Source organism: Sycon ciliatum, chromosome 1 (assembly GCF_964019385.1).
Source record: "Sycon ciliatum chromosome 1, ocSycCili1.1, whole genome shotgun sequence".
Lineage (NCBI taxonomy): Eukaryota > Metazoa > Porifera > Calcarea > Leucosolenida > Sycettidae > Sycon > Sycon ciliatum.
Window position 1 is genome coordinate 66421898 of NC_088643.1, and position 141025 is coordinate 66562922.

The 141025-nt window shown below is 48.3% G+C and overlaps 9 protein-coding genes, 5 long non-coding RNA genes and 1 other non-coding gene across 17 annotated transcripts; 8 read left to right on the forward strand and 7 right to left on the reverse strand.

The window, feature by feature from the left end:
* The first annotated feature begins 17090 nt into the window (after nucleotides 1–17090).
* On the forward strand, nucleotides 17091–17352 carry LOC135804960 (uncharacterized). Its single transcript, XR_010551100.1, has 2 exons — nucleotides 17091–17168; nucleotides 17229–17352. It is a non-coding gene; the product is annotated as an uncharacterized LOC135804960 (long non-coding RNA).
* A 2480-nt stretch (nucleotides 17353–19832) lies between these two features.
* Nucleotides 19833–32762, forward strand: LOC135804962 (glutathione S-transferase P-like). Its single transcript, XM_065318946.1, has 4 exons — nucleotides 19833–20218; nucleotides 28149–28196; nucleotides 29889–29975; nucleotides 31966–32762. The coding sequence occupies exons 1-4, from the start codon at nucleotides 19918–19920 to the stop codon at nucleotides 32346–32348; spliced, it is 819 nt and encodes a 272-aa protein (XP_065175018.1). The 5' UTR covers nucleotides 19833–19917; the 3' UTR covers nucleotides 32349–32762.
* A 134-nt stretch (nucleotides 32763–32896) lies between these two features.
* Nucleotides 32897–39746, reverse strand: LOC135804961 (fructose-bisphosphate aldolase C-like). Its single transcript, XM_065318945.1, has 5 exons — nucleotides 39153–39746; nucleotides 35909–36086; nucleotides 35065–35172; nucleotides 34294–34441; nucleotides 32897–33573 (listed from the first exon to the last, which is right to left on the reverse strand). Exons 1-5 carry the CDS (start codon nucleotides 39605–39607, stop codon nucleotides 33350–33352), a joined length of 1113 nt encoding a protein of 370 aa, XP_065175017.1. The 5' UTR covers nucleotides 39608–39746; the 3' UTR covers nucleotides 32897–33349.
* Nucleotides 39747–46255: 6509 nt separating this feature from the next.
* On the forward strand, nucleotides 46256–47723 carry LOC135804965 (uncharacterized). The gene is made up of 2 exons (XR_010551102.1): nucleotides 46256–46857; nucleotides 47341–47723. It is a non-coding gene; the product is annotated as an uncharacterized LOC135804965 (long non-coding RNA).
* Nucleotides 46932–48781, reverse strand: LOC135804964 (uncharacterized). The gene is made up of 2 exons (XR_010551101.1): nucleotides 48246–48781; nucleotides 46932–47546 (listed from the first exon to the last, which is right to left on the reverse strand). It is a non-coding gene; the product is annotated as an uncharacterized LOC135804964 (long non-coding RNA).
* Nucleotides 48782–51204: 2423 nt separating this feature from the next.
* Nucleotides 51205–56015, forward strand: LOC135804966 (uncharacterized). The gene is made up of 3 exons (XR_010551103.1): nucleotides 51205–51281; nucleotides 52875–53035; nucleotides 55888–56015. It is a non-coding gene; the product is annotated as an uncharacterized LOC135804966 (long non-coding RNA).
* A 774-nt stretch (nucleotides 56016–56789) lies between these two features.
* Nucleotides 56790–59842, forward strand: LOC135804970 (uncharacterized). Of its 2 annotated transcripts, none has more exons than XR_010551105.1 (4): nucleotides 56790–56888; nucleotides 57176–57239; nucleotides 58692–58789; nucleotides 59743–59842. It is a non-coding gene; the product is annotated as an uncharacterized LOC135804970 (long non-coding RNA). The 2 variants fall into 2 exon arrangements; XR_010551104.1 differs by having other exon boundaries at nucleotides 58723–58789.
* Nucleotides 59843–59898: 56 nt separating this feature from the next.
* Nucleotides 59899–78208, forward strand: LOC135804967 (uncharacterized). The gene is made up of 24 exons (XM_065318947.1): nucleotides 59899–59996; nucleotides 60559–60625; nucleotides 61931–62015; nucleotides 62653–62739; nucleotides 63477–63574; nucleotides 65362–65469; nucleotides 65924–66005; nucleotides 66453–66514; nucleotides 67018–67130; nucleotides 68053–68201; nucleotides 68871–68933; nucleotides 69434–69508; nucleotides 69788–69836; nucleotides 70198–70269; nucleotides 70552–70741; nucleotides 71158–71411; nucleotides 71898–72088; nucleotides 72457–72534; nucleotides 73807–73837; nucleotides 74169–74263; nucleotides 75284–75335; nucleotides 75732–75844; nucleotides 76999–77264; nucleotides 77701–78208. Exons 2-24 carry the CDS (start codon nucleotides 60613–60615, stop codon nucleotides 77769–77771), a joined length of 2397 nt encoding a protein of 798 aa, XP_065175019.1. The 5' UTR covers nucleotides 59899–59996; nucleotides 60559–60612; the 3' UTR covers nucleotides 77772–78208.
* On the reverse strand, nucleotides 73048–73120 carry Trnar-acg (transfer RNA arginine (anticodon ACG)). The gene has a single exon. It is a non-coding gene; the product is annotated as a tRNA-Arg (tRNA).
* Nucleotides 78209–78299: 91 nt separating the features above from the next.
* On the reverse strand, nucleotides 78300–88781 carry LOC135804968 (immunoglobulin-binding protein 1-like). The gene is made up of 11 exons (XM_065318949.1): nucleotides 88614–88781; nucleotides 88425–88537; nucleotides 86428–86515; nucleotides 85937–85990; nucleotides 85187–85405; nucleotides 84460–84529; nucleotides 83597–83706; nucleotides 82514–82552; nucleotides 81945–82039; nucleotides 81124–81275; nucleotides 78300–78854 (listed from the first exon to the last, which is right to left on the reverse strand). Exons 1-11 carry the CDS (start codon nucleotides 88725–88727, stop codon nucleotides 78814–78816), a joined length of 1095 nt encoding a protein of 364 aa, XP_065175021.1. The 5' UTR covers nucleotides 88728–88781; the 3' UTR covers nucleotides 78300–78813.
* Nucleotides 88782–88940: 159 nt separating this feature from the next.
* LOC135804969 (ADP-ribosylation factor-like protein 5A) lies at nucleotides 88941–90537 on the forward strand. Its single transcript, XM_065318950.1, has one exon. It carries the CDS (start codon nucleotides 89280–89282, stop codon nucleotides 89817–89819), a length of 540 nt encoding a protein of 179 aa, XP_065175022.1. The 5' UTR covers nucleotides 88941–89279; the 3' UTR covers nucleotides 89820–90537.
* A 1798-nt stretch (nucleotides 90538–92335) lies between these two features.
* Nucleotides 92336–100234, reverse strand: LOC135804971 (ras-related protein Rab-24-like). The gene is made up of 8 exons (XM_065318951.1): nucleotides 99843–100234; nucleotides 99671–99739; nucleotides 96662–96740; nucleotides 96033–96100; nucleotides 95592–95691; nucleotides 93862–93912; nucleotides 93492–93551; nucleotides 92336–93011 (listed from the first exon to the last, which is right to left on the reverse strand). Exons 1-8 carry the CDS (start codon nucleotides 99957–99959, stop codon nucleotides 92950–92952), a joined length of 606 nt encoding a protein of 201 aa, XP_065175023.1. The 5' UTR covers nucleotides 99960–100234; the 3' UTR covers nucleotides 92336–92949.
* A 6252-nt stretch (nucleotides 100235–106486) lies between these two features.
* LOC135804972 (peroxisomal targeting signal 2 receptor-like) lies at nucleotides 106487–112691 on the reverse strand. The gene is made up of 3 exons (XM_065318952.1): nucleotides 112127–112691; nucleotides 107594–107867; nucleotides 106487–107130 (listed from the first exon to the last, which is right to left on the reverse strand). The coding sequence occupies exons 1-3, from the start codon at nucleotides 112379–112381 to the stop codon at nucleotides 106643–106645; spliced, it is 1017 nt and encodes a 338-aa protein (XP_065175024.1). The 5' UTR covers nucleotides 112382–112691; the 3' UTR covers nucleotides 106487–106642.
* A 289-nt stretch (nucleotides 112692–112980) lies between these two features.
* LOC135804973 (inositol-trisphosphate 3-kinase A-like) lies at nucleotides 112981–121562 on the forward strand. Its single transcript, XM_065318953.1, has 9 exons — nucleotides 112981–114251; nucleotides 115344–115440; nucleotides 115617–115757; nucleotides 116751–116823; nucleotides 117345–117399; nucleotides 117661–117810; nucleotides 118288–118389; nucleotides 118770–118841; nucleotides 119553–121562. The coding sequence occupies exons 1-9, from the start codon at nucleotides 113352–113354 to the stop codon at nucleotides 119877–119879; spliced, it is 1917 nt and encodes a 638-aa protein (XP_065175025.1). The 5' UTR covers nucleotides 112981–113351; the 3' UTR covers nucleotides 119880–121562.
* On the reverse strand, nucleotides 121388–136617 carry LOC135804974 (uncharacterized). Of its 2 annotated transcripts, none has more exons than XM_065318955.1 (11): nucleotides 136400–136617; nucleotides 135617–135723; nucleotides 132576–132656; nucleotides 131955–132094; nucleotides 130446–130562; nucleotides 129478–130076; nucleotides 128835–128891; nucleotides 128187–128237; nucleotides 126862–126985; nucleotides 123842–124049; nucleotides 121388–121958 (listed from the first exon to the last, which is right to left on the reverse strand). In XM_065318955.1, exons 1-9 carry the CDS (start codon nucleotides 136484–136486, stop codon nucleotides 126962–126964), a joined length of 1263 nt encoding a protein of 420 aa, XP_065175027.1. In that variant the 5' UTR covers nucleotides 136487–136617; the 3' UTR covers nucleotides 121388–121958; nucleotides 123842–124049; nucleotides 126862–126961. The 2 variants fall into 2 exon arrangements, with proteins under 2 accessions (XP_065175027.1, XP_065175026.1); XM_065318954.1 differs by having other exon boundaries at nucleotides 126862–126988.
* Between the last annotated feature and the right edge of the window lie 4408 nt (nucleotides 136618–141025).

A 141025-nucleotide genomic window follows, 5' to 3' on the forward strand; every position in this document is an offset into this window, starting at 1 on the left:
GCTGGGATGCAGAAATGGCCTTGTAGGCCAGCGCCGTAAATCGTTTGTTCGACATCTGCGAGCAGTATTCTATGAGCTTACACCAGACCGCATCGATCGCCTCAAGCTGAGAGGATGCGTCGTTCCCGGCTCCTTACACCGCTGCTGAAGGCTGAGTACAATAATCCAGCGAAGCAAGGGCACCAACGGTTGCCTCCTCTGTCCAAAGTGATGCTGATAACCCAGATGTTGTGCTTCGATGGACGATTTTTCTTTCGGATGTACACCATGCACGAGCTCAGTACAAGATGGTGAGAAATGCTCTTACAAACAGTCTTAATTAAACGCAGCAAGTCCCTCTATTTCGAAGAGCTTTGCTCGCGTATTGATAGGGACAAAAACTGTTACAAATGGTGGGCTGAGGCCAAGAAAATTGCCCGGATCAGCAAGAAGCGAGCGACCATCCCGATCCTGGTTGATGATTGTGGAGATGCGGCTTGTGATTCTTCTAAAGCAGAAGCACTGGCCCGTTGCTTCAAAAGCCAGTTCTCCCCAAATCCGTCTTTTGACCCGTGTGCTACCACCCTACCGCCAGCACAATTTACACCAGATCTCCAGTTTCAATTGCCAAACATAACCCAGCACGAAGTCTTCCGCAAGCTGCGCACTCTGCCCAAGCACAAGTCTGTGGGCGGGGATATCACGAACGTCATACTGAGAGAAGTGGCACCCGTGATAACGCAGTCCCTGTGCCACCTGTTCAACACTACTCACTAGTCTCCGCCTCGGGCAGCTACCTAGTGACTGGAAGTTGGCTACAGTCATACCTATCTACAAAGAGAACGGCAAACCTGTGGAGCCAGCTAGCTACAGGCCTATCTCCCTGCTGCCGGCCATAGCTAAGATTCTGGACGCCATCATCGCCGAGCACCTCACCAGCTTCCTCAATAGGCAGGGATTAATTACTGACCACCAGTATGGCTTCGTCTCCTGCAAGTCGACACTCGATCAGCTAATTGTCCTGTCTTCAAGAGTGGCTAAAGCACTCGACAAGCGCACTGACTACCACGCTCTATTCTTGGATTTCGCGAAAGCGTTTGACAAGGTACCGCACACTGTTCTTCTCCGTCAGCTCGCTACTATCATATCCCCTGAAGCCGTTTCTTGGTTCACCAACTACCTCAGAGACCGTTCCTTCTGTGTCAAAGTTCTCTCTGCCAAGTCGCCGACCCACCCAGTTTCTGCAGGCGTTCCCCAGGGATCTCACCTTGGCCCCATTCTTTTCATTCTCTACATTAATGCCCTCCCCCGCACCATATCGTCTGATGTCACTACTGATGTGCTCTTATTTGCCGATGACACTACTCTTGGGAGAGCAGCCGGAGGACCTAACCAACAACAAATGGTCCACCCCCTCCAGGCCGCCACTGATGGCGTTCTGCAGTGGGCTGATTCAGTCGGAGGGTGCTTCAACCCTTCGAAGTGTGTTTCTGTGGTATAGCGGACTGAAGAATTGTAAACGTGTTTTGCAATAATAATGTATGAAGCTATTTTGTATAGTATGTTCCCATTCCGTTTTTGCTTTGGTGTAGCCCTGAGGTTGATTTGCTTATTTATTTCTACCCTTCCTCTCTCCGTACTGTATCCAGCCCAAAATGTTTTACCGCTCTTGTCCGCACACACTTAAATCTTTGCTGTCACCCGTTATGAGCCCTCTGGTTTCATTCCACGTAGAGTAGCGATGTCATAGAGCACTGTGTTATATTACTACCACCCGGCATCATTCTATTTCCTATTTTTATTTTCTCCTCAGCTTCTTCTTCATAAGCTGTTGACGGAGACTCCCTCGATTTAGGCTAAGGCCTGTGGAGAATCCATAAATACAAATACAAATACAACAAAGCTATTGTGCTATGCACAATGATACGTCGTACACGTCTGACGAGCCTTTTTTTATTATTTTGCAACTTTTTATTTTTTCCACCTCTCGCATATGATTCTGGAAGCTTCGAAGTTGAACTGACGCGAAACACATAGATATAAAAAATGATGGCCTTACAGTTTTGCCGTTTTGCCTGTTATCATGGTTACTGAGTTGTGTGATGCCGATGAATGAACAGAATACATGTACGTATACACAGTGACTTTGTTGCATTAGCTACCTCGGCCCGGGGTTACTTCGAAGTACATTCGTTCCCTACTGTCCACATATGAATGTTGCTACATAGGGAGACAGGTTAATTTCTTGTTTCTTGCTTTGAAAATAGTACCGAACATTAGGAAAACAGAGCGACAGTATGAATCTATGATAACACGAGACATAAAATAACAGAAAGTGCATCTGCTAATAGCAGGCAAAAAACGCACTGTCACATTCTCCGCCTCCACTCCTCGTCTAACTCAGATTCCACATCAGACTGCAAAGTGCAAGCAGTCCTTGCGGACTCCAGCTTCAGCGCAAGCGCGCTATCAGAGGAGACTGCAAAACGCACCAGGTCCTCGATGTCGGACACAAGCTGCATTGCGAATCGACGATTGTGACGCGTAGATCTACGCAGCGCGTCACGGAACTTGCGACTCGTCTTCCGGAAGCGTGCTCGATACGAGAATCAATTCCAGGAGCCACCTTGTGTGGTCCGCTGTGGGCAACGGATAATACTTTTAGATGATCTGCCTCTGACATGGCGGTGAATGAATGCCATTTGGGAGTCGACTTAGCATTTGCAAATAATTCTCCAAATAGCCCATTGTAGGCAGGGCAAATATCTTCCACTGAGAGTTCCTCATCAATGGGGTGCAGTGCAGCGACTTCCCGGGAGTTGGCAACCCGACGAGAAAAGCGATAGCTGCGCTTCGCCTTCTCCGGGCGAGAATCGATAAACGACTCAGGCCTGGCCTTTCTGCTGAGAATTGGCTGGCGTCTGCGGCAGCGTCCTCGCTGCGTGGTTGGCTGCGCTTCCTCAGGCTCAAACTCCGTTTCTGAAAAGGGACGGCGATTGTTGTGAACCCTTCTGATTCTCTAAAAGTCAGGAACGAACGACCACACGACACGAGGACAACTATTGACTCTTTAGCAGTATACTAGTACTTGTTACTTGATCGACTAATAACTAACACTGAGACCACCATCCAGTTATGGCGTGAAAATGACAGCGTATATCAGAAAAGCATACACATTCAACATACAACTACAGCGCTCACAGCAAATCGCACATAGCGCATGTAGCGTACACCATACCACGCCGTAAACAACTGCGGTACGGCGGAGTCGAGGTACAACTGCATTGAAACGAACACACTGTCACAAGCTGGGAAGTCGAGGCCCTCACAGCGGAGGTAGGGGCTAGAGGAGCCATTTCCAGCAGCCTGGACGGTTTGGCACGAGCATTGAGCTGTTGTAAGGAAAAACAGCGCCAATTACGAAGAAACTGCAGAAACGCAGCACTAAATTCCAGCTACGTTATCTGGCTGAGGCAACGAGAGAAGGGTTGGCGTGACTGGCCACTGTTTTAAAAGTCCCTGAGAGGCAGTTTGTTGGCACTTGGTTGGCGGACAGCCACCCAGCGAGGATTCTAAAGGGCCGGGGGTTCGGGGTGTTCGCCAACCAAGTCGAGCCTTCGTTCGGTTTTTTCTTTCTTTTTTTCTAGTCTACTTGCTTGTGCTGCGCCGCGCTGGAGCCAGTCTATCTATAGATGCTTTCGCCGCATAGAGCTACTATTGCACAAAGCCACAACACTGCGCGCTGCTATTCGCTGTATGCTTTCGCTGTACCTAGCTGCTGTTTAATTAACTGCACGGCGCCACAACACAACTTCACTACAACAGTCTCGTCCACAACTTCACTACAACAGTCTCGTCCATATTGCACTACGCCGAGTACTGGCCTGCTCCCGCTCTGAAGAGCTTTTTAGCCTTCACCGTTTTCGCTCAAACCCAGCCATTGGCCCACAGTGGCAGTGTCTTCCTTTTTCTTTTTGTTTTCTTTTCTCCTTTTACTTTCTCCGTCACTGCCTAAAAAACAGTCGAGACGGTTTTTTACCCACCAGTTTTTTTGGTGCGAATTGCTTTTTTTGCGCTTCTCCTTTTTGCGCTTTGCCCGGCGTCCTTCTGAGCGAGGCAAGTAAATCTCGCTTTGCTTCCTCATAGCCTACACACATAGGTACTGCAGCCAATACAGTTCCTTTTCACCGTGCTACCCGATAGAGCGATACGCAATCGCAGCAGCCATTCTTTTTCGTCGAACTCGTTCTTGACACAGATGTCCTCGAACAGGTCAAGATAACGCTCCGGTGGCTGCCTTCCGTTGTATGTCGGGAGTTTCATTAGAGGCCTACGCCCACCGCTGTGACTGGGAGCTTCCGCTGTACCTCCCATCGACCTCACAGGCGCGGCGTCACCATCACCCTCGGAGTCATACGCCCTGGCGATGCGCTCGTTCATCTCCTTGAGCTTTTCGTCAAACTCTGTGCGGAGCGCACCCTCTTGCCGTCTGGCACTGCGCTCTTCACGCTCCTCGCACTGTCGGAGCCTCTTCTCCACGTATTCCATCAACCCATCGCCTTCAAATCCATATCGAATTCCGTTTGTGATAAAGCTGGCTTCCAAATTATGTAGTTCCTCTGCCATACTCGCTTCGATCATGGCGTGGTCGCCAAATGTTGTGAACCCTGGTGACAAGCCCTTTGGTGGGGAGGATGTTATGAACCCACAAGTTCTCAGGTGTGAAAGGCCTTCTCGCTTGTGACATTGTGTTCGTTTCAATGCAGTTGTATCTCGACTCCGCCGTACCGCTGATGTTTACGGCGTGGCATACGCTACAAAGGCCTTCTCGCTTGTGACATTGTGTCCGTTTCAATGCAGTTGTATCTCGACTCCGCCGTACCGCTGATGTTTACGGCGTGGTATACGCTACATGCGCTATGTGCGATTTGCTGTGTGCCTTGTAGTTGTATGTTGTATGTGTCTGCTTTTCTGATATACGCTGTCATTTTCACGCTATAATTAGATGGTGGTCTCAGTGTTAGTTATTAGTCGATCAAGTGAAATGTACTGTCAAGAGTAAAATAGTTGTCCTCGTGTCGTGTGGTCGTTCGTTCCTGACTTTTTAAGAATCAGAAGGGTTCACATTTCTCGGGGAGGCAAAGCTCACGCCTGCAAGTAACCTTGAGGACCCCTTCACCATTCACATCAGACGTTGTCCATTCGCCGCCCAAATACTCCACAACACCATGCGCCATGAGGCGGTGGAAGCTGGACTCCAGCTTCAGCACAAGCGCGCTATCAGAGGTGGGTGCAAAACGCACCAGGTCGTCCATGTGACGCAGTGCGTCAAGGAAACTTGCGACTCGTCTTCCGGAAGCGTGCTCGAGAATCAATTCCAGGAGCCATCCTTGTTTGGTCCGCTGTAGGCAACGGATAGTACTTTTAGCTGATCTCCCTCTGGCATGGCGGTGAAGGTCCGCTGTGGGCAACGGATAATACTTTTAGCTGATCTCCCTCTGGCATGGCGGTGAAGGTCCGCTGTGGGCAACGGATAATACTTTTAGCTGATCTCCCTCTGGCATGGCGGTGAAGGTCCGCTGTGGGCAACGGATAATACTTTTAGCTGATCTCCCTCTGGCATGGCGGTGAATGAATGCCATTTGGCAGTCGACTGAGCATTTGCAAATAATTCTCCAAATAGCCCATTGTAGGCGTCCTCGCGGCGCGGTTGGCTGCGCTTCCTTGGGCTCAGACTCTGTTTCCGAAAAAGGGACGGCGATAAGCTGCTCAGGAGGCGGTTCCTGCGCCAAGATACTTTCATTGCGCCGAAGTGCAGCAGATAATACTTTTAGCTGATCTCCCTCTGGCATGGCGGTGAAGGTCCGCTGTGGGCAACGGATAATACTTTTAGCTGATCTCCCTCTGGCATGGCGGTGAAGGTCCGCTGTGGGCAACGGATAATACTTTTAGCTGATCTCCCTCTGGTATGGCGGTGAATGAATGCCATTTGGCAGTCGACTTAGCATTTGCAAATAATTCTCCAAATAGCCCATTGTAGGCGTCCTCGCGGCGCGGTTGGCTGCGCTTCCTTGGGCTCAGACTCTGTTTCCGAAAAAGGGACGGCGATAAGCTGCTCCGGAGGCGGTTCCTGCCCCAAGATACTTTCATTGCGCCGAAGTGCAGCTGGATAACGTTGATCCAAAACTATTGTCCTCGACGAACACCAGCAATAATCTTTTTCAATGGATAGTGTCTTGTACTGGTACGGTGCTCTCAATGGGAAAGAACTCCGAACATTTTCAAGAACTGGCGCAGGACTCACAACAAAAAGACAGCTTACAACAACAGTTATCCACTGGTTGTAAGCTTCCTCCTTGACCTACAAGAATGGCTGTCGGTCATGCTTGAGCCACTTCACTTATAGAAAATGAATTAAACCCCCCGATACCTATAACCTCTCGTCACAAGCCCCTTGGCGTTACACTTGATAGCAAATTGGACTGGTCCCACCATTTCCAGAATCTGGAAAAGCGGGCAAGCTCAGTCGTCGGTATTCTTTATGGCCATCTCCCCTACATTTCACCAGAATGCCGGAAGACCTTTTATCATACATACGTTTTGCCTATTTTCTTGTATTGCTGTGTGGTGTGGTGTGGCGCTGGTAATGGCCTCTTTGCAAAGCTGGAGATTGTGCATCGACGGATTCTCCGGGCAATACTTCGTTTGCCGCCCGAGACCAACATAGCCGTTCTCTAGGAAAATTGCTGTACATTTCCTCTGAAACATTACATTGACCGATCTTCCTGCGTATACCTTCACAAAATCACACTTATCACTGCCCCTCAGCATGTGCATTGTGCAGCATTCCTTAAACTGGTTCAATGAATCCTCAACAAGCCGGAACTCGCTTCGTTTCCCGATTGCAAGAAACAATTCCATGAGCAAATCGCCTGTATTCCTAGCATACCAATTATGGGATTCTCTTCCTCAGCAATTAAAGTCCAGCAACACCATCAATGCGTTTTTAAGCTTGATAAATATACACGTACGTCGATCTTCATTTACTAATCATTGATTTTCATTCTCTTTCTGTATTACTTCAAGCTCCAAAGTAAATCACATACGCTACCTGTACAATTCATTTGGGTTTTGGGTTGATTTACTTTTTATTTCATTTTCATTTAACTTGCCATATTTTGCGTGTGCATTTTTGCCTCTTCTTGTTCTTTTATTCCATGGCTGGTAGCCCTCATTCATAATATTGGTTGACACCATGTCATCCATGAATTGAGAATAATAATAATTTGAAACTCGGGTATTGAGCCAATAATAAAAGTAGAAAGGAAAAGGACATATGGAAACGAGTTAAGAGTAACTCTCCACCACTGTAACTAAATACTACCGGTATATACAGTCAGAAAGTGCAATAACTAGGCACAAAACTGACAGAGTACTGAGACATTCGACGTCCTGACACCTAGCTTCAACACATCTCCGTAGCGCGAATTGTAGTTAGACCGCTTTGTCAAATCGCCTACTGGTCTCGTCATCGTCCAGTGACAATCGACATTCTTTGTTCCGTTGGGACTGTAGCTTGTGCTCGTTTTCGTTGCGCTTGCCTTCCCCTCTTTGGTCTTTCCATAACCTTGAACCTTCCAAGTTGGAAGGCTGTCGGTGAGCGCTACGGAGATGTGTTGAAGCTAGGTGTCAGGACGTCGAATGTCTCAGTACTCTGTCAGTTTTGTGCCTAGTTGTTGCACTTTCTGACTGTATTATAGTATCTAGTTACAGTGGTGGAGAGTTACTCTTGACTCGTTTCCATATGTCCTTTTCCTTTCTAATATTAATAATAATAATAATAATACAAAAAATGTATTATCTACGCATGCATCTACGCAAGAGTCACCACCAGCCAATTAGGACATGTGTCAAAGTATTGAACGTTTTCGTTCCCTTCTTGTCAAAATACTACAGGGAATGATGGAAATAAGCTAAAAGACTACAACTATAAGGAAAAGAAGTTCAGAAAGATATCACTCCAATTATGTGTAGAAGTGACACCAAAAAAAGATGTGAAGAATCAAGAAAACAGCATGCAAATCCAATAAGTGACAAAAACGTAGTGACAAGAAAAAGAGAGAAATATCAAGAGATCAAGGGATCTATTTCGCACCTTCACGACGAACAGTGCCAAACAACTGCAAAGACAACACATTCTCCTTCTGAACACAAAGCTCAGGGTCTAACTTACGTACATGTATGTACAAAGCTTCCAACACGGCAAGATGTAACAAGGACCTACCACGCGACAAAACAGAGAATACATCATCGGAATACCACTCACGACAACTAGCACTGCCCACAACAGAAAGTAGTTACATGCTGATGATTGAGAGACAAGAGACTGTCGTGACTGTCGTGGCTGTGTTGTTGTTTGTTGTTGTTTATTTATTTTACATCGCATGGCAAACGGGCAGTTCTGCCCAATATTATGAAAGCGATGACAACCAGTAAGAAGAGTCAGAAATGAAGAGAAAATAAATGAAAATAAAAATACGAAAACGGAAGTAGCAATGAGGGGAGGCAGGGTCAAGACGAGCAGAAAAAAATGGATCTCAAATTTACAAGTCGGGTCATCGTAGCATGCTTCTATCGAGTCTCATCAGCAGGTTACGAAAGCCATTACATTTAACCGAAGTAGAATACGCGTAGCATGCGTTTGAATTCACGGACAGATACTATGGACTTCATACAGTCGGGCAGGCCATTCCAGAGTCGGCAGCTGGCTAGAAGCGGTCGGCATGCGCCAGAAGCACTGTGGGCCAGGGGGAGGGGAAGGTTGCGTCCCAATTGACCTCGAGTGGTCATGCCTGTCGGCGGGCCTTGCAATACAATTCGGGACGACAACAGCTCACTGACGATTCCAGAACGGATTCTAAATGTCAGGAGTCGGAGCTTGCATTCCCCTCGTTCCAGCACTGGGCAGACACCCAGCCTGGTGTACAGGGGAAGAGTGTGGGCCAATGGGTGCTCATCGGCCACGCAACGGATGCAACGTTTATCCAGTTTGGCTACTGTGTTCCGCTGCTCAGCGGACAGTCCTGGGAGAAACGCATTCGACGCATATAGAATATCCGGTATGACAAGGGCAGAGTAATACAGCATCGCCTGCCGCACTGTTAGGCAGTACCGGATCTGGCGGAGGATCCGCAGCTTCATAGCCGTGCGTCGGACGATAGAGGTGATTTGCGGTGACCAGCGAAGATTTTCGTCCAGAGTGACTCCGAGGTAGCGAGCCGTACTGGTCTGGGCAAGAGGCGTGCCAGTGCAAGTAATGTGTAGGTCGAGGTGTGCCTGCCGTCCAGCTTTGATTGCAAGCACTTGCGTCTTTCCGGTGTTGAGGATAAGCCCTTTGGCATCGAGTAGCCTGGCGACAGCCGACACTGCTGCGGAAAGGGTGATGTTGATGGCGTGAGCGCTAGCGTGGCTCAGGTACAGCATGATGTCGTCCGCGAACATTAGTGTACGCACCGGGTCAGCTACTGATGCGACACATCTCGTGTAGATTGCGAATAATATCGGACCAAGCACGCTTCCCTGGGGGACACCGCACGTGCAAGCTGTTTCCTCTGAGCGTGTACCATTGGCAGTGACCACACACTGGCGTCGTGCGCTGAGGTAGTCCGCAAACCAGTCCAGTGCCGTAGAGGAGACACCAAGTTCGAAGAGATCCTGGAGCAAGGTCTGATGTTGGACCTTGTCGAAAGCTTTGCTCATATCAATGAGCACCACGCCGGTATGCAGGTGCTGGTCTGCGGCTTCGTAAAATTGATCCACAGCCAACAAGACTGCGTCCTCTGTGGAGTGGTGGGCTCGGTAAGCGAATTGCTCGGCAGGAAGGAGGTCATGTTCGGTTAGGAGCACACAGAGCCTTTTATGCACAATCCTTTCCAGGATCTTTGAAACAACCGGGAGCAAAGATATAGGGCGGTAGTTCTTAGCAGTTTCGGGGTCTCCTGCCTTGAAAATGGGGCGAATATGGGCCAATTTCAGCATCATCGGAACCTTTCCCATGGCCAGTGACGCGTTCATCAAGATAGTCAGTGACGGGGCCAGGACCCGAGCGCAGTGTCGCAACACATAGCAGGGAATTCCGTCGCTACCCGTGGCCTTCCTCTCGTCTACCTTCAGTAGGAGAGCAAGCACTTCTTCGCATGTGGCTGGTTCGAAGCGGTTCAAGCCATCTGCTATACCCGGTCCCTCAGGTTGGGATAGGACATCAGGTCGCTGCGGATCGCTGACAACTGAACTGAATTGGGCATTGAGGGCAGACGCAGTGAGCCGGGTAGGAGTTGACGATTTCTTCCGACCGCAGAGGTCGTTGAGGACCTTCCAAGCTTTCCGGGGGTTGGATTGACACGTGTCTAGTAGTTGTGTGTAGTAGGATGATTTCAGCTGACGAGCAAGCCGCTTTGCTGCTTTGCGGGCATCTGAAAATGTGTCGTAAAGTTCCGTGTCCGTAGGTTTTCGGAGCCAACGATGGTGGGCATGATTTCGTTCGCGGACTGCATCATGGTAAACGGCCGTTTTCCATGGGGATCTTGTGAGAATCTGATGTCTAGAGCTGGATAAGCGGTGCTCCTGGACAGGAGCATGCCTGTCAAGGAGTGAGGTGACCTTGTCATACCATAGCTGCCACATATCTTCCAAGGATTTCGCCGTGCTGAAATCTTCTAGACGAGAGTTGACCAAGTCCTGGCAGAGCTGCGGAAGATTTATTCCTCTGGTGTTTCGGCTAGATCTGAGTACTGGCACGGTCGGCATTTCGAAGGCAAGGGTAGCCAAGATGGGGAGGTGGTCACTGAGGCTATGCGGGAGAACGCGGCAAGAGCCCACTGCACCGTCCTCAGCCAATAGGAGGTCTATGGTGGTTCTGGACCCACCACGTCCAACACGCGTCGATTCAGTGACGTGGTTCAAAATACAAAAGTTACCGCAGAAGTGTTGAAGATGCGTCAGCTGGGCGGCTCTGGAAGACGATGTGTCGATATTGAAATCTCCGACCAAAGCAATAGGCGTGCTGGCCCTGGGCGCGTGGACTGAGTCCACAGCGTCAGTCAGCTTGTCCCAGTACGAAACCAGCGACCCAGGAGGTCGGTAGACTGTGCCGAGGATTAGCTTACCATTGAGGCCGTGAACGAGGAGAAAGAGAAGTTCAAGATCACCACGAGCAAAGTCCTCTAGCCGAGTAAAATGAAGTGAGCTCCGTACATAGGCCGCTACTCCACCACCGAAGCCAGGTCTGTCTTGACGGATAAGTTTATAGTTTGGGATGTTGACAAGGCTGTCCGGGGTCTCTGAGGTCAGGAATGTCTCGGCAAGACACATTATGTCTACGTTGTGCTTGTGGATGAATTCCTCGACCTCGTCCTTCTTGTTAAGCAAGTGACAAATGTTGAGGAAACTAATCGGGAGGCCCGCTATCTCAGAATGAGAAGCACTACTAGCACTGGTGATCGGGGGTGGTTGAGATCTAGTACCTAAACTATGATGATGATGCAAAGGGTTACGGGATTGAGTGAAAAGACCCGGAAAAAAGGGGGCGGCATTAGGATTAAGGTCAGACATAGGTGAGAATAATGATAAGAAAGTTATAGCGTGGATATACTAGAATAGTTACCTTGCAGGACACTGTGGCCATTAGCAGCTTTCTCTGCGGCAGCGGATCATCATGTTGACTGCTGCGGTTGTCGGCTGGGGATACTGCTCACGGGTGAGGACGCGGGGATGGAATGTGTGTTTACCTGAGGCCAGGGTAAAACCTTCCTCATCCGGAGACGCATGGGCCGCTTTGCCCCGGGATGCCAGCCGGAACGCTGGTATAACAGGTGTAGTTTGGCTACTGGGAATCCTGGATCCCTGCTTCTGCTCTGGTTGCTGCTGCTGTTCCTGCTGCTGCTGCTTAGGCAGTGGTAGCCGCGGCTGCTGGGGATCGGCCTGCTGCCCTTGGGCTGGTGCATGACGTGCCTCGCTGTGGGGAGTTGCCGCACCAGTAATGCCATGTGCGTCCGCTGTTCCAGCAGTAATGTCCGCGGACGCCACTTGCTGCTGCTGCTGCTGCTGCGTGTCGTCACTGAGACCAATTTCCGGACTGGAAGTTTTCTCCCAGCCACGCTTCTTTCCCTTCGTACTCAGTACGGGGCAGTCCCTTGCCTCATGACTTGGCTTGTTGCAGTGCCAGCATGTTTTAGCCTGGCCTTTGTGCCATGTACGCAGTTTAAGCTGGCCGACTGCTACACACGAAGGTACGACTGTACGCGGTAGAATGGTGACGTACCTGGTGCCGGTTTCAATTTCGAAGTTCTCAACCCAGAATTTTCCTCGCTGAGGGACCCCTATCACTGAGCCAAATTTCAGGAATGAGGTTGCGACAGCACTATCCGACAGGGAATGGGGGCATCCAAATACATGGACGCTGACAACGTCAGCGCCACTGATAGTTAATTGAACGGGCTTACCAGCAACAGAGATGCCTTGGGAAAGCACACGATCCCGGACCGCCAGGCTCGAGACAGTTACTGAACAAAATCCACGACGGCCGTGGAGGTCGATCTGCAGGATGTCAGAGACCGCAATTCCGCTGCTCATGAGGTTGTCTATATAGAACATGTGCTGGCTTGGCCAGTCATCTTCAAGCTTGAAGGCAAATGCAGTAGAGACTGCAGCTCGGTTTTGGCCTCCCGCCTCCATTTTTGAAGAAAAAAAGCGTGACTGAATGATTCGGTTCCTTCAAAATCACGCCATGAACTAGTAGCGCTCCAATGGTTCGCGAGCTATTTCCAGGGTCGCCGACAACAGGTGAAAATTGGAATTAACCGAGGAGACGAGACACGTTGTACACGAGGCGTTCCACAAGGGTCGGTGCTAGGGCCTCAATTATTCTCAGTTTAATATTTGCGACATGTTCCTGGAATACTTCGCCACGCAGAGTCCCAACAATATGCTGACGATCTAGCATTTTATGTGCATTGTAAGTCTACTGGAGAACTCCAGCACAAGTTGACAAATTACTTGAACAGACTAAATACGTATCTTCGAAGCATTGGTCTCATCTTGAATGCCCAGAAAACGAAGTTCATTGTGCTTCGGAAAAAAGGCTCTGCCTCTTCCGCCGGATCTTACCCGATGCAGTGGTGTCGATATTCGACCTTCTGACACAGCGCGTTATCTTGGCCTTATCATTGACCAACACCTCACCTTTGAGGATCAAGTCAACCTAATGAACCATGTACATGTATGTACATGTATATCTGTTAATAAGAAGATAGGAGCATTCCGCCGCTGTCGCCGTACAGTAGATCACACAACTAAGCGAATATTTTATTCCCGTAGCTATGCAGAAGACGTTACTTCAGTAACGTCTGGCGCTAGCCAGGGTCCACACAGCTTTAATTTGGTGTTTGTTTGTTTGTTTGTTTGTTTGTGTCACGCCTGGCGCTATCCCGTATCTGTACCGTACTGTACCGTACCAGCAAAGACAGCTGGCTACTATATGTTTGTTTGTTTGTGCCATCGACATGCCTGGCGCTATCCCCTACCTGTCCCGTACCATCAAGAGCACGGTACCATCAAGAGAATGAGTATAATTATATGTAAAGTGTATCGGGGGAATGCATTCAGTGCAGTAACATTTTGTGTGGATTTGTGTGCGAGGCCGAGAACCCACTAGCAGGCTGGCTGGTCCGCCTGTCGACCAGCCCGGGGATCGCATGTAGGCTGATAGCATAATAATTATAACGTACCAGATTGAGTAATCATAACGTATATACAGTCATGTAGGACCATAGCAGGGAGTCATATTATGTAAACGACTCCCAGCTGTATGGGGAGATTTTCTGAAAAAAAATACGAAGTAGGGAGACGAGTGAATGCAATCAGAAAATCTCCCCATACAGCAGGGAGTCATATTATGTAAACGACTCCCTGCTGTATGGGGAGATTTTCTGAAAAAAATACGAAGTAGGGAGACGAGTAAATGCAATCAGAATGGATGTTAGTTGCCGTCAGTATAATAATAAGAAGAAGAAGAACGCCCGTGATCGGCAGAGTCAGCGCCGGTCCCAAGAAACGTCAGGACAGACATCCCGTCGACTCCAGAACGCCCGTGATCGGCAGAGTCAGCGCCGGTCCCATAGCTATGCAGAAGGCGTTACTTGTACTTCAGTATCTCATTGAAACGTTTTTGCAATACAATGATGTAGCTAATCAAAGGAAAAAGCATTTCCATCAGTTCTAACAACATGCACGATGAGCTAGGCAACAAAGCATAGCGCAGGGCCCTGAGCTTCCAAGCTCTCTCGTTATATTTATCCCTCATCCAATCCAGTCGTATCAGCATGAAAAAGGTTTTTGGTCTCCCTCGCCGTACCAGTACCCCGACTGTCTTTGTTTTGCGGCACGCTAAGGACCGTACTTTCCGGAGTATAGTGCGCACCTTTGTATACCGCGCACCCCCAATCTTGGGGGTGCACACTTCAATCTTCATTGAAGTACATGCATTTCATATTCGGAGCATAGTGCGCACCTGCGATTTAGGGCCTAAACTAGCACATCTAAAGTGCCCACTATACTCCGGAGAATACGGTAGCATTGATTACAAACATGTTTGCATATAGTTGATAATATGGTGGTATGCAGCCTTGAGAGCGTTTGTGGGCTGGCGTGTATTTACCGCCATATTGCCAGGTGTGTCTTTACCACCATATTTATCAACCATAAGTACAGCTGCAGTGGTGTGGTGTCTTCAACTTCAAACATGTTTTGCAATGCTTTGCATACTGAGATTTGGTGATTTCCGGATTATAATTGTACAATCATGCAATGTATACTTACATACATCATGTACATATCGGTACAGGATTTAAAACATGTTTTGATATACATGTACTGTAAGACATGTTATTATAACGAGTCGCAAATTTAACGATTGTCCAAAATGCATAGGTTAACGAGATCTCCGAAGATATGTTAACGATCCTGCAGTATTCCGCAATATCCAAACACAACATCTACATGTACATGTATGAAGCCATGGATCTTATTACGAAGAAATGTCATCTGTTAAAACGTTATGATGAAGAAAGGAAAAGGACAAAATGTTACGAGTCATGACAAACTGTCCACCAACGTAACCAGATCTTATACAGTCAGCGAGTGCGACAAAATGGCACAAAACTGACAAGGAGTACTGAGACATTCGGCAACCTGACACCTAGCTCCAACACTTCTCCAAGGCGCAAACCAACAACCTTCTATCTTGGAAGGCTCAGGTTCGGAAAGGTCCAAGAGGGGAAGGAAAGCGCAACGAAGAAGGGCACGAGCTACGCATCACGGCAACAAAGAATGCCTGTGCAGAATGACTGTATAAGATCTGGTTACGTTGGTGGACAGTTTGTCATAACTCGTAACATTTTGTTCTTTTGCTTTCTTCATCATACATGTAACTATTATTCAAAAGGCTCACCATCTGCGTACAAATATAGTCGAGTCCGCGATCCGAGGGACATGCTGCAAAAGTTGTGCTCATCTTTATACAGTTTGCCTGTTACCATGGTTACTGAGTTATGTGAAACCGATGACTGAACAGAATACGTAGCGTTGACTTTGGGCACCCCCGCCCCCCCCCCCCCCCCCGTTAGAATTACATGTAACTTAGGCTGCAACCACACTAGGTACAAAATCACGTACAAACGACATTACAGTAGAAATCGTCATGCCGACGCGTGCGAAATGCAAAATGCGCTTTGTAGGTTTTCAGCAACTGGCGCACCCCTGTAGAAAGCCACGTTTGTCGTTTTCGTCGTTTTCGCGCTCCATCTCCTGTGTACAACTTTGTTTTTGTACCTGGTCGTCGTACATAGCATCAGCATCAGCATTGTTTTTGAATTTCCCGGTCTTTTCCAGCGCATGGCACACGCTTTGGTACGACAACGTCACCTGCTGGTCGCGTGAAAACGTCATCTATGCAGACCGAAAAGTGTAGTGTGTTTGCGTTCCGACTTGTACTGAGATATGCATGAAAATTTGTACTGTGATTTTTACGTAGTGTGGTTGCGGCCTTAAGGGGAAGTTAAAGCAAAAATCAAAATTTCACCAGTTGTAGTCTTCGGGCTGCTGAGTCGAATGGTCGTGGTCCGAGGAAGCTGAGACGCTCCCTTCCTACTTGAATCCCAATCGAACTCGCGCACTTCCACCGAAACTGGGTGACTGCGCCCTACTAGATGGGGATTTGTATGCAAAATGTCACTAAAAGCGCCATTTCGTTCTTATAAAAGCATGGATGACCGCGATTGGCCCATATGTTGTAGTCTTTTGGACGCTGAGTCGACTGGTTTTGGTCCGAAAAGGCTGCGATGCAGCGTTCCTCCTTTATTCCCAATCGAACATGGTTGAAGAAGCGGTCACGTGCTCCTGCGTACGCCAGTCACCTGGTCACTGTGCCTGCAGGGTACAACTTACTAGCTTGTTTGACCTTTTTTGGGTGCAGTCCTGTCACTCGAGTTGAACCTTGGTGTGAAAGTTGTCGCCTGCTGGCGTGGTGATCAGGTGATTTGGGCACCCAGGAGCACGTGACCGCTTGTTCAACCATGTTCGATTGGGAATAAAGGAGGAACGCTGCATCGCAGCCTTTTCGGACCAAAACCAGTCGACTCAGCGTCCAAAAGACTACAACATACCTAGTATGGGCCAATCGCGGTCATCCGTGCTTTTATAAGAACGAAATGGCGCTTTTAGTGACATTTTGCATACAAATCCCCATCTAGTAGGGCGCAGTCACCCAGTTTCGGTGGAAGTGCGCGAGTTCGATTGGGATTCAAGTAGGAAGGGAGCGTCTCAGCTTCCTCGGACCACGACCATTCGACCCAGCACCCCAAAGACTACAACTGGTGAAATTTTAATTTTTGCCTTAACTTCCCCTTTAATTATTTGAAATCTGATTTCAAATGGTTTCACCGATTTTTCCCCATAGTCAGTTTGTGGTGATTTTATTTCCAGCGTACCCACTGTGGCATGCAATGGTACGAGGACTCGTACTGTAGTACAGTTCGCAGTTCGGCAGCAACCTCGACCCAGGGTTACTTCGAAGTACATGATTGTACATTTCTTCAGAACTGTCTACGTCTGAATGTTGCTACACAGAGAGACAGGTTAATTTCTTGTTTCTTGCTTTGAAAATAGTACCGAACAGTAGGAAAACAGAGCGACAGTATGATAACGAGACAAAAAAATAACAGGAAGTGCATCTGCTAATAGCAGGCAAAAAAACAACAGGCAGATAACCTACAGATAATGCAAGACAACATACTTGAGCTGATAAATACCACATTTTTTTTAACCATTCTGTTCAACCTCCTTTTCCCAGGGCAGAACTACCTACTCGAACGAAATCCTACAGAACTAAAAGATTTTGAAAATAACTACAAACGACATACGGTGTGAATATTATTATGGATACTGATGGAACAAAGAAAACATGACATTTGGATCGATGTAGCAGGATAAGACAAGACAAGGATCCACACAGCAAGCACAACTGACGAAAGAACAACTGTAAGGCACACAGGATAAGAGAAATAAGAACTCAGACACGACATGCAGACATACAACTTATTCTACATCTTCACAAAATACAATACCCGTGATCACAGGCCAGGCTGATCTATGATATTAGTAGAGCAGCCCGGAAACAGTGGCCAGTAGTGCTATAAAAAACACGTCTAAAAAAAGAGAAGACGTTTAAAGTACCTTTAGTCTGGCCTTTCTTTATTAATCAAGTTCTTCCCAAAATCTCATACGTCAGCAAGACATTTCTCGGGGAGACAAAGGTCACGCCTGCAAGTAACCATGATGACCCGTTCACCATTCACATCAGACGCTGTCCACTCGCCGCCCAAATACTCCACAACACCATACGCCATGAGGCGGTGGAAGCTGGACTCCAGCTTCAGCACAAGCACGCTATCAGAGGTGAGTGCAAAACGCACCAGGTCCTCGATGTCGGACACAAGCGGCATTGCGAATCGACGATTGTGACGCAGCGCGTCACGGAACTTGCGACTCGTCTTCCGGAAGCGTGCTCGAGAATCAATTCCAGGAGCCACCTTGTGTGGTCCGCTGTGGGCAACGGATAATACTTTTAGCTGATCTGCCTCTGGCATGGCGGTGAATGAATGCCATTTGGCAGTCGATTTAGCATTTGCAAATAATTCTCCAAATAGCCCATTGTAGGCAGGGCAAATGTCTTCCACTGAGAGTTCCTCATCAATGGGATGCAGTGCTGCGACTTCCCGGGAGTTGGCAACCCGACGAGCAAAGCGATAGCTTCGTTTCGCTTTCTCCGAGCGAGAATCGATAAACGACTCAGGCCTGGCTTTTCTGCTGAGAATTTGCTGGCGTCTGCGGCAGCGTCCTCGCTGCGTGGTTGGCTGCGCTTCCTCGGGCTCAGACTCCGTTTCTGAAATAGGGACGGCTATAAGCTGCTCCGGAGGCGGTTCCTGCCCCAAGATACTTTCATTGCGCCGAAGTGCAGCTGGATAACGTTGATCCAAAACCATTGTCCTCGATGAACACCAGCATGCAATAATCTTTTTCAATGGATAGTGTCTTGTACTGGTACGGTACTCTCAATGGGAAAGAACTCCGAACATTTTCAAGAACTGACGCAGGACTCACAACAAAAAGACAGCTTACAACAACAGTTATCCACTGGTTGTAAGCTTCCTCCTTGACCTACAAGAATGGCTGTCGGTCAGGCTTGAGCCATTTTCACTTGTACTGAGTTGTAGAAAAGACTCACAACAAAAAGTTACAATCATGCTGCTGATTGAGAGACAAATGACTGACTCTGATCTGTAGCTGTGTGACATGCAGCTGCACGCTCGACATGTCGTCGCGGCCGTGTTGCCAACTACGGTAGCAATCTCTCACTCACACTTCACAGCTAGCTAGCTAGCGCTGTCGTAGATCATCAACAAGCGCGCGCTAAAGCACGAGACGAGATCATACTTTTTTGTAGGCGCGGCGCGGCGGGATCCGAGGCTCCGAGCTGCGCGAGACTGCATGCATGCTCGATCGCGCGCGAAAAAGTTTTTGAAAAATCGCTGGTGCACGTCACGTGATGACGTCAGATCACAACAAAAAGCAAAAAATTTAATATTCTGCTTTCAAACAACAAAAATCGCACGGGTACGAGTACGCCCATATGGCCGGCCGGCATGGCCCCATGGCCATGGCCTAGCGCACCCGCGCGCTATAATTATAGCGCTAACTAGCATGCTGCACGTCACGTGTCGTGTGTGCATGTGCATTGTGCATGGCCACATACGCATATATACGGAGCGCTAGCGCGCTTCCGGGAATTCCCCGATCCGATTCCGTGCATAAGCGCCGCGCCGGTGCAGCTAGCTGCTGGTTTCGAGATCGAGGAGCTTCCATGATGACCAAATAATTCAGATTTCGTACTTCTACAAAATAAAAAGTCAAAAACTAACTATAAATTAATGAGTATAAACAAGAGTAGATAAACAAGAGTGTGCAACTCCGGATGGATTGGCCCACGGCGGAATTTTTTGTTGACGTAATCTTTTCGACGACGCACGCGCTGCGAGCCTTTTGGAGAGTTTTCCCTCGTGCACTTGGCGGGGCTTTACACTACAAGGTCGGTGCCCAGCACGTGCTCTCACACTGCTCTGCGGCAAAGCCGCGTTTCTCTGAAAAAAGGTGACGTAAACAAAAAATTCCGCCGTGGGCGCGGGGTATCTGCAGATTGTGCAGGAGAGATCCGGAGTTGCACACTCTTGTTTATCTACTCTTGGTATAAAGTTATTAGTTACTTACTTCAGCCGGTGTATGAATGTATTGTTTGTAGGTAATTGAAAATAATCAATAACGGTTACGATGGATCTTCTTCCGGTACTGTTTGTTGGCCTCCTGGGTGTCGCCGCATACTTTCACACCACGAACCCTCACATGGTGCAATCAGTTCGCCACATTGCTACAGGCAAACCTGGATGTCTACCTCTAGAGAGCATTGGTAATGTGACCTTCCACTATTTCGCTGGTCGGGGCCGCGGTGAACACATTCGCCTGCTCATGGAGGATGGTGGAATCAGTTATACGGAGACGCATTACACCCGGGAAACCTGGCCTGCGGCCAAGGAACAAGGCTTGAAGTCTGGGCTTTACACATTTGGACAAGGTAAATAATACATTTTAATACATGTAAGAGCAAGAGTCCATAACGCCACACGTTTTTATTTCTATGTTTCTCGTCACCTGAAAATCTAAAAACGTATGCGGTGGTAAAAATAAAAAATGACCGAAAAATAAAAGGTTTATTAGACCTTTGTTCACACTAAAATCCACCAATACACCATGCAAAATAGCATCCATAGTTAGCAACTAGTATGTGGTAGGAGCTTCTGTCACAATCTGTGCATGTGCAGCTAGATTGCGCACAAAAAATGCCGTCCTTGCATCATGCTGTCCCCGGGGAAAATTGTGATTCCGCGGCCGCGTTTTTTTCCGCGTTTTTTGCAATTTTTTAAAAGACCACGTTTTCCGCGATTTTCCCCGCGTTTTTTGAACTTTTTGTTGCACAACACGTACACACAGTGCACTGTTCGGTCAGCAACGTCTCATCGTGGCGGCTTTTTACTCAAATATGACGAGTGCTTACACCAGAGACTTGTAACTGATTGATTTCACTACATACTCACTGAAAATTGCCGCACATCAATATTATTCACCGCATATTTACCGCAAATTATGCCATATTATGCCGCGTTTTCCCCCGCGTTTTTTGCGATTTTTTCCCGCAATTTTCCCCGGGGACAGATCATGTGTCGCGCAGGCCAGGCCACATTATGTACATGTGCATGAGTGTGCTGGTCACCACATGCACAGTCAGTGCAGCACAGTTTCTTTTCTTTTTTTCTTCCAGACTCCTGAATCGTATGCGCGCGGGTGACGAGAAACATAGAAATAAAAACGTGTGGCCTAAACAAGAGTATGCAACTGTGGTCTCTTTTCTATGGGCCAGATGCGCGGCGCGCTGCCTTCACTACACCATTCAGCTGCAGTCCGCGCACTGCGGAAAATCAAACACCGCACATTCCCTCTGGTTTGAAATGAACTTTCGTACGGAACTGGAGTTCACGCGCCAGAATTTAGAGATCGCGTAGGTACTGGAACGAATCGAGCAAAAACGGATGGGCTCGTACGAGAAATTGTGAGTTTGAATGCATGCTTTCAGAGCGTGATGAAGGCAAGTTACGTAATGAAGGCAGCGCACCGCGCACTGACCCATGACCACAGTTGCGTACTCTTGTTTATGCACTCTTGGTAAGGGGGAGAAGGCCAAAAAAGAGTTCCCGAAACGGGCAAAAAACAAATCGAATTTTCATCAGTTGTCTTCGGGGTGCTGGGTCGAATGGTCTTGGTCCGAGGAAGCTGATATGCTCCGTTCCTCCTTTATTCCCAATTGAGCTCGCGCACTTCCACCGAAACTGGGTGACTGCGCCCTACTACTGTAAGACATGTTATTCTAACGAGTTGCAAATTTAACGATTGTCCAAAATTCATAGGTTAACGAGAAGATATGTTAACGATCTTGCAGTATTCTGCCATATCCACACACAGCATATATGAAGCAGTACGGCCGCAACGGATCTTATTATAACGAAGAAATGTCATCCGTTAAAACGTTAGATTTGCTTCCTCGTTATATATACATGTCTTACAGTAGATGGGGGTTTGTATGTAAAATGTCACTAAAAGCGCCATTTGGTTCTTATAAAAGCACGGATGACCGCGATTGGCCCATATGTTGTAGTCTTCTCTTGGACGCTGAGTGGACTGGTTTTGGTTCGAAAAGGCTGCGATGTAGCGTTCGGCCCGTGTCCCAGTCGAACATAGTTGAATAAGCGGTCACGTGCTCATGTGTGCACAAGTCACCTGGTCACCGTGCCCCTGCAGGGTACAACTTACAGCCTGTTTGGGCGCGTTCCTGTCACTCGAGTTGAACCTTGGTTAGGTGTGAAAGTTGTAGCCTGCAGGCACGGTGACCAGGTGACTTGTGAGTAAGTCTGAAGCTGAGATTCTTGCTTCAGCAACAACTAGCACTGCCGAGTCTGAAGCCATTGCTGGTAAGAAAGCCTTGCGTGCACCACGCAGGCACATCAGCGCTGTGCAAAACCAATCTGGCAGCGGATGGAGGATAGGGTGATGCTGTATGGCTCCCCAGTCTTGGCGGTGAGGAGAGAGGCGATACGTTTGTATAGCGAGGCACCATGCTTTCCCATGCCTCCGGTGGTAGAGAAGATGGCTGGGACAAAGCTGGAGTGCTCCACCTCCCCCAGGCGCTGCTCGTAAGCACGGCACTTAGCCTTCTCATGACGAACATAAGTAGCAGCAAGTGAGTTGGAGCGGTTCGAAGACGCATGGGGGTTGAACACCCGCACATCAATGTAGGTGCTTTCGAACCGTCCTCCCCAAATGCCATTAGCCACGACGTCTAGGCGTGCCTGGTGCACTGAGGTCACACTTAGCATGTTGTTGTGTGGAGCTCACATCCGCTCGGACGTAAACTCACTGCAGATTGACCGTGCAACGTGTAATGTGTGTACAAGGTGCATGCCGGATGACCCACAGACAGAACCCTGCCTCCCAAACACGATCGCGAAAGCGAAGTGATGGTGGGGAAGTCTCGCGACACTCTACACGGTATCTACTCCATGGTGCGTAACCTGGGCAGTGCGAGTGGCATTCATGCTTTCAGCCTGTTATTTACCGCTTTATGTTCATGTCAGTCTGAACGCTTATGAAGTGCATTCTAATTTAAAAGACTTTCGAAAAAGCGGAGATGTACTGGAGATATGGTTGTCTTTTATGTGCTTGGAGATAAGGTTGTCTTTTTATGTGCTTGGAGATAAGGTTGTCTTTTTATGTGCTTCGTGCATCATGTGTGTCGGAGTGCATAACTGCCGAATTGTTTCGCTCTGTTTCGTGTGCACAGTAATTCATGCACAGTTGATTCCCTTCGTAGTCATATGAATCATTGTTGGTTAATTCTACTCTGCAATGAATCAGATACAGTAAACTGGGAATGTTTGCGCCGGTTTTAGTAGCAATTTGCGTGCACAGACCAGTTTGCACCTGGAAATGTTTGCCATTAGAGTCCATTTTGTTAGGTTTTATTCACTGTAGTTCTACGTTTCTTGCTGACTTACTTTTGCGATTTCACACTTAGCCCACATCCCACATGCACATGCAGATGCTACACCGCTATGAAGTACACCAACACACAGGGCACGGAGTTTGGAGTGAGCGGATGCTGGCTGCGAGTGAGGCAATGTGGCTCAACATAGAGCACGAGAGAGAGAGAGAAAGTGGCTCAACATAGAGCACGAGAGAGTGAGTGGCTCAACATAGAGCGCGAGAGAGTGAGTGGCTCAACATAGAGCGCGAGAGAGTGAGTGGCTCAACATAGAGCGCGTATGGTGGCTCAACATCGAGCGCGTGTGTTGGCTCAACATAGAGCACGGAGTGATTGAACGAGTTAAACCATTGCCGCTAAGAGTTGCGTCCAAACAGCCAGCACCCATATCACACCATGCGAGCTAGAGGCAGGACAAAGATTTAGGTGATCATTATTCTAGCAGCATTTGTGTGTACTGTACATTGTGCAAAGTACAGCTAATCTCAGACTGTAGGCAGCCAGTTCAGGATTTCAACAGAGAGTCAATCAAGTGACAGGTCATCAGTAACTCACGTGCCTATTCCATCATGGCATGGAACAGGGTCTGGCTGCCAACTGCACACGGGGTGTCAATGGTGTTCTGATGTACCGTAGGTAGGAGTCACTCTTCCATCTGCCCATGCAACGGATGAGGTGGTCTGGAACACTTGCAGAAGCAGCACTTGTTGCCGCACCAATCCGGAAGGAGTGACTGGAGTACTCCTGTGTGTGGGGTAATTTGAGCTGCACCGTTAGTTGTCGGACGGTTGCATTCACCGTTTGCCGATCCAGGGGTTTACCACACGACAGGACATACAGAGGAGAATGTGGCTTGTTGGTCGATGTCGAGAGCGCCAGCTAACGACAATCACGTTCATAGCGCAGTGAGGGGGTTTTGCTGGTCCTACGACAACTGTTACTCCTTTAGACGTTGGGTCAGTCTTAGAGGTTGGCAAGAACAGTTGCATAGCACCCTCCGAGAAGCTGACGTGTCGTCGCTCCGCCTTCAGGTACTCACTGCAGGAATCCATAGAACGCCAGTAGCATTGCGCTGCAGTACAGGGCTTTGTCCCACTCGTTATAGTGAGACGATGCTGCACAGGCGTCGGTGAGCTGCCGCAATATAGGCATAGTTATGGGCAACCGGCTGGTGGTGGTTGTTCCTTGGCACCAAGGGTACATAACCCCCCAGAGTGTGCAACGCCGATCCAGCTCTGTGTAGGGTCTTGGTCGAGCGGAATCGGATCTTCTGATGTCATGCGTACACTTCACACCAGCGCAAGGCCGGTCTCGAGGCAGGGCACCATTGTTTTTGATCCGAGAGTACCCGCGACTCCCCGGGTTCCCCTCAGATGTGTACGGTATTATGACGCAAAGATCCGATTCCGCTCGACCAAGACCCTATGTTAGGAAGGTCGTCGTGGCCATGTGTTTTTTTATGATGTATTTACTATTTATTCAATATTTCCCTCAGGATGTGAAATATGAAATGTCTCAGAAATTCAGTTTATTTTGGAACGCAATTTCGCGTACATGTAGTGATTTAGCCTACAGTTAGTTCACGAGTTATTTCGTAGGTTGTTTGTTTCTTGCGTTGCACAGTGCAAGACAAGAATTTGCACAACTGCACAAGGGTATTGACGTTGACTCTCAAAATGATTCTTGGTCGCATTTTGTTTGTTTCTTCTAAGTTTTGACAAAGGGACATGTATTTTCGTTTTGTCTTTTCTCGCAGTGTTTCCTTTCATTTCTAAGCCGCGACGCCGTCGCGTACTGCGGTACGACGGGTCACGTGCTGCCAACCTACTGCATTCTTTATTCACCAGTTTTCACGGCTACACTGCATGCATTGTATAATGACTCATAATTATTTTTTGCTCTGCGCTGAATCCCGTACTAGTGTAGGGCTTTTTCAGAGTTTGTTTTTCGATGAGGCTCGGCAAGTTCGGTTCTTCGAAAGGAAGAGAAAGAGTTGTCTTTTTGTTGTTTGCGAAATATCTATTTTACTACCACGAAGTTTTCCCGTTGCGTGTGAGAACCTGCATGACACCCTATGCAGAGCTGGATCAGGCGTTGCACACTCTGGGGGGTTATGTACTCTTGTTGGCACCTATCAATACCTCTCATGACTCTAGGGAGTAGGACAATATCTTCGCATGGGTCTGGCAACCCGCTTTCCACGTGCATGTTTCGTACGGCCATGATGTACACACGAATAGTCCCTGGACGCACTGTTAGGGTCAGATGCGCAGCAAAGCCGCTTAGTATGCTGTCCGTTGCTGGGAGCGCGCTGAAACCATACTGCTTGCAATAATCCAAATACCGGCGTGCGCCTGTCCGGTAAGTTCGGCGGGTGTTCGATGCTATAGCGTGTCCTGCGTAAAACGTCACAAGGTCGGCAACAGAGCTGTGTCCGGGTGAGTGCACGCTTGTGGGTCGGCCAGCCGTAAACGCTGCATCTGGTAACGAGAAAGACAATCAGCCACGGTGTTATGAGAGCCAGCGATATGTTGGGCAGACAGCATGAAGTTGCAACGAGCACACACAAAGAACAATTCTCGTATCAATGTCATGACCCGAGGTGCTCGGCAGGTCCCGTCATTGATGGCAGACACTAAGCTTTCGTTGTCACAATGCAGGAGGATTCTGAGTTTTGCCCAGCCATTGCCCCATGTCAGGCAGGACACCAGGACCCGCATAGAGTTCTTTCCACATGATATCCTGGTCAGCTTCATCCAGCTGCCACATTCCTTGAATCCATCGACCTCCGTAGTATGCACCCCAGCCGACTGATCCGCTAGCGTCGGTGAACAGTTCAATGTCGGGGGATGGTATCCAGCCAGGGTTCAGGAAGAACGACTTCCCGTTCCATTCCTCCAGGAGATGTTGCCACCAAATGAGGTCTTCACGGGCATCTGCCGAAAGCTTGATGCTGTAGTGCAGTTTCTGGAATTTCTTGCAGATATTCCAGAGGCGCCTGGTGAAAGTCCTGCCGGGCACTACGACCCGAGAAGCAAACGCTAGCTTGCCCAGAAGGGACTCGAGGTCGTGCGAAAGTCCTGCCGGGCACTACGACCCGAGAAGCAAACGCTAGCTTGCCCAGAAGGGACTCGAGGTCGTGCTGAGTGATGTGGCTGTGTTGGAGGGCACTGCTTAGTCGAAATTGGAGGTCTGTGATCTTATCCGCCGGAAGCCGGACCTCCTTGCGAACGCAATCCAGGCTAACTCCGAGAAAGTCCAGAGTGCGTGCGGGTCCGTGGACTTTCTGAGGAGCAAGGGGTATACCGAGGTAGGTGAACGCCCTAAGCAGAATAGCCAGCTGACGGCGGGCAACGGCTTCATGGTTGGACACACAGAGGAAATCGTCCAGGTAGTGGATAAGATCATGAATGGAGAATTCGTGCTGCATGATCCATTCCACGGCTGATGAGACGCTGTCGAACAGTGCCGGGCTAGAACGAAGCCCAAATGGTAGGACTCGATCATAATAGTAGCGCCCATCCCAGAGGATGCCAAGCAGAGGCCAATCTTCAGGGCGAACAGGTATGATACGGAAGGCACTGCGAACATCTAGCTTGGACAAGAATGGATCATCACATTGCATAATCAAGTTGATGGCACTATCAATTGTCACATAATGTACTGATGTAGGGAAAATGCCTCCCGCGAGATATGGTCGTTGACGCTATTGCCAACAGGACTGGACAGGTGGTGAATAAGGCGCAGTTTGCCGTTCTTCTTTGGAACCGCACCCACACCAGAGCAGCGCATGTATTCAAATGGCGGGTGGTCAAATAGGTCTGCTGTTTCACCACGGGAGCATGCACCGGCCAGATATTCGGCAACAAATGCAGCATGTGTATAGGAAGATGAGAGATTAGGAGAGCTTATAGATACATTGCGAGGGCCAGTGAAGCCAATGTTGAAACTTGAAACCATGCTGAAGACCATGCAATGAATGGTTTACCAGGTCGCGGTCAGGATGCATGCGAAGTAGTGTCGAGAAATGGGGAATATGTACAGGTGTGGTGGGCTTTGGGCCCGGCATGTGACGTGACAGGCCTCTATGTGGAGGCCTCTCGCCCTGTAGTGGACCTGGGCGACTGTTGGCTACGACACTTAGTGCGAGGGTGTGATAAGCAGCCACACTTGAGGCACACATGTCGGCGGATGCATGAGGCGTTCTGGCAGCGGCCAAAGTTGAAGTTACGGCAGACTTCAGTTGAGGAGGTTGATCCTGTGAGTGGGGCACGTCGGGGACGAAAAGGGCAATTGTTAGGCCCACCTGACGATGGGTGTGTCAGATTACAACTCGAGCATACTGCACGGGCCTTGCCCGTGAAACACAGCTGCCAGAGGTTGGCGTCGATTTATTCCCATGACCTGCCAGGAGTCAGTGCCGCCGACATCCGGAACTGCCGGTCGTATGTTAGCCATGCCTCTGGGTAGAACTGCTTGTTCGCAGTTATGATGGTGCCTTGGTATGCCAGCAGTTCCTGCACTCGGTGTGGATGGAGTTCTGCGAGAACAGTACTTTTGCGATGTCATGCTCATCACGAAAATTGCGAACGATTCGAGACCGCAACAGTTTCCCTGTTTACGGACTAATACTCAGATTGTACTAAGAAGAAGGACACACATCAGGCTCTTCAACAATATCTTGAAAGTTTTCACTAGTATACTTTCAAGCCTTATCGTCAGGTCAAATGCAGGCAAAATCAAATGAACACGGACAATGGAAGTATACCGTGGTGGCAACTTCTTCAAGTCCCACGGATCCGGTCAGGTTGTTTGGGTCATTATCAGAGACAGACCAAATGTTGCTATCTTTTTTTAGTTAGATTGTTCTGGCCAATTGATCATTACTTTCACTGGTTCTGTTTTTCTTTAGTGCCCGCTATTGAAACTACGTCTGGTCTTCGCCTTGCCCAATCGACTGGTAAGTATGTGTGGAGATCTTGAGCTTGGTGTGCTTGGCTCACTTGCTTGGTGTGCTTGGCTCACTTGCTTGGTGTGCTTGGTGTGCTTGGTGTGCTTGGCTCACTTGCTTGGTGTGCTTGGCTCACTTGCTTGGTGTGCTTGGTGTGCTTGGCTCACTTGCTTGGTGTGCTTGGTGTGCTTGGCTCACTTGCTTGGTGTGCTTGGCTCACTTGCTTGGTGTGCTTGGCTCACTTGCTTGGTGTGCTTGGCTCGCTTGCTTGGTGTGCTTGGCTCACTTGCTTGGTGTGCTTGGCTCGCTTGCTTGGTGTGCTTGGCTCACTTGCTTGGTGTGCTTGGCTCACTTGCTTGGTGTGCTTGGCTCACTTGCTTGGTGTGCTTGGCTCACTTGCTTGGTGTGCTTGGTGTGCTTGGCTCACTTGCTTGGTGTGCTTGGCTCACTTGCTTGGTGTGCTTGGCTCGCTTGCTTGGTGTGCTTGGCTCACTTGCATGGTGTGCTTGGCTCACTTGCTTGGTGTGCTTGGCTCGCTTGCTTGGTGTGCTTGGCTCACTTGCTTGGTGTGCTTGGCTCACTTGCTTGGTGTGCTTGGCTCACTTGCTTGGTGTGCTTGGCTCACTTGCTTGGTGTGCTTGGCTCGCTTGCTTGGTGTGCTTGGCTCACTTGCTTGGTGTGCTTGGCTCGCTTGCTTGGTGTGCTTGGCTCACTTGCTTGGTGTGCTTGGCTCACTTGCTTGGTGTGCTTGGCTCACTTGCTTGGTGTGCTTGGCTCGCTTGCTTGGTGTGCTTGGCTCACTTGCTTGGTGTGCTTGGTGTGCTTGGCTCGCTTGCTTGGTGTGCTTGGCTCACTTGCATACACCATGACTACAGTATGCAGTATGCATTCTGTGAGCGCTTAGCGCCAAAGACCGGCCGTTTTTAAATAATTCACAGTTCGTGTGAGACTCTGCTGCACGCCGAGTTTTCCGCATCCGTAGTAACGCCACCACCCTCTATGGATCAAGGTACAGATGCAGCTCCTAAAGAGGTGGGAGGTGAGTAGATCACACCCACCACAAAGTGATTGGCCTGGCACGAGGGAAGAACGGGTATGCTGGACAAAACTAATAAGAATGACGCTGGCTGGAACTTTGTCAAAAGAGCATGCCTGAGGATATTCGTCTTGAAGTTAGCCGATTTGCAAGCGCTGATTGCACCCTGAGCAATTAGACAGAACTAGCATACACCGGCAAATAGTAGAACATCTCTTCTAGCACTTTCTCATATCTGGTATGGTTTATATGTGCAGTAAGTTCTACTAGCTGGTAGTAACTGTGGCTTTCGCACGGCAATTTTAAACTGAGTGCCGGAGAGTGTGCAACTCGGTCAGCGTATATTATCATATCAACTGACACCCTGCCACCCCAACAACACGCTGCTATTGTCGTCGTCGGGAAGACTGCCCTTCCCAGTGTCTCTCTCCTGAGAAATGCAGTGTTTTTGCCAACCATGCACATATGAACATGAACACACCACTCCTGCCTCGTCGAGATCTGATCCTTTTCTGGGTCAAAATGTGCCTGAAACTAGTGTAAGTAAGTCAGCAATTACGTTGAAAATACCTAAGAAATGCTGCTTCATTCCCAAGCTCTGCTTGTCCAACAGTAGACGACTTGTGACGTTGTGTGTACTCCATTGTTGTCCCCTGTGCGCGCAGCCATTCTGAGGCACCTCAGCCGTGCGTCGGGCTATGACTGCGACTGCGACGACTACTCCTGGTGCGATGTGCTGGCGCTTGGTGTTGGTAAGTCCACAGTTCAAGTCTTTCCTTTCCGTTTGCTTTGTTTTGTTTTGACACTGCTTCATGCAGTCTGCACTGCCTAGTGTACCAGTGTAGTCTACCATCTGTACTGCTAGCTATCTGTATGCCTTCTGTTCTTTTTGATTTTGCAAGCCTGCGTGATCACGTAATCAGCATGCACAGCCGGTTATCTACACACAATGCAGTACCACTGCAATGGTGGATCTAGGCGACTGATTTAGTGTGCAACCTGTTTGGCTGTGACTGGCCTTATTTAAAGGGGCACTCCGGGAATATTTTCGGTGGTGTGTTCTCTTCATGGGGGCCTTATATGGCCCCCGAGGAATGGGGAATCGCGAAAACTAGGCCCAAAAAGTCGATATATGAAGCTAGGGAGGGCCAAGTTTGTCTCCTCTTTTGATGGTTTTGATGACGTCACGTGTGATTAGTATTCAAATTCTCTGCATTTGAAGATCTTAGTTGTTTGAATTTTCTGGTGATGAAGAACGATGTTTGGTCAACATTCCCAAGCTTCACAACTGCGACCATACTCTAAGGAACCTGAAGGACCTCCTGAGGTGCCACTGGTAGAAGCGCAGCCTGATGACGGCCAGGAAATTGGAGCGGACGACTTCACTGGTCGACAAGGAAATAACGATTGGTGTTCCTGCCAGAAATGTGGGGTGATGCAGAGGGCAGTCGATTACCTTCGCTGTCGAGAGAGCGCTGCAGCTGTTAGCATTGACAGCCCTTTGACGTGCGTTACACATCACCCCGACTTCGTGTCAGCTTGTCTAAAAAAACTGTTCTGACCATATGCCTCACGACATATAGAGAATTTCGGGATCCTCGTACGCGGACCAGTGAAGTCGTCCGCTCCAATCTCCTGGCCCTCATCAGGCTGCGCTTCTACCAGGGGCACCTCAGAGGGTCCTTCAGGTTCCTTAGAGTAGGTCCGCAGTTGTGAAGCTTGGGAATGTCGACCAAACATCGTTCTTCATCACCAGAAAATTCAAACAACTAAGATCTTCAAATGCAGAGAATTTGAATACTAATCACACGTGACGTCATCAAAACCATCAAAAGAGGAGACAAACTTGGCCCTCCCTGGCTTCATATATCGACTTTTTGGGTCTAGTTTTCGCGATTCCCCATTCCTTGGGGGCCATACAAGGCACCCATGAAGAGAACACACCACCGAAAATATTCCCGGAGTGCCCCTTTAAAAAAACAACAACATGTAAATCGACCTACTTGTAGCTTGCCTTCACACGCCATGTGATGGTGCAACCTCCTGTGGAGCTACATAGCCAGCATGGCAGTTCTGGATCCTTATTACGTGTATTGTTAATAATTTATTATATATTTGAGGGATTCCCCAAATGCTATCCCGAAATCAAAGGGTGTCCAAAGCTGATTGTCGCTGTGCCATACGACAAGCCTTGTGTCAGTAATGCCATAGGGCAGTTGCAGGCTCTGTTGGTATTGCCATTAACTGCGTTCTGTCATTATATACCGTATTTCCCCAATTATAAGTCACACTCGATTATAAGTCGCACCCCCATTTTCAGGTTTGAGCAAAATTGATTTGATATATTGACTTCATTAGTAAGTCACGCTCGATTGTAAGTCGCACCCCATTTTTACCCTTGAATTTTTGTGTAGAAAGGTGTGACTTATATTCGGGGAAATACGGTACAGTTAGTGGGTGCGCACTGTGGTGTTATGTGTTGTGATAGCTGACAGGTCTAGCTTGTGATATTAGTATCTGTAACGACGAGCTCCACCGGACGCATGCATGCCATCGAAATCGTCTGAACGTGTGCAAGGGTGCTGATCTTACTTGGCACACATGGAGTACTGCTACATGACATTGTATGACATTGTACATATACGTGTCTATCACTCACTGATCTCTCAGCTAGGGAAAGTCCCAGCATGATCATGCCACGTGCCTGAGAGAGGTCTGTTGTCCTGCATTCATGCCTTGCAGAGGATCAGACAACCAAGATGGGCCGCGTCGTCTGGGCAGCTGACCTGGATGCAGAGAAGCGCCGTACGTACCTGAAGGAGGCACGCACATGGATTGCATACTACGAGCAACACGCCCCGGCCGGTGAGCCGGCTGCCAACCGTGGCTACTTCACAAGTGGTGGCCGTATCACTTGGGTGGACTTTGCCATCTTCAACTTCCTTGATGCGCACAAGGCATTCGCAGAGGTCGCCATGGAAGGTGACAAATCACCGGCCGACAACTTCATGGCCGAGTTCCCTCGCCTGAGCGCCTTCTACCAACGCTTCAGTCAGCGTCCACAGGTTGCTGCCTACCTCGCCAGTGAGCGCCGTCACCCCTACTCTCTGCCGAAGAAGAGCTAAATGCTGATCGTCATCATACAGTACACGTAACCAGCCAGATCCTTGTTCACGGCACCTCATAGTGCTTTCGTCTAGGCTGTCTAGGCTAATGTTGTTCTTGTCATGTCCCTCCGAGTACATGTACAACTACTGGTTTAGATCATCTCATCTCCCTCTCTAGCTTATGCCCTTCTGCGCACTTCGGTGTTGTTATCTCTAGTTATATTGTAGTAAGTTACGCAGTAGCCCAGGTGGTGGCTGGCTGTTCTCCCTTCTTACAAGTACTTCCATTGTGTTATCATCTTATTTTTTTAAATAATAAACACCCAGTTGTGAAGCGGTACTGATAGCTTATGCGCCGGCGTTTAGCTCTGAAGCTGCAGTGAACTCTGGGCGTTGGATTTATTTGTGTTAATCATTTGCCCAAGGCCTCTACCTTCTGTGGGTTGACCCAGCGTTCTTGTGCAAGGTACTAGCTCAGCTGGTGGTGGCACTCGTGCAGTCTAGTTCCATCAGAACGGTACTGGCTTTATACAAGCGGAACGCACTCTCGCAAGTCTTCTAAACCGTGGAATTATATGGCAAACCTTGTCAAAGCAAAATCACTTCTGTTTTCAAATGCCGGTAGGAAAGAAAAAGATTGAGTAATGCCAGCTACAAATCATATCTATCAGGTGTTCAGGACATGTGACAGAGGACAAGAGAGACCAGCATGGCGAGAAGGCATGGTGTCATAAGCAGGGTAGTGGCCACCAGGTTCCAACCCGTACCGGAGGGACAAGGCTAAGCGTACTAACACAGAAATTGTTGGGAAGCACACTGGGCAAAAAAATGTAGCTCAGAAGTCAGCACGGAATTGGGGCAATGCAAATGCCTGCAGGCACGACCAGTGGCAGGTGCTACCAGTGCTACCAGGGCAAGAGTGCGGTATGAAATCACTACATGTACTACTGAGCCGGCAGGGTGTGTTCTGCCCATCTTACATCGTCGTCCGTTGAAATCGTCCTTCAGCGCCACCCTTGTTAGTACATGTGGTTGGCTACATGCAGGCTGGTCTGAGCAGCGCCCTGTGCCGAGGCGCTGTCCGTGATGTACTGGCCCGCGGCCGCCTTGCCGTTGATGGAGGCACGCTTCAGGAAGGCTTCCTGGCCGGCATCCACCAGCGCGTCCTGTCCCTTCCAGGCAGCCAGGGTGCTGGCCTGCAAGGCACGGCCATAGCTGAATGTTAGCTTCCAGGGCTTCTTTCCTGTGCACACGCAGATGGTACAGCATGATAGCGCACAGGGCTAGGATAACAGCACATCCAGATACCTCACCCATTACGACAGTAGAGCATGACAGTGCAGAGTGCTATAACACCAGATGCCTGACCCTGAATGGCATGCAAACACTGAGAAATCTGCCACCTTTCATGCAAAATTCGCTTTCTGAGCCACGAGCAACTCAGACTAACAATTCAACACCATTCATTGCATGCACTAATTTTGACTGCAATTGCTCAAATGCCATACACATACAAGTCAACAGTATCATCCCAATCTCAGAAAAGCCTCCACATCCATTTCGAACTGCACAAATTTGAGATGAATGTATGCAAGAGTCCATAACCCCAAGAGTGTGCAACTCTGTACATGGGGATCCGCGCGGCGGAATTCCAACATTACGTCAAAAATGATGTACACGTTCGTTGCGCTTGTACTACTCCCTGGTTCCAAGCACTGCAGAGTGCGGAGTTTTGGCCTCTATGCCTCAGCGGCATGACGTAATGTTGGAATTCCGTCGCGCAGTGGGCCTACAGCAGCCAGACCCCAGTTGCGCACTCTTGGGGTTATGCAGTTGCACACTCTTGGGGTTATGCAGTTGCACACTCTTGGGGTTATGGACTCTTGCTGTATGGCATCACCTTTCTACAACTGCATGTACATGTACAGTCATGTATCAACAGCTGTGTGACACACATACCGACCTTGGTATTGGTTAATGGCGTTGAGATTGCGCGATGCCTCCTCCTCCGATTGTCCACCAGAGAGGAAGGTGACGCCGGGAACGGCTGCTGGCATGGTGCGTTGCAGCGCGGTCACTGTGGCACGCGCTATATCCTCAGGAGTGTAGTCCTACAAACACATGCACACGCGTTCACGCACACAGACACACACACAGACACACACACAGACACACACACACACACACACACACACATATGTGCACACACACACGCACGCACACACACACACACACACACACACACACACACATACGTACAGAGACATACCAGACACAGTAGTCACAGACGTGCACGTATTGCTATACACACAGAAAAGAAAGCAAAGGAATTTGATGGATACACCATAGAGTATAAACGGGAAACTTCTGCGCCATGTTCAGTTTACAATTGTCAAGCACGGGCATGGGAATGGCTGTGAACTGACTCAAAGTATGGCAGTAACAAGTTACATGACTACATAATACCGGTATTATGCAGGTTTACATCACATTAAAAAATAAAACGCTGCACAACAAAATTAGGGAAGGTTTATTTCGAAGTACATTACTCGTACTTCAAGTACTAAAATAATAACTTGCCTGAAGAGTACTTTGAAGAAGTAGAGTTTACGGCACAAGCTCAATCATTATCACTCGGCAGTTGAAGGGCGTGGATAATACAAACTTCCCATTACGTCGTGCACATACCGGCCATGAGCATGAATGCTGGCATAGTGGCATTCATGTGACTTACTGATCGTTTCGGACAGTCCATACCGGGTGTGACCATGTTGGGTTTGAGCAGTGTTCCCTCAAGGTACACGTTATGGTCGCTCAGTGCCTTGTACACCGCTGCCAGCACCTGCAATGCAGTACAATAGCAGTACATACTGTAAAGTTGCGGATAAAAGCCAGGTTTGCATACAGTACAAGCACATCGCGGATAAAAGCCAGGTTTGCATACAGTACAAGCACATCGCGGATAGAAGCCTGAAAATCAAACGGGTCAAATGCTTATAAGCCTGTCGCACGTAGAAGCCTGGCTTCTATGCAAGCGCGGATCAGGTAGGTCAAGAGTGCATGCGCTATGTACGGTGCATAATACAACTGCCGCCATACCGGTAGTCAGTGATAGATGTACGCGTTTCGCGCATATCAGCGGTGCATATAAGCATGGTTTGCATACAAGCCTGGTTTGCATTAAAGCCTGATGCAGAAAGCGGCTTATAACATTACGCTTATAAGCCCGGCTTTTATCCGCGACTTTACGGTACTGTAGATCACATAGAAATTCCACTGATTCCGGGGACGAGATGGACCTGGTCAGTTCCAGTATAACCATGGCATGTCATGTCATGTAGGTCTACCTTGGAGCTATGTCTCCCCCCCCCCCCATGGGTATAACGTAACGTTAAGTCTACAGTACTGGCGGGCACGGAAGAACGAACAGGCCAGGATTTCACCCAGTACCGTGCATAATGCATGTACTTCAAGTACATAGTATAATACTGGCAGCAGCGTCACTGTGCTAACACCAACAGCATACTGGCAAAGCGAGTCATGGTCAATGGTCCACGGTCAATGAATTGCTCGCGTACCTTCTCGCTAACTGCTTGGCAGCGCGCCAGGTCGTGGGTACCGTCCGGCAGCACCTCCGGCTCCACAATCGGCACAAGGCCGTTTTGCTGGCATGTGCTGGCGTAGCGAGCCAGCACGTTGGCGTTCTCCAGGATGGACAGTGGCGACGGAGTGTGCTCACCGATCTTCAGCACACAGCTGCAAGCAATGCGGAAAACGCAACAGAATGTCGCATGAAAAAAACAACAATGTAAGTTAGCCATAGGTGAAAGTCGATGAGGAGACCATAATCTAAGAATCGCCGTCATGAACGATACAATGTGCACACTCATCATGTAACAGTTACATGGGTACATAGTGTTCATAGTTTTACCGCAGCATGACACATGGGTACATAGTGTTCATAGTTTGACAGCAGCATGACACATGGGCACATCATGTCATGTACTAGTATATACACACGTCATCACTGGAATGGGTTCGTTTACTTTCTTAGAATGTTTTCTTGTGACGGCCTTCAGGTGGAGTACATCACTGAATGACGGTGGACAGCATTTATGGCCAGGACAAAATGCTTTGATGGCTAAATTTACGTCACTGTGTATTCTGGGATTTCAGCTGAAATCCAGGAATTTTACATGTCTTAGAGACATGGCGGAGGACACCACCGTGACTGAGAAGGATAGTGTAAATTATATTCTGGGGAGCTGACTGTGGTTGGTCCAACACCAAGTCACCAAGTCAATGAAGGTAGACTGTGCTGTAAGTGTAGTGTGCCGTTCTGTGTAAGTGATTGTGGTAACGTGGGCTGGTGACGCCGACCTGATCCAGCTCGACGCGACCCTCAACACGCAACAGTCGTGTCTGGCGGCATGGACCAAGTATCCGCAGACGCCCCATCCTCTGCTTCAGGTGGCAATCCTGCCACAGCCCCATCTGCTCCAGCTCAGCCTATCTCCGGTGCATTATAAACTTCCATCGTATTGGCTCAGGGATCCTCAGGTGTGGTTCGCTCAAGCAGAGGCGTACTTCGCAACGTGACACATAACGTCCCAGAAGACTAAGTTCCCCATCATAGTCTCCTCACTAGCACCAGAATACGCAGCTGAGATGAGAGACCAGTTGGTTCAACCTCCTGACGAGCATTAGCATGACAGGATAAAGACCGCCCTCACGAAATGCACCCAGAAATCTGAGCACGCTCGGGTCCGTGCTCTTCCCAGTCAGGAGGAACTGGGTGACGGGCCCACCGTCCACCCATCTGCTACGCAGAATGCAAACTCTTCTCAACGGTAAAGAATTGGACCCCGCTCCACTCAGGGAACTATTCCTCTCCAGCCTCCCATCCCAAGTGCGACTCATCTTGGCCACATGGCAATCAAGGAATTAGCGCAGCTTGTTGACCGTGTGGCAGAGTCTGCCATGGCACAAGGCAACAGCGGATCAGTCTGGCGCCATAACTCGCTTGGCAGACCGGACGGAACAGTCGGTAGCGGCGGTAGAAGTTCCCTCCTCCCGGGACACTCACTGCCAGCCCTCCAGGGGACGCCTCTACGTCAGGACCGTTCCTGCTCGGGCACTCGCTCCCCATCTCGCTCACGCAGCCGTTCGCGACACGAGCACTGCTGGCACCATCGAACGTTCGGTAAGGATGCAAAGAAGTGTTCCTCACCTTGCACCTTCCAGAGAAACAGCCAAGCCAGACAGTAGGTGCGACCACTGCTGCTGCTGCTGGCTAATCATCTGATGCTGTTCGCCTACTCCACTTGCTCGACAGGACCCGCTCCGCTGTCCTCGTCGACCCCGGTGCAGAGGTCGGCATCATTCCTCCGTCGTGTCTGCCTATTTCTGTCTGTTTGTCCTTGTCTTCTCGTCCTCCTTCCTCTTCCTGCAGTGCCTTGTCTTCACACCGAAAACAACAGCTCCATGCGCACATATGGACAGCATCTGCTTGAACTCGACCTCCGTCGATTTTCATTGTGGCCGACGTGTGCTCTTCCATTCTCGGTGCAGATGTCCTCGGTTGTTTGGGTTTTACCGCGGACATTGCCTGCAAGCAGCTGGTCGACTCCAACACAGCTCTCTCTCTTCGCCGTCTACAGTCTATCAGAATTGAAACCGGTCCCTAGCGTGTTAGCATCTTCAACCTCTGATTTATTCACCGCCATCCTGTCCCAGTACTCAGGGGCGGCGGAAGGTACTAGTATTCGACATTGGCGCGGCCATGAATGGGTGGAGGGTCCAGGGCCCAGGGGGTCCTCCCGCCGGGAACATTTGAGGGGAACTGGGCCCAAATAGCCCGTATTCCATTGCTTCAGAAATCCCAAGATGACATTATTTTGCCGCACCGGTTCTGACGCCCCTGGTACTATAAGTTAGTCATTCTCTTATTGGCCACAGGCCATCGTGAGAATAAAAGATTTCAAACTCCTTCCTGATCTTCATTTTTTCCCTTCTCTTCCTTTCTTTCCTCTCAGATCAGCTCAATCAGCTCAACCTAGATTACACGTAGTTAGTCAGTTCAATTATTTCTTTCCCATAATAAACCTTCAGAAGAAAACATTGCTGTTCATGTACATGATAAGACTGTGGTAACGTGGACATACATCACAATCCCGGCGTTACATATGCACACAGTCATGTAGATCTACGTAGTTGGGCGTTTGAGATCAAGATGATTCAGGACCAGGTTTCAGTTGCCCACTCTCCCTACACCTATGGCTATAGTCTATAGTCCTTCGCCACCACAGCCACAGGCACCACCACCACTTAGTCACTTCCTCCACAGCCACTCCTGACTAATCTCCAAAACATGCTGAGAGTGAGAAGGCAGACCAGCGGCGTCAAAGACAAAGACTTCTCTACGGAAAGAAAGAAGCGCATTTACAAATGCACAGCGCTGCCGACCGTTGGCAATTCACATCCGCAACTGATTGTCCGAAGTTCCGGAAGCGCATCCCGGAAGCGATCTCCAACAATGCATACAGGGTAGCCGAAGTAACTAATACTTGTCATCGGTGTCAAAACTCGACATCGGACAAGAGAAAGACAGGGTGATTTAGGGTTGATGGTGCATGTGGGACAAAGAACACTGCACTACGCAAGGCAGGGGCAGGGGACTGGGGTACACGGAGAGCAAGCGAAAGGCAATCACAAAAGTGACAAAACTCAACTCCCACCGCCAAACCACATGATGAACACCAATATGAGAAGCACTAACCACCTACACCACATTCCACGGATACCGATCAATGCAGTCCTTACCGCCACTTGGCAAACCTGGCCCCGTCCTCGTAGTACTGCTTGCATCGCTTGCCTAGATCGTCCATGCCCTGCGTGGTCGTCTCTCCGTTGGTGCCAGCCAGCGGGACGACTCCCTTGTCGACTTTGATGCCGGGGATAATCTTCATGTCGTTGAGCATCTTGACGAACGGCACACCGCTATCGCTCTTCTGGTACAGGGTCTCGTGGAACAGGATAGCACCGCTGATCGACTCGGCCATGACCGGATTGCAGGTGAAGAGAAGCTGGCGATACTTGCGCCGGTTCTCCTCCGTGTTCTCCACGCCAATGTTGGCGAAACGCTTGCCCATCGTGCCCGTGCTTTCATCGGCAGCCAGCAAGCCCTTGCCTGTAGCCACGATACCCTCAGCCGTGGCACGCAGTTCGGCCTTCTCGGCATCCGTCAGCCATGTTCCAGTCGAGACTAGTGTTGCCATGTTTGTTACTGTCGACTTCCACTACTGTCACTGGTTAGTCCAACGTGCAAATGATCAGTAGAGGAGAGGAAAACACAGCAACAAGCTAGAATAATAATCTTTTCGGAACAGTAGACCCATTCTACGGATTGAAGAGGGCAGTTACAGACAAGTGCATGGCCACGCGTATTAGTAGATCTACATGTATGTACGCGACCGTGTCGTGTGGCTGGCAACGAGCAGTCGGTTGAAGCCCGGCGCACAACTCGCTCACTCGAGAATCGTTGGGATCAAGGAGTGTAGATCTACTGTGTAGTGACTGACAATGCACGGGGATGTGCTGTCACTGACTCATTTCACTAGAGTTGACATTTCCTGTTTGACTTGGCTAGCGAGAAGTGCGAGAACACTACGAGTACTGTCCTCTACTACTAGTAGCACTGAGTACTAGTCTGTAGCCACTAGTAGACCCAGGTGCTCGAAGTCCGTACATGGTATCCTAAGTTCGTACGCCCATAATTTCATGTTCTGTTATTGTATTCGACTCAAATATTTTATGGAGGGGACAGTGTGGTATGTTCTCCTCGCGTACCAATTTTCAGGGATCTACGATCAGCAGAAGTCCCATACCACGGGAGTGGGTTTTCGAGTGTCCATACGAAATACAAATTGGGTTACATTTCATGCAAAAATCAACTTTGCCAAGACCGATTTCGAACGGACACAGCGTCAAACAGACCTTCACTCAATCATCAAGAGCCAGCTTAGAGCTGACAATGGCCAGAGGCGAAGAATTTACAGAGAACCACCAATCCTTGCAGAAAGGTTGACACTCCTGGCATCTCCACCACTGTTTTCCCGCGGTTTTCACAGCGCAGCTGCTTCTTCTCTGAGCCGACTAAAAACAGCTTGCATTTCGGCAACAAACTACGCTTTTGCAAGAAATACCGGTGGAGGCACATGCCAAACATATCCCTTCGGTGCTTTCGTCGTAACCGAGGGATTGCAAGTTAGCAATTAGCAGAAATATGTGTGTATTTCGAGTCACCTCTGATCAGTACGGACTTAGAGTACCCTCTGCGACACCAAATTTTGATATGAAAAATGAGCGAACTCCAGAGAAACAGATCGGATCGAAAGATGGCCTGGTTCAATCGAGCCTGGCCTCAAAACAAACTTGGACAAGATACCTTCCATCCACGAGCAGGATTCTGGCAAGTGATCATTGCTAGTGTGAGTTTCAGCTCGGCAAACACACACTGTAAACGTGTACGGACTTCGAGCACCTGGGTCTACTACACTACGAGAACAGGCTGGAATGTGTCTACCATAGTGTACATCGTTCAGAACACCGCGATCAGCTGATAAAAGCCACACGTTCCCCGTCAAGTGCCTGCTTGATCGTCCACTAAAGTGAGTCTCTGTTTTCGACTTTTCTTTTGTTACCTTCGACCAGGGAGTCGACCATTGCATTGTCGACTCCCTGCCTTCGCAAGTCGAATTTTCGGTTCGAGTGTGCACACTGATAACCAGGGAGTAGTACAATACTGCTACTCCCTGCTGATAACCGTCATTGCGCTTCTTCAAGTAAGCTAGTTGGCTTCTTCTATCTCTAATCCGCTGCATCACTGCGCCAGTGTAGTGCCTCTCTCAACTGACTAAAGATCAAGCACTTCTCAATCTCTAGCTCTGTCATTTGCAGTGCTCTCCCAGTGTTCATCTTGGCGCAAGGTCTGGACTTGAATGCCAACACTGTGGCACATTATCATCGTTGCACCCCCTGGCCTCTTCAAACATGCATGGCATAGCGATGAGAGCTTCGACATTCCATTGGCATTGGAGGGGAGACTTTCCTATTTATCCTAGGGACGATGCCAGAATGTCCAGACTGCCTGGATCTGATGGACAAGTAATAGTTCAGGACAGGAGGTGTAGAAGACAGGTCGGGTGAACACATCCATTCCACAAGACACAGTAAATCCGAACCAGCTTCGTAAGACAACGCTTTGGAACCTGACCATCATTAGATACGAACTGAAACAATTACAACGGTGCAGCTGCTAACTGAAACAAGGGTACATTAGTACATTGTATACTATTGTTGGTTTGACAGCATGGCCCAGTCCGTTGGGACCATCTGAAGCGTATGGCTCTACCAACCGTGGATGGTTGTAGCAAGGTCACTGTTTCCGAACACGGTGTCCTCCTGTCAAATCAACAACAAGTGGGACAAGCCATTTTCAATCATCATGGCTTGGGTGCGAGTTCGCAGCTAATAATTATTTGCAGTGCACTATCCATGCAGTCGACCTCCGGCTACGCGGGTCTAGAACTAGAAGTAGAAGGCGCCTGACAGGCCTGTCGACGCAGGATGGTGCTGGGTTAGGCATCGGCCATTGAAAACTGAATTTCGTCTGTTTTACGTGGAATTTCTTGGAGTTTCCCAATGTATTGTGCTTGAATAAAATTCTATTTTACCTTTCATGGTAGCTCAATTTTTTCACGTCTACATGACTGTATTTTGCCCGTAAAAGAGGCCGTTACCCCGTAAAAAAAACTTTAAAAAAACTAAAACAAGGTTTATATAAGGGTATACTAGTACAAGGAGCATTATCAATAATAATTATTTCTGATGTGCAGTGTGTTCTGACCAGGGAGTCGTATAGACCCGGTCTATACGACTCCCTGGTTCTGACAATACTCTCGCGCCATGTGCGAGGAGATTCGGGACACTGGCCTGGGAATCAACACCATGAAGAACTGGATGAGATTTACTGCAGGACAAGTCACGCCTACAGCAAGTGGAATTGGACATACGTGTACATTGTACATTGCACGCTCTCCCACTGGCCCATTGTCTGTATACGAGTCTTACATGCGCATCATCAGTGTTACATTATGCTTTATGGTATGGGGTGTGAGTGTTAGAGCCATGGGCGTGGCATAAGGATGATTTATTTATGTTATACACGTAGATCATGTCCATGATGCCTTTCCTCTGCGCAGGTCCACCGCACTATTCTTTTTAAGATTAACATCATTATTACTTCTGCATAATAATATGCATTACATACTATGATCATGCTGGCTTCATCCCTTATCTCCTAAGCTACCACCCCCCCCCCCCCCCCCGGTGCGTCTGCCCAGTGTTGACTCCGAGACCCACGGTCGGACGAACTGCCCAGGCCTCACCACCACTGCCGTTTCCGTGCTGCCTTCTCGATACATACGTACATGTATGTACACTGTATATCATGTGCACATTCACATGTCTGAAGGTTTGTGGTTTTTCAATAAAAAAAATTAAAAAAATGATTGGAGAAAGCTGAACCTGTGACAGTAAGTCAGTAACTGAGTAACGTACTAAATAGCCTGACTCAGAATATTATAATAGATACACCTCTCTTGGTCATCTTTATAATGAAGACACAACCTACTCGCAACTGACTGTAAGAAGAGGGGAGAGACGTAGCAGGACAACACAACAATGGGAAGAGTAGGGGCTCCGAGAAGGAACCTGTGCTGGTGAAGCAAGCCAACAACGACGACCTGTGGTCTCGGCATTCCCGCGAACTATCATGGTGCGCAAGTTACTTGCGCACCATGATACTTGATAGTACATGTACTAGGGCGCGTTTGGTTGGTACGAACTAGAACAGGATTCACCAGAACAGCGCGTTTGGTTGGGACTGCACCTGTTCTGGGTCGGCCAGAACATGTTCTGCTTGCTCCGGCCTCGAGGCCGGAGCAGACCGAGCAGTTTCACTTTTTCACAGTGAAACCTGGCGGGAACATCGATTTTGTTCCCAAATGATCACGTGCATACGCTTTTGGGTTGGACTCGTCGTACCGTACAAAGTGACCATGGTGATCCATACACATTTTGAAGAATGCACCAAGTTTGGCACATTTTTCCACAAAAATGTGCTCTGTTTCTGGAGTAGCGTTTGGTTGGCATGAGGCTGCTCCATGTGCACCAGCTGTTCGATCCTGTTCTAGATCGTACCAACCAAACGCACCCCTAGTAACTACATGTGAGCGGACAAGGTAGAAATGGAACGTTAACTGCAGTCTGGCAAAAACTGTTTTTTTGCATGAAGGTCACCTACAACTATCTGTTTTTCAGATCCCAAAGTTACGACCAAAAAATGAAAGTTGTCAGAATGAGGCCATATCCGGCTCATTTTCCTCCTGAAGTGATGAACTTTCCGCTGGTGTAATTTTTTATGCGGTAAACAACACGACGGTTGGGAAATTTTAAAAATTCAAACCAACTCCCACTGCGAATTTGTAAAAAATCAGCTGATCTCCACTTTGAATGCAGTTCGCAAGCGCAATCTTCGTTCCGGTTCACCGCGTGGATCGCGGAGGGTGCCAAGACCGCCAGCTCTTTGTGTGTGTGTGCCGTGTTGGCTTTTAGTTGTACCCCGTACCGACCCGTACATCTACTCAGCTCTGCAGTACAGTCAGCAGGTCAGCACTGGTACGGTGTCACTGTCAGCACGAACAAAAAAAATGCAAATCCGCGTCAAAGGAAGTACAGAAAAATTTGGAAATTGGCGTGTCCGCTGTTCTCTGTAGCTTTTGTCTTCTGGTCATTGGCAATAAGAGGAGATAGTCCGCTAACTACAGAGCCAAGAAGCGTGTTTTCTACGGGAACCAGTTCCAGAGCCCCAAGCGCAGAGATCTGGAGAAAGAAAACGAGTCTGCATCTCGTGCTCAAACTGAATGTGACTCTGAGCAATTGGGAGTACCTGACTCGTCTCGTAGCTGTGAACCCTTGGCTGGCGATCTGAACTTACTTGCATATGAGGATACCGAGAGCGCTGGTGACTCCAATGAAGACTCGAGTGAGGAGAGTGATGAAGTCCTAGATTCTGACAACCGGAATTTTAGTTTGCAGAAATTAAATTTAATTGCAGAATTTATTGTCCACATCAGCAGTTTGCAGAAAATGTAAGAGTTGGCCTAGTCTCCATAATTGAAGTTGCATGCAACTACTGCACTGCTGTTGCTTCACCGCCCGCAGTGGGAAAGACATCCAGTTATTTTGAATTGAATAGAAAGAGCGTACTGGCTATGCGCCTGCTTGAACGAGGCCGCGAGGATTTCCGGAAGTTGTGTGCATTCCTCGATTTGCCAGCGCCGGTTGCAAAGAAGAACTACCAGCGCCACGTGAAGAATCTTCACCAAGCTGCTAAAGCTACTGCAAGTTTGAGCATGAATAATGCTGCTGAAGTTGGGTTCACACAACGAGTTGCAGCCGGGGAGGAATCGCCAGCCGAAATCGCCGTCGCAGCGGACGGAACATGGATGCGACGAGGATACAGCTCCTTATATGGCATGCAGACTGTGATTGCTTGGGAGACACACACATTTTGTGGACGTGGAAGTGTTGACCCGCTATTGTACTTTCTGCACAAGGAAGGAGACTCCCTACGGAACTATTTTGGAAATGCTATCTGCAGGATTGCAGGCTTCGTCACAGCGATGGCCCGTGTTATTTGGGCATCTGTTTGCCACAACGTACAGTCCAAGGATGCCGAGAAATGCAATCAGTTCTGCCCAGAAGGACTCAGGGTGCAGGTGGCAGCAATAGAAGTGTGGATATGGCAATGTTTCTGTGGCAGTTTCTTCATCGTCAAACAACACTATCCCTGTTGCAGTCTTTGAAGAAATTAAACCTGTATATGTCCATCTTGCCGACAAATCCCTCCTACAGGGCTGTGTTCGTCGTGCCACACAGAATGCCAATGAAGCACTCAATGGCACTATTTGACATCTCTGTCCAAAGGAATCGTTCTGTAGCTCCATAACTGTTGAGACTGCTGTGTTCCTGGCCGTGATCGTGTTCAATGAAGACCACAGTGAGCTTGTCGAAGTAGTACAGCGTATGGGGTGCACTGTTAGTCCGTCGTTGGAGAGAAATCTAGGTGTCTTTCAAGAGGAAAACTGTACCACAAGCGTAGAAAGTCGTCAGAAGAGGAGCAAAAGGCAAGGAAGCATTGCAGAGCAATGAAGAAAGGGTTTCTGGATCAAGCACAGCACAAGGAAGAAGAAACATATGCTGCTGGTGGCTTTTGAAAGGTGAAACTGGAGTGTACTTTTTCCTGAATTTGACCCTCTTTTTCATGGACTCCGACAAGCTTGAGCCAACATATCTCAGGGCTTACTTGTCATAGAATCATAATCTTGGGCATTATTCACATCTACGTGAAATTTGCCAGGTGCTAAACTAAACAGAACTGTCAATATCCCAGCGAGGTTCTTCCAACTGGCATGCCTCTGAATTATCTGTAAACATCGCGTTTCTGATCTGTAAAATTGAAAATCACAATGCTCCACTGTACATATGTTTGCAAGGTTTAGTCTAGTTTAGCACCTCGAGCTGTCAGTCTGCATGAGTTCTGAGCAAATTAATACTGCTGGGTACCATTAGCCTCTGTTCTCTTTTGGCTCAATCCTTGCCCTGTACGTGCGATATGAACGCATTTTGGCTGAGAGCAAGTTCGGCACTTCAAGATATGTGAGATGTGTGAAAAATGATTCTGAACCTAGGTATGAACACCCTCAACATCACTGCCAAGTTTGGTTTGGATATTCCTAGCTGTTCATGACTTCTGGTCCAAAGAGTGTAGTATACGGAAAAGGGGAACTGCCACCTTAAAGGGAAACTGAACGCCAAAAATAAGTATGTCTTATCCGAAGGAGAATTGGGCACTGATTCCGATGAGCTATGTCTCGAGCCGATCAGAGAAGAGGAACTGTGTCAAATTTCATAAATAACACCTCCCATATTTGGAAATTGGCCTTGATGACGTGCGTACTGCTTAGCTGTCACCATGCTGTGCATGTTCAGCAGTGTAATTGAATGGAAGAAACCAATTACTTTGGTGTTTTGCAGCTCTGTTTCGTTCCCTGACGGTAACCAAATCTAGATGTAGGAATCTGTTGAGCAGGAGAGTGACACATGTCTTCCCGGAGGCTGTCCAGGCTGCAGTGGTGATGAAGAAGACACGATCATCACCCCGAGATCGATCGTAGCGAATTGGAAACTTTGAACTCATGGTGAATTTGCTTCCACTCCAAGGCAATGTCGAGGTATGAAGGGTGCTTGTACTGCCTTCCAAAGTGAAGAGGAGATGAACATGGCTTTGCATAGCTGTTGTTCTATGCCAACTTACCTACTCTTGCTGGTACCGTAGTGGCATATTGCAAATTTCGTGGACGAACAACTCTAGTCACTAGTGGCTAGTGAGCAACACTAACAGGTGAGATTTTTCAATTCGACAAAAAATGTTTTTGTTTGAGAACTGACAGTGGCAGTCATTAGACTCAGTAGGTGTCTCTCTGCTGCTTCTTTCCCTTCATCGGTAGGGTTGTGCTTGAAGTAAAAATAAATAGAAAATGTGGAACAAAAATCTGATCATGTAATTCGAATTTGAACTTCAAAGTATGTGTACATCAAATCACAAAAATGACTGTCAAGGTGGTGCTGTGCATTGAAAAAGACTGGGAGCTGGCAGCAATGGAAAGGGTAGAAACGAAACCAGTAATGCAGAGTATTCATAAGGTAGAGGGAGATAAAAACGGGAGAGGAGTAGTGAGCACTTCAGTTTGAAGTAGTGTCAATAGACAGCATCGTGTTGCATACGTTGTGAATATTGTGTGAATCTAATAATTGTCACGAAATTGATACCCAAAATTATTATCCCCTGAGTAGTATTATGGTGTTCTCCTGTGTTTACATGCAGAGCCTTGACGTTGCTGGACAAGCGACAATATAAATTACATAAACATGTAGCTCGTGATGTGGGATGACTGCCGTATCGCATTGCCAACGCAAACCCATCCTGTGTCAGTGCAGCCATCCAGCAACTTGAACTCCCCGGACCAGATGCCGCTGCAGCTGAACACCATGCCGATGGAAAGCCAGGAGTTGATAACGAAGCATTCTGGTCTGCACAGTACAAGGCAAAGAACAATTATGAATTATAATGCATTGTAATCTTTCCCACACTTCTTTGTAAAAACAAACAAACAGTGCCATTATCACAACACTTGATCAAGCATCTTGATGGAGGTATTTTCCATTGTGCTGGCTCAGCATCTGCACCAGGAAGACCATGTACACTTACACGTATCTTGTGTGTGTGTGTGTGTTCGTGCGTGTGTGTTTGTGTATCTGTATGTGCACACGTGTGTGTGGGGGGGGGGGGACGCACATGTGTATGGGTAGGAATGTGTGTGTGTGTGTGTGGGGGGGGGGGGGTACACGCACATGTGTATGGATGTGCGCGCTGCATGCGTGTGTCTGTGGGATGGGATGGGGGTGCACGCACATGTGTACATGTGTGTGCGCAATACAGCATGTGTGTATGTGTTCGTTGAACACAGGGTGTACTCCTGATTACATAAACTTCGTGATCATTGTGATTTCATGTGCTTTGAAGTTGAACTGCGCAATACATGTACTGATGCTTGATTAGATTTATGTTCCACATGTTCTATTTATTTTATTTTACTTCAAGCACTTGTATTATTCAAGCACAACCCTACCAATGAAGGGAAAGAAGCAGCAAAGACACCTACTGAGTCTAATGACTGCCACTGTCAGTTCTCAAACAAAAACATTTTTTGTCGAATTGAAAAATCTCACCTGTTAGTGTTGCTCACTAGCCACTAGTGACTAGAGTTGTTCGTCCACGAAATTTGCAATATGCCACTACGGTACCAGCAAGAGTAGGTAAGTTGGCATAGAACAACAGCTATGCAAAGCCATGTTCATCTCCTCTTCACTTCGGAAGGCAGTACAAGCACCCTTCATACCTCGACATTGCCTTGGAGTGGAAGCAAATTCACCATGAGTTTTCCAATTCGCTACGATCGATCTCGGGGTGATGATCGTGTCTTCTTCATCACCACTGCAGCCTGGACAGCCTTCGGGAAGACAGGTGTCACTCTCCTGCTCAACAGATTCCTACATCTAGATTTGGTTACCGTCAGGGAACGAAACAGAGCTGCAAAACACCAAAGTAATTGTTTTCTTCCATTCAATTACACTGCTGAACATGCACAGCATGGTGACAGCTAAGCAGTACGCACGTCATCAAGGCCAATTTCCAAATATGGGAGGTGTTATTTATGAAATTTGACACAGTTCCTCTTCTCTGATCGGCTCGAGACATAGCTCATCGGAATCAGTGCCCAATTCCCCTTCGGATAAGCCATACTTATTTTTGGCGTTCAGTTTCCCTTTAAACAGTCCACCCTTCAGTACAACCAAAACACTGAAAAAAAACCCATTATCTTGGCCTGTATTTCTCCACAAGTGTATATCAGTGTGAAAGATGAGCTGATCACACACATGGACTCGTTTGAGGTGGAACCAAGCAACAAAACCACATAACTAGAAACAGCCGGAGCCGAAAAATCAGCTCCAGAAAAACTCGTGATGCAAGGCAAAATAATAGGACTGTTGAAGCTGGTACTCAATCCACACATCAAATACCACTACACACATGTCAAAAATAGAAGAATTTGGCGGACAAATGGCAATTCCAGTGCGTTCTTGCTTCATCCATGTGTGCACACTCTCATCGTATACTATTGGCGACCTCGGACTCTGCTCTGATGCATTGAGGCTCCCGACGACTGAGCGGCGCACCTTGGTAATATAGTTTGTAACATTTTGGCAGGAGACAGACAGCTCTTGAACACACAGCATCGAAATAATATTCCGGAGACGCACCACCAATACGGTGCCCATTGGCGAAGCAGGACGAGTCCACAGACTTGAGAAACTGTACTTAACGTAACGTTACACATCAGTCCGCAATCCGAGGCCCGATTTGACTTCTTTCCACTCAGCTCATGTTCACCAGCCTTGACCATTCTGTGTATCTCAATTCTTAAAACACTCATTTCCAGACAGTGCACGATGCAGGTCTGCCACTTGCATCCAATGCATTGGGCAACAGCTAGCTAGTTGCCCAGTTCTGGGCTATTAAGTCCCTGCATACGTTCCCCTGTGGTGCACGACGCTATTGTTTCTTCAGCTCCTGCGCTGTGTGCTTCAGAGCTCTGAAGTTGGTTCGGCGTATACATTCAGTACAACTCAGCATCCACAGGAACGTTCCCCTTCATTGGTGTTACCATCATCACTGCTGTCACCACGTTCGCCTGCATCCGAAAGATCCATCTCATTTGTTCCCTATGTCTTTTTGTACCGTGCTGAAGCCAGCAGCAAACAAAACGCTGATCGGCACGTCGTTTTCGGCGTAGTGGAAGACGCTCTCGACTACTACCTGACTCAGAAACGCTCTCAGAATCAGAGAAGCTCTCAGCACCTGACAGCAGGCTATCAGCTGATCGCCGTCACCTCCAAATTCGCCCGTCAATACGCCACCCGTCGCACAACTAGCTGCCATATCTTCCTTCAGCCATAACGGATTCACTTCAAATTTTCAGTGCTGGACCTTGAAGCCCTGCGCTGAGCGAGGCACAAGCGCTTGATGCAAATAGAGCCCTCTAACCCAGGTAAAAAATATGCCACAGTTTGCCAAACTTCAAACGCCTGTATCTCAAAATGATGTCATGCAGCTAACGTTCCTACCTTGTCCGCTCACACATGTAAATCAGGCCTCGTTTACACAACAACGATTGAAAAACGTTTTTTTTCCGTTTTCGAAACGTTTTTGCTGTTCAGACGAAAAGGATAAGCGTATTAAAGTGTATAATGGAGAGGAAGGAAGACCGAATGACGGACTTGCTGCAAGTACACGTATCGCACTTTTCTTCGCAGCCAATTTACTATAATGTTCTGCGGTTGTGCTCGTTTCGCAACTGTCAATGAAAACAAATCAAACAACAAGTACAAGTAACACTAGTGCTGTTGTAACAGTGTTGTCTACCGTTGACTGTCTAGTGTTTACAATGACTTATGAAGTTATGTAGTGTTTACAATGACTATGTAGTGTTGGATCCTTAGCCTAGGCTTAGCTACCGGCGTACCGCTTCACTTATCTTCGAATCTTTTGCAAGTAAGTTTTGGAATGGGTGTGTCCAACTCGCCCGTCGACGCGTCCTCTACTGAGTCTGTATAGTAAGTTAGTGTTACCGGTACTGTTATCTCACAAGAAGCCTCAAGCCAAGGCTTCTCCTCACGACATGATTGTACGACACCGGCCAGATGATGTGTAGCCGACCAACTACCGGTAGTCGTGAGTCGCCGCGCCAGGCGTCGGGAGTCATGGTAATCATGGAGGTAGGATCTGCACGCTTGCATGTAACTACTAAGTCTTGTTCATGTCGTTGTCTTGCACTTCCTATCCGTCACTCGTCAGGTCCGTCGGTTCCGCGAGTCGTGTGCATCGCGCTTTGGAGGCAACTAAACCGGCCTCACCCTCGTTGTTTCACTGCTCGCCGTAGATATGTCATCCCCAATATCTAATCGTAAGAAGTTGGGGAAACTCGTTACTGAGCACAGCACGCTAGCGAGGCGGCCACATGCCGAGCAGCTGAGCCATGGTCGGCAGGAGCAGGAGACCGTCGGAGCGGCATCGCTATCCGTGATGCCGAGGATGTGGACCTACCCGACACATCACGCAGGACAGCAACATACTACAAGTACGAGCGATTCTGACCCTGGTGACAGGGATGATCGCCGGGCAGAGCTACCAGCCATCGTGGACAGGTTAGTTGACCGAGAGGGAGGAACGAGGCATTCGGAGTGTGTTGTGCGGTCTGGACTGGAGTGGCACGACCCTTGCGAACTATATTTTATTCTTCTTTTACTAGGGAATTCCCAACAGGCGTCAGCACCTTTTTACAGGGAACCCTAGGTATAATTTGATGGATGAGCTAAATTCAGCTGGTGAACTAGACATGCGGCAAGCCGGTGGAAGTGTATTCCACCTGGCAGCGCCCAAATAAGAAATTGCACTAAAGCCAGCTCTCCTCTCAGTCTTTCTCGGTGTGACTCGGTATTACCAAGAGCACATAACCCCTGGGGTTTTGATTGTACTCTTGGTACAGTCGTCCCTCTCTAATCCGGCACTTGTTAATCCGGAACCCTTGCCAACCGGCGCACTTTCTGATGAAACCGATTTTTTTCGTTCAATTCCTACATCGTAATCCGGCACTTGAATTCCGCCTCCGGCAGTGACTTTTTGAAACGATTCGCTCAAACAGCACGTAGTTTGATTTCATAATCCGGCAGTCGTAAATCGCGTACCGTACAGGTGCACTCCTTGCCAGGCCAGTCTGGTCAGTGCCGCGCGCGTGGTTGGTTGTTAGGACTTTTCCGAACCCGAACTCAATTTATACAAAGAGAAAGACCAAGGAACTACAAGTTACGCTATACTGTCCACTAACACCACCAGTTACTAAACAATCAGCGACGATGCACGACACTGACCGACGGTACTGACGTTCTACAACTAACTGGCTAACAGCTCTAGCACATCTTGGATGCGCACTCCAACAGCCTTCCAACTCTGGCACAAGCATCCCGTGCACTTGCTGATGCAATTGTTTGCTCCGAAGGACATCCGTCGTTCGACCTGCATGATGTCGACTGCTTGCGTGGCCTTCTCAAGAGGGTCAATGTTGTCCAGGAGACAACTGCTAAGCAGTCAACCATACTTTCTTATTTTAGCAAGAAGTAGTGTCCTGCCAATTTTCAGGTCTGTGTGTGTGTGTGCGTGTGTGTGCAAGAGTACATGTGAACATGTTCTCTGTTTTACTTTATCACTTTATCACTGTGTATATTCCTGGAGAACAGTTGAGAATATAAAGTTGTGCACCAAATACTTGGATCGACACGGAAAAACCCTGCGTTTTGACGTATAACACATGCATGCAATTGGGTAGGGCCGGGTCAGAGGGCAGGATTTCTTAATCCAGCACCCTCGTTAATCCAGCAGAAAACGCCGTAGCAAAAGGTGCCGGATTAGAGAGGGACGACTGTATTATGTTCTTGTAAAGTAGCTTCGTAGGTGTTCTTCTCCACCTTTGGTTGCAAAAAAAACAAAAATCACAAGTTACCTACATGTACATCCTGAATTTAAAGATGCGCTGATCCAGCACAATGAACACAACACTGGGAGGGACTCCGACTCCCGGCTGTGTTTCATTTATGAACTGGAATTCATTTACAAGTACACCCGACTGTAATTATTTGGATCTGCACGCCACCAAGCTGACCATGCGAGGATGGCTGGCTGGATAGCATGTAAGATCCAGTGCGGACCGTCTTGGAGATGACCATCTGTGTTGCTTTGTACAGCACCACATTCATGTGGCCGGGCGATGGTCAAGTACAGCGTGCAGTCGTGATGGCTGACCAGCAGCCCGTCCTGCTCTTTTCTACACGCCTGCTTCTTGACAAGATGCAACAAGACAATGGCGGTAGCAGCGATGGCGACTCGGCTCTATTGCCAATTGCCAGTACGTATGGTATATCTACAGTAATGTACACGATCCAGCACTACCAATGGTTGCATACTTACGTGATGTTTTAGATGGATTTGGAGTACATTGCTGTTAGTGCCAGTCACAAACGGTACGGTGCATTGCTGGTCAGTGCATGCATGCAGGCTCTATGGTATAGGCCGGGTAATGTGATTACATCATCGTTTGAGATGCTTCTGTATGGAGTGGCAGAATTGTGGTATCACCAGCACTGGTTTGCCACTCAAAACAGACACAAGCGGCATATGTGATATCACTGGCATAAGCGCTGCAGTGTGTATGGCTGGTGTATGCTGAGTGAAACTTAGTTAGCATGCCGGCATCTTGCATGCCGCCGCTATGGAAAACCGGTCAAAGCAAGCACTCTGAGTTAGACTGCCTGCATCTTACATGCCGCTATGGAAAACCGGTCAAGGCAAGCACTCTGAGTAAGACTGCCTGCATCTTACATGCCGCTATGGAAAACCGATCAAGGCAAGCACTCTGAGCTTGGCGACTACCGTATTTTCAGGAGTATAAGCTGCACCCTGCTTTTTTGTCACGAAATACAGACATCTACTCCATTTACCACCGTTAAATTGACCACGGTAGTATAAGTCGCGCCGACTTTTGCAATCGCATGACTATGGACCAGGAGCACACCAGCCAGGTTTTTCAGATCCCTCGAGTGCTTGGCTTGCACATACGTTTCACTACACTGAGAAAAGAAGAAATTTGTGAACGGGATCAATTTGACAAGCATGTCATGATAGAAACGTTACTGTGATTCGGTAGGCCTGGTTTTGCTCCTTCATCATTCGTCTTCACAAGCCCATAGCCCTAGTGAAGGCAGTGGAGCACCGGAGAACAAGAGTCAGCAGTAGAGCCAGACTATGATTATGGGTGGCTACAGACAACCTCGATCAACCGCTGATCATCCGTGCACATGATGAAGGTTCCTAAATATTTGAATCCCTGCATTAGTTCGAGTTGTTCATCATTGTTGCATGTTGTTGCCTTACAGCCATGACTAGCTCCGGCGTGCACTGATATTTTACACGTTCTGTAATCCTTCCTCTGTCTTTGCCAACAAATCAATGCCATCACCAAAGCAGAGATCCGTGAGACATCGGCCACCAATGCTCATACCTTCCTCTATGTTCTCCATTGCTGCCCATCTACCAATTCCTCCAGAAAGATAGTGGACAGTGACAGCAAAAGGATGCATACTTGTCTAGCGCACCCGTATGACTGCAAAGCGTCACTTGTTATGTGATCTGGATGAGGAATGCCAAGAATTGTGGCCAGCTGTTTTCTGTGGAAGACATCCAAGGACGCCAGGTTGCCCTCTGTGAGTCCCCAGGTCTCGCAATTGTACAGTAGGGTGGAGATCACCACCGAATTGTATATCCTCAGTCTACGCATTTCAGATACCTTGTCTTTTCAATGCCACAGGGAGAACATCCTACCATGCGAAAGACTTCGAAGCCATCTCCATGCGATGCACCATGTCCTCACCTTCACCCCAGTAGGACCCAAGTTTTGAAGATCTTTTCCATGTTTCAGCTTCAGATGTCACCTGGATCCATTCCGTCTTTGACTGGCTCACTTTGAGACTCCAGGCCGTGCCGGAGTGTTGCGCTTATTTTGGGCATAACTTCCTGTAGCCAAGAGAGCTTACGGGGCAGGAAGTTGACATCACTAGCATAGCCTGTCTCTGGTAAGACCATGTGTTTGCACTTGGGTCTTGGTGGGAAGCGATCACGACTCCCTTGCAGGGCAGCCTCCAGGTATCGTGCAAACAGTATCGGGCTGAGCCCATCTTCCTTGGGGCCCAGATATTGGCTGGGCAGGGATGAGACCCGCAATACCCACCATGACACCCACTACCTTTGCTTGGTCACGTGTGTAAAAAGCACGGGACATACTGAGGCCATGCTTTGGCACAACACCCAATAGTCCTTGCCAACCCCTGTCAAAGGCTTTCCGAAAGTTGACAAAATTATCATGCGTAGAACACAGGTGATAACCGCATCATTCTTCCACTGGGAATTTGAATATTTGCCCTACGATGCTGTGAGGTAATTGCTGAACTTACGACCATTGTCTTTATGGTAATCATAATGGAACGACACCATTACTGAGGCCATTTCCCAGTGCTGCAGACCATACTGCAAATCACCCTGTGCATCATGTCGGCCGCTGCGGCATTCCCGGCCACCATTGGTAAGCAGCTCACCAGGTATCTACTCAATATCAGGTTTGCTCCTTGGCCAGTGAATGTTCGTGGTGTCCTGCTGCAATGCCAATCACACCTAACTATCAATAGCCCCACCAGTGACAGACATCACTGGGACTCGGGGCCAGAAACCCAAAGTGTTCGGTTTTGACTGCGGTACTCTAACCACTAAGCTTTAGCATGTCCTCAGCCAAGCCGTGGCAGTTTTACGTCCTTCAACTCTTTCCATTTCGAATGACTGTTCCTTGCCTATGAAGTGGACACCGTGGCACGCTTAGTTCGACACGATTCTGTCCATTCTGTCCAGATTCTGTCCACACGCTTTCCGATTACACAGACGTTGAATCCACGGAATACAATTCCACCGATTCCAAAGCGAAGGCAGGTTTTTTTGCCAGAATATATGCTTTTGGCCGGTTATATGGAGTGATCCATGACTAAGGAATGCCCAAAAATCCTATTGTCCGTTCACTAGTACGTGTCCACAATCGCTCATTCTGGTCATTCGAGATTTTTCACACCTGAATACAGAATGTGTAAGTGAAGGTATTTTATGACAAGTGTCCAATGGTGTCTACTGCGTATTGTTGTCCTGCATTGATGACATTAGAGGTCTATTCCATGAAAGTGGTGCTGGATACAGACTCTGCTCTAGTCAGTGACATCTTCAGAACACATGGATTTGAAGAGGTGAGTAGAGGTGTCGCATGTGTATTGAGTGGACGCGCACACCCACGTATATCTGTGTGCGCGTGCGCGCGCGCGCGTGTGTTTGTATGTATGTATGTGTGCGGGTGGGTGGGTGGGCATGCATGCATACGTGTGTGTGCGTGGGATGGAGGGGGGGGGGGGTAGGTGGGCGGGCAGGCGTGTGAGTGTATGTGAGTGCATGTGCTGTCGCAGTATGCGTGCCTTTATTGGAGACGGTTACCTTTACAGTCAGACCTCTCCTATCCGAAAGAAAATCACCGATAACCATAGCATGCGTGGCACATCCAACATAACCGGACCTCACAGTTTGCATACCAGTCACGCATGGTCTTGTACACTATAAGCTTGGTCATAGCCGGCTTCCACATGGCATGCAGAAGTCGGAACAAGGCCAGGAATCTGTGCAACCAAATGGGGTTCGCATGACTCCCTGATCTGTTGGCTGCATGCATTGCAGCACTCAATTCCAGGGATTGACATTTTTTCGATTGTTTTACGGAGTGTGCGTACTCTAGCAATTTTCCATGGGACCCATATACACGTACGCACAAGTTCACACCTTTTTTATGTGCCACATGCATCTAAAGTATGTGTGTTCGGTTGTCCGCGTTCCCTTGCCTATCCAGATACCTTTTAGTGGAAAACAGATGTGTCTTTTTAACGGTGCAATAGTGGCTTGGTCACGCAGGCTCGTACCCACTGTGTGTATGCATGTACATGTATGTGCACCTGGTCTATTGAATTGCACTTTCGATCTGCATGTGTGCGTGTGGGGCTATATGCATGCATGCAGACTAGAAATGACGATGTCAAGTTCAATTTGATCTGGACGGATCGTGTGCTGAAGCCTGAGATTCTTCCTGACATGCGTATCTACCAGAAAGTCAATCACTTCCCAAGGTAAGCGCCGGCTTGCTCGCCAGTCACTGGCTACTAGCTTGCTCGTATACTCACTCACTCATTCATTTACTCACTCATTCATTTACTCGCACTCTTACTTACTCACTCAACCCCTCCCTCACTCACGCTTTTTTTGGTGATGATATTATCGTTGAGACGATGCATGCAAGACCGTTGTATGCAGGTGAATGTCGATTGATGGTGCTGCGTGTAATGCATCGGCTAGCAAGACTGAGTACCGGTATTTGGAGCACACTTTTTGACAAGTTTTTGTGCTTGTGAAACAGGTCCACTGAACTGTGCGAAGATAGTAATCTCTTCTGGAATATACAGCAAATGAGATCATGTAAGGTAAGCAAATGAACAGCATGCATGCCACGGTGAGCCAGGCCTCTTTTCAACATGCAGCTACTATCTATTTTTAAAGCAAGTTGTGTTTATAGTATTTGGGTTATTTGCCAATAACGTACTCCTTGAAGTACACGGTGAATGAACATCTCCAAAGACTATTGCTGAAGCATGCCTGTTTTCTGCGGGATGAACGCTGTTCTACCACTCCCAGAAGGTGCCGGTTGTCAGCATAACTATTACTTCCAGCATAATTGTGTCCACTTTGCCGTTACCAATGGTATACTACCGCAAAAGCCCGTGTATAGGCCCCGGGCATATAGAACAGCAGCCTCGATTTCCTGGGCGTATACGAGGGCACGGGCGTTATTTTGGAACCGGGCGTGTACTTGGAATGGTGATAGCAGTAAGTATTGGGTATCAGTACCTGTACATGACATTGTACTGGTGTTGCCGGCATACCTGGGCGTATACATGGGCATGGGCGCTATTTTGAAACAAAAGTGTTGACTTCTCCTGACTGGGCGTGTACACGGAGGGTGGGCGTAATTTCGAGTGGGCATATACAGGGGCTTTTACGGTATGGAAGTCATGAGAGCGAGCAACGGCCACTCGTGATCAGCAACTGTTACATTTAGAGCCGGTGCATTATCGAGCTTGTTCATGGGCCATGACACTACGAAAAAGGTCATGTGACCTGTTCACCACGTACTACATAGTACAGTACTAGGCTGTGGTGTCTATGAGATCTATAGATAGGTACAGCCACCGCCTGTTCACCGGTAGAGTCTACTCATATTCTGTACCCATGAAAAACCTCCTCTCTATACACAGGGGCGTCGCACACGGTACGGTCACTACGGTATTGACCGTACCACTTTTTGCCCCAGATACCCCGTGAATCAACAAAATACACTGATCTGGGATCTAAAATTCCAAAATGTTCGGCTCAACCACCACTCCCCCACGAGTAAATTGTACTTCAGATGGCTGACCGTACCACATTAAAATACCTTCCGACGCCCCTGATACATCCACTGAGCACTTGTTTCACAATCAGTGTGTACGCTCAGCGGCAAACAGAGCACGGAGACTACCCCTTCTTCTCACACCGTACCAATCATGCGGCACACTGTTCACGTCTGCATGCTGTTGCATGCTGTTGCATGCTGTTGCATGCTGTTGCATGCTGTGAGGGACACCTTTATGCCCAGCGCACTGTGAAACATCCAGGCTCTGTCAGATTGTGCAAAACATGATGCGAAATGAATGAGCAAACCGATCGCTAAAGTCTGTGGAGATGTTTTATGATGACAGATACAGTCATATCTTCATTGCCAGGAGCCTGGTCCAAAGTGTATGGTCCAAAGTGTATGGTCCAAAGTGTATGGAGGTTCCGAAAGCTAACCGACAAGATGTTCTTTTTTCCAATACGCGTACATTGCATATGTGCAGCCTGTTTTGCCGTATCTTCCTTGATGCTAAGGACAAGCAACTATTCGACTTCATGCCGGACTCCTATGATCTGCCAAGCGACCGGATAGAGCTCAAAAGTAGGTGTAGGCTAGCCCATGCCTTGTTGCAATCGGTCGGATCATGGTAGCGCAGCGCACACGACGTACTACACTGCATTCCTGGACTCACTACAATGTAGGCCAACAAGCATTGACTGGACTGACTCAGTCTCAGTGTGATATGTTATTGCCACTTATTGGGGATGGTGCTTAGCAACGACTAGTCAAGTAAACTGTGCATTTCTGCTCTAAGAATCTCATGACTTGGAGCCGGGTAGCAGGTTGCCGATGATGTTACCGTACAGTCTATGCAATGAATTAGCACTGTCGTGATTTAGGGCGTTTGTGTGGGATGCCGCACAGTTAATAATAACATTAGTTGTGTTTGTACTTCAAGTACATAACTACTGCGGAGGTCTTTTCAGATGATGACACTGAGCTGCATTTGTGATCATTGGTGCATACGTACATATACATGTCAGGGTATATTCTAGGACAAATTTCCAACCGGTTACGGTCCAATGAAGAGTCGGGGGGTCCGGGGTCCCCCGCGGAATTTTTTTCAAAATACAACCCAAATATGGCACTCGACAACAATTTAACAGATTTCTTGGTGCTGGAGTACAAACTCGTGACCCTAGTACCAGCCCACGCGGCTTCGCTGGAAGTATCCGTCCAGAAAAAAGCGTTTGACCATTCACAGCTCCATTCACCCACAGAAAAGTACGGGCGGTTGGAACTGATTTGTAACTTTTCAACCGGTCGCCAACAATTTCAACCGGTCGAAAACCGGTTGGGGCGGTTCTAGAAAATTCCCTGCATGTAGGATTGCGGCTTATTATGCAGTCACGGGTATGCCCTTACAGGCCCGCAGATCAGTACCAGCCTGCCGGTGCTGTGCCAGAAACGGTGTTGAACTGTGCATTGCAAGACTCTCCCTCAAACTTGGGCATTCGGTCAAATCTAATCTGATCCTTGTTTCTCATGCGTAGAATGCATTGAATTGCCTGAGAACGGGACTGCAGCGTGGATTGTGAAGCCGCATGCAACTGGCTCTGGAGAAACGGCTTATGTGACAGCAACTGTAAGTGACAGGAAACCTATTGGCACGTACATGCATGTATGTATGTGTACATGTGATACAGGCTGCACGTGAAGTTGCGACAACTGTGACAGCGGCTTGGCAGTCCCGGCTTGCTCGGCGTGGCTAGCTGCTGACCGCTCTTTCTGTACGTCTTGACTTCAGGTGGGTAAACCATGTTGATATCATGCTGGAACCATGTTGATACCGTCGGCTGGCAGCAACCTGGTACTAGTGAGTGTTAGAACGGTTCTTACGTGCTGTAGTGCTGCGAGGGGCTAGAGTCCAGATGCATGTATAAGCCAAACATGAACATGGTTAAGCTGTGCTGTAGTGCTGCGAGGGGCTAGAGTCCAGATGCATGATGTATAAGCCAAACATGAACATTGTTTAAAAGCTGTATAGCAGCACTGCGGAACATACATGAAATCGTGTATGACGCCCGGCGTCCAATATCATTGGAGAGAAAAAGTAGAATGCCGCACTGTGAGAAATGCTTAGTGCTTATAGACGAGATCCCCCTCTCTTGGAAAGAGCCTTGGACATGGCAGCAAGGGCATTAAAATTTGACTGTCAATCAGTGGGCATACTTAGGAAGCACTCTTGGTGTAGCGCGGCGTACGCCCCTGCTTACCATTCACCCTGTGCATCAAACTGTGATGTGCTACTCGCTATATACTGTCGTGGTCACATGCTATTGGTATATGTGCTTTGCCGTCCTCTTCAGCCACACCAGCTAAGTACACATGACTGGTGTGTGGTGCAGCGATATATACCTCCCATGCTTATCGATGGTAAGGCGTTGGATACCGGTGAACGGATGATCTCAAATTACGTTTCCATAACAGTAGATTGCGTACCCGCAGCAGCGATTTATGACTATAGCATGATTGTAGAAGCATGGCTGTGTGCATGTGGACCATTATGATTGTGTATTGACCCTCATTTTAGACCCCCCCCCCAGTAGACCAGTGTAGAGTGGACTACGTTGGATGGCGATATATACGCACGTGTATGCCTTTGAGATGCGAGACGATTGTGGTTATGCCGCATGTACGTTGGCCATCGTCTCTTGCAATCGTGGTTAGGTTGTATAGCCTGATGTTAGCACAGAGCTCAGTGTAACCTTCATGTGCCTCACTGTGACCTGTCCTATTCTCTGCAATGTACCGTAAAGTCCGCTGCAAACGCCCACCCCATTTTTGCAAGATCTGCTGGCCTGTACACACTGACCCCATGCACTGTCACCCCTACTGTACGAAAGTGCATATCACACCGTAGTGCGAAGAGGGCTTTGCTACGGTAAACTATGTCCACTTTCCTGGTTTCAAAATATCTTTGGGCACTAGCTACGAGCTAGCTCCTAGTGATTTTATGATGATGGTTGTTTTATGGCGCAAATCCAAACAGGAGTTTCTTCCGAATAACAAGGTAGCGAAGAACAGAGTATTGCAGGAACCTTAATACACTTCTGGCGGTGTTTGAAGCCATCATTTCCAAATCACGCATTGCACAAAGGCAAGGGTTTTTCTCGAGCACTTCAGAGTTTTCAACAAGTTAGCAGCGACTTTGTACATGTAGCTTCTGTGACATCCCCCCTGTTCGACTTGCAACTGCAATACTGCGACAGGTCAAGTCGTTGAATGACGCCTCGTCGGAACAATCACCATTCCGTTCTGAAAGCGCGACATCGTGGCAATGCAGAAATTTCGTGATTTGAAAACCAGATTGACTCTGGGGCATCACCACATGGACAACAAAGTAATAACGAAGACGACTCATTTATCGTATGAAAGGAAATCTTGACAGAAGTTTATCTTTGCAGCAAGATAATGACAATCGCTTTTGTACAACCTACTGCCAGTAGTACTGGTAAGACATAGGCAGTTTGTAGACATTACAGTCGCTCTCGTACGCATTCGACCTTCATGCCAGTTGTTTACAACTATATTGACCTGAAAAAGACGAAAATAGTATGGACCCGCTGGGGTGGGCGTTTGCAGCGAAGTGGGCGTTTGCAGCGGACTTTACAGTACATCTTTATTGCCCCCCCCCCATGGTGTTCTTATGGTTTCTGGTTTGCTCTACGACTACCTCAGATCGCCCATGCTGCATAAAAGTGTATGTTTGCGTCACCTCGTTCGACCCGCTGAAGATCTACCTGTATGGCGATGGACTTGTCAGGTACGGAGTGTGCATGGATAGCGCCGCAGGTACAAATCACTGCTATTGTGTGACACTACATGCATGAGTGAGTGTGTCAGTGGTGTTACATGAGCCAAGTCAGTTGCCTACTGTGTACTACATATATACGATAGTCCAGGAATGTGCCTGAGACGGTCTCTATCATTTAGTACAGGCCCGGAGCCAGCTCCTGAGGGGTGGTATGGGCTCCAAGTCAGCTGCAGGACCGATGTATTTTCCCATGCCCAATTTCAAAATCCTGGAAGGATGCATCTCTAGCTCTATGCTGCATCATATCTGTTTGTTTCAGCTACACATTCCTCTAGCAACACTGAGATGCTGGTGGCAGCTAGCGTAGCAGACCTCACTGGACAAGAAGAGCAGTTTAGGACTTCGGGGAGAGACTCTAGTGAGGTGTACAAGAGGATAGCGTGTTACTAGTACTTGCAGATAATCAAATTGCACGCGGAGCAGCCCATGGACGCTGGAATTGGTAAAAACTGGCCGCACCAGCCGTACAAGTGGCGTCGGCCCGGTAGTAGAGTTATTACACATGACGGTTGACCTCACAGCGGCTGCGCTAACACAACACACCCTGTTGCATGTGTGTTCTGTTTCTTGTCTATTGTCCCCCCAGCTTCCAGACTGATGACGAGGAGTCTGGCAAGAAGCGTTCACTGCTGACAAACTATTCCCTCAACCTGATCAACAAGGATTTTGTACAGTGCGTCACTGCTACACTACAGTCACACATAACTGCCTACCTGGGTTTGCACTCACACCATGTTGAGTAGTACTATGGCCAGGCTGTGTCATCTCCCTGGTTGCTATGAACCCAGGGGCGTGCTTGGCGAGGGGCAAAGGGGGCAAGTGCACCCCCCCCCCAAATATTTCGACCGGGGGTTTTGAAAAGTCACCAATGTATTGCGGAAAGCCCGACCTCGCGGGAGCACATCCTGCACCTGTGTCTTGTACATTGTACTAGTAAGTTGTAGTGCAGTAGGGGCCTGGTGCGCGGCCTACATGCAGCCAGGCAGTCCCGTACGTACAGCCTGTCAAGTGTCATATCAGATTGCACGACATCGCGAAAGGATGCGACCACAGTGGCACACGAACGTCAGCGCTGGCTTGAAAGGAAAGAGAATGGAAGGGAAGGCACAGTGCCGTCGACGGCCGGATTGGTTTTTAAACATTTGTAAAGTTTTCATCCTTTATTTTTTTTAAATTGATAAAAATTGTAACAGTAATAATGACGTCACATGTACAAATATCTGATGATGTCACCGGTACAACCTTTTGAAAATTGCTGTTGTCTGGAAGTGGTGCACCCCCCCCCCCCCCCCCCCCCTGGAAGGGGAGCCGAGCACGCCCCTGGAACCCCTGATCATGATGTGTATGGTAAACTACGATGACGTGCTGCCCATGGGTTTGCTCTTCGCTATGCTCTTGTTGTGATGGCAGCTGGCACAGTGGTGAGGGAATACAGGACTTTGGTGAGGACACGTGGACGTTTGGAGCACTACTTCGCTATCTGTGCAGAAGCAATGTGGATGTGGCTGGTAAGCCGTGTAGAAAGGGATGATTCCTATGTTTAGTTTTAGCCTTCCCATCCAATGTTGTATGGTGAAATCCATTCGCTCAAAAGGTGTGTGCATGCGTTACTTTTGTTTTAGCCATGGCTGACCCTTATGCAGTACTGTAGATAGCTTAAAGTGCCCATTTGATTTATACCTTCTATCATTACAACCCGCGTATCACTACAGGCAATAGTTGACTACAGTGCGCGCGCATGTACACGCACACACAGACAGACAGACACACACACACACAGACACACACGGCGTGATGTACATGTATGTGAGCGCCGATAGCTGATCACTCCAGCACCGTGGCACCGCACCATACAGCATACTGCAGATCTACTTTGACTACGCATCAGAAACACTTCCAGTGGTAAGAGGATATGTGAAGCACGGCTCGCTTGACTGTACATGGCTCCTTTTCAAGGCAACAGTGCTGGTCATTCTGGACTTGAAATCATTACACTTTGAAGTGACTTCAAAGTACACTAAACAGCACATGTGTGCATGCATCGCACACTCCTCCTCTCCCTGACTTCTTTTCTCTCCCAAATTATGATGCCAAGCATGGGATGGGCTTTATGCATGCTTCCTTTTGATTGCGGTAGTAGAATTTCACATGCAGTGCATTGCTTGCAGTGCATTGCTTGCAGTGCATTGCTTGCAGTGCATTGCTTGCAGTGCATTGCTTGCAGTGCATTGCTTGCAGTGCATTGCTTGCAGTGCATTGCTTGCAGTGCATTGCTTGCAGTGCATTGCTTGCAGTGCATTGCTTGCAGTGCATTGCTTGCAGTGCATTGCTTGCAGTGCATTGCTTGCAGTGCATTGCTTGCAGTGCATTGCTTGCAGTGCATTGCTTGCAGTGCATTGCTTGCAGTGCATTGCTTGCAGTGCATTGCTTGCAGTGCATTGCTTGCAGTGCATTGCTTGCAGTGCATTGCTTGCAGTGCATTGCTTGCAGTGCATTGCTTGCAGTGCATTGCTTGCAGTGCATTGCTTGCAGTGCATTGCTTGCAGTGCATTGCTTGCAGTGCATTGCTTGCAGTGCATTGCTTGCAGTGCATTGCTTGCAGTGCATTGCTTGCAGTGCATTGCTTGCAGTGCATTGCTTGCAGTGCATTGCTTGCAGTGCATTGCTTGCAGTGCATTGCTTGCAGTGCATTGCTTGCAGTGCATTGCTTGCAGTGCATTGCTTGCAGTGCATTGCTTGCAGTGCATTGCTTGCAGTGCATTGCTTGCAGTGCATTGCTTGCAGTGCATTGCTTGCAGTGCATTGCTTGCAGTGCATTGCTTGCAGTGCATTGCTTGCAGTGCATTGCTTGCAGTGCATTGCTTGCAGTGCATTGCTTGCAGTGCATTGCTTGCAGTGCATTGCTTGCAGTGCATTGCTTGCAGTGCATTGCTTGCAGTGCATTGCTTGCAGTGCATTGCTTGCAGTGCATTGCTTGCAGTGCATTGCTTGCAGTGCATTGCTTGCAGTGCATTGCTTGCAGTGCATTGCTTGCAGTGCATTGCTTGCAGTGCATTGCTTGCAGTGCATTGCTTGCAGTGCATTGCTTGCAGTGCATTGCTTGCAGTGCATTGCTTGCAGTGCATTGCTTGCAGTGCATTGCTTGCAGTGCATTGCTTGCAGTGCATTGCTTGCAGTGCATTGCTTGCAGTGCATTGCTTGCAGTGCATTGCTTGCAGTGCATTGCTTGCAGTGCATTGCTTGCAGTGCATTGCTTGCAGTGCATTGCTTGCGCAACTATGGTCTTCTATTGCAGGATTGGTCTTGCAGATTGAAGACGTCGTCATCAGAGCCCTGCTATGTTGCCAATCGCCAATAGCTGCCGCAACACGATCCTCGGAGAAGCATCGCGGTAACTGTTTTGGTGAGGTCGTACTTTAGTCATTCATGCGAGTGTTGTGCACAGGAACTCACCCCGGCATCTGACATTTCCAGCGGCCAGTATCGGCCAGTGAACTCCGACCACTTCCGCTTGAGAACCATGCGGTCATGAGTGGCACACTGGGTAGATACGTCGTGGACTAAGCTAGGTTTCATGACAGCAGGGTGTCAAAGGATGCTCGACTCAAGGTGCGATAAGGGAACTGCACCCGGCATGATTGGATTTCACTAATCAGCATTGTTAAGTACAAGTAAATGTATCAAATTATGGCCACATTCTATTCTGCTCACAGTTTTCCAGGCACTTGCGTGCTCATGCACCTTAGACTTCTAGCGTTGACGCAGACCATGTGATGGGTTCTATTTGCACTTCTCTTGAACCATCCCGTGCTCATAATGGCATTTTGGGTGCTGTCGGCCACTTGTTCATTGTCCAGAACTATTCGAAGCCCAGCTGCTTGTTGATAGTTGTCTAAAACCTTGGCTGCTGAAGGTCAAAGGTACTCCTTGCTTTGACAGGTATGGATTCTTTTTGATTATGGGCAAGGCCCATTAGTTATGTGGTTTGGCAACTCGTGTAACAAATACAGAGCCATTGACTCGTTTTGCATACCATGTCCAGCCAAAGACTTATCTTGTATTGCCACATTACCGTGTAGTATTTGTGCTCCGCCCATACAACACAGCAACAACAACAGAGTTGCATAGCCAGTGACTTGCAATGTGACCAATGGATGGCTGAGCCAGGAGAAGAGAGAGGCTATGATGGGAGAAGAATGGGGTGGTGGGAGGGGCATATTGCGGTGTAAGACGGCTGCCCTCCTGAAGTGATGTACGTTATCCCGGTGTGGTCCATCATGCATCGGTTTGATTGTGGCCTCTTCAATAATCAAACTACAGACGATGAGGGCCACACATCCTGACCTCACTTGCATGTGTGTGTGTGTGTGTTTGCCCGGTTTCAAGTACTTGTCCAATAGAGAAGCGAATCAAATCCAACCTGCTTGCAGATCTGCTCAGCTTAGTTGGTAAGAGACCACCAATGCATTGCAGCATTGCCAAATGGAGATTGACAGCATCATGGTGTTGGTCTGTGTTAGGTCAGTGTGTGTCAGAGGTGACTGCATGTAGCGGAACACCGTCTCACAGCGGTGCCAGATGGGATGCGATCAATACTTTTTATTGTAGCCGGGCTTCAGTCCACTGAGTACATCAGTTCCTTCTCTTGCCACTGCATAACGTTACACTGCGTACGCTGTTGTATGTTTCTTACTGATTTCATGCATGACTGACAAGGAGCGTGGAGAGACTCTATTCAGTCCATTGCAGCCATTTGTTGGATTTTTCTAAATACTCTGATCAGGTAATTTAACTCCTTGTGTGCAATCCCTTGCATGTAGACATTCAACTGTCAGTGGGCACAAAGCTCACTGATTGCCTGCATTCTGTATACAATCATGGCATTGCCATGATTACCAGCAGTGTGCCGGTATTGACCTGGTACCATTTTCTCCTGCACTACATGTACTAGGTCTCCAGGCGTTTAAGCCGAGAGAGCAGTTTGACGTGTTCAACCCCTGGCAGCCAGAAGTGTACAGCTGGGATCCCAAGCAGTCGAGTAAACCTACGCCATTATTACGCCCGGTAAGCAAGAGAGTTTTCCGTACTGTACTGCTGATGTGAATATGTTAATTCCCGTAGCTATGCAGAAGACGTTACTTCAGTAACGTCTGGCGCTAGCCAGGGTCCAGACAGCTTGAATTCAATTGTTCTGCATTCTGGTACATGACTTAGGGCTAGTCAATATAACAGTTCATTTAACGCAGCAGTCAGTAGTCTACTAGTATATTTGACGGTCTATTGCACATGTACGTCCACATGATGTCGTATCAAAGAATTTTTTTAGCCTAAAGCATCAAAGTCAGAGTACTCCAGCCGTGAGAAACGTAGCGAGCTTTACACTCTAATGTATCAGTGACTAATACATGTCATGAGCTTTACACTCTAATGTATCAGTGACTAATACATGTCATGAGCTTTACACTCTAATGTATCAGTGACTAATACATGTCATGAGCTTTACACTCTAATGTAGTGGTGTGCACGGGTAGTCGGGTACCCGTGCTACCCGTGAGGACCTCGGGTAGACGGGTACCGAATCGTACCCGAAAACCCGAAGTCGCAGATGACATCATGTAGAAAGAGAGAGAGAGAGAGAGAGAGGTCTACAGTGCACGTGTACAAATAACTCACGCATGTCTACCCAGTGTGAAAGGGAAGGGGCCGGTGTGCATTGTGGTCGTACCATGGAAACATTACCCGATCGGGTACCCGTGCTACCCGTGGAAAACTACCCGGACCCGATACCCGAAGAAAATGCTACCCGACTCAGCCCTACTCTAATGTATCAGTGACTAATACATGTCGTGCCTTCGGAATGCGCACCAATGTCTTCCTCCTGCTGTGCACATTGGCAATGATCTCCTCCAACACTCTGTGCTGACCAGCTGTAATGTTCGAATTTCCCACTATCTCCGTATGACATACCCTTGCGATGGGCTCACAGGAAACTGGCACCTCGTTCTATGCGGGCCGCACGGCCGATGGGTCTCCGTCAGATCTGCCCAACGTGCTGACCATGACAGACCAAGAGGTAAAGCGAAGCGGTGGATTTCAGCGTATTCTCCCCTCACAGCACAGCTGGAAGCTTTACGGGTAAGATCTACCGTGAGCGAAGCACTACTAACAGGCCAGCTGGGTTGGTGCAACGTGTGCACTCTTGGGAAGGAACAATGCACTATAGAGGTATACACGTGAAGCGCAGCACATGTGAAGTACAGTGAAACCTGGGAAATGCACTCCGGCCCAGGGCCGGCAATGCCCTTGCTTCAACAGTGTATTCACGTTTAGAGGTTGAAAATGCACCGGCTTGTTTGGGCTGGGAATTCTGGGTCCTTAAACTGGGCGTCCTGTAGGACAAGTTCCCGGTACCGTGCAGCAATCAAGGCCGCACAACTGTGCTACCTACCGGTAGTGACTATGTGCGGAATCAGGGCCGGGATCAGGGCCGGGAATTGTTGCTGATGAAAGACTGTTCTACTAGTAATACAGTCTAGTAACGTTATTTGCTTCATCACTACCCGCTCACCATTCCCCATCACCTCCGTTCCACTCCATGCCTTTAATACCGGGCTCTTGCCCACCTGTGCCTTTGCTCTTCTTGTAGTGAGTTGCTATCCGCGTGGCACTGTTCCTGATGGTGCCATCCAGTAAATCAAACTGTCCCTTCCTCGTCAGGCATTTACATGTACAAGGCGTACTCTACTGATAGATGACCCCACACATGCTATCCTGGTCTGCTGCTGTTGCTTGCATACAAACTAGGCCCCTGCTGGATCAGACAACGGATTGGAGTTATCGACTGCACAAACACTGCTATCCTTACAGGTGAGATGCGACCGACTGCTCGGTATAATATGTGTGTGTGCGGGGGAGGGGCTGCCAGGATAATATCCGTGTCTGATAATCAATACGGCTACACCGTGAGATGACAGCAGATTGGTGCAAGGGGGGGGGGGGGCTGCCGGGATGTGCATATCTGTGTCTGATCTGAATTTGATGGGGTATGCAGGGCCGGCGCCACTGGTACGGCCGGTACGGCCATGGCCGTACCAACTTCCCAAAAAGTCGGTCCACGTGGAACGTCCAAAACCGGGGAGAAAAAGTTTCGATGTATGATTTTGTACAGGGAGTCGCCCAGAGGGCAGGATTTGCCGTCTAAATTCCAAATATGTTCTGGGGGAGGACCCCCAGACCCCCTTAAAGAGACCCCCTTAAAGATGGCTCTTCGGCCACACCGCTCCGCGGAAGCTGCCTCCGGCCCTGGTATGTCCATCATTGTTAGCAGTAATTTGTCTGGCTACTTTGTGTACATCTGTTTATCACAGCATGGAAGATGCTGATCGATGTGAGCCGGGTCAATCAGATGATGAGGGATGTCTTAGAGTTCTGCAACACTTGCAGTACGTACCCGTGTCATGTGCATGTCTTACTATGGATGTGTCTCCAACGACTCTCCATGGACGTGTGTCTACTGATGTATGCCTGTGGATGAATGTCTGTGCGGATGTATGTTCATGGTCTGGCCAGTGTGCACCTCTACATCACCCACCGAGGCCCTAAGCCCTATACAGCTGCACTGATAAATGCAGTCCTTAGGTGTTTTGCACCTGCAAGCCAGCACTGAGCAATGTTGTGAGATAGCTGTCGTGACTTTTCAGTCCACGTATGTCCGTGTACAGATCCATCAGCAAACAGTGTGAGAATGCGTCACGGGAGGAGAGGAAGAGAGTGAGTCGCTGACCGTTTTGATGTAAAATAGATACAAATACAGGTACTGCCTTGAGCGTCCCCCCCCCCCCCCCACACACACACACTGCCAATTCTCTTTCATTCCCCCTACACCATTTCCACCTCAAGTTGTAACTATGCTTGTTGTGTTTGTAGCTCATAGCATCCTGTTCTTCTCTAATCGTGACATTGCCTAACAACTTGACGATTGGGAAATCCTCCTCCTTCTCCTCCTTCTCCTCAGTCTGATCCTCAATATATCCCTCCTCATCTCTGCATCGTCGTCGTCCTCCGACTCCTCGTCTACTGAATGTTAGTTGGTTTTCCGGCCGATCGTTTTTCTTTCTTCTGCTACATGTAGATCTGGTCAGAGTCTAGCTACTACTCCATTCTGCAGAGGTTGCCACGCTACATGGACACCACACCATGTCATGTAAGTGACACCAATCATACTCTGGGCACAGCATGTAGCATGGGTCGTGGCGTAAGCTCATCGTCACGCAACCATCTATCAGACAATGCTAAAACATGTGTTCATTGGGTAACCCGACCGACCGTCTGAAATCTAGGCCGACTTGAATTGTGTCGGTCACCTGTGCATTACGTCTTATTCTAACATAATTCAGTATGGATCGATGCATGGGTGCATTGTAAAACTGTTTCTTTACAGCCTATGATAGTATCTGTGTAACTGATGTACTGTCGTCCTCCGCAGAGCACCACTCCTCAGCATCCACTCAACACTGGCTTCGTTCTGTTCAAGCAGCAGTTTTCCCATGCGGGACCATTGCTGCTGACAACAAGCAGCGTACCCAGCGTGGCTAGCCTAGTTCGCTACATGCGTCAGACTGTCATCCATGTGCACGGGGATGTGTGCTTGCGCCATCGGCCTAGCGACAATGCAGGTAAAGTGGCAATGATGTCTGAAATATGGGAATGGTAAAGGTGGCCCATGGTTAAGTTCTCACCAGCATAGGTGTTACGAGTCCTTTGTATCAATGCGCTTGACGTGGTGAGAGTGGTGCTCATCTCCTCTTCCTTGTTGTGAAACATTCCTACCCGTGCAACTCTTTCCAACTGTAGAGCCTGCCGCTCTGAACCCTCGCTGATCCAATGGCTCAATGGTAGTTAAGCTGTTCAGGAGAAGCGTCCTCCTGTCTTTGCATGAGCAGCGATAGTACGTACAGCCTTACAGCCTATCTCATGAGTCATGTCCCTCTCATGTGCCCCTCCTGCCCCTCCTGTAGCAGTAGCAATGCTAATTATCATGTCAGCAGGGTAACCACATGCCTTTTTTCAATGTCTTTTACACCCGGTGCAGGACACGGGAATGAACACCGCATAGAGCGTGCACGTGGATACGTGAAGTGTCCCAGAATACCACCTCGAGAACGTCAGATGCTGACGACGGGAGGCGCCGGCAGCAGCAAGGCACACTTCAATTCAGCTGCTCAGCTCCCCGCTAGGGGTGGAAGAGGTGATTTGCTTTCAGCGCAGTGCTTGGCCATGCATGGATATGACAATACAGCATTGCTGGCTGTGTTGAATGCCGGATGCTTGCCTAGTCAAACTGGGGTGAGTGGTTGTACCAGTGTGCCTTCTAGATAAAACAAATATGGCCATGATACATGATGGACATTAATGGGGTAAAATGGCTCTAAATGCGATCAATGCATTCATCAGATTCTGTTCAGGTAGGTCCTTTGTTAATGAGATCATTAACCCCTAGAATAGCTCTAATGGGCCCCAATTCTCTCTGTTTCTGTCTGTCTGTCTATCTGTCTGTCTGTCTGTCTGTCTGTATGTATGTATGTATGTCTCTCCTCTCTCTGTCTCTCCGTCTCTCTCCGACTCTCTCTCCCGGCTTCTTGATGCATGAAGTAGGTACTAACGTCGAGACCATTGGTCGGCAGAGCCTGCAGTACCCCATTGCCGCCATTGCCTTGCATTGCAGCCCCACTTAGCCAATGCCTTATTAGGCTGCTGTCTTTGTCACTTCCTCTTCTCTTTTTTTTACGAATTGGCTGCGGGATTTTCAAATTGTTCTTTGCACTGGTTCAGGATTTAGGACTGGTTTCTTCATCAATTCAAAACCAGGAAGGCAAATCAAGTGGCAGTAGTAATGATGCAACCGAGCTACCAGCACTCGACATTCGACGTCCACACTTACAGTCACAAGCTAGCTTGAAAGACAGTTGGTATCGAGATGTGCGTGATCTGGTCCTGGGACATGGAGAGGTCAGCCTGCTGGGGTAAGGACGAGGCTGGCAAGGGCTTGCGTGTATGTGTGCCGTCCATAGTTGTTATGTGTGTGTGGGCATGAGCACATACGCCAGGCGAGACTGCAACTCTGCAAGTTAGTTTGACAAGCTGTGTAGTTTATATCACGCATAACTATGTCTTGCCGTGATGCAGTTCGAGACTGCAGTCGCAGAGCATGACCCGTAGAAACTAATGAAAATGGCGAAAAAAATTCCGTTCTCCCACTCTCATGTGACTGGGCTATATATAGTACACACAGTCATTATCATACCGATTTGATTTGGGGTATTGTCTAATCCAAAAACACCTGTTCACCTGTTCAGTCTGGCTCTGGCTTGTGTGCTTGTGTACAATGCAGTGAGCTTCAAGGTCGGCGGGTACTATCAACATTCTTGAAGCGCGTACACCAGCGAATACAGGAGACTCCGCATAGTCGGTAAGAGTTGTTCAGGTGCCGGACGTACATAATACTACCATCTATTTCTTAGACACAGCTGCCGGAATAGTGCTCAACGCGATGGGCACAGAGGCTCTCACGCACATAGAAAAGTGCTCAATGCGATGGGCAAAACAGAGCTCTCATACAGTCGCGCTCAATGCGCTGGCCGGCACAGAGCTTTCAGCATAATTCATGCAAGACAAGACCAATCAGGAATGATCAGCTTGCTACTGTGCCCATGACGATCTTCGGGTACAGATGGCTGCCAGGGGACTGGCATAACTGTTAGGCTTGACACTCAGAGTAGCAACGTAATCCTGAGTGAGTGTGTGGCTTGCACGTATTCAATTCTAACTGTTCCTTTCTTTGTGGACCAAATCATCAAAGTCCCCATGATGGAGGGTGGGAAAGTGTAACTGAACTATTTTTGGATCTACCGTGGTGACGGTCTGGCAGGATCTTTGCTGCACATGTACTGGACCTTGGTTGGATTTCAGAGTAAAAAAAAAGCGACCACGCCAGGATTCGAACCTGGAATCTCCTGATTCGTAGTCAGGCGCCTTATCCGTTGGGCCACGCGGCCAGTCACAAGCTTTGATGCATAGCATGCTGTGTTGTTCACTGTAAATGAGCTTTTTCAAACCCGATGATTTGGGCTGACTAGCGGTCTTTCATAGGGCAGAACAACAAGTACAGCAGGTGGGCAAATGCTTGCTTGATCACAACGTGAAAAGGCACCTATTGAATTGTATTGCATTGTCTATTAAAATTCAGTTTACGGATTCTCCAGAGGTATTGCTCGCGGTCCGACAGCAAGTATATGTAATTGCTGGGCACCATCCATTTTTACACGTACTTGAACAAGTAGGAACATGGGTACTGTGGGTGACCAGTAGTGGTGGGCTGGTAGCTAGTCACGGTAGTCGTTAGTGTCGTGTTTTGTAGTAGATCTGCAGGTTTTCTTTTCAATTCTTACCTGGGTTTGGGGGAACAGTGGAACTCCACTCGCCACATATTCTGCTTTGTCTTGGCTTGCCTATCCCAGTCATGCGCCCATTGCTCCCTGGGACTGAATACAAGTATGATCCAGCCAAGTTTCAGAAAATCACCAGGATGTTGTAGTGCGATTTTGACCTCAGATACCATGCATTCCTTTGGGATGCTTTTTGCGTTGGAGCATTTTCTCGTTGAATCGTGGTTGAGGTTTTACCTGACTGGCCGGGTAGGCTGATCAGTGTGAGCTGGTATTACTTTGCTGTTTGCCTGCAGGCGCAACCGGCCACGGCTCGCACAAACAGTGGTAAGTCTGTACCATGTGCCGATGGCCTGTCTTGGAGAGACAGTGCTTACCTGACGCACGACTGATTTTCATCCATCGGTCTTCCCTGCTTCTCCTTTCTCCTACATGTATCTGCTTCACTGCACTGACGCTGCTCCAGTCAGCTTGTACTGCTTGGCTCAACTGTACATTCACACTTGCACAGTGAACATGATCAAGGTGAAAACTTTGCTTGCACGCATTGCCACGACCACCATTAAGTTACTACAAGTAGCACCAGGGTTCAGCCTGTCCGTCATCTACTAGTATGCGTGGCTGTGTTGTATTTCTGCTCGCCTGTTGTACGGTGCAGGAGAGTTTGCATCTCTTTCTCAAGCAAGCTTCACTTCACTTTGAGCCGCCAACGGGCGTGCGCTATCCCAGCATGGACTTGTCACTGCAAATGCGGTAAGTCACGGAGGGGTCTCACTACTATGTTTCTGTGAGCGAAACACACTTGCCCTTGCAGGAAGAGAACACATGTACAGTGGACTCGTAAAACACTGCGTGGACACAACCCACCATCAGCTGGCAAATGAAATGTCAATAGACAATACTGTGTACACTGTACACTGTACAGGAACTATCAGCTATACAGTACTTGAAGCACCCAAGACAAGTAGCCTGGCCTGGCAAAGAACGTAACACATGGCCTGCAATCGACCGAGTGACTGGAGTGATTACCGCTGTTCGACTTGCCCATGGCTGCTGCTCCAGATGTTCTGTCACTCTCGTTCTGGGAGGACAATATCATAGTCGAACACCCCCCCCCCCCCCCCCCAAATCACTGCCAGTGGCATCCACCTGTCCAGTGGCACAAACGATTCCCATGGAGATGTGTGCGCGTGACGAGCAGTATAGGAAGTATTGGCATATGACCCATGATATCTAATTGGCAAATGAACGATACAACAGTGCCGCTAAACGAAATCCGATTGTGTAAGTCAAGTTTGTGCCATGCCGCACCAGTTCATCATCCCAGTGTTCGCAGCGGTCCAGGGCTGCACAGCGCCCGGTGTGGCATGGACTGGCTTGATCCTGTTTCACCATCAGTTGAGCAGCATTGTGCAGTGTACAGTGTACGGTGTGGCATGGACTGGCTTGATCCTGTTTCACCATCAGTTGAGCAGCATTGTGCAGTGTACAGTGTACGGTGTGGCATGGACTGGCTTGATCCTGTTTCACCATCAGTTGAGCAGCATTGTGCAGTGTACAGTGTACGGTGTGGCATGGACTGGCTTGATCCTGTTTCACCATCAGTTGAGCAGCATTGTACAGTGTACAGTGTACAATGGTGTACAGTGTACAGTGTACAATGGTGTACAGGGTACGGGAATGACTGTTCACGTTACCACTCACCTGGGACAACACTTGGAAGCAATACGAACTCAGACCTTTGATTACTTGATTTGTTTGATCTGGGTGCAGGCTCAAGTGCAGCACTGGACAGCTGCTCCTTCTCATCAAGCGCTTTGACAGGGTACGGTTGCCAGGATCCCGATTGTTTGAGGTGCTGCTAGAATAGCTCAATGCAAGTTTGTTTCCAGAGGCACACTTGTGCAGATACAAGCAGTGAGCCGTGATGGCTACCGGAGCAGCCGTGGAGCGCATAATTGCACATTTATGCGTTGTGCATTGTGTATGTATCATGGTAATCAGGTTACTAGCGGTGAATGAATGTTTTGACAAAGTGACAGACTTGTTTTGGAGGAAGAAAACTCCACGAGTGGCAGTCACTGCAGCTGAACCGCAGCAATATGCGTTTCAAATGGGAACAAGTTGGATCCATGATCACACTGATCCATGGAAAACCAGAGGTGGGGATTTCACCTGCCATTACTATGCTGGGTCTGTTGCGTTGTTGCTAACTTGACAGGAGATAGAAAGGCTTTCCGTACCAGACGAGCTGGAGGACCGTGAACGACTGGCCGGTCAGGACATGGACCACAAGTTTGCTGTTGGCTTTGAGGAATTCTTGAACAGGGCGACGTAAGCAGCCAGTCACGCCATGCATGATTGCAAGAGTGCATGTTGGAACTCAACAGCCATAACCATGCCTATTACAGACAGTGTATTGCATGTGGAGGGCATCAAAATAGGGACAATATCGATTGTCCCTTTCCCAGCATCAGAAAAGTGTACCCCACTCTATCACTCAGCGTGAATGCGTGCCACACAGCCAGGTCAGCACGGTTCAATGTTGCGCATCAGACAGTCAACATCCAGTGGACTCTTAAAATGCCACAAAGTGACAACTTTACATCGTACATGTACCAACCTACATGTACGTCACCCCAATTTCTAGAGCACATGGGTTGAAGTCACCCGCAACTCATCTCTACCTACATCTCTACAAATCGGCTGTGTTTGCTTGCGTTTCAGTTATCTACAAATCGGCTGTGTTTGCTTGCGTTTCAATTATCAAGATCTGAACACTCCCATCAGAAGCTGAATACCACCCTTACTGCCCATACATGTATGACCACTTGCCGTCTTGCACTCAGACTGCCGTTCCCATCACTTGCCGTCCTGCACTCAGACTGCCGTTCCCGTCACTTGCCGTCTTGCACTCAGACTGCCGTTCCCATGCCAAATGGCACACCGCCCTCACGGCTCGGGTTGAAAACACTGGAAAACGAACTTGACAAGAACTTTCACCAAAAAGGATACGAGAGAACAATGTGGTGTCCTTGTGCTTTGTGGACGTCCTTGAAGCGATGGTTTTGGACTGCAATTCAACTGTTCAAAAATCATGGCACCACGAATGCTGAGCGCTACAACGTAGTGGAAAACGCTGCTCCATGGCAACAAGGATGTGTCACGTATGCACCACGGAGCCGCATAGGATCTCAGCTCTTAGGTCACGCCATTAAGACGTTCATTTTGTCACTTTTTGATCTACAGATTTCAGTAGAAACTATTTCTTTTGGTACACACTCACTCACTCACTCTCTGTCTCTCTGTCTGTCTGTCTGTCTCTGTCTGTCTCTCTCTCACTCCCTCTCTCTCTCTCTCACACACGCACACACACACACACACACACACACACACGCACGCACACACACACACACACTCTCTCTCTCTCTCTCTCTCTCTCTCTCTCTCTCCTGCATGCCACGTTGCCATGCACTTTGTAATCTCAGGGAGGTTGATCTGCGGAGGGTACTGATGATGTTCATGGTGGACAACCCAGATGGCTTTCACTCTTTCCTCGCGCCATTGGACTTAGTGTACAGCATGAAGCCAACAGCTGCATCTCATCAACCAGACAGGGTGCCGATGTGGAAACCATCGCAACTTCGTAGAGCACTGAGCCCAATACACTGGCCGGCAGCACACCACTGCATAGACTTCGGTGGCGCTACGGAACACAAGAAGCGTCCTAAGAGGCTGCGGCGTGGACAGCATGGTAAATTGGTAATAATTATGATGCTGTAGTAGTCCACTACACATGAAAATTGAAAAGCATGTCCACACGCTTGCGGGTTAGGGTGGTATTCCCTCACTTTTAAAAATCAAGCAGGTCAGGTTATCTATCAGTGCATCATGGCTGGTAACAGTTCTACATTGCAACAGAGACTTTCGACCAGGGAGCAGTAAAATACGACGGTATGTTATAATTTTACTTGAAGTACTACAATACTCCCTGCTTTCGACTGATTACTATCCTAGTATTAGTGCTCACTGTCTGTCTGTCTGTCTCTGCCTGCCTGTCTGTCTCTTTCTGTGTGTGTGTGTGTGTGTGTGTGTGTGTGTGTGTGTGTGTGTGTGTGTGTGTGTGTGTGTGCGTGCGTGTGTGTGCGTGTGTGCGTGCGTGCGTGTCTCTGTATCTCTTGACTGGACAGTACGTTTCAATCTTGATAGTAAACCACCGACAGTTGAAGCTCCCAGACTGCACCGACCGAATTTGCCCTAAACGTCACCTCCACCATCAGCCCAAGATGTTGACTTGCCGTCGCAGCTGACTACAGAAAGAAGACACATGTAAGCTATCAGGACCGCACACACTGCGCTCGTGGATCTTGGCCGCGAGACAACTGCTCATGGAACAACGTTGACGCACGGAATCATTGGAAGGTGGCACATAAAGCTAAAGATGCAGAGCGCTGCCAAACCCAACCATAACCGAAAGCGGGGCAAAGATGAACCGGACAATGATAGGCCCATGCATGTCACGTTCTTTTCCCGCGGGACGTCTATTCAAAGCTCAAACTGATAGCTACACATGACACGCTGATGAAGAACCACTTCAGTACATATATGACAGTTACGCACATGTTTGCTCTTGAGCAACAATTCTAAGGTTTGCATCTGCCAGTGCTGTCACATTACATCATATCATTAGGTCGTTGAACGTCTCAGTAGCCTGTCAGTTTTGCGCCCGGTTATCACACTTTCTGACTGCTTATTATCGTGTTACAGTCGTGGATAGTTGCTTCATAACTCGTTTCCATGTAATTTCTTCTATTTTAATTATTTTGAAGTGTTGTTTGTATGGAAGGTCACGTGTGATCTAGCCGGAATCAGATTAATTTTTAGAATCATTTTTGATAAATTGGAAAAAGATGAGAAAGCTACACAAACACAAAAGTAATTTCCTATAATGAAGGTGACGAACCCCTTACAAAGTGTATTTCTACAACTCTCCATGGAAAGGACTTATTCTGTGCGAGCAACCAAAAAAGCTCTGTATGACGTCCTGACTATTAGTATTACAAGGTGTGGTAGGCAGTAGAAGCAGCACACAAGGGCAACGGTTGGCAAGCATCCTGAATCAATGATTTGCTCAAGTATTCCAGATATAGCGGCGGTGGACAGCAATGGCAAGGTTGAATGTGCTGCACGACACACACACACACGCAAGCGTGTGCATGCATGGGCTGGTGTCGTTCAAAGCAGAACAACTGTGCGGAAGTGGCGCACACATGGATGGCGAGCGCTCGTGTGGACCTCGGGCATTAGCTTCGATTGTGACGATTCCCATAACCACGGCGGTGGTCTACACAGCAGCAGAGATTGAACAGCAGCAACAGTAAACCTTATTGGAAAGGTTCAGTCATACGGTCAGGAAAACTCACACAAAGCGAGCGCTTGACTGCCGTAACATACGGTGGCATACAAGTACCTGTTTCGTTTGGAGTTTTCACAACTGTCATACTTTGAAGTACTAGGGAGGTTTAGTTCCCACGTAACGGAAACGCGTACGTGGGTGATACACGTAAAGTGGATGAAGGGCACCCACGTTGCAATGTTGTGTTTAGTCACACGGAACAAACAAAAGCATGAAGCGAAAGGCCCAAACCTGGTCAAAGACGAAGCTACCCGGGCCTAAGAAGCTCATCGAATATTTTGATTTCGTGCTTCGGAAACTTCTTCAGCTGAGCACCCTCACAGCTCGCACAATGTGCTCCATTCTGATTTGCCAGAACGTGGGTGAGCCTCCATACACGGTATGTCGTGAATCAGAAAACGTCTGTACGTGGGTCACTGAGTATCACGTGGTACACACACGTAAAGTACCACCCAGGGATTACGTGGGTCACTGAGTATCACGTGGTACACACACGTAAAGTACCCACGGATTACGTGGGTCACTGAGTATCACGTGGTACACACACGTAAAGTACCACCCAGGGATTACGTGGGACTAAACCTCCCTACTGTAAACACAACTACTTTTAGGCCTCGAAGTGTCAAGCCAAAACTAGTTGAAAATAAATATGCCGCGAAAATTTGTTGATTTAGGGGCCATCCGTAATTATCGATCTTTTTCACGAAACGAAAAAGTTTCGTTTATGGGTGGGTGGGTAGCGACCGGTTTCGTTTTGAAAAAACATCGAAAGCGGAAAATCAACGATCACTGCATGCATTGATGCGTGCATACATTGTGTACATCGAAGTAGATCGACAGTATTACTATTAGTATTAGACTCTACATCGCGCGGCCAAGCAAGTGCTGCATGGATGCACTGATACCACTCTGTACTCCGTGCAGTGAGTTCCTTTCGTCCTCGAATGACTTCTCCGACGAGGACCTAGCAGTCATCATGGTCATTCACTCTGGGACGACGACAGATAGATAAATACTTCGTTCCAGCCGCCGATGCAAGAGAATTTCAAATTACGGAGCGGGGCGCCCGCCAAGTAAATTCTCACGCAAATATGGGGAGCGCCAGCCGCTGAAGACGATGTCGTCGTAATGTACCTGGAAGAATCTGATCGTGCTTATGGTGGGAAGCCATGGAGAGTGATCCCCGTGTCGACAGTCTTCCAGAGACGGAAATTTAGGCCATCGACTTTCTACGTACCTGATTGACGGCAGCGCAGCGCGACTTGCGTGCGACCTTACGGAGCTTTCCGGCAGCGATTCTGGGCCGATGCTGCTCTCATTTGCGAGCAAGGCACGACCACTGAAGTCTGTGATAGCTATGGCGTTTGTTTCCGCTCCGAAGTCGACTTGTTTTGGCAGCATCATGTCAATGTGGGAACTCTGACGATTTGCAAGTGTACAATTCCCGTGTTTAGACGTAGAGGTGCCAATTATTTAGCAGCGTATGTGTGTGGTAGGTGAAAATAAATGTTTCCATGGTCAAGAAGTAGTACTTCCAAGAAAGCATAACTTACTTGCACAATCACACGAAATGTGGCCTCGCTGTGTTGTAACAGCCAATCAAGATCATTTTCTGCACAAAGTCTCAAGTCAATTAATTTTTTCGTTTCAGGGGGGGGGGGGGGGGTGGGTGGGGGTGGGTCATAACTAAACTTTTTCGTTTCGTGAAAAAGATCGATAATTACGGATGGCCCCTTACAGCACGTTCATTTCACACAAATAATGAAAATCAGGAGGTCCCCTCTTCTTTGAAGAATGCTTTTTTTTAATTTCACAGTTCGCATCGGACTCAGCTAGAGGCAGAGTTTTCCGCATCCGTAGGAACGCCACCACCCTGCAAGAATCAAGGCGCAGATGCAGCTCCAAAAGCAATGGGAGGTGAGTAGATCAGCACTGCTTACCAGTATTTTTTTAAAGAAAAGAAAAAAAGCGTCTGTATCTACTATCTACAGTTGCGCCCACTGAAATCCGACCCAAAGTGCAAAGCTGATGCCCTGGACCAGTTCCGATTACATCATTGTATGCGTACATGTGTACGTCCCTGCATTCATTCTACTTCCAGGGCGTCAAGGGCCGTGGAAGCTGAGGGCGCCAGCTTTGCACGTTGAGTCGGATTTCAGTGAGCGCAACTGTAGCCCCACCCGGTTGTGTTACTCACCGTCTTTCCAGTCGTCTTTGGCACGCTGCCGACGAAGCTTCTCCTCGTCATCGTGATCGTCACCGCTGTCATGCTCCGGTGCCTCCGCTGGGTCCTCTTCCAGGCCACGTTTGATACGATCCGCCTGGATACGCTCCACCTCTTTCTTATCACTGTAACATACATGCACATACATACACATGCACGCACGCACGCACATGCACACACACACACACACACACACACACACACACACACACACACACACACACACACACACACACACACCCCACACATGCACGCACATGGGGACATGCACGCACACACACGCACACTCACACACATATACACAGAGCAGAGCAATAAATGTTAGGCCAGTGGCTCCATTGCTACAGAAACTCAGCAACAAGTGCATGCACAATTTACAGGACAGGACCGGAAGTTACCTCTTTTCTGACTACTTCACAACACCCAACAGTCACCGGTACTTAGTAGAGTTAGTTAGCACTGACTACTTCGCAAAAAAAGGAAATCATTCACTTTTCCTCCACCTCAAAATACACACACACACACACACACACACACACACACACACACACACACACACACACACACACACACACACCTTAGAATATGAAAGGGCATAACATATTTTCTGGAGTCTAAATGTAAGTCAAAGACTTAGACCCCCGCCCTTCTGGTCAAAAATTCGTATTTTTGTTGACATTTGGTGTATAAGCCACAGTGCACGTGCATAGTACTACTAGTGCAGAGGGATGTCGCACGCGTCGTGATAAGTGGTATTGTGCCGTTAACACACCGGAAATATGGTAATTCCTTACTCATATTCTCTGACGATAGGCTCACACTCCTTCTGATAGAACTCCTCCATGGTCATAGTGGGGAGACTGGGGTAACCGGCTCCAAAAACACCAGCCTGAAGAGAACAATACCATGCACACATGCAGGCACACACACACGCACGCACACACACACACATACACGCGCGCGCGCGCGCGCACACACATACATACACACGCCCAGAAAAAATGAAAAATCTTCTACTTGCATATGCCTACACAAAGTGAACAGGGAGAGGATGGGAGCGCCACTCAGTCCTGCTCTCCGATGAGTTGAGATGACCCCTGCTGCCTTTTACCGCTGTAAATAATACATGCAACTAGTATGCAGCACTGCCATCCGTGAACACAGCGCGTTGCATTGTGTGTACTGTGCAGTGCTGTAACGATGGCAAACGGTAAACAGTGCGTGCTGCCGCACCGCAGGAACACGTACCACATGTACTACCAACACACTTAGCGTGTCCTTGCAAACGAATCAACACAGACAGCACGTGTAGGCCAGTTGCAAGAGTAGGAGCTGAAGCAGCTATCAATTACAATGCACAAACCTTGATCTTGTCTCGCGTGATGACGACCGGCTTGAATGGCTGCAAAAGAAGATGAAAAAGGTATATAAAGGCATGGAAACAGCATGCAACACAATCATAATATTAATACCTCGCACTGCACCCACGCAACACATATTAGATCTCGCACTGTACCCACGCAACACATATTAGATCTCAAACTGTACCCACGCAACACATATTAGATCTCAAACTGTACCCACGCAACACATATTAGATCTCGCACTGTACCCACGCAACACATGTTAGATCTCGAACTGTACCCACGCAACACATTTTAGATCTTGCACTGTACCCACGCAACACATATAAGATCTCAAACTGTACCCACGCAACACATGTTAGATCTCAAACTGCACCCACGCAACACATATTAGATCTCGAACTGTACCCACGCAACACATGTTAGATCTCGCACTGTACCCACGCAACACATATTAGATCTCAAACTGTACCCACGCAACACATATTAGATCTCGAACTGTACCCACGCAACACATGTTAGATCTCGAACTGTACCCACGCAACACATGTTAGATCTCGAACTGCACGGTCACTACCCACCCCGGGCAGTGGCGCGGATGGGAAGGACACCGGCAAGGAAGAATAATAATGTGGAGGTGGTGGCAGGACTATAATTATCAGCAATCGCCTAAAAATGGGCCAAAATACAGCTAGCTGCACATAGTAAAACCAAACTGCAGTCTCTCGGGTATTCAGAATAGAATTCGAATTAGGGCCATGAGAAGAGGTCACATGACCCCATCCATATACACACACAAATCCATGCACATAGTGTAGAGCTACCGCTCACAAGAACTAATGCAGTGACGTGTGAGCTGCAAACAGAAGTTCTAGGGTGCAGATGGGAAGAAATTCAAGAAAACAATGCTTGGTCTCGACAGCTGTTTGTGTGTAATACCGGTACTACAATTTTATATACATGTAATTATCTCATTCACCGCACAATGGGACCAGCCAATATAAGGAAGGGGATGTTAGCCAGCTATGGAAACAAAAAAAGGTGTAACAATACCAAGTTGATGCAGTTGACACTTTACATACCCGGCGTTCAGCTGGTGGTGCAGATTTTGCAGCAGCAGCTGCTGCTGCTGCACCATTGCCACCCTGCTGTTGCATCATCTTTTCACGATGAGCCAGAATTTCAAGTTCCTCTGTAGTACACAGCACAGGATATGCGAAGACATAAGCAGAGAGTGAGTCAAAACAAGTGAGTGAGGGAGAGTGAGAGTGAGAAAGAGAGAGAGAGAGAGAGAGAGAGAGAGAGAGAGAGAGAGAGAGAGAGAGAGAGAGAGAGAGAGAGAGAGAGAGAGAGAGAGAGAGAGAGAGAGAAAGAGAGAGTCAGAGTCAGAGTGAGCGAGTGAGAGAAACAAAGAGTCAAAGTCTCTCTATCACTTATGATTACAGCCTCTGTGTAAGTGCAAATTGATCTAATGCCATCAGCACATCCACATACCGTAAAGTCGTGGATAAAAGCCGGGTTTGCATACAAGCACATCGCGGATAGAAGCCTGAAAATCAAACGGGTCAAATGCATATAAGCCTGTCGCGCGTAGAAGCCTGGCTTCTATGCAAGCGCGGACCGGGTAGGTCAAGAGTGCATGCGCTATATACAGTGCATAGTAAAACTGCCGCCATACTGGTAGTCAGTTGTAGATCTACGCGTGTCGCGCGTATAAGCCTGGCTTCTATGCAAGCCCGGATCGGCCGATGTGCATACAAGCCTGGCAAAAATATCAGTGGTGCATATAAGCATGGTTTGCATACAAGCCTGGTTTGCATTGAAGCCTGATGCAGAAAGCGGCTTATGTGCTTATAAGCCCGGCTTTTATCCGCGACGTTACGGTAATTCTGTTTTCGGACAGAGCATTAGCCCACAGCTAACTTGCATACTTGGTCAGACTTACGATCAACTGTCCGAAGGTCAACATTGACTCTGTTTATCCAGTAGCGCATGAGGGTTTTGCTGTAGTCACGCTGAACCCAACAACCACGCGCACACATAACAGCTGAACAACATCAACACCGGAACTGTTCATCAGTAGCTCCTACTTGTACCAGCAACAGCAAAGCTGTATTTATCATAGAGGAGGCTCATCCCAACACACAGTGACACAGTGGCACACGACTAACATATTTTAAAAGAATACACTCCCATCCCCCTTACAGCTGAACTTACTGCCCATCCTGATCATCAAAAGGTACTGTGCACTCTAGTACAACAGCAATTTCTTGGCCAATTGTTTATGTAACACTAGTTTGAAGTAGTGAAGTTCCTAGAAAGGTTTATACTTAAACTTCATACTGTACAAGCCGAACATTTCTAGCCATGGAATTATTTCAAACTCCAAAAGAAAGGCAGTACATCCGGTTGAAACGCTTGTCCACAGTTCATGACACACATTCAAAGGCTAGACGAATCAGCCCTACTCAAGCATATTAAAATTAGCCCTACATGTAATTATGGAACGAAAACGACGAAAACGAACTCCTAGTGTGGGGTTTTCTCCTTATAATACAAAGTACTTCAGTACATAATAATGATGTTCAGGAGAAGCGGAGTGCAAGCATGGGAGTAGCAAGCATGGGAGTAGCAAGCAAGCTGGACCCTAGTTAGTACAAGTTAGTAGTTACCTCTAGCTCATCATCCACAGAGTCACCGTCCTCACTGATGCGCTTGGCGAGTTCCTGGACGCGCTCCTGCAGTAGCTTCTTTTGCCGATGCTGCTCGAGGACTGCACGTCGCTGTGCGGCCATTGCCTCCATGCGCGCTGCTGCCGTAGATGAGTTTGAAGACGGCTGGCCAGACGATGCAACAGCTGACAGCTCCATGCTACCATCCCTGTCCAGGCTCTGAAATCATGCGAAGCGAAAGTGCATGCACAACTGAGATCAGGAATCAGTGCTGACCAAAAATGGAGGGGGGGGGGGTGAGTGGCAGATGTACATGCAGAGTCAAGAACAAATACGGTATTTTCTACCAGGGCATAAGCCATATTTCATTTCTAGCAAGTAGGCCTGAACTGAACCCCGAGCTCAAACCTAAACATGTACACAAATTACAAACACAAACTGGAATGTGACATTTGGCAAGCACAGAGGGTGGGGGTGACCAGCATACACCCGTGCAGGTAATACCCCAGACAACAGTCACAATACAGCAGCAGAAGGATAACAAGGAGTACATTGTACACGGAGAGCGTGGAAGCCAATACAGTGTTGGAAAGGGGTCGCTGTGTGAAAGGAAAGCACAAGCTCTGAAGCGGTGAATTAGTGAAGGCACGTGTAGGTCATGTAAGAAAACAATTCTGGAACATACAATGTGTCCTGTTTATCTTAAAAATATCCACATATTCAGTCACTGCCAACCACACGTAGACATACTTCAGTTGTGATACCGTAATCCTTGCATCGTGTGAGAAAGTCCTGTGCATATACCTGAACACACACAGACGTACACACGCACACACACACATGCACACACACCATGCAAACACACACACACACACACACACACACACACACACACACACACACACACACAAATACACACACACACACACACACAAATACACAGTGCACGTAAAGTACAAGTAAAAAGACAAACATGATCGTAGACAGAGTGGTAAGAGGAGGGACTGGGTGGCTTGTGCAAGTACAGCGACACTGTGCCTAATCACTGCTGACCACATAGATACATGATGCAATACAATGATTGTATTACGTCATGTATCTATGAGTAGCCTGCATCCTCTGCTCGTGCGCATGAATGTGCACGCGTGAATGTGCAAGCGTGTGTGTGTGTGTGTGTGTGTGTGTGTGTGTGTGTGTGTGTGTGCACGTGCATTCACGCGTGTGCCTATTACTCTGCTTACTTTGGCAGTTCTGACGTTCTCCAAGCGCTTGTCGATTCCAGAAACCTTTAACGTAGCATCCATCAGATACGCTGGACACATCAGATACCTTCAAGTTCAAGCAAACACAAAAGCAACAGGACCAGCAATAGCAGCGAACAAAACAGTATTATATACAAAGTGCAATTCTTACAAACAAAACAGCACATGAACCTATCGGGCGCATAACGATGAGGTACATACAAACTGTGTGCCATAGCGTACAGACTGTGCACAAACTATGTACAAATTATGTACAAGCTGGCACACTGTGCTCCCTCTGAGGCAGGAAGGCTATGATATATCGGTGGTCCAGTTCTGCAACCAGTTGGCGATTCGGCATGGCCAGGAGCCGAATGCCCTCCTATCGCATTGCGATGTCTGTGGAGTTGATTTCTCCTTGCAACATGGCCCCGACTGCATGAAGGGTGGGCTGATCAAGCACGGGCACAGCGATGTCTGCGACTTCGATGCCCGGCTGGCAGATGTTGCCTGGGGCGGTGTGGCTGTCGAGCCAGTGATGGTGCCAGTGCAGGGTGGAAACAACCGTCCCACACTGCAGGCAGATTGGCTGGTGTGTGGAGTCTGGCAGGCAGAACAGGTGGCATATTTCGACAACCACACCATAGATGCTGTCGCACCCAGCTACGTCTGCTCCACTCTATCATGGAACGCCGTGTCCAACAGTGCTGCCTCTTCTAATAAGAGAAAGTACAGAGCGGCCGCAGAGGAGCTGAGAGCCTGCTTGAGTCATAATTATGTTGGTCACTGAATGGTCAGCCATGGGTACCACCAGGTATACTGTACTAACACCGTACATGTACAGTGCTGGCCACCGAAAAATCCAACCTCATGAATAAAGTAGCGCCGTACTCGAGTGCACAGACCAGTGTGTGTAGTGCTAGGGCTGCGTAGCGCCCGGCGCTATTTTATTCATGAGGTTGGATTTCTTTGGCCAGTACTGTACATGAATGGACTCGGATGGAGAGCCAAAGATTATTTATAAGAAAGAAAAAGGACCAAGGAACTACAAGCTACGCTATAATGTCCACTAACACCACGAGTTACTAAACAATCAGCTCATGCGATAACATTGCACGACACTGACCGACGATACGGACGTTCCACAACTAACTGGTTAACAGCTCTAGAACATCTTGGATACGCACTCCAACAGCCTTCCAACTTGGAAGGTTCTAAGTTATAGAAATAACATAAGTTAGCCAGTTAGTTGTATGGAACGTCAGTATCGCCGGTCAGTGTCGTGCAATGTTGTCGCATGAGCTGATTGTTTAGTAACTCGTGGTGTTAGTGGACATTATAGCGTAGCTTGTAGTTCCTTGGTCCTTTTTCTTTCTTATAAAGTACTGTACATGCATGTACTAAAGCCACACAAGCACTCACACAAGCACTCACACAATGGCGGGCGACCTTGTTCTGTTGTTACACTCCAGTAAGGCCAATCATCAGAAGACAACATAGTGAATGCTGATTAGGGTGCTTAGAAATACAAGGGAGAGGTTTGCTAGAAACTGTTATGGTGATAGTCATAATCACGCCAATCCCCCCTTCCACCCCACCCTAATCAGCATCCAATATTGTCTGATGATTGGCCCTATTGCCATGAAATTCCCAACGGAACAAAGTTTCCAGCCAATTAGAACTTGTGTGGCAGGTTTCTCTCCGTAGGTTGAGCAACTTTGCAAGACAACAGCGACTCTGCTTTATACATACTTAAGACGTAGTTTTCTACCGATTGCGGCCGAGAAGACGACACCAATGACACATTCTCTGGTGGGCACTAATACCGGCGAGGTCAGGATGTATACCAAGGCTGAAGCTGAACTAATGAACTTGTTTTCGTTTCTACCAAATAATCAACCATCACACATGGCCTTACTTTAGTCAGTGTGTGTAGTGGTTCAAAGTTATCAGTGTTGGATAAGTTGTTTTTTTTTACTCTGCCTTTTCGCACTTACTTCATGCTTGGTGTGGACACGTCTTCCAATTGTTCGTTCCTGCTGAATAATCCCAACGAGTTGACCAAACGCGTTGCTCGCTCAAAACCATCAATGATGTTCTGGACATTTTGCTGAGAGCAGATGCACACTAAAATAAGGCTGACTGTTCTCAATCAAAATAATAATTTGCAGCAATTTCGAGCTCACCTGGTATTTTTCTTCGGCTGAGGAACCCTGGTACTCCTCGAGCTCGGTGTGAAGCCTGCATGCAGTATTGAATACTACTGGCAGGGAAATGGAATCGTCGATTTTCTCCGCCATACCTCCTCTAATCGAAGAGCACTTGCACGGACGTTTTTACTTTCAGGTCTTGTAATTTTGTATTGTGTTCTGTTTTCGATGCTTCATTTCAAAGATTTGGGTGGGGAACTGGGATGCCGCGGGAGTGGAGAATTGATGACGTCACCATCTGCGACGTCATTTCCTTGGGGTGAAAAGAGAGAGAAAAAGAGACGAACTGCTTTTTATGTTGAGTTTGCTTCAGGAAAATGTTCCACTGGCACTGTTGCACTACACATACGTACACTCACATGAGTCCCAATCACTCTCCACTTTCAGTGTTGAAGAAGAATATTCTTTGTCTGTTACGAGGTCATGCAAAGATTGGATCATTTCTTCTGACGGTGTATGGATCCTGTCACGACGGACGCCTTCTGATTGCATCTCCTTCGTTGTGCGATCGAGCTGTTAGCAGTGCAGTGGCTGGCGAGTGGCTTGCTGAGAGCAGCAATTGCAGGAATGTTTCAACAGGAACGGTCTATAGCCTGATCGAGTCACCTTGCTGCATTTGCCAAGTTGGCGCAGAGCTGTAGCATGGGCTATTTGATGTCAAGGTTGCTCGGCCTCTTTGGCACCACGGAACGCAAAGTGATCATTGTTGGCTTGGACAATGCTGGCAAAACAACCATTCTGTATCAGTTTGTCATGAACGAGGTTGTGCACACATCACCTACGATTGGAAGTAATGTCGAGGAGATCAAGTGGAAAAACATGCATTTTGTGATGTGGGACATAGGTGGGCAGGAGTCACTGCGCTCCACATGGGCAACGTATTACGCCAACACAGAGTGTTTAATATTGGTCGTGGACAGTACGGATCGCGAGCGTCTGTCTGTGTGTAAAGATGAGCTGTTCTCCATGCTACATCAGGAGGATCTGTCCAAAGCACTGCTGCTGGTCTTTGCCAACAAGCAGGACGTGAAAGGCTCCATGTCCGCTGCAGAGATTTCGCAGCAGCTCAACTTGACCTCGATCAAGGACCACAGTTGGCACATACAGGCGTGCTGTGCACTTAGCGGTGAGGGACTTTATCAGGGACTGGAATGGGTTATGCAGCAGCTCAAGAATAGGTGACGAACGCGGCCCATTTAGTGCTGTCACCTTACTATCGATCTTTTGACCTTGATCTTGTTGATATCCGTTACCTTTTTGTGAGCTGCTAGGCACCCTGGCTCAGTGCCTGCTTGCGTATACGTACCTTCTGTTTAGAAAAAGAATCTTCTTTGTATTAGTGCTGCATAAAACTTTCTTTGATAAAATTAATAGTTCTCTGCGTTCTTGATGTGTACAAAGTTTTTATTAATCTGTACAGATCTTATCGAATGTCTTTGTCTTTTTTTGCTCCTTGCAACCTCACTGCCGGAGCATCATGTGCAAGGTATGCTTCGTTGTTTCTATGATTTTGAACATAATGTACATGAGGTGTGAATTTGATGCGCATGCGATCGCTTCTGTTTTTTTTTAGTTCTAGGTTGATCTTTTTTCTTTGTCTACTTTTACAGCCAGAATATAGGCTGCTGCGCGTGCCGTTCTGCATACCGCTGCCATGATACCGGGCTGTGTCATGGATGGCCCTGCTGTGTATTTTCAGATTAGTTGCTTGAATCGAATCCCATTGACTCTCCCTTTCCTTTATGCAGGCTATTTGCTGGGCAAAGTAGCGGGCCGGATCTTCTGCGTTTTGCATTGTTTGTGGAAACTGACATCTCACTCTTTTGCTACTGCTGTATATGAACATGTTCTTGGTGTGTTTTCTATTTACTGTGTGTTTACTGAACTGCAGTTAATGTCACTCTGAGTCTTTCTGTGTGTGTGTGTGTGTGTGTTGCCATGTGGGCTCTTCTGTTCTTCCGTGTGGAATTGCTATCAGTCTTACTGGGTTTTCCCCTGTGTAACCGTTATCAATTGCTACCAAGAGTACATAAACCAGAGTATGCAGCTCCGGGAAAATCGTCCACAAAGTTTTTTTTTTTTTTTTTTGTTGCATCTTGCACTGGTTCACATGTTCATGTTACCGTATCACCAAGGTATGTTCTGTGTGCAGTCGCAGTGCTGCTTGTCGTACCAAAGGTGAAAAGTGCACACGATCTTCCCGGTATCACCTTTTATAGTGGTAATTGTGGTGATTTTGCACTGAAAACTACGCGTAACGGTATGACAAGTTCTCCATGATTATGCTGACCTAAACAGAGAATAGGCCTGTGTTCCCCTTCTATTGCTACGGTCATTTATGGATGTTGGCCTGGGTTGGGGGGTGGTAAGGGCCGATTTCCACTACGATACCGTGAGTGCCATGCCGTGAGTACCCATGGTGATTTGCTCACGCGGGGAGCAGTTTTTGGCGGGAGTGCGTTCCGTGACTGGTGCCGCGCCTTGCAAGCTTGGCCATTCGTGTGCCGAGGGTGGAAACGGAATGCCGTGGTATTCCGAGGGGCCGAATGCGTTGAGTACCGTTGACCCCCCCCCCCCCCCACGCCATGTCGCTTCCCAGCTGGGTTTTCGGCAGGGGCGGGAATTAGATCAAGGCTGTCAAGTGCAGTACGATGTACAACAACGTGGAGGATCAGACTCGATGTGCTGAATTGTGCACATTTTCAACCTGGATTGGCACATATTGATGCACATCAGTGCATGCGTCTGTTCAACATCGTATTTCGTTGTATATGCCGAAGTCGCTTCACAAGTAGAAAATCGACAGGGGGCGGATCAACAGTACTTTACGGTGGTAGGTATTTTACTACTCCCTGACAGGAAGTCAAACTATAATTACTGTATACGTACATGTAGTTCCTTGGTCTTTCTCTTTTGTATATTAAACTCGGATGGAGAGCCAAGAATTCAAATTCAAAAAGAGGACCAAAAGTTTACAAGTTATCAAGTACGAGTGTTGGACAAAACGGATAACTTGTAAACTTTTGGTCCTCTTTTTGAAGTATAATAATTATTATACCGTAAGTTTTTCTTTCTTTTGTATTTGTGGTACGAAGTTTTTTTCTAATTTCTTGGCTTTTCAATTGGTTGATTTTTGAGCTTTCTCCAGCCATCTCCCCGGCCCCCGCTATTTTCCCTCCAGACCGGAGTCAGAAATTGATAAAAATGGTGATCCGGCCTGCCGACGGAAATCACAGAATGCACAGAAAGACTGTGCGCACTGCGCAGGTGTAAATCAATCTCAGCTTCAAGCACATACCATGGGTACACGTGACCCAACCAGATCGTCGGCACGGCACTCACGGTACCGTAGTGGAAATCGGCCCTAATATGGCCTAAGCGCTGCATCCCGGTATTCAAACTCTGCACTACAATATTCAATAGTCAAGTGCTTCAGCCACGGCCTGTGTTTGCATGAGGGGATGCCGTCGTACCATACAAATTACAAAAAAGCTGCAAGAGAGCTTGATACAACAAATGCTGGCAAACCCGAAAGCCTTGCGCAGCTGCATGCCCTCACACGTAGCGTGCGCGTGTATTGGTTATAGTCCATCGCTATGTTTCATGAAAGCGACGGAACTGAAGCCACTACAAGAGTAACAAGGACAGGCGGAATGTCCAAACAGCACGACATGAACATCACCTGCGGTTCGGTACTCTTGGTTTGGTAGTCGGTATATTCGCAAACAAGGTATACATCAGGGGGGGTTGGTAGTTATTCAAAATAAGTAGATAAGAAACAATAGGCCCAGTGTTAAAAAAATACTGCACAAGTAAAAATCGACACAATACCGTGGAAAGAGGTTATCAGATAATATAGGAAGAGCAGCAAAAATTGGTTGATAAAAGGGTTAAAATCTGAAGAGTGTTAAAAAAATATCATAAACGAATGCACTGCTTTCTCAATCCAAAGACAAAGACAAAGTCATGGTCCATAATCATTGGGGATAGTTTTTTTTACAAGGACAGAGAACAGCAGACATGAAAAAATAACAGGGGAAAGGGACGCTATATACAGCGAGTAGGAACGTGAGAAACAACGTATACCAGGACCTAAACAAAAAAAAGAGATGCATGCGGACACGCATGTCCTGCCGGAGAATACCAGGGGAGGAGGAGGAGGAGGAGGAGGAAAGGGAAAACAAATGTACAATCAAAATATTTACATCAGCTAATGTACAGAACGGAGTCGATGCGAACAGGACACGCGCATGAGAAAGGTTGCAGCCAGCCACCTTCAAAACAAGGCAAGCAACAACAGCAACTTAGCGGCTCAGCAACAACCAGATGACTTTCCCCCACTCGAGTCCAATGCTACGGTGTTCCCATTCGGATCTGGGCAGCGGAGGTCAGATGGCAACAGACAGCATGATGAGTGAGCGCTAAGTTTGGCATAAGGCGTTTGTACTCTCGTATTTGAAGTGTCAATAATGCCATGGCTCATGGTGGGTATGAGCAATCAGATTTTGCCTAGCCGGGCCTAGGTATGGTAATCAGTGCATTGGTGTACTTGCTCCGATACTGGCTCAGGGGCCTTTGATAGTGCCATCAAAGTATGACATGTGTGCTTTGATTTTCCAATCAAGCCTGGCCAGCACACAAGCACGAGACCAAGTGTTGGTGCATGGCGGCAGAAATGCAAGCAAAGCGTTCCACGCTTTTCCAGCACTACTCTTGCTATACTGTATATACATGTACACACAGGAAAGCATGGGCTTGCACTGAAACCAGGGGTTGAAATGAACTTGGTTACACCCAACCAGGGGTTGAAATGAACTTGGTTACACCCAACCAAACCGTACTGCATGTACTTACTAAATGTGGCCTGCCCTCTTGCGGATACGCATGCAGAAGCCACCTCTTGAAAGAGCTCCTCTGCACACAAACACAGTTGAAAGCAGCAAGAAAATGAATACTGGCACAAACACAAACATGTACATCCACACACCTATAGATACCTGCCTTTCTCAGCAATGTCCACCAGATTCGGAAGAAACCAATGACAAATATAATGGAATGTGGGAGAAGGGGGATTGAGAGTACGAGAGAGAGAGAAAGAGAAGAGCAATGTTGCTCGATCATTGAGACTGTAATAACGCTAGAACAAGCCCAGCACACCCAAAGCACCTAAAACAAATAGTCTCAAAACAAGACCCGAATGTTAGGCCTCTACAGCGTAACTCACCCACATTATGGCCAGTCTTGGCGGAGGTCTCAAATAACCGAGCCCCAGACTCTGCAAACACAAACGAAGCGTATCGGAATGAGCAAAGAAAACAGAAAAACTCACAATCATTAGGGTGGAGTTGGGAGTTGGGTTAACCAACCAAGACAAAAGCTTGCCTGCTCTGGTTGAAATGCTCAGCATACTCATATAATTCAATATGGAGGCTATTTGAGCCGTCAGATGCGAAAACCGACCTTATGGGAAAAAAATTCATATTAACCCTTTATTACCGGATTACTTGCACAGCATGCACCAGAATTACGAATTTCAGCACAATTTCCAACTTCACCAGGTCATAACTTTGGTCTCCTTCACTTGATTTTCACAATCTAGGGCTCGTTGGAAAGCTCTTGGCGAGAGCAACGCCAGGGTACCAAGCTCCATTATCCAGTCGCCACAAATCAGGCGCGGTAACACAGCAAAATCGTCTCCAAGCCTGATATGCAAGCAAATTCGTCCCATCAACGCCATTCCACTCTCCTTCATCGTAGAACGCTCAAATTTGTTTGAGGCGATTCAAACTTCAGCCGACTACGTCATTATTATGTGCTTAGTCGCTCAAAGAGCACACGAAAAGGGATTTTCCCCAATAATGGCGAAGTGATCGATCAATTTTTTTAATTTGCCGAGGTGAAAATACGGCGCGCGATATCTCTGGCGTCCGACATCGTAACTCTTCGGCGATTGTTGCATTGGATAGCTTGGAGTTTCCGCTACCAAATAGACCTTTCGATTGCTGAATTTGCACAAGAAATGATGGAGTTACGAAGATATTACTGGCCTGCAGACTTTCGATCATATATGATCGAAAGTCTGCAGGCCGGTAATAAAGGGTTAATTTGTGTTAGTGGTACTATCTGAAAGCCAGGAGCATCAGGAGTCGTATGCAAAAAACTAGAGTTGATTTGGACCAAGGGAAGTAAAGTTATAGCCTCTTCAATAGGAGACCGTTACAAATTGCATCTCAATTTTGAGTGCAATACCAACAATTGTTTCACCTACTTTGGATAATATTTCCTGTTTCCTTTGACCGATTTCCACAAACTTGGGCTTTCTGGAGAGCTCTGGCGACGAGCAACCCGTTGGGCCCAAATCCGATAGCAAATAAAGCACAGCACCAGCGCAACAAGCTGCAGACATCGCTTCAGCGCTGGACTTGCTCCGTCACACCAAAATCGCTCGCCATTTCCATCTCCATTACCCCAGGACACCCAATTTTTTCCTGAAGATGCACTGAGAGCTTCCAAGACGTCTGAGCCTGTTGCCGAGATCGTAGGTCGCTTCAAAAGGGGGAAACCCCTGGTCTGGATCGTTTGATTTGTACGTAGAAATGCAAAGTGCCGTGACGTATCTTGCAGGCTTCGTAGCTGGGGAACGCAGTATCGTGCCGCGATCGCGCTTGCTGCATTGGATTCCTTGGAGTTTTCTCTTCGATTTACATACTTGGATTGTCCCGAAAGACCGATATTTGACTGAAATACGAAGGTTTGTAGCTTGGTTGTCCAGGCCCACCAGTGCGTAAACTCGCCAACTTTCCAGTGCATTTTTCTGCACTGTGCAGTGTTTCCTATAAGGTCGGTTTTCGCATCTGACGGCTCATTTACTCTAAATAAGATAGAAAGAAGCAAAAGATATTGCAACAGTACAGAAGAACATGCATAGAGAATACTTTGAAGTAGTAGACGCACCATCAGCGAAGTCCTGTAGGTCGGCACCGTCTACTTTGCGAGCCTTCTTGTCCTGTATGACGACATCCTGCTTTGTGCCTGCTATGAATAACTTGCACTCCTGAAGCAAATAAGTACAGTGTACAATGCATGCACAGTGCGTGACACACACACACACACACACACACACACACACACACACACACACACACACACACGCCCGCAGAGCCAGAAGCATACAAGAACCACGAGAGACTGAGTGGCATCCAGTACACGGTGCCAATGACTTGAGCAGGGCAATGGGAACATTAGCAGTACACAAATCTGTTTACCCAAATATGTATATCATGTCCTGTACTGCTGCTAGGAAACATTAGTCAACGCTGCTCAGGCCCAGTTTAAGTACGGACAACCCCACTGACATGGATAGCCAGGTTTAAATGTACCTACTGAGTACTGTACCTCTTCGTTGGTCTTCAGCTCGTTGACCCAGAAGCGTGCACGCTTGAAGCTAGTCTCATCTGTCAGATCTATAGCAGAAGCAGATGTCACAAGCAAACGAGTGCACGACATGTACTATTCAAACTATATTGGTTTTCCACTTTTGTTTGCACCTTGTATTATGCTAGTGCAAGTCAGCGGGGATGCACAGACACGTTTTTTTTTACGAGAAATCACGAACCTCGAGAACAGAATACTGCATGATAGAGGTGGTTGCAGACGCAACTGTGTTGGTGAAACTGGAGCATCTCCGCCGACCTGAGGTCTCGGCTTCAGCGACACTTCAGTGTATGCGTACCAGGCTGCATGTAGCTATCACATCAACACTATGCGAAGGACAGCAGGGGCACTAGCAACCACAGGATATATGCGAAGGACAGCAGGGGCACTAGCAACCACAGGATATATGCGAGGCCAGAGGCGCACACTAGTACAGGCAACATGCACCACAGAATACCCCTAGACGTAAAACTGCACAGAACACCGCATACCAACGGCAAATCCACGATTGCTGGTGAGCCAGTTCTATCACAGCAGTGCAGGTACATGTCCACACCGACACAATCTAGCAAGTAGTAGCCATGCCTCACCGATGCATAATACAGCTGCCTTGGCACCGCGGTAATAGATGCGACTCATGGCTTCATAGCGCTCCGACCCAGCCGTGTCCTAAGACAAGACAGCAAGCCTTTAAGTCAGGAAATAAGCTTGTCGAGGGGCAGCAGCAGATTGAAAATGATGGGCTTTGATGCAAGCGACTATCAGCACATGCATATGCGTCTCTACCGTGAATGCAGGTGTAAAGATCTGTTATCATCACAACATACTTCAACCAATAGATAAGCGTAATTGTAGGACTAGGGTACCTCAACTCAAGCACTCAAAATACGGTCTCTTTTCTTTGCTGCATACGTCATTTAAACTGTTCACCAAATTGCTGGGCATGGCCCGTCATCAGGGTGAAAACAGAAGATGGGCCATGCCCAGCCATGCGGGCCATGCCCAGCAATTTGGTGAACATTTCAACTTTCAAGTGACGTATGCAGCAAAGAGACCGCTTTTGAGTGTTTGAGTTGAGGTACTCTATAAATGTGTAAATGGCTGCAGTGGAGTCTGCGAGTGCTTGGAAAAGTACTACATGTACAGGGTTCTAGCCAAAGGGGTAGGGGGGGGGGGGGGGGGGGGGGCGCAGCGGCCCCCTACTCTGTTTGCGCGCCCCCCTGTGAAAAATTGCCGCCCCCCTACTCATTTTCCGATTTTCGTGTTTTTCATGCATAGATGGTTCATAAAGGCACATTTGTCTGGGGTGAAGTCAGGGATTCGCCCCATGTACGTTGCATTTGGCGTGGCAAGACAATATTGGACAGTGGAAAAATGGGATATAGGGTAACTGTTTCCCATGCCCACCCCCCTACTATTTTGACCTGGCTAGATACCTGATGTAGTACATTCCACTCTTTCTAGTCTTTACAACTACATGACTGATTGTATACTGTACTGTCCAGTGTTCAGCAACATTCAAACAAGCATGGCTCGAAAGGAAGCCCATTTTCGGTACAATCCTGACCTTAAAGTTGGGCATCCAGCACATGCCAGTACCGGCAAAACTATATTTTAAAAGCATGGTTTTTGTGTTGCCACTTCACACATGTTCAAATCACTGGTCACTGGTACCCCCCCCCCCCCCCCCCCCCACAGAGTGTGCAACGCCGATCCAGCTCTGCATAGGGTCTTGGTCGAGCGGAATCGGATCTTCTGATGTCATGCGTACACTCCACACCAGCGCAAGGCCGGTCTCGAGGCAGGGCACCGTTGTTTTTGATCCGAGAGTACCCACGACTCCCCGGGTTCCCCTCAGATGTGTACGGTATAATGACGCAAAGATCCGATTACGCTCGACCAAGACCCTATGCAGAGCTGGATCAGGCGTTGCACACTCTGGGGGGTTATGTACTCTTGATGGTAGACGTATGATTGGAACAGAGGTCAAGCCCTTAAATAGGCTCAACAGGTCAGGTATACACCTTATAAAGAACATCGTGGTGTGCAGTAAAGAGATCTGAGCGCATAGGTACTAGGTGGGCGTTAGATAAGGCGGGAGGGTACTCGTGTACGGTTGCATGTTGGGTATCCAACCCCCTGAGGCCGAGGACTGACTGGACTTGAGATAAGTTTGGCTATCGCCATAGTCTTGCCCTTCCTGATGTACTTTGCCACTGCCCAGGATGGAACACCATCAGCAACGTACTACAGCGGAGCCTTGAGAAGTACACTACACCGTAGTAAGTAGCGCACGAAATCTGCACTGTAACATACGCGCAGTTGCATTGGTATTCGGGAAACATGCGAATAGCGACGCACAGTTCGACATTTTCAGTGGACAGCGTCCAGCTCTTCTTGAGCCAGTGGCTCGCTTGATCGACACGTTCGGATGAGCAAAGTTCACACAGATGTGTGACTGTACCCTGTAATCATGCATACTAGCAAGAGTACTTAACCCCCCGAGTGTGCAACGCCTGATCTAGCTCTGCATACGGTCTTGGTCGAGCGTGGTCGGATCTTTGCGTCATAATACCGTACACATCTGAGGGGAACCCGGGGAGTAGCGGGTACTCTTGGATAAAAAAAAGTACCCTGCCTCGCGCTGGTGTGGAGTGTACGCATGACATCAGAAGATCCGCTTACGCTCGACCAAGACCCTATGCAGAGCTGGATCAGGCGTTGCACACTCTGGGGGGTATGTACTCTTGATACTACGGTACAACACCTTGCACTTGTAGCAAATCGATAGAACGGACTCAAGTAACTTTGTATGTGGTACTCCAGGATGCTGCATCGACTACTGCTCGACCAACATACCAACACTGTGCAGTCCCACCACCGAGTACACGTGGCACGGTGCAGCATTATACAGTAGAGTCTCGTGTCCAAGAACGTCGTTTCCAAGGAGTTAGCCAGGGGCGTTCTTATTTTTCAGCAATCTGGCTACGTTCTCCTAGCACGTTCCCAGAAACAATTCGTACTGGATCATATGTACGCATTGTTACATACATTATTACATACATGTGCATGCTATGGTATCACAAAGTCAGGCTAGATGTTCTTTGGCATGTGACTCTACTGCAGCCATTCAGTACATCCTGTAGTCTAGATGACTGGACTTGGCATTGGGTAGCAGGCGCGTGCCCCGTATGGTTCCTGGGTGCCTGGAACCCCCCCCCTTTTTTCGCTCAAAATGCAGGATTTTGCTTCATTTTTTGACCCCCCCCCCCCTTGAAGGGCACCGGCGCACGCGCCTGGGTAGTATCGCTGTGTACGTGTGTGCATGGTGTGCGTGTACAAATGGCATGCAATCCATACGTGAACGTTCAACTTCTCCACTCCCCCACCTGTCAAAATAATTGATTACTTTATGGAAGACATGATGTTACATTATAATCATGACATGTAGTTGCCCAAAGATTGAGGGTTTCTTAGGGGTTTGGCTGCTAGTGAATACTGTACCGACGCTCCACACATGTAAGTGTACGTTGTACGCGTTAGATGACAAAATGCAATCACGTCATCCATAACAAATCACATTTCAAGAAGCATCATACCCAAATGCCAAGCGTGATAGTTTCACCATTGACAGTCACCTTCTTGGCACCGAACGCAGCACCGATCGTCTGCAAGGAAAGGCAGGGAATCATCAATACTCAGCTAGCGCTACGTTCATAAGAAAGCTCAACCGGCCACCTTCACTCTGATTGAGCAGGAAACAGGACTTACATTTTGGTACGGCGCACCGCCAGCGAAGCGCTCGTGAAGGAATCGCTCCACAAGACTGGTTTTTCCACCAAACTCCTTCCCTAGGAGAACTACTTTCATATCCACTTTCGCCGCCATCGCGATCGGGGTGGAAGCAACTGGCCCACGGAATGACAAATAAATTAAAAATTGAAATCAACCCAGTCAATTTCAAGTCAGTTTTCTCAGCATGATGGAGCAGCCAGATTTCCAATATCCGCCTTCCCACGCCAGAGTAAAAGTAAGTTACCCTGTCGGCCAAAAGCTAGATACGTGCGTGGTGCACACCTACAGAAGAGCTAAGCAGGGACCAGCTTCCAGATAAGGCAAAGTTTCAATTTTGTTGCTTCTGTTTTATTGAAACTTTGAACACCATCAATTATTTTTCTCTTCACGGACTTCAGTTTTCAGACTTCACGTTCACGTAACGTTGTTCAGTTCGTAGATGCACGTTACTTCCGACGTGACGCGCAATTTCACGTCAAATTTGGCGTAAAACTATTTCGACGTGAAGCAGCAGGGGGGGGGGGGGGCGAATGCACCAACCTATTGGGAGCCGCCCCGCGCCCGGCCGTGGCCGCACAGCCTTGCACACATGGCGAACGCTACAACTAATTACTTTACAGGAACACAGGGATTGTAATTACACCAGGGCCAAGTCCATAGGCGCCACCAAGAGTATATAACCCCCCAGAGTGTGCAACTCCACTTGCACTATGGGTGCTGTCCCGACGCGACAGAATTTCAAGTTGACGTCATTTTGATGATGCAATGCGCGCTGTACACGGATTAATATCAGACGAATCCGGAACCTGTGGTTGACCGAAGCCGATCGATCCTGTACAAATTATTGCAAAGAAAAACGTGTGATGCGTTGACACCCGTACACATGTTGTAAATCATTGGTGCAAGGAGCATTGCGTCATAAATAATGACGTCAACTTGAAATTCTGTCGGGACAGCAGGGTATGTAGGAGTTGCACACTCTGGGGGGTTATGCACTCTTGGCGCCACACAACCAGCGTCCCAGTCCTTGTTCAGCTCTTTTTGACTCTGAGCAGAAATCTCAAGCCAAATGGTCCCAGGGTACACTGAAAGAATTGCAAAAAAGTGCCTACAACAAGTACAAGTCATGGCAACATAATATTATGCATCCAAAACGTAAGTATACTCTCCGCAGGAGTAAAGCGGGATTCACAGAAGCTTTTTTTTGCGATGCGACGCGATCTGCGACGGACGCGTGCGATGCGAACTCGCGAAATATCATTCACAGAAGAAGTCAGGGATGCGACAACGCCTTGCTGATTTGGCGCGAAGTTCAATGCAGGTGGGTATGTCACCATGGTATTCGCGCGGTTTGGTACAACTTGTACAAATCTATAGGCAACTCTTGAACCTTTGTACAACTTTGCTGTAGAAAAGGCCAACATCGTACGCCAAATCGCTTGTCGCATCGCAAAAGTGGAGCCAAGCTCAACTTCCGCGATGGCCCTGTTGCGGCAGTTGCGTGGGGGTCCGCGATGGTTGCGATTTGGGGATTTCCCGGTTTCGCGGCTGTCGCATCGCGTGTCGCATCGCAAAAAAAGCTTCTGTGAAGTAGACAATCATAGAGGTCTGGCAGGACTTTACGGCTGAATCAAGGCCGAGTGCGTACGGCCAAGGCGCGTAGCGCCTTGGCCTGCGCCCGGGGCCGTACGCACTCAGCCTTGATTAAGGCGAAAAGTCCTGCCAGACCTCTATGGCTGTGTTTACATGAAGCGTTTCAACCCGGGTCAGATTTCAACCCGCCATGTGCACAAAGTGAATGGCGCGTTTACATGACGCATTGCGCTTGACCCGGGTTGAAATTTCGCCCCGGGTTGATTTCAACCCTCCCCCCAAGGGGAGGGTTGAAATCAACCCGGGGTCAAGAAAATCGTACAAACGTACTTCTGTGCGTATCTCGCGCCAGGTTTGAACAGCACTGCAGATGCAAATTTCGCGCGAACGGATTCACGTGACCATACAGGACTGTAGAAGTGGACTTTTGGCGGCATATCAGTATTTGACCCGGGTCAACTGTCTTCATGTAAACGCTCACCTCTTTTGTTTGTCGCACAGACTTTCAACCCGGGCTGAACTCGACCCGGGTTGAAATTTCTCATGTAAACACAGCCTATGATGGTGTTTCAGGTTTTGTCTTTCGCCTTTCTGGTATAAAAGCAAGACACGTATAGGGGTGGTGATCGGGGACGTGGTGGATTCAGCTTGCGAGTTTCAGCTCCGTCCGCTTCTCATGGATGGGATGATCCTTGGTCCATGATCTTTCGCTTCCTCAAAATTATCAGAAAAGTTTGGCAACTCGTCAACAGCTTGTGAGTTTCAGCTCCTTCAGCTTGTGAGTTTCAGCTCCGTCCGCTTCTCATAGATGGGATGATACTTGGTCCATGATCTTTCGCTTCCTCAAAATTATCAGAAAAGTTCGGAAACTTGTCAACTACTTTTTTTTAGTACATGTAGAACAGAAAGTGGAAAACTGATCGCGATGTTAGCCACTTATTTCAGCTTGCTTCTTAGCAGATAGATAGGTGCATGCTCTTTCGCTTATTCACAACTATCGTAAAATTTCATCTCCACTCACGACAACAAGAACTTGAGTTTAAAACTGACCACAATGTATAGACACTTTTCACGTTGCCGTTTTCGGACAGGCTGTTTCCAGGTACCAGAGCATGTTCACAGTCGAATGTGAGATGCAAACTGAGCTGACAACAAAAAACTGCCACAGACCCCTGCAGAGCTAGGCTGACAGAGTACGGGGTGCCATTGACGACGGGCTTTATTGCTACCGTATTTTTCCGTATCCATTGACCACGGGCTTTATCGGCTCATCAAGGCCACCGCGGGAACGTCGCTCATTGGCTACAACCATAGAAACGGTACGGTAAAAACCTGAATCCCGCTTAACTCGCGCCATGCATGCATGGCGCCATCAGGGCGCCATTACGTTTACGTGTTATCAGCTGTTGCCATGGCCACAGCATGAAGCGTACTATGCACATGCGCCCAACGGAATCCAACATGGCGTACGCGTGCACATCCACATAAACTGACTCGTCGGCTCTACACAACACAGATCTGTGTGAGGAGAACCAAGAGTAAATTTTATTTACTCTTGGGAGAACTGGTGGTGGTCTCGAGAATGACGTTAACGATTCTGCGACTCGGCCTTTCACGGCCAGCGCCCATTATAGCTGTTCGCAAGTTTTGGAAGAGTGCAAATAAAGTCGCACTGGTCGTACTGGAGAGAGAGAGAGAGAGGAGCCTGCTGGAGAGAGAGAGAGAGAGAGGGAGGAGCCTGCTGGAGAGAGAGCCCTCATGGAGAGCATTATCTCAGAGAAGGACGTTCGACTGGAAGAGAAGGTCAGAATCGAAGAGCTGACATGCGATGTCGCTCGTACTGTTGCTAAGTACTGCACCGTTGTGTATAAGCGCGTGGTGTTAGACCAGGGTCTACGGGTCGGGTACCCGAATCTGCCGACGCTCACGAAGAGGTACCAGAACTTTTTGAAGGAATACGTTCTTTCGGATGTGCGTCTCTCAGCAGGAGCTCTCGACATAATTTAGCCTGTGCTGGAGACACAGGGAATCGACCAGCGCGACGTGGAAAGGGAACTGCAATGTTTTCTGCACAATGCGAGCAAGGAGTTGCATTATCTCGGAATTAGCCGACCAAAAGGCTTGTATTGCGGCGGGCAGCCGGTGACACTGGCCGCAGTGGCCACATTGGTTGGCCTAATGCAGCGCCAGAACTGGCTGCTGGACAACGTTGACATTGTGGGGTCGAGTGGCGAAACCGTTCTCTTCGCAGCTGGCGGTGTTTTGAGGACTGTGTAACTGGTTGCCGGCTTGGGATGTGCCGGTGTTTTTCCTTGGTTGTGTGTACTTTCTTTCTTTTTGCATCTATTCAAACTACAGTACACAATCCACACTATATGCAGTATACACACAACAGCTGTGGCAACAAGCCTAATCACTAATGGATGGCAAACATCTTCTTCTATGTATGCTTTGCCACTGGTGTTGGTTCAGAATAATAATGATAATGAATGATGTGCCCGTGCCCGGCCAGTGCCACGTGTGGAACTCTTTCATGTTGTGTGTGCGTGTGTGTTGCTTGCTGTTGTTGCACTCAGCAGAAAAAAATGGCGGCGGGTGGTTGGCGTTAGAGTTTGGGGATGGGAAGGATAGATAGCAGGGAGTCGTCAAATACCGGGAGTGGAAACGCCGTTAATCTTGATTATCCATGCTCGCCTCGCGCAAATTTTTTGCAGCGCCTTGAGTACCTCAGCGTCGTCAAATGCAATTTAGAGTAGCCTTGAGTATTTTTTGGGAGAAAGTGTCCATCAGAACGTGTATACAGAGATATTTACAGTGGTCTGCTCGTTTACTAGTAAGAGGACACCTAATTTATCGGTAGGCGTTATCGCAGTGTTGCGATGTATGACTGGAGGCCCGATTCACGCGCGGATAGTGACGTGACTTTTTAAGTAATTTATCGAGGAAAATAGCTCCGCCTCAGTAATCAAAGCCACCAAGAGTGCATGCGTGTGTAACAAACCAAAACAAAGCTATTCAGTGATAGAAGTATTCACTCGATAAAGCTTGGTTTTACTCACCTCTCGCCCAAGTTCCTAAAACATCAGCCGTAAAATGGCTACCGACATCTCCCTGTCCGGTATGACCATGCACTGCCAACGAATCCACGACGAAGAGTGATAATACTACAAAAGGGAAGCGGAAATCTGACGAGAAGGTTTACCGTTTATGTATGGAGACGTCAAAACTGCTCCGCTTGCAGGAAGAAGCAAAATATATTTTGACATTTTGAAAATCCCGCGGAATTGGGATTGTGGCACAAAAAAGATTATTTGAAAAAACCGGCGTGCTCTGATCCAGCAGCGCGAGGCGAGCATGGATCACGCTCGTCGCTCGCGCATTTACTAGTACTAGTAGGGGTGCGTTTGGTTGGCACCAGGGAGTAGTACAATACCGGTATTGTACTACTCCCTGGTTGGCACGATCTGTAGTACAGGTCTGCTCTCGATATAACAACTCTCACTTGTACATAAACCTCGTTAGTACATAAAAAAGTCAAATCCCGCGCCGAAACAGCATCACTCCCATACAAATGTTGTTCTACACAACATAATTCTACATAACATAAACCTCGACATAACACACGCGCTACAGCGGTCCCCGACGTGCGCACTCTCGATACAACATAAATTCACGTGCACGGTATGATCAAGTGGTAGCTGTAGCTAGGCAGTTTAGGCCGGTTTAGTCCTACATAACGTAAACCTCGGCATAACGCACCCTACGGCGCAGTCCCCGACGTGTACACTCTCGATACAACGTAGATTCACGTGCGCGGCACAATCAAGCTGTAGCCGTAGCTAGCCAGTTTAGTCCTACATGTATGTGCATTATATTCTGCGGCATTGATGGTATCTGATGTCGATGGTGGTACAGTGTGTATATGTTTGCACGGTTGAACCCGCCTTGTAATACCCTTCATTTTGAGGTGCATCTTGTATTTTACACACGGTTTTCTACATAACATAACTCTCGATATAACATAATGTTTGCATGGTCCCAGAGATTACGTTATATGGAGAGTAGACCTGTATAGAGAAGGTTTTTTGTAGAACAGGATCGAACAGCTGGTGCACATGGAGCAGCCTCATGCCAACCAAACGGTACTCCAGAAACAGAGCACATTTTCGTGGAAAAATGTGTGAAACTTGAAAATGTGTATGGGTCACCATGGCATGGTCACTTTGTACGGTACAACGAGTCCAACCCAAAAGCGTATGCACGTGATCATTTGGGACTAAAATCGAGGTTCTCGCCAGGTTTCACTGTGAAAAAGTGAAACTGCTCGGTCTGCTCCGGCCTCGAGGCCGGAGCAAGCAGAACATGTTCTGGCCGACCCAGAACAGGTGCAGTCCCAACCAAACGCGCTGTTCTGGTGAATCCTGTTCTAGTTCGTACCAACCAAACGCGCCCTTGATCTCGTTTCCACTCCCGGTATTTAGGGACCTTTCGCATTTGCTACGAAACGAATGCGAAACGAAAGTTTGATTCGGCTCGTAATCGTTTCGTTGAAAACAGATTTCAGGTTTCGCAAGTCGTCATGCAAATGTGCATGGCAACAACGAATACGGCCGCCGGTAGCTTGGCGTACGGGTTTTTACACGCACACGTGCATGGATCATGGAATCAAGGGAAAAATGTGTACCTTGCAAAACATGTGTACCTATCCAAATAAATGTGTACCTGACGGATTCGGAGCATGCCACGAATGAAGAGGCTTCCATTCGTGAAAACGAGTTCTCCGCAGGGACTCTGACGAATCCTCAAACCCAGGTGACGAATGAGCATTCGTTTCGCATCCGTACGCGGGGTGCGAAAGGTCCCTTTTGACGACTCCCGGGGGATCGATCCCTGATAGATAGCAGTTATGATAGCATGGATAGGGGGGGGGGGGGGGGGGATGACTTGCGCACTGAGGCCTGCGGTGGTTCCTTGCGCACGCCCCTTGTTGCTACTTTTCTAAGGTTTGCCGCTTTTCGAGATATCACTGATGCAAATGGATTGGGAAATTGTGTTGTCCAGGGACTTGCCGAACAGAATAAATCTCAACTTTTTGTTTGAAAAAATAAACAAAGGAATGGTTAAAAAAGGAACAAATACAAAATCAAGTAAAAATATCATAGAATGATGATAGGTTATGATAGCTATGTTGCAACAAGTGCTGGCAGATGATAGACCTTGATGGTGGAGTCCCAACTACAGTCCGCTACTAGGCCAGGCTCATGCAGTGAGCAGTCCAGGCCGTAAACAAATTCTGTATGATGGTGCAGCTGCTGCAAGCACGACGAGTGGCCTATGCCCAGGGCACCACCGGACGCTGCAGTAGACGCGGCGCTGCTGGACCAGGCACGTACCGTGCAGTCGTACGACGCCGTCGCGTACCGATCGCCAGCGTGCGGCGAGCAGCACACACGCCGCACGGCCATCGCGTGCCCCTGCAGCACGAACACTGGCTGAGCCGGGTGCCGCGTGTCCCAGCCGCGCACAGAGCCGTCCACCGAGGCGGTCGCCAGCAAGTGAGGCGCATACTTATTCCAGTCAAAGCTCAGCGCCTCGGCCTGGTGGCATGGGAAGACGTTCTGTACGCCCGTTGCCGCTGACCGTACGTCACAGAGAGCTGCAGTCCCATCAGCTGCATCCACACACACACACACACACACACACACACACACACACACACACACACACACACACACACACACACACACACACACACACACACCATGTATACACCATGTACACACACCATGTACACACACCATGTACACACACACACACCATGTACACACACCATGTACACACACACACACACACACACACACACCATGTACACACACACACACACACACACACACACACCCCACACACACACACACAAATTCCACTAAACTACTCTACTTAGAATGTAAGTGTGTGGAGGAGAACCCTGACTAGACCTTCTCTAATTCCAGGACCTCCAACGCAGGGCAATGGCATGGATTCACTGCTCTACGCAAACACCGCTTCTTTCCTTGGAGCTCAACGGACCTTGCCAGCACGTGATCTACAGTTAATTAGTTACAGTTAATCTCGCTCAGACGGATACAATGGCTTACCTGCAACAGACGCAAAGAGACCAGGAGCATGCGGGCACCACTTGGCGCAGTAGATCGGTCCTGCGTGGCTTCGGAAGGTGCGCAGTGAGCCCTTGGCTGCCTCAACGTCCCACAGCTTGACAGAGCTGTCCCAGGAGGCGGAGAGAAGCTGCTGAGGGCCGCCGCGCGGGCAAGCCCAGCAGACATCGCTGACTTCCAGGCTATGCTCCTTCAACGTAAGGTGTGGAACCATGGCGACGTCGGGATTGGCAGCACCAACGGCCGTGTCCCATAGCTGTAAGAGAGCATAGAGCAGCATCACACAACCGACAAGAAAAGAACACAAGGAAAAACACTTGGATGTAGGAAAGCACAGTCTCGACGTTAGGAGCAATAGGTATGTACATAATCATCATGTATGATGCGATCAATACTCACAAAACAAATCAGAACGTTCTTGCCAGACAAAGGAACGAGTGCAGACTAAACAGACCGGGAAGCATGCTCTAAGTAGCCTATGGCATGAAACTCACACACAGTACAGATCAACAGAGCAATGGAGAGCTTGGAGAATCAACACTACCCTGTAGGAAGGAATGAGTGAGCCAACTGAAAGTGTACTTCGGCACACAGAAGTATACTTTCGTCCAGCAGAAATCATGGGGTGGGGGTAGTGGTGATGGTGTAATCAAATCATGTACCCAACCAATAAAAAACTGTACGGGGCCGTCTGGTACTATCGATAAGTTTCACGGAACGATGTTTCAGCTACTAGTATCAATGTTTTTCAAAATGAAACTCTCCTCGACCCACCTACCCATGAACGAAACTGTGTTCATTTCGTGGAATAGATCGATAATAATGCACGGCCTCAAACTGAGAAGAGTGAACCCCGTGTTTGCCAGACCCTGTACCAAGCAAAGCCCTGTGCGGAATCCTGTCACATCAGGACAGTTTCCGCTGCGCCAAGGGCGTCCGGTTAGGGCAGGCTTTACTGTATTTTCAGACTTTCGTCACAACACTTAGCAGTGTATCTTTCACACCTACTAGAGACTCGCCTCCCTTTCTAGCCTATCCCCATACCAAGTAAATAGGAAGCATCACACTGGAGCCGAGGGCGACAATGGACACACCGAAGCCATTTCAGACATTCCTCGCGCTCATCTTGCGCAAGTAGAGGATGTGCACCTCTCCGAAATGGACGTCCTACGGGTACATGCCGTACTTTGTGGTGCAACACTGCCCAAACAAGGTTATTTACTCCAAGTTTCAATTTCCGATCAACAAAACACCCGCACAGTGTTCCAGTTCTACACCCGAATTTCATTTTTTCTAGATTATCCCTCAAGGGCAAAGTATGTGTTGCGAAGTGTGAAGATAGACACAGACACCAACAAAACACCTTGAGTACTGGCCATGGTGTGAAAGTTCTCAACTGTGGTAGAAGAACAGTAGCCAGAGCAGGCAACACCAACAACTAAAGTATGATTTCAGCCCATCCTGGCCCAGATGTGTGCTTACACGTGTAGTGTAAAGATTCGGAGTAGCACATTGCGAAGTGCTTTGCTGTATTCTAAAGTGTACTGTCAGCTTTAGTGATGACACAGGTCCACCAGGTACCCAGCACTCTGCAATTAGTTGACACATTCCGCTAAGCAGTCTGACAGAAGGATAAGTAATATCAAGGGAACAAGGACCATGGCATGCTGTCCATGCAGGCAACAGTCAGTACACATTCTTTGTCTGTGTGTATGTGTGTGAGCAAAAGGTCAAACGCACACAACATAAACTGACAAAGGAAACACCCGGTGTGAGGATGGGGCGCAACATCCCCTGTCATGACCATGAACAATCAAGCACACTTATGTGGGCATGGGCCTCGCCTACGTGGGCATGCCTAGCCCACTCAATTACTTAAGGGTTCGTGTCAGTAAGACCAAGACCAAGACTAAGAGTCATGCATGCAGAGCTGCCAGTCGCAATAATATAATGACCTGTGAGTCTCATGATAGAAGAAGTACAAATAAAATGGGGTAACTGCTAAGTGCTGGTCAAGAAGATTATGCTTATTTTCCACTGCACCACTGCCAACGTATATTATGTCATTGATCGTCATCCCTTTTCCGATGGAGGGTCCCTATGAATTCCCTGTATTCATGTGAACATGCTAAACGTAATAAATGGTGCCAATGACCACAGCTGGTACATGTACAGAGGTTATGCGATTACATCATCATCTGAGATGCTTTGGCAAAGTCGAGCACTCAAGGCACAGCACTGGATGCTTAGCGCCCACTAGAAAATCCACTGACTTCCCCCGCTGTGTACAGCAGGGAGCCGTAAAATACCTACCATAATTTATTTTATGACTCCATGCTGTATACTGAGCACTTTGTAGCGCCCATTAGAAAATCCGCTGGCTCACCCCATGACATCATTCGCATAAACTATAGTGGTGTGGTGCACCAGGTACACGTGGCACTAAGTCATCATGGTCATTATAGCTGTACTGTGTACTACTGGCGCACACATGCACATGACCATCCTTATAAAAGTTCTTCAAAAATCCAGGGCTATAAAAATATGTATAGGATATACCCTGAGCTGGTGTATACGGAAAATATACACCAAAAACAAACCGAGGCCGAAGGCCGAGGTTTGTTTGATGGCGTATACTTTCCATATACACTCCAGTGAAGGGTATATCCGACTTATACTTACCTCAGTCTGAATCCTAAAAAGGAGTAGATATTAACAGTATTTATTTCTCTACAGAGTACAGTGGTGTTACTGGTGTACATGTATTAACAGTATTTATTCCCGTAGCTATGCAGAAGACGTTACTTCAGTAACGTCTGGCGCTAGCCAGGGTCCACACAGCTTTAATTTGGTGTTTGTTTGTTTGTGTCACGCCTGGCGCTATCCCGTATCTGTCCCGTACCGTACCGTACCGTACCGTACCAGCCAAGACAGCTGGCCACAATATATTTTGGTTTGTTTGTGCCATCGGCATGCCTGACGCTATCCCGTACCTGTCCCGTACCATCAAGAATACGGTACAATCAAGAGAATGAGTATATATGCGGAGTGTATCGGGGGAATGCATTCAGTGCAGTAACATTTTGTGTGGATTTGTGTGCGAGGCCGAGATCCCACTAGCAGGCTGGCTGGGCCGCCTGTCGACCATCCCGGGAATCGCATGTAGGCCGATAGCATAATAATTATAACGTATATAGATGTATAGCAGGGAGTCGTATTATGTAAACGACTCAGTGCTGTCTAGGGAGATTTTCTTGAAAGAAATACGAAGTAGGGAGATGAAGAAATGCAATTAGAATGGACGTTAGTTGCCGAATATGTGACATGATGCGTCAGCTAAAACAACCTTTGGAAGAGAGATCCCGTCGTCTCCAAAATAATCCTGAACGGGCGAGTCAGCGCCAGTCACAGGAAACGTCGGAAGAGAGATCCCGTCGACTCCAGAACGTCCGTGATCGGCAGAGTCAGCGCCGGTAACAGGAAACGTCGGAAGAGAGATCCCGTCGACTCCAGAACATTCGTGATCGGCAGAGTCAGCCCCGGTCACAGGAAACGGCAGGACAGACATCGCGTCGACTCCAGAACGCCCGTGATCGGCAGAGTCAGCGCCGGTCACTAGGGGTGTGCGGATAATGCTCGAAAAGGTGGCAGATTCTGCTCGAAAAGCAGTGAAATTGGCAGAACCATACAAACCTATGGCGGGCAATTCCTCGAATTCTGCTCCATTTCTTTATCCACATACCAAACATGCAGGAAACTTACCAAAAAAGTACCGAATTTGCCAATTTTTCTGCCGGCATTATCCGCATATGCCTACCGTTCACAGGAAACGTAACAAAAAAATTAAAAATTAAAAATATACAAAAAATATTAACGCCGTAGCAACAGACGTTACTTCAGTATCGTTTGGCGCTAGCCAGGGTTCACACGGCTTTGGCACATCACATGCATGATGAGCAAGCAGGGCCGGCGGAACCGGTCAGGCTGGTCCGGCCATGGCCGGACCACTTTCCCAGCTGGATGGTCCATGTGATTCGTGCAAAACCGGTGTACAAAAATCCAGAGGTACATGGCTCGACTGTACTGCCGACGTGTGATGTGCTTCGAAGTAGCTCAGGACTCCATGACCGGCACTGTATGGCTTTAATGATATGGTTAAAAAAAAGTTGTGTTTGTGTTCTTTTACTATAATTTTCTGCATATTCTGGAGCCTTAAGAGGTGCCCAAATTCGCTCTATTTCACGTCAATTTTAAATTTTTCTCCCGGGGGAGGTCCCCCGGACCCCCCCCCCCTCAAAGGTAGGCCGGACCACTCCAAAACTCCTTCCTCCGGCCCTGGCAAGCAAAAAAGCATAGGGTAGGGCCCTGAGCTTCCAAGCTCTCTCGTTTGTCTGCAGTGGTGAATATTACCAGAGTTTATTTTTTCTAGAAAAATACAGTGAATATACACTGGCCGAGGCTCTGTGTGATGAATGGGGGTATATATTAAGGTAGGTATAATGATTTATACAGTACCTGAATAGAACCGTCTCCGGAGCCACAGACTAACAGCCTTTCATTATTCTCACTCCAGGCTATGCTGAAGAGAGTGTCGCACCATTCTCCTCGATTGAACAGTTTCAACCCTTCATCGGTCAGCTGAAGCACGAACAGGCTACCTTGACCGCTGATTCCATAGTGCTGGCCTCCGACACAAGCCAATAAGTCGCGAGCGAACGGAGAAAATTTCACATCGTACCCATGACACAGGGGTGTGATGAAGGAGCGCATTACTACTACATGGACGCCACAGTTATCAATCTCCTTCCACACAAAATCTCTACGCCATGATGGTGAACATGCTTCTTCTGATCATTGGGGATCAGAAGTTCAGACCCTAAAGCTCGACAACTATTGCAATAAGGCGCTGGCCGAAATCACAAATCATTGTTTGGTCCAGCTTTTGACTTCTAGCTCTCGGAGAAGGAGTCGAGCTAGCTAGCTCCAGACCAAACTCCAAAGCAAATATGTCGCTGTTGATTGACATGATGATCCTGATTGATCAAAATAGAGTTGAGGTCTTTCAAGCTGTTCTCATTGTTTGTCTGCAGGAACACGGAGCCCGCGCCCCGCGGCGCGGCCAACTAAAAAACTGAACTGGTTCGCGAAGTCGTAGTTTTTGGTAGGCTTTTCAAATGTGTTGTTATTGGCAACGCATGGAACGCCTAAGGAATGCGTACACATAGTACGGTATGTTTGAATGCACCATCGGCATCGAGCCACCAGCAAATGAGTAGGGGACGGGACGACCATGCTGTGCATGCAGTGTGGCATGTACATGTAGATCGGTTGTACTGAGTACATCAGCATGTGGCTGTTTCAGTATGGCTACCTTGCAAGCTTGGAAAAGACACACAGAGGATTGTAGGCAAAGCCAAAGCTGTTCTAAAAAAGCTGAAAGACGCCCATGCATACCAGCCTGTGGTCGCACTAGTGCTGTACTTACTGTAAGGCAGAAACGTTGAGAAGAAGAGTAGAGCTGTTCGTTGCTGGATACTGGGAAACTTGTGTAGTGCGAAATGCAGATTGAAAGTGATGTTTGTTCGAAAAACCTCGTGAGGTGCATAATTTGATGTGTTTGCAGCTCAGCCAAGCTCGGGCTCTGGCTCGTGAGCATTTGGAAGTCGTAGTTTGTGTCCGGGACCTGATAGCTCTTAGCGTTTGCTGAGTGTGGAGGTGCACATCCTCTCTCGCAAGAATTATGTCTTCCCCATCACCAGACGACGCTCAAGAGAAAGGAAATACTGAGGATAATTCAGCGAGTATGGACGTCTCCAGGAATCAGCGAGAAAACAGAATGGTCACGAGAGACAACTCTCGTTCGAACTGCGTTATTTCCATTCTGCCAGCTGACGACGACATTCCAAACACTCGAACAAGGGGACATGACGACAGGCCTGTACGGCGTCGCTTAGAAAATTTGAACCTCGGAAATAATTTGGGATCGTCTCACCGGCCGCGTGCTCGTTCCATGGTGGGACGGCTGCCGTCCGACTCGACGAGGTCGGAAACCGAAACGGCCAATGTTCGACGGTCCAAGACGATTGAGCTGGCCAACGAATGGGCATCTGACAGTGAACTAGACTCGATGGACTCAGACTCGTTGTCTTCGGGAACGCGTCTGACGCCGAGTCCACTATTGCCTATGGACGACTTGGATCGCGAGCGTAGTATTTCTCTGTCCGAACCGTTGACGGATGCCGGTCGGGAGCCTGCCGTCCATTACGCGATCGAGAATACTGACGGGCCAGTGGACAGCACTGCGTCTTCTTCTGATACAGTGGTCGCCACTGCCAGAAGAAGTTCTGATGCTGGTAGCGATGGTGCTGCTATTCCAAGTAGTGCTTGTTCGCCCATGGCACTGCATGCTGGCTCCAACTCTCATCTCGTGCTGTCCCCTGTTACTGCTCAGCAACGAAGCACGAACACACAGTTTCTGCATGTACCTGTGTCCACTGTGGGTGACTCCAGCGACTCTGAAGCAAGGGCTGTCAGTGACGACGCGTCCGACCGATCTGCGAAAGGATCGGCGTCCGACCTCTCGCCGAGTACCAGTCGCAAAGACCAGGGTGCTCAGCGGATACCGAAGATGGGAAAACGGGTAAGCATGGCCCCAGTAGACGCTGTATGGGCGCAGCGCTTCCAAACGCCATGCAGTGCGCACGTTCATATACATGTAGCTAGAAACTTGTAATGGCAAATGTGTGTGCGCGCGTGTGTGTGCGCGCGCGCGCGTGTGTGTGTGTGCGCGCATGTGTGTGCGTGTCTGCGTGTGCGTGTCTGCGTACTCGCTCCTGTGCGCGCGTGTACCAAGTTCATAGCGATGCTCTGCTTTACGTGAACCATAAAGAAATCACGTAGCGAACGTTGTCTGGGCTAGAGTCTACGGCTTCCCATGTTTTGGCTCCAGATCTCTATGCGGAGATAAGGTTCTCTACGTTGCAGCACACACAGAAAAATTGCGTACAGATCTTGTGCATATCATTCAAATTAACAAGAAAGCTGTCAAATTTGAAACGGGAAATTCCCAGTACACATTCCACATGGCTTCTTTGCATGAACGTAGAGCAGAACAGGCTTCTTACATGCTGCGGGAACGCGAAGAGTGTTCCCCGCGGATTCTCCGCATCGTATTCCCGTAACGTAGAGCAGAACACCGCTAGTGTTAGGTTGAACCGTTCTGGTCTCATTAAACCCGGTCCCAGTTTTTGCGGTAGAATTACTCTACCTTGTTTATCCATGCAATCTGGAGCCAGCTAGCTCCCCTAATTTCCAAAATGTGCATAGCTCCAAATCGCATGCACCTTGTTGGTGGATCGCCGATGATATGGCGCATGACATTGTCATCATAGTAGCAAGATGTCATGAGAAGGTAGAATTATACTTGCGAATGTTCATCAAACTCTTTGACCGGTGCACGGCTGGCAGTAGGCGCGACATGTCTGCAGCTGTTGGAGTGTAGGTAGCTGTGATACGAGAGTACACAGAAACTCCCTCTGTGAATGTGCATGTTGTGACTGATCCTTTGGTTGCGTCCCTTCGGATGTTGGGCGTATTTGCGCTTGGGTGGCATGTAATGTCACAATTTGAAAAGTGAACCACATGTGCAGGGTGTAGATGCTAACTTCATGTGCAGGGTGTAGATGCTAACTTTAATACCAGATAGCTGTTCTTCTTTTTATTATTGCTGCAGAAATGGAGTGTGATCCGCAAGGCTGTTATGACCTGGTCACCGTTTGTCCAGATTTATCGCCGCAAGTACCCCTGGGTACAATTAGCAGGCCACCAAGGCAAGTCCCAGCATTTGCACGTGTATTTGTGTGTGTATGTGTGTGCGTGCGTGCCTGTGCGCGTGCGTGTTATGTGCGTGTGAGGTGAGTGAGTGAGTGAGTGTACTAAGTGCAGGGTGTACAATACTCCGTTTATAAACACTAAGCCATTGCTGCCTGCACCGTGCCCCATGTAGGGAATTTCAGAGCCGGTGATAACGGGACGATATTGAAGAAAGCATGTGATCGTGAGCGAAACGCCCTGTCAAGCCTGATGAAGGATGTTCTCAAGCCGTTCGTTCCGACGTACACTCGTCAGATCGAGCAGGAAGGAGAAGGTAGGGTTGTTGTACCCAAGGCGATGCTGATATCCGTGTGTATGCGTCTAGGTTTTATGGTGTGGGGGTAATTTCTGTTGCGCATTGCAGCTTGTCATATAACAGGAGAAAAACGCACGCAAATTTCCCGTTGTCATTTCAGTGATGCGGTGATTTGGCACTGAACCTACGGTATGACAGGTTATCTATTATTCGTAATGTGAACAAAAAGCTTGACCGGGGGAGCTGTCTTATGAAGCAGAGATGCAGAGTTGGACACACCAATTTATGTACTCTTGGTACGCGGTATGTACTACGAGTCTGTTGCTGCGTGAATCGGCAGGTTTTCACTAAAATTGCACGAGAACTTACAGAGCAGCAGCAGGAGAAAAAGTTGAAAGAATCGTTTCGAACAGTTTCCTCGGAGACAAGAATGCAACGATACTGAGAAGAAGGACACTTTTTAGGCTCTTGAACATCTCAAAAGTTTTCACTATAATGTAGCATACTTTCATGCCTTATCATCAGGTGAAATACAGGCAAAACCCGATGAGCATGGACACCTCTCACCTCGCTGCTGTACTTCCATCCATCGTCCATGCTCATTTGATTTGCCTGTATTTCACCTGATGATAAGGCATGAAAGCATACTAGTGAAAGCTTTCGAGATGTTCAAGAGCCTGAAGTGTGTCCTTCTTCTCCGTATAATTTGTTTTGAAAGCGACAAAAACACAAACTCACGGAAAAGGTCGGCACTCGGCGCATGTTTTGCGCATACTTTGTATGACATGCGTCATGTTTTCCGGAAAAAAAAGGTGATGTCAGCCAAACATTCTGCCCTGGACCAGACCTGCTTCGCAGTTGCACACTTTTGTTCGTGTTCTCTCAGTCTTCCTCTGACCTATCCTCTATTCGACAAGTCTTTGGCTTGTTTGCAAGTACTGTACTGAGGTCTTGTACAGTACATGCAGTGTATTGAAATACCTGGTGTTATGTTCTGCTTGTCAAATACAGAGTATTTGGAAATGCAAGACCTGCTAGCAGAGTTTGAGCATCCCGCCGTAATGGACATCAAAATGGGTGTCAGGTAGGTTGTCATGGGGGAGAGGTGTCATTTCCGAGGTTGATGCCTGTGTTAGGCCAATGAGACCCCCTCACCCCTGCTGCTAAGCCTAAAATAAAATATAGAGTTGTTTGCAAGATTGGGTTTCTTGTTGAAAGAAAAGTCCATTGGCAGGTTTTGTCACTTGTATGTACTTCAGTATGTATGTGTGTGTGTGTGTGTGTGTGTGTGTGTGTGTGTGTGTGTGTGTGTGTGCGTGTGTGTGTGTGTGTGCGTGCGTGCGTGTGTGCGCGTGTGAGTGTGCGTGCATAGTTTCAGTCAGACTCCTGGAGAACCATGAGCATTCTGCCCACGAGCAGGTCATCTGCTGTGTGTGGTTTCCAATATTTTTGGCCTTATGGTGCACAGTTCTGTGACCTGTTGTTGTTGTTGGAGATCTGTCATTGTGTGCAGTCACACTTGCATCCTATGCTGCTCGGTGCAGCTGACATGTTCATTCTCATTTCTGGTCTTGCATTTTGGCTCTCTTGGCTGGTGTTGTGCAGGACGTACTTGGAGGAAGAGCTGACCAAGGCACGGACAAAACCCTCCTACAGATCGGTAAGGAGCAGAAGCAGCAGTTGTGCTACTGCTACATTATTAGTCCAGTGTATTTTTGTTGCAGAATAATGCAGCATTGAACCTTAAGAAGTATCACAGTTTCGCTTGAATTCATCGGTTGCCAGCATTTGTCGATGCCATGAAGTGAGGGTTTATCGTTATTATTTTGATCCCACTGTATAGGTTGAGGTGAGTGAAAATAATACCCCTTCTGAGCCAGTGTTTTCCGTAACTGGACGATCTGTGTGTCTCTGTATTCAGGATTTATACCAGAAGATGATAGCAGTCAACCCTAATGAACCGACGGAGGAGGAGCACGAAAGACAGGCCATCGACAAGCCGAGATACATGCAGTTCAGAGAGCGGTGCAGTTCGTCATGGTCTCTTGGCTTTCGCATTGAGGGAATCAAGGTGAGTGTTGGGTGGAATCTCCTGCTAATGATGCCGTATGGGTTTATGGGTTGAGTTAGGCTGGGCGTACTGTAATTTCTCAAATTTTCGGTGTAATTTTATTTTCGGTACTTTCGGTGCATCTGCTTCATTCCTAAAAGTTCAATAAACCGAACAAACACTGCCACACATAATCCAATAGGAAACTGCTTCTCTGTACCTAAAATTTCTGTTCACCTAACCTGGCCTTTTACCCTCATGCCGAAGATATTGAGCACCTAAAATTTCTGAAATTAGAGTAATTCTTGCATCATATGCAGTGTTCACCTCTTGGGCATTATGTTGAGTTTGGCAGTGTGCTTTGTTCAGATGTCGCAATTCAATTGATGTAGTTGTGGTATCCTTTGTCATCATTGGATGGTGGCTGGTAGGTTTCTTGCCTCTGCTGTACTGTACCGGGTAAATAGCCACGCTGTGTGTTTGTGCTCATCCGTACAGCTTCCCAATGAGGACCCGCGATCCGACTTCAAGACAATGCAGCACGAACCAGAAGTGGCCAGGGAACTGCGGGTCTTTCTACAGGGCAACAGAGAGCTTTGGGTGAGTGTGCTGCACCAATGTCGACTACGGCCTGATGTGTGCCACCAGTAGGGCATGTTCCTTGCGGAGGGTGGAGTGGAAACAATATTGATTCGCACACGGAACATGGCATGTACTGGTCTATGTTGGTCGTATCATCTTGCCATGCGTTATAGTCCTGAATTGCCCACCCTATTACTCACACCCACCCCACCTTAGTTGTTTTCTTGGTGCCTAGTCCAAGCAATGCAGGTGAGCTTGTCTGTTTGCAGGGTGGACTGCTTGAAAAACTGGTTGTGAAATTGAGAAAAATAATGTTCTTCTTGCAAGAGTGGTAAATTCGAACCATGTCGAATCGCAACGTTGTCAGTCCTGTTGCTTGTGTTCCGCGTGCCTTGCAGAAAAACTTTCTGACGCGCCTGAAAGACATCCGGGAGCACTGTCGGAGATCCGACTTCTTCTACTCGCACGAGGTAAGTGATCATCCTCATCAGACACTGGTCGGGGGGGGGGGAGGGGGGGGGGGGGAGACAGAGACACAGAGAGAGAGAGAGAGAGAGAGAGGTTTGCTGTGACAATGCACATGCACCCTTGGCGCTATGTGTAGTATACTTGTCACGGTATCATGTGTGGGTGGGGGCACTGCAGAGTGCAGTAGCAAAGCAACAGCATAGTGCTGCAGTAAATACTGTAATGCAGCTATGGACTGTGTATGGACTATCCCCGGTACACGTACAGTCAATAGTGTTTGACTCTGGATATCCTTTTTAAAGGAGCTTTCTATGGGGTCCGTTGACGCCGTAAACTCACATCAAGTGGCGTAGTGCTCCCGTTTCACGTTCCCAGTCCGTTTTAGTGACCAGTGCAGTGGCTTTACCAGTGTTCCATTGACCCTGTGATGTTGATGTTGTTCCCATCGGCTACATAGCTGCGCCAAAAAGAAAAAAACCCTGTGCTGGTGGAGGAGTATCATGACTAGTCACTCAGTATTCCGTTTGACAGCTGGGCAATGCATTGTAGTGGCTTCAGCTACAGCTTTCATAGTGCTGTTTTGTTTGGTTGCTGGCGTTTTCACACAGGCTATACGCTGGCATTTTGTACACAAACCGTTGCTTCTCTAATATTGCTGATGATTGCACTGTGCGTCCCTGCGCTGCGTGTCCATGCGTTTGTTCCTTCCCTAGATCATTGGCAGCTCATTGCTGTTTGTGGCGCAGCACAGTACCAATACGTGCGGAGTGTGGATCATTGACTTTGGCAAAACGAGTGAGCTACCCGGCGACCAACGGCTCAACCATGAGATACCCTGGGTAGAGGGCAACCGCGAGGACGGCTACCTCTGGGGGCTCAACAACCTGATCGACATCTGGTCACGTCTCAAGCCCGACGACGATGACACAGCCGCCAGTACACATAGTGCAGCAGAAGCTGCAGCGGTGGCCTCTTCTGGCACCGCGACGTCGGCTTGTGGCGGCGACACTGGGCAATACAGTCAAAGCGGAGCAAGGTAGCTCCTGTGAATAACACCTTTCACTGTCTGTCTTGAAAATAGCGGCATCGAAAGCTGCAAGTCTCCCAGTGCTTGCCTTGTCGCCCCATCGTTGAATTTGTCATCACCACCTCCTGTACTAGAGAAGCGGTGTAGCCAGTTACCTACCCGATTGATTAAACAGCTCTGAGAATGTCAACAATGTGACGCATCCGCCACCAGCAGCACCTCCGGAATTAACTGCAACACCGCTGGGTAAGCAAGAGAGAGCGTGTGTGGCATCGGACACACGGCCTCAGCTATGCGGTATGCCTAAGAACTATCTTGACTTCCAGCTACTGCATGTCCTACATGACTGTACTACCGCTACTGGTAATGGTTGGTCAACATGGGCATTCCAGTCAGAGGGACTGGTGTGGCTGATTGGGCGTACGCTGGTGCTGCCGACTCGGTCCCTGTGAAGATTGAGCGAGAAAGCGGTCAGTCGCCGTCTATGTGTGTTCTGTCAACATGCCATGGTTAGCTTGCCCAGGACGACAAGCTCACCAGCCCCACCAAACCTGTGGTGTGTAGTGTGTACGTTGCGTGATCCAACAGCCCTGGCGTGTACGCTGCTTGACCCAACAGCCCTGGCGTGTACGTTGCGTGATCCAACACCCCTGGCGTGTACGTTGCGTGACCCAACAGCCCTGGCGTGTACGCTGCTTGACCCAACAGCCCTGGCGTGTACGTTGCGTGATCCAACACCCCTGGCGTGTACGCTGCTTGACCCAACAGCCCTGGCGTGTACATCGCTTGACCCAACCACCCTGGTGTGTACATCGCTTGACCCAACACCCCTGGCGTGTACATTGCTTGACCCAACAGCCCTGGCGTGTACATCGCTTGACCCAACAGCCCTGGCGTGTACATTGCTTGACCCAACAGCCCTGGCGTGTACATCGCATTGCTTGACAGCCCGCAAGAGACCCTGATCACACCGTGTCGCAAAAGCAGCGTCCAGAATGGATTGCCATATCAACTCTCCGAATGGTCGGGCGTTTTGAGCGTCAAACCCTGCAGCGCCACTGGCGAATCGGATACATTGACGTTAGCGCTGCATTTCTATCGCCATGCGACCAGGGCCTGAAGCTGACATATCAGAGATATTTCTACTACTACTACTACTACTGCACACATGATGACAAGGAGTGAATTTGTGCCATACAGGTCCATTGATGAAATCGGGCGGATTTCAGAACCTCTTTTTAATTTTTTTTAAATAATCCTAGAGGACTTACTTCTATTTCCAAACGGTTTCTTACCGCAACAGGCGGCGGTCTTGAGTTACAAATTTTGATTTGCCAATTTGGATGGCGGGTGGTGCGCCTTTACCACGTGCGTGAACCCGCACTGTAGCAGCGTTTCTCCTCATTTGCTTGTTGGTAGCAGTACGGGTGCACGACGTCCCCGGCATCAAACGACTCCATTTCTCTTGGATTTGCTTTTGCATGCCTATGGATATAGCTTATCACAGCACGAACTTCACAGTTAAGATATTCGTCAGTCACATCATAATTATACCCATGTTGGGTTTCAATCAAGCAATACCATTTTCAGATTATTCGCAAAATCCGGAGACACATCACATCATGAAATGCATTTCAGACAGCAGGTACTGCATGTACCTGCATGTGTACAATAGTATACGATTCGAAAGCAGTCATTACTCTTTTGCGTGTTGCTTGAATGTCACCATTGCATCGGTGGAGGCATGATTATGATTGGTTACATTGCGACCAGGCCATGTATTCTGACGATTTCTGAGAGACTGAACATAGAGATAAAGCAGAATGATGGCATGCCAGTAGGTGAGTTTATAGGCTCACGAAATGAAAGTGATCCGGACCAGTTTTAACCAGTGCCAACCAGTGTTTCTCCTCAACAATCATCATGACAGCAGCAATTGCAGTTTTTTTGCTGGTTTGCTTCAAATATTTGCTGCGTTTGTAGTAGCTGCATTCCCCGGCCGGCTGAGTGTGGAGCAACAGCATGTAGTAGAGTAGAGTAGCGACGTTCAGCAGCTGCGCGACCATAGCAATGTCCGGTGGTAACTTCCTTCCTGGTGTACACAGACACACAAAGACACACAGTTGCAACAAACATACCAGACAGACCAGACATACCCGCACCGGTACATGGTCTATAACGGTGGAAAACCACTAGGATCCGCAAGCTAGCCCTAGCCACTCAACGGCTCAATGCTGGTGTGCTGCATTGTGCCAGGGTCTAGCTTACGTACTGCCGGAGTATGTCCAACAGCACACACGCTGCAGCACTACATGTGCCATGTGCCATGTAGGGCTAATACTGACAATAGGGAGTTTTAGCAACTCGTAAACGAGAACGAAAACGAAACGAGTGAGACCCATTCGATATGCATGATGCACGTCACTAATTTCCATAGTCGATATGCGCTAGCACTTTTTGTGCACTGCAACTGTGCGCTAAAATGCATACCAACAGGAGTTCGGATCCTGTCCAGGACTACAGCGTGTTGTAGAGGAAATCGAAGCAGTTTGGCGCAATCGTCGCGGCTGAGCTTGTCTAACCCAAGCCGAGGAAACTTCACAAATCATGCCGCTCACCACGATCAATTCATCCAGTGCAAAGTAAAGCAGGACTATTTCGTCCTCATCGATGGTCTTCTCGCCGTACGCCAGAAGATGGACACGAGCATCGAAATCATCCACTAGCAAAAGAAAGCAACAGCAAGGAACTTCAAGTTGAAGCTTCCCTCTTCTCAAATCATGCCCGGCTTTTTGAATAATAGAGAGGTTCCGCATAACGTAATTACGTTAGTAAAAAACGTAGTCGATCTACGGAAAGTCTTAGGTAAACTGCATGCGCATCTGGGTTCCGCCATACGGAGTTTTCAAATCACGTAGCTGCCCTTGGCAACTCCGAACGCGGCAGTGTACGACCAGACCGACCTGGGGAGAGAGTCATAAATTTGTACCCCAATCCACTTACGGACCAGCTACGTTATCAGAGCCCTATCTACGTACTCTCCGTAGACAACTTTCCGTAGGTGAAGTGCAAACTCGCGAATTCACGGGTTTTTCCCGCCCACTAACGTAAAGTTGCTCAACTTTACGTAGTGCGGAACCTCTCTAATATCTCCACCCCGCGCGCGCGCTGCGCTGGTCGATGAAATAAATCAAAAGAAAGGACTCGTATGCCATAACGAATCAACTGCCCTTGATTCGTACAGAACGAGCTCCGATTGCGGAGCGAAACGAGACTCGAACCCAGGCATCCAAGTCGACCACGGACAGGGAGCCCTACACATACATTGCGTATATGTGTAGGCTCCCTGACCACGGACTCGTAAATCTACTCGTTTACAAGTTACTAAAACTCTCTAATGTTTCAGTGACGTGTGCATACCTGCTGACGATAATACAACGTATAACATGTACACGCCTGCACTAGTGCCAGCCAGCGTTTGCCAACTGGGTAGGTATCTCGTCCAGTTACACAAAATAATTAATTGCTGGCACTATTCACACTTCCTTTTTAAATATACTGGTGAACTGTTTTTGTCGCACGGAGACATGATTGATCACAAGGAGATGAGCTTCGGCGCTCTGGCTGATGAGCCTCAATACTCTGGCTGATGAGCCTCAATAGTAGTATTAATATCAGCAAACCGGTTGCCGTGTGCAGATACAGTAAAACCTGTACTTACCGGACCCTGAATCAAGCGGAATCCTGCCCGGACCGGACAAATTTTCATGCACGGACGGGGTGCCGTAGAAATCTCTCTGCAACATACGGAAAACTGTCGAACGTGGAAAGCGGAACGGATTTCATGCACCAAGTCCACTTTCTTGCTCCCTATCCTCGCTCACCAACCTACTATCTATCGTGCGTACGAGTAATTTTGAGCAAGCTACCAGTGGTTCACACTCAGTCACAGGGCATACCGAGGTGCACACTCACCATTAGTTGGCTCATTGGTGGGATAAGCGGACACAGCGCAATGTGTAGCAATATCCTGTGGAGTGGGAGCATGTGGTGTCCGAGTAGGGACTAGTCCAATGCATCACATGACCGTGAAAGCATCCTCCTGTTCATGCCGCAGCCATTCCAAAGAGCTCCAATCAGCCCCAGTCAGCCGGTCGCTGAGAATAGCAGTGCCTGGTCACAGCTGTCATGCACATACACACCACACACACACACACACACACGTATGAACGAACGCACACACACGTACGAACGCACACACACACGTACAATGTAAAAGTGTAAACACATGGAAAAGCGAAAGCAGGCATTTTTCCTAGCTTTCACAAAGCTACAAAGCTAAGGTACTCTTGTCCTGCAAGAGGTGATCAATACGAGAAGATAAGCTTATAAGTTCTAGGGCTGAAACGATCATTCAATAACTCCTAACGATCAACCAATATCATAAACGATCGATATACAGTCAGACCTCGCTTATCCGGTCCTCGTTTATCCGGATCCCTCGCCATCCGGAAGAAAATCGCTGGTTACCGATGTGCAGCATATGTTATGCATACAACATAACCGGACCTCGCGATCCGCATACCGGTGCATGATTTTGTGTACAAACTGGTTGAAATGTGTACAAAAAGCTTCGTCGTATCCGGTTGCATGTGCCTTGCAGAAGCTAGAATCAGGGAGTTGTACAGGCAAATGAGGTCCTTGACCTGCTGGGTGCATGTGAACAGCACTCAGTTGCATGCACTTGTCATTTTCTCGCTTGTTTTAGATACTGTGCACGCTAGTTGTACTGCATAGGACCCGTCTACATGTATGTACGATGTCATTGCTTTTGATATGCCACATGCATATACAGTATGTGTGTTCAGTTATCCGGTTCCCTCGCCTATCCGGATATTTTTGTGGAAAACAGATGTGTGCGGTTAAGCGAGGTCTGACTGTATTGGTTTTATCAATTCTTGTCGGCTCTACCCGTGTACTTCGAACACCAGTTTATGAAGAAATTCCAAGATACATTTGCTACGTTAGAAATTTGTGGCTCTGCACTGTTGACATCTGGCTGGCTTGTCAACATGAACTAGAAAATTTCATGTTTCTAGAGCGAAGAATCTTGTCATCATCCTCTGGAAACTGCTCTTATCTCCGACCTCTCCACAACAAATGAACCGAAAAGACAAAGTCTCCTCTCCCGATCCCTTTCAAAGCCACAAATCAATATTACTGTGCTTGAAAGTACATGATTGTACTCGTATTCGCTATCGGATGGAGTGCAAGGGCTAGAATGCGGTCACTAATATGCAGGCATAAAAAACCGTTAGCACTCGTTATGAACACTAATGATTATCGATTGCACTCTTAACGATCGATATGCGAGTTATCGGTATACTCTAATTTCAGAAATATTTGGTGCTCAATATTTTCGGTATGAGGGCAACAGGCCAGGTTAGGTGAACAGACATTTTCGGTACAGAGAAGCAGTTCCCTATTGGATTATGTGTGTTAGTGTTTGTTCGGTGTATTGAAAATTTAGGTATGAAACAGACGCACCGAAAGTACCGTAAATAAAAGTACACCGAAAATTTGTGAAATTACAGTAATTGTTTCAGCCCTACTTAGGGGTCGTCGCAAAAGTTTTTTTGTCGTCCCTGAAACGAACATGATTCATTTGGGGGGGGGGGGGGGGGGAGGGGGTGCGAGCCAAAATCGCAAGTCGACCGACACTGTACATACGACATGTACATGCATGCGATTTTCGTCATCCAGCATAGCAAGCTGTGTTCGTTTTAGAGGGAGGGGAGGGGTCCAAGTACGAAATGAACGATGTTCGTTTCAGGGACGACAGAAAACTTTTGCGATGACCCCTTATAACATAAGTTGACAATGGCAAGAACTTGCCATGAAACTCCGAGTAACAACCGAAAAACCAAGGTTCCCACCATTGTCAACTTGCATTCTAGTTATCAGGTTCGGGAGGACATGGGCCCCTTCCTGCTGCACTGTGTGAAAGCACAGGAAAGCAACCCCTTTTAAAGTTTTCTACAAGCAGTATGCCCATCAACGTGTGCATGAGCGTGGCAATGCTTGCAAAAGCAGCGATCCAGAGTCCATGACCAACAGTACGCAACTGTGATTATGCGTCAATGTGTGGCGCCATGCTACCTTCAGTGCATCACTTGCCTGCACACATACACTCAAATCTACAATCTCTAGGACCAGCCCAGCCACACTCCCACAGGGAACGCATGGTGTTCGATTTCCACAGTGCACAGATAAAGCTGGATGACAATGCAGGCAGCATACCGCGCAGCTGGTCCATAGAGAAGAGATCCTACAATGTAGTTGCATACTCTTGGTTAAGGACTCTTGCAGTGATCAAGTACTTAGGCTGTAGGCGTACCAGATATGAGATATTTATTGACACTAAAAATTTGGGGCGACACGATCATACCAATTTCTCAGTAATTACTCATTAGGAAACACACCGAGCACGCGAGCACGTGTTTTATTCGTTACGAGCTTATCGGAATAAGACTATTGTTAACAGTACACGTGCATGATGACGAGTGTAAAAAATAAAAATGCATGTCACGCATGCCCATGAGAGATGCACTAAGTGACAGAGACAGCCGCCAGACTATACATCAACCACCAGAACACTCATCATGTACTTCAAGTGACTGCGGGCAGCGCATGCCATCCGTGCGCCGTACCTGTCACCAACACTTAGTGTCACAGTTTAAGCACATAATCACCACAGGCTCACACAGTACACATAGTGCACGTGGCAACAACAGCAGAAGAACAGCCCATAGCAGTACACTGCCTAGAAGGAAGTGCTAGACTATTCACAGTATTCAGCTATGCACCGTCACCTTTCTTCTAACACACAAACAAAAGCAATGCGCTCACAACTCCCATGAAAGCATCAGCACAGGCCACTAGCACACAAAGCCGATTGATACACCGCCACACTGAACATGCATGGTGACCCATACCTGAAGAGCTGTGCGGCAACCGTTCAAGGGACTCTTCTGCAGCCGGCCACCTAGGGGATTTGTGGGACAGCAGCCCAGGTTTCTACAGCAAGCTCAGCAGCTAAATCCGCCGCCGCTTCTTACTCTGCTGCAAGTCGGCACGAAAAAGTCAAGTCAAAAAAGACAAATCAAGTTAGTGTACGACTCGTACGGCTTCATGTAAAACAGGGTGGTGAAAAAACACGTCATGTGTGTACATGTGTTAGTGTATGTGGTCACATAAAAACAGGGGAGGAAAGAACACAATGTCATGTACAGTAGAACTCCCCTTATCCGGGTTGCAGGTTGGGACCGGGCACTGCCCAGAAATAGGAATTGGCCGTAACTCAGAACATACACATACCTATTTGCATGCAAGTAAACACTTTTTTACGCCAATCAAAAGGTTTTGGGAGCGTTTTTTCGTTGAAAAGCCGGTTATTGTGACTCTAGAGAGGTCACGAAGAGATGCAAGGTAGACGGGGTGCCCGGACCTGGGCAGTTCGGATTAGGGGAGTTCTGCTGAAGAACGTGAAGTATAAAACTCGTTGGATAAAACATACCATGGGAACTGCAGTAATGACTTAGACGACCCTGCACTATGCTACATTAGTCCTGTGGCCTTGAATATACAATACTTAGACGACCCTGCACTATGCTACATTAGTCCTGTGGCCTTGAATGTACAATACTTAGACGAGCCTGCACTATGCTACATTAGTCCTGTGGCCTTGAATGTACACTAACTCAGTTACAAAGGGAAGCTGTTACGGCCCTGTAATAGAGGTACGTTATAATGAAGCTCACAATAGGTTTGAGATTTCAATTTTTACCAAGTCGACTCAGTACAATCTCAGGGTCACCATTTCCACTGTCAAACTACGCGAGCATGACTAGAAGAAAAAACCCCAAAGCCAGCCACCACGGATGCCCAGATTGGCTGGATCTCTGAACGATACGCCATTACTAGTTGGCCATTCTCATCGCATGACAGCCAGCAGGTTAGAACTCTGAGTTACAGCACTTGTCAAGCATGGCTGTACCTGCCGGTGTGAAGTGGCGCAAACATCCATTCATGACGCGTGAACAGATACACACATGCATCCTCCATGCCGAGGGAAAGGTACATAACGAGAGAGCTTGGAAGCTCAGGGCCCTACGCTATGCTATATAAGTATGCATGTACACATGTACCCCCCCCCCCCCCTCATTGCTGGCAGCATAAGTTACTTCAGAGAGCTACATACATGTACACTATAGGCAGTTTGCAAAGTAAGTACTTCAAGTAGGAGTTGTTCAGCGCTTACCATGCCCATTTGCTTGGCCAGGTCCGTGGCTGTGGAGCTTGGGCCGACGGCCTGCACAGCATAGTAACACGAGTGTGCATTGTGCACACATTGTAGAATGTAAATAGGCGTCGTGGAGATAACAATCTTAAATATAGCGATAAACAATGGACAAATTGCGCATTTTTGTATTGCCCATCACTACATTGTATAATGATCTCTGCCACAGCACTAGTAGAACCACTGAACAGCCGTGTGCGAGGCCAGGTTCTCCACCACTATACGCATGTAGTGCACATTGTTATTACACGTATCATAGAAATGCAGTTTCCGTTAGGAGAGTATTACAGACCAAGTATGTCAGGATTGTGCTATGCTAACAAGTAGCAAAGACAGTTTACAAAAATTCACGGTTCGCGTGGAGACTCGGTTAGAGACCAAGTTGTCCGCATCTGTGGGAACGTCACCACCCTCAAGGATTACGGCACAGACACAGCTCGTAATGCAGTGTGAGGCGAGTAGATCAGATGCAAGCGTGAGTGTGACTTTTTGAACCTTTGCTTGAGAGTATGCTAGAAGTACAAATTTAAACAAGTGCAACTTCCCGTCATGCCCCTACGGTGTTCAAACTGCACAACAGCGCCAAGGGCATGCAACATCTGCGCTCACCTTAGCCATTCTGGAGCGGATGGCCTGCACAGACGTGTCCACAGATTCGCCGTTGTCCTGACAAGCACACAACACATCACACAACCACGGATTAGGCTGCCAGTGCGTCTGACAACTACAGACTGCAGGTTACAGAGCACAATGTGCAGGGGCATAACAACCAGACAACAATGCACACAGCAATGCACATGGATGGAATACTACTGGACCACTGTCGGCATCACTAGTACAATAATGCTCGCTGCAGCTCAAACACATCCATAGTTCCATACACATGCATGCATGCCTGTATGTACACACGCACACACACACACACACACCTCGCCCACACACACACACCGGTTGTCTCTGCATTATCAGAAGCAGAGCTTCAGTATCTGCAAGAGTGGATTACAATCAGGACACCAGGGAACCAGACACGGAAGCAAATATGGAACTACGTGCTCCACATGCTGCACAGGAGGGTGTCCCAATTACAAAATTCAGCAGAACTTTGATTTTGAAAACAGTTGAGACTGAAGCATAATGTTCCAAGTGTGCCGAGGGTTGACGTGACTGTCCTTGAGAGACTAACACTTTGGGAGATTCTACAGCACACAGTTTTTACATGAAATTCACAACAAGTCACAATGTATGTGCATACCTTGCCTCTGCTGTTTGTCCGATTAGCAGATGCAGTGCTGCTGCTGCTGGTAGCTGGCATGGTTTTACTATGCGAATCACGAGTCAGTGACGTGGGTAGCCGGGGTCCCTGGACAGCACCCAGGTTCTGTGCTGCTGTTTCAAGCGAGTACGCTTCCACTGCTGGAGGATGCAGCGGACGTGGATTGGCCCAATTCGGGTCCATGGATGGATATTGAAGAGCTTGCGGATGAGAAGGCGGCGGCACATGAGAATGCCGATGGGGCTGATATCCCGGGCTATGAGGTGGCAGAGGTGGAGGACAGGCCGCATGGTTAGGAATGTGAGGTGCACGACTGACGGCAAGATGACAGAACGGTGCTGCTGCATACGGCATGGAGCCCACTCCGTGTGCACTCGAGCTCCAGCCTCCGGGAGTTACGTGTGGAGGGGGAAAGGTAGTGGATGACGCCGGCGGTGGCGGTGGTGGTGGCGGCTGCATTGGTAGTCTGCTCCATGCTTGTGGAGGCAGTTGCTGCTGTTGTGTTTGTGGTGGTGGCCTTGTACTGCTTGTTGACAAAACTGTGGCCATGGCAACATGGCCAGCTTCACGACTAGTGCCTGCAAGAACAACACGTTGGCAATATTGCCAAAGAGAAGGAGCAGTCAGGGAAGCTGTTATGTAAAGAACCAGGTTATGATAGCTCAAGCTGAATTGTTCCTTTGCATCCACTTGTTAGAAACCCATGCATTCGTGCCTAAGGAACAAGTCCTGAACATCTACAATACATATTCAATTCACCTTGGCCAGACAGGTACATTAATTATTACCTTCAGCTACACCTAAATTAGGCCACAAAGATAGTGACACAAATAACTAACACCGCTCACCCCCTCCACGCACACACAGACATACACGTACACGCACACACATGTACATACACACATACATACACAAAAAACCTTCAGTTGGCGACGAATGTTACTCACACGCAGTACTGGCTACTGTTGGCGCTGCTGGTGGCGACACGGATTGTCCCGTCTTCGCTTTGTCTGCTGAGCTTGTTGGCTTGCCACCACTAGCTTCCCCACGTTCTCGTTCCAAGGCTGTATCAACACAGCATTATCAAATACTTCCTCCGCGTCATCGAAATTGTCGCAGTTTGACTAGTGACTTGTCACTTGTTACTGCAAACTCCACAAGCTAAGCCATTCAAAACTTATTACACAGTATGATAGTCTGAAGACTAGAGTAACGTTCCAGGACAGTTGGACTGAGAGTTTTCATGCAGAGATGAAGTCCTCGTCGTCGCTGATGTCAATGGACGCAAAAATTTCGTTCCGAAATATTTCAAGGAAGGTTGAAAGTTGGTCGCGCCTCATCTCAAACGCTTTGACTTTCTCCACAGGACAAGAGCTGCTATGCTTGTCGTCTGCTAGCTCTGGATGATTTCTACTTCACCACCAACGAAGCCTAGTAAGAATACACGATCGTTGCGAGGTCGGTTGATTACCGTCGGCGAAATCACCTCGATCTTGAAATGAACTTTTTTAGCCGTGGCAGGCCCATTTATTTTAGCTGTGTGGCCACAGCTCCTGCAGGTAAGTGTACTATCACTCACGTCCAGCGCGCCCTCTTTTTCAGCATCACTGCCCGGCCCTGATTCAGTGGTATACCATGGTACGGCACCTGCGCGTGCATCACTAGCACTACGTGTAGAGTCTACACGGCTCTTGCCGGTACGATCATGTACTGAGTGTCTCGGCCAGAGCGACAAATTTTATCGCTGTTGCAGGGGTTTAGTTTGCTGACCCCTCGATGTTTCTCCAAGCGCTGCCACTTACTCCACGAAGTCATACTCACCCCAACTAAGGTAAAACAGTGATGAGGCTTGAGTGAATGGCCATAAGCACGAGAAATGTGCCGGCTGCAACGCCTGACTGATCTCATCGAGTCGAAATTACCGTCGCAGCGACATCAGCGAAGAAATTGCGTCTAGTTCAAAAATTCCAGCTTCCAATAACAGAAAATAGAACTTTGCCGTCACCCTATACTGATGACCATCGTCTATGTCCAATTCCTTGCCTCTGGTACGAGTGCTGGTAAGTAAATACCCCGTTTTATATCAAAAGTCAAACTGCGACAATTTCGATGACGCGGAGGAAGTACAAAAACTGCATTGTACATGTACTAGGGAAACAAAATATAGAAGACTCCCATATACCACGATGACGTCACATCACCACAACATCCACACCACAATTCTAAAATAGTACAGTAATCTGCAATCAGCCACAATTCACAGCAACCATATACTAGTAAGCACTAACAAGGAAAATAGAACCATGTACTTGGAAGTATCCCCGTACAACTTTCCCTGTAACAGTCTTCCACATTCTTCCGCAGATACGGCTAAACGCGGTGGACAGGGGTCGGCAGCCGCCTGCTCGTTAGAACTATTAGTTACAAGACAGAAGAGGCAGCACTTGCATACGTACCAGCGAGACGGCTAATAACATCCTGTCTGCGTTGTTGAAGCTTGGCCCGTGTGTCATCGACTGTCTCCTGTTCCGGGGCGTAGGTAACATGTAGCTGACTGCCAAAGAAGGAACGATTGTCCAGTTTGCGCTTTGCGATCCTGCAGCCGTCAAGACCAAGCATGATAACAATGGCATGAACACGTACTTCATCAATACAGAGAGGCTATGATACACTTGACGTGGACGTGAACGAGAGTGGCTGCATACTCAGATCGACCAGTCACATATTTTCTGTTATTGATGCAAAAAGCCTTTGATTTGAGTTCAGCGTAATGTTGAAGTTGCTGTGGCTCTACGTTATGGAAACGGGACGCGAAGATTCCCTTGATTACTCTTTGCATTCCTATTCTGCTCTACGCTCGTGCAAAGAAATCACATGGAATGTGTACTGGGAATTTCCCGTTCCAGCAGCAGAATCGTACACATTTTCTTGACGTGTGCCGCAACGTAGAGAATCTCATCTAAGCGTAGAAATTTGGACCCAAAAGACGCGAAGCAGTAGACTCTAACCCAGTAGGTTTGACGTAAAGAGACCGTCTCACAACTACAATAGACTGTACATGTATTGATGTGACTCACCTGCCTGCAGAAATGTTCCGGAAAACAACAAGGAATGCTTCCGTGAATTCCTCGCGCGGATAGTCCTCCAGGCGCTTGCAACTGTATCATCCGGGAAAACGGGAAACGAGAACAAAGAAAGCAGCCAGGAGCCACTCAGCACCAATATTCTGTTGGGTCCAAAGAGCCTGTGACCAATACATTACACGTCCTGCATGTGTGCCTTGCACCTCCTGGATGGGCCACTGTGTGCCTTGCACCTCCTGGATGGGCCACTGTGTGCCTTGCACCTCCAGGATGGGCCACTGTGTGCCTTGTACCTCCTGGATGGGCCACTGTGTGCCTTGCACCTCCTGGATGAGCCACTGTGTGCCTTGTACCTCCTGGATGGACCACTGTGTGCCTTGCACCTCCTGGATGGGCCACGGTGTGCCTTGCACCTCCTGGATGGGCCACTGTGTGCCTTGCACCTCCTGGATGGGCCACTATGTGCCTTGCACCTCCTGGATGGGCCACTGTGTGCCTTGCACCTCCTGGATGGACCACTGTGTGCCTTGCACCTCCTGGATGGACCACTGTGTGCCTTGCACCTCCTGGATGGGCCACTGTGTGCCTTGTACCTCCTGGATGGGCCACTGTGTGCCTTGTACCTCCTGGATGGGCCACTGTGTGCCTTGTACCTCCTGGATGGGCCACTGTGTGCCTTGTACCTCCTGGATGGGCCACTGTGTGCCTTGTACCTCCTGGATGGGCCACTGTGTGCCTTGTACCTCCTGGATGGGCCACTGTGTGCCTTGTACCTCCTGGATGGACCACTGTGTGCCTTGCACCTCCTGGATGGACCACTGTGTGCCTTGCACCTCCTGGATGGGCCACTGTGTGCCTTGTACCTCCTGGATGGGCCACTGTGTGCCTTGTACCTCCTGGATGGGCCACTGTGTGCCTTGTACCTCCTGGATGGGCCACTGTGTGCCTTGTACCTCCTGGATGGGCCACTGTGTGCCTTGTACCTCCTGGATGAGCCACTGTGTGCCTTGTACCTCCTGGATGGGCCACTGTGTGCCTTGTACCTCCTGGATGGGCCACTGTGTGCCTTGTACCTCCTGGATGGGCCACTGTGTGCCTTGTACCTCCTGGATGGGCCACTGTGTGCCTTGTACCTCCTGGATGGGCCACTGTGTGCCTTGTACCTCCTGGATGGGCCACTGTGTGCCTTGTACCTCCTGGATGGGCCACTGTGTGCCTTGTACCTCCTGGATGGGCCACTGTGTGCCTTGTACCTCCTGGATGGGCCACTGTGTGCCTTGTACCTCCTGGATGGGCCACTGTGTGCCTTGTACCTCCTGGATGGGCCACTGTGTGCCTTGTACCTCCTGGATGAGCCACTGTGTGCCTTGTACCTCCTGGATGGGCCACTGTGTGCCTTGTACCTCCTGGATGGGCCACTGTGTGCCTTGTACCTCCTGGATGGGCCACTGTGTGCCTTGTACCTCCTGGATGGGCCACTGTGTGCCTTGTACCTCCTGGATGGGCCACTGTGTGCCTTGTACCTCCTGGATGGGCCACTGTGTGCCTTGTACCTCCTGGATGGGCCACTGTGTGCCTTGCACCTCCTGGATGGGCCACTGTGTGCCTTGCACCTCCTGGATGGGCCACTGTGTGCCTTGCACCTCCTGGATGGGCCACTGTGTGCCTTGCACCTCCTGGATGGGCCACTGTGTGCCTTGCACCTCCTGGATGGGCCACTGTGTGCCTTGCACCTCCTGGATGGGCCACTGTGTGCCTTGTACCTCCTGGATGGGCCACTGTGTGCCTTGTACCTCCTGGATGGGCCACTGTGTGCCTTGTACCTCCTGGATGGGCCACTGTGTGCCTTGCACCTCCTGGATGGGCCACTGTGTGCCTTGCACCTCCTGGATGGGCCACTGTGTGCCTTGCACCTCCTGGATGGGCCACTGTGTGCCTTGCACCTCCTGGATGGGCCACTGTGTGCCTTGCACCTCCTGGATGGGCCACCGTGTGCCTTGTACCTCCTGGATGGGCCACTGTGTGCCTTGCACCTCCTGGATGGGCCACTGTGTGCCACTTACTAGTACTAGTTACTACTAGTTACCACTACAGTGAAACAGTTCAGTAAAACGTAGTAGTACCTCCAGCGGGCAACACACAAATCAGTACTGTATAGCCAAGGGTACTGTATGTCCAAAGTCCAATTACTGGGAAAGGACTCGCGGAGTCCTCAAAAAGTACTTCATATCCGACACACAGGAAAAGGTATGTTATAACCAGTACACATTGTCATATACTCGTACTACATGCTGCACTGCTTCACTGTACATGTACACACGGACAACTCGAACAACTCGACTACAGTAAAACCTATCAAGGCGACCACCTGGCCTTGAGCACTACTGGATTCAGGACCAAAGGATGTCATTTCCACTGAATTTTCCAGTCAAACGCCCATGGATAAGGGGGCCACCTGCGCACAGGGACACCATGTGTAACTGTAAGGTCACCCTGAACAGTCTCCTTAGACAGGTTTCACTATATGCTATGTTACCTGATTCCGGAATACTAGTACTGCTGTGTATGCATTCACAGTGACTGCAGGGCGGGGGGGGGGGGGGGGGGGGGTCTGCATCTACTAGTACCCTACTCCAGTGCAGCAGCATGCCATGCAAACTGGTTACCCGACGAGCAAGTGTAGGGTGTGCATATGTAGCTAACGGTCTTGACCAACATACTCCGTGTAGTGTACAGCAAGTGACTGTGTGCATAGTGTGTGTGGGGGGGGGGGAGAAAGAGGGAGGGAGGGAGAGAGGGAGAGGGAGAGAGAGAGAGAGAGAGAGAGAGAGAGAGAGAGAGAGAGAGAGAGAGAGAGAGAGAGAGAGAGAGAGAGAGAGAGAGAGAGAGAGAGAGAGAGAGAGAGAGAGAGAGAGAGAGAGAGAGAGAGAGAGAGAGAGAGAGAGAGAGAGAGAGAGAGAGAGAGAGAGAGAGAGAGAGAGAGCATGCGTGCGTGTGGAATGAATGCCATTCTCTCTATCTACACTATGCTGTACCTGAGTGAGCTGAACTGGGTGCAAAGCTGTGTAAGCTCAGTGTCAACATTAATCGCCGGCACGTTGAGAATGAGCAGGTAGCGCGACTCTTGGTTTACCGTGTATGCCTGCAAAATAAATCAAGCAGCCGCACAAAGGGTAAAAACCACTAAAACCAGGTGGCATTCCATCGCCCAAGAGCGCTCAAGACCCACACAGGGCGGAGCTTTCCTCACGTACGGTGATGGGTAGGGAGCATCTTGATTTCTACGCTGTTAGGGGCGAAACTGCCATTTAGCGTGCATGGCCTATAACATTACACGGGTATTGACTATTGTTGTGTAGGACATGGTTGCTACCGTATATAAATGAATTAAAATGATTAATTTTGGTGGTGGTGGTGGTGGGGGTTGCAATAAACGGCAATGGCCGGCCGTCCCTCAATAGTACACTGAACCATTTACACCTTGATTTTATACGCACGAGAATCTGCACGAAAACACTCAGAATTGTCGGTAACAGCTAAACGATTTCCATGGAATTTCCAGTGCAGCTTGGCTGAATATATTTAAAAAAATGTGAACTGAACTTCGAAACATACGTAGTAAAGAATGTCTAACTAAAGCAGTAGCTCGGACGAGCTCCTATATCCTACCAAAAACTGAAGCACAATGACTTGCTGGATAGACATTTCATTCTAGTACACTACGGACTCTAACGAAAGCAGTCAGATACCAGTACGCAATACAATACTTGGGATAAACCGATTAGGAAAATAGTAGAACATGTGGAGTTGTGTCTCACCTTCACCGCGCGTTCCCATCTCGCTTCTCTGTAATTTGGTCGAGAGGCAGACACCTCAGATTTCTGGTGGTGTGGCCGTTTACGCATGTCGTTATAATACAAGACAGCAGCAGCACAACCAGTTTACCAAGTGCATGTACAAAGTACAATCTGAAATAATTGGTGCCAAACAAATCTCGAGCAAAATCATTGTGCAAACGCCACGTGATTTTTGGGGATTTTTGAAAAATGCCAGAAAATGCCAGAAAAATCTCGATCTCGCAGTACGAGTTGATTTGTAAAAATGTTACATGGCATTATTTATTATTTTACAAATCGAGTAAAATATCACTGTTGAGGACGATTGCATTCTTCCCATGAAGTGTTTAGCGGAATTGTTTTCTTCCACGGCCTTGTGAGATGTCAATCATGGATCGAAATTCGTGAATTTGTGGTCAATGAGGTAAAATATCCCTCAATGGATGCTTGAAGGACGTCCAAGAGCCAGCGAGAATATTCTACGGCAGGTGGAAACCCTAGGCTGGTCACCGATGCCAGCATTGAGTCTGTCACACCGTCAAAGTAGCAGGGCTGAAGAAGAGATTAGCCAAAAAGGTGAAGGTCAGAAACTGCAATTTTGACAAAAGGTGTCTTTCACTCACCTATCATGAAAGGTGATTCAAATCCAAGTCCGAAGCTGCTGATGCTTATGGCATACAGGTTAATAATTAGCTGTTCAGTAGAGCTGCGTATGAAACTCAGCTTGCTACCTCAGAAGTGCTGGTAGAGATTCACGATGGCAAAGTGCAAATTCAGGAAATGCGGCATGAATGTATGTTGGGTGTTGACGGCAGAGCACCAATTGAGGTTGGTCTGCAGTCTTTTTCCAACACAGAAGTATTATGAATCAGGTGAAGAAGTCACTGCACTTGTCTTGGAGAGTATGGAAGCCCCAACATTGTCAGTATGTGCCGGTTAAATGCACTGTGGCCCAGATGCACAAAGGCACCCTGTCGTGGGACGGCCGGCGCGCATCATGGTTGGTATTTTGCTTAGTGTGGTTATTTCACGTAAGAGGATGCACTGCCAGTTGAAATAAATGGAGCAGCAAGATAAGGTCTGCGTTCTCATGCTCTACAATGCCGGCAGGCGGTCAAAGATACCCTACCGTTTGGAACCGCAATTGACGACGTACAGAAACCAATACGTAGGGCAACCTGCAGAACCAGTCTGCTTTCTCTGCATGTGACTTGCTTCAGATGTATCTTGATTTCCCATTGCAAGCTTATTGACACATTAAGGTCATAGTTGTTGATGTTAGACCCTATTTTACTGACTTGTAAAATTGTGTACACACTTTTTCTGGGTGAAAAAATGCATGCAAATCAACCCCACACTGTGTCTCTCATGTTTGTGGTGTTCGATCAAGAAATCCATACGTGGATAGAGGACATACATAGTGACAGAATGAGACCATGCACACTTCAAAACTCGCTAGGGCAACGGAATGATAGCCTTTTTTACTTTCATGTAAAATTATTACAAATCACCTCGTACTGGCGCATGGCCGGCTGGTCTGTTTCGGCATGTCAGATGTAGGCTACTGAGTATTATATTATTAGAGTTTACATGCAGTTGTTCAACTACAATGTACATGATTGTACTTCTACTTTCTTGCATGTATTGTATGTACCAGCAAACCCTGAGTACTTACATTGCATAACCCCATAAAAATCACTTACTGTACAAAAGTAGTCTGTATCTTTGACTTGAAACCAAAACCGGGCCTTCAGGCAGAATTTCCCGGCAAACTCCGACTTGAAGGAAACATACCCTGATGGCATTGCAGCCACTTCGACCAAGCCGAGCCTATTTAATTACAAGCAATTTCCCTGGGCTACCGGTAACCCGGAGGTGGAAAATAATGCCGAGCTTCCGAGAACTGATGTAGCTTGCAGAAACGGTTGGGCTTTTCAAACCGTAGGCTGCTTTGTCACTTGTCACGAAAGATACCCCCCCCCCCCTCCGGATCTCTCTCTCTCTCTTTCCTCCATTAAATACACTGCTGTCCGACACATGCAACCTCGGCCATCACCACGGCTTCAAATCAACACAATACTTCCCTGGTTCCCGGACTACATGTATATGATTGGCTAATGCAGTCCGAGAATCTGACGGTGCTGGCCCGTGGGCCCGGCAGATAAGGCTTTGAAGATGACACAGTGGACAGTGGCATACGACTAGTCCCTCGCTACCAGATCACATCACGGCTCCGATAATATTACGTGCACACGTATTATGATTACACCATGCCAACGTGGAATAAAGAATAAACTGAGAACAGTCACCGGGTGTATTCTAACTTTTTAAAAGTAAACCGAAGTCACCATGGTCACGGTCTCAGTGTAATAAAGCCTTTCTCATTATAGAAGCCTGTTTTGAATAGAAGCCTGATTTTTCAAGATACACCGTCGGCACGGCATAAGCCTGGTTTTATTGTTGCCACACATAGAAACACCCGGCAGGTTTGAATAGAAGCCTGATGTGAATAGAGGCCTGACATGAATAGAAGCCTGGCCCTGATATCGGCTTCTACAGGAATACGCCCAGCTTTACTCGACATTACGGTGTGCAGCAACTGGCACTGGTTATGGGAGAGACAAGCAGCAGTGCTGACCAATTACAAATTTACAATATCAGTGGTGGTATAGGGACAGTATGACAGAGGCATGTATGACTCCGGGAAGCTCAGAGTCCGCAATCGGAATACTATAATCCAACTACACCCTGTATTAGGCTATAAGCAGTGACTGGGAACTCTTGTCAACAGACATGATCCATGCGTGCAGTATGTTGCTGGGCCATGGGGGTGGGTTTTTTGGAACACTTGGGAAAAATATTCATTGTGTTTATTTTGCCCGTAAAAGAGGTTATAGCGCTATACTACAAAAAAGAAGAAGAAGAAAGTATGTTTTTGGCTGCACAGTACTCATCAGAAGAATACTACAGTCCATTTCAAAACTATAGTAGTATAGACGCGTACGAGTACCTAGGCAAAAACCGTTATGCCAGCATCTATACCACATAAAATCTGTGATCACTTTGTGCATAATTTTTTCTAAATTGGGCGTCTGTTATCCAATCGTTTAGAAACTATATGAGAGTAATTGTGGAGCGGACCGGAGCAATATTCCGAAAACTATTCTCAAAAAGTTCCAGCCAAATTTGAAATATTTCACAAACACTATAGCTTTGAAATGGACTGTAGTATAAAATATTCGTTCGTTCGTCAAAGCAATATTCGAGAGAACATTTGTTCGAAGAAAACACCATTCGTTGCATCACTAGTATCTACATGTGTGCATGCCTGTCATGCGCATGCGGCATTGTGAGAGTTACTTACCACGTACATGTATATGCTGTAACACCATTCATGGCATTGTTTCCCAGCGGCTCTACACTCCTGATGATAGGCATAGACTGGAAATGTTGGATGAATGAAAAGAACTGAGTTTCGGTGAGCACCACCGCAATTATTTGAGTCGTAGCCACTAGCACTACACCTTTTTAGTATTTGAGGTTACACTTAAAGGGCAAAATCAAAAGTTCACCAGTTGTAGTCTTCGGGGTGCTGAGTCGAATGGTCGTGGTCCGAGGAAGCTGAGACGCTCCCTTCCTACTTTAATCCCAATCGAACTCGCGCACTTCCACCGAAACTGGGTGACTGCGCCCTACTAGATGGGGATTTGTATGCAAAATGTCACTAAAAGCGCCATTTCGTTCTTATAAAAGCACGGATGACCGCGATTGGCCCATATGTTGTAGTCTTTTGGACGCTGAGTCGACTGGTTTTGGTCCGAAAAGGCTGCGATGCAGCGTTCCTCCTTTATTCCCAATCGAACATGGTTGAATAAGCGGTCACGTGATCCTGCGTACACCAGTCACCTGGTCACCGTGCCTGCAGGGTACAACTTACTAGCCTGTTTGACCTTTTTTGGGTGCACTCCTGTCACTCGAGTTGAACTCGAGTTGAACCTTGGTGTGAAAGTTGTCGCCTGCTGGCGTGGTGACCAGGTGATTTGGGCATCCAGGAGCACGTGACCGCTTCTTCAACCATGTTTGATTGGGAATAAAGGAGGAACGCTGCATCGCAGCCTTTTCGGACCAAAACCAGTCGACTCAGCGTCCAAAAGACTACAACATATGGGCCAATCGCGGTCATCCGTGCTTTTATAAGAACGGAATGGCGCTTTTAGTGACATTTTGCATACAAATCCCCATCTAGTAGGGCGCAGTCACCCAGTTTCGGTGGAAGTGCGCGAGTTCGATTGGGATTCAAGTAGGAAGGGAGCGTCTCAGCTTTCTCGGACCAAGACCATTCGACTCAGCACCCCGAAGACTACAACTGGTGAAATTTTGATTTTGCCGTAACTTCCCCTTTAATTCAATTTTAATTCTGATACGCTCTTGATATCAATAGCATGCTCAGTTAAGAGGCTGATTATAGCTGAACATGATAGAAATTCATGAAGGCATAATTGCGGTACTACCGTAAAGTACCGTTGATCCCCCCCCCCCCCCACGCCAATGTCGCTTCCCAGCTGGGTTTTCGGCAGGGGGCAGGAATTAGATCAAGGCTGTCAAGTG

Bases quoted from the DNA above. Each gene is read 5' to 3' on its own strand.
- LOC135804962 (XM_065318946.1), top strand. From the start codon at position 19,918: ATGGATCTTCTTCCGGTACTGTTTGTTGGCCTCCTGGGTGTCGCCGCA. The intron at 28,197-29,888 runs GTAAGTATGTGT...CTGTGCGCGCAG, and splicing joins TCGCCTTGCCCAATCGACTG to CCATTCTGAGGCACCTCAGC. The intron at 29,976-31,965 runs GTAAGTCCACAG...CATGCCTTGCAG, and splicing joins TGTGCTGGCGCTTGGTGTTG to AGGATCAGACAACCAAGATG.
- LOC135804961 (XM_065318945.1), bottom strand. From the start codon at position 39,607: ATGGCAACACTAGTCTCGACTGGAACATGGCTGACGGATGCCGAGAAG. The intron at 35,173-35,908 runs GTACGCGAGCAA...ACTGCATTGCAG, and splicing joins GCCAAGCAGTTAGCGAGAAG to GTGCTGGCAGCGGTGTACAA. The intron at 33,574-34,293 runs GTCGGTATGTGT...GCGTGTGCACAG, and splicing joins CGCCATTAACCAATACCAAG to GAAAGAAGCCCTGGAAGCTA.
- LOC135804967 (XM_065318947.1), top strand. The intron at 66,006-66,452 runs GTATGGATTCTT...CCCGGTTTCAAG, and splicing joins GGTACTCCTTGCTTTGACAG to TACTTGTCCAATAGAGAAGC. The intron at 72,089-72,456 runs GTAAGGACGAGG...TGTACAATGCAG, and splicing joins GGAGAGGTCAGCCTGCTGGG to TGAGCTTCAAGGTCGGCGGG.
- LOC135804968 (XM_065318949.1), bottom strand. From the start codon at position 88,727: ATGGCGGAGAAAATCGACGATTCCATTTCCCTGCCAGTAGTATTCAAT. The intron at 88,538-88,613 runs GTGAGCTCGAAA...ATCTGCTCTCAG, and splicing joins CAGCCGAAGAAAAATACCAG to CAAAATGTCCAGAACATCAT. The intron at 82,040-82,513 runs GTTTGTGCATTG...TGTTCTCTTCAG, and splicing joins TCACGCGAGACAAGATCAAG to GCTGGTGTTTTTGGAGCCGG.
- LOC135804969 (XM_065318950.1), top strand. From the start codon at position 89,280: ATGGGCTATTTGATGTCAAGGTTGCTCGGCCTCTTTGGCACCACGGAA.
- LOC135804971 (XM_065318951.1), bottom strand. From the start codon at position 99,959: ATGGCGGCGAAAGTGGATATGAAAGTAGTTCTCCTAGGGAAGGAGTTT. The intron at 99,740-99,842 runs GTAAGTCCTGTT...CTTTCCTTGCAG, and splicing joins GCGGTGCGCCGTACCAAAAT to ACGATCGGTGCTGCGTTCGG. The intron at 95,692-96,032 runs GTACAGTACTCA...TATTTGCTTCAG, and splicing joins AGCTGAAGACCAACGAAGAG to GAGTGCAAGTTATTCATAGC.
- LOC135804972 (XM_065318952.1), bottom strand. From the start codon at position 112,381: ATGCGCTCCTTCATCACACCCCTGTGTCATGGGTACGATGTGAAATTT. The intron at 107,868-112,126 runs GTACTGTATAAA...GCTCTCTTACAG, and splicing joins CCGGAGACGGTTCTATTCAG to CTATGGGACACGGCCGTTGG. The intron at 107,131-107,593 runs GTAAGCCATTGT...GTGTGGATGCAG, and splicing joins TCTCTTTGCGTCTGTTGCAG to CTGATGGGACTGCAGCTCTC.
- LOC135804973 (XM_065318953.1), top strand. From the start codon at position 113,352: ATGTCTTCCCCATCACCAGACGACGCTCAAGAGAAAGGAAATACTGAG. The intron at 117,400-117,660 runs GTAAGGAGCAGA...CTCTGTATTCAG, and splicing joins CAAAACCCTCCTACAGATCG to GATTTATACCAGAAGATGAT. The intron at 118,390-118,769 runs GTGAGTGTGCTG...CGTGCCTTGCAG, and splicing joins AGGGCAACAGAGAGCTTTGG to AAAAACTTTCTGACGCGCCT.
- LOC135804974 (XM_065318954.1), bottom strand. From the start codon at position 136,486: ATGCGTAAACGGCCACACCACCAGAAATCTGAGGTGTCTGCCTCTCGA. The intron at 132,657-135,616 runs GTACAGCATAGT...CGGATGATACAG, and splicing joins ACCCAGTTCAGCTCACTCAG to TTGCAAGCGCCTGGAGGACT. The intron at 130,563-131,954 runs GTACGTATGCAA...GTGTTGATACAG, and splicing joins TGTTATTAGCCGTCTCGCTG to CCTTGGAACGAGAACGTGGG.